Below are 144,179 nucleotides of genomic sequence, written 5' to 3' on the forward strand. Positions count from 1 at the left end.
TAATTTTTGGTGCGATTCTTTCTTGCAGGCACTAGCATTTGGGATTTTGCTTTATTTGCGTCATGGCATCCTCTTTCATGTTTGAAAATGAGTTTTTAGCATTAAAAAGTATGATGGGACAAACTTTTCTCTGTGGAAAGAATAGATAAAGGATGTGCTTATTCAAAAGAAGTAGATTAAACCCTTGGAAGGGATTACAACAGCTATGTCTGAGGATGATTGGAATGAGTTGGATGCATTAGCAAAGTCTACTATTAGACTTCATTTGTAGAGTCAATTTATTTCACAATAGTAAATGAGCAGATTATGGAAGATTTGTGGTAGAAATTATGTGCCACTTATGAGAAGGAAACTACCTCTAATAAAGTTTACCATGAAGATGTTGTTTGAGCTGCAGATGAAGGAAGGGTCTCCATTGCTTCTCACTTCAATGAATTCAATATTATTTTCAGCTAGCTTCAGTCTCATAAGTTGATGCAGAGACTAAGGCAATATTCCTGTTATGGTCATTGCCATCCTCATGGGATACCTTTTGTACTAATGTCAATAACTCTGCACCTGGTGGAGTACTAAAGTTTGATGATGTTGTGGGTAGCTTTTTGTCCGAGAAGATTAGACAGAAGTCTATGGATGGCAACAAGTAGGATGCAACCTTAAATGTGCAAAGGGGTAGATCATAGTTCAGGGGGAAGCCCTAAGAAAGATGGAAGTCTCATAGCAAATCCAGGGCATGGAACATTGAGTGTTACCATTGCTACAAGCTGAAAAGAGAGCAAAAGGATAAGGAAAAGAATGCAAATTGGGGTGCAAATAAGAAGGAAGAGAGTTCAAGGAGGACAAAAGAAAAGTGAAGATTGAAGAGATCAATGCAGTCACTAATGACAGTGACAAGTGACATTCTCTTCATGTCTAGTCTACCTGTGTAGAGTTGCTTATCACTTAAAATGATGCATATTCCGAGGATTGGATTTTGGATTCTGGTCCTTTAACCCATGTTACTCCCCATAGGGAATGGTGCTCCACTTATGACAGTGGAAAGATAGGTTGTGTGCATCTTGGAAATAACTATGCATGTGACATAGTGGGAGTAGGTGAAATAAAGTTTTCTTTTGCAAATGGGTCCGCTTCTACTTTGAAAAATGTGAGACATGTGCTTAAGTTGACCAAGAGTCTCATTTCAGTGGGTCAATTAGATGATGTTGGTTATTAGAGTACCTTTGGTTTTGGGAGTTGGAAAATTCAAAAGTGCTCTATGGTTTTAGCAAGGGGTGCCAAGTGTGGGACTTTGTATCCCTTACATGTATCAGGGGTGTTTGATCATGTTGTTGCAATAACTAAGCAGCCAAGCACTTCTTTGTGGCATTGTCAGTTAGGGCACATGAGCCAAAATGGAATGAAACTCTTGTACTATTTGGGTTATGTACCGCATTTGAGTTTTTCTAATTTTGAATTTTGTGAGCATTGTCTCTATGGGAAGCAGACTAAATCAGCCAATATAAGAAGGGGAAAGAAAGAGCTTGAAAGGCTTGATTTGGTGCATTCAGACATATGTGGTCCCATGTCTACACGGTCATTAGACGGGGATGAATACTATGTAATATTCATTAATGATGCAACTAGGAAGTGTGGGCTTATGCAATAGCTCGAAAGAGCAATGTGTTCCAAGTATTTCAGAAATGGTTGGCTTTGGTTGAAAATCAGTCAAGTAGAATGCTTAAATGCCTACGGACTGATAATCGTGGAGAGTATATCTCTCATGACTTTTAACAATTCTGTGATACACATGGGATCAAGAGGGAGATCACGTCTCCTCATACTCCAGAGCAAAATTCGGGCAGAAAAGATGAATCGCACTATTCAAAAAAGGTTGCAATGTATGCTTTCCAATGCAAGTCTTTCTAGTGGCTTTTGGGAAGAGGCACTGAAGACTGAAGTGCATGTGATCAATAGATCACCTAGTAAGAGTGTGGATGGTGGTATTCTTGAAGAGGCTTGAAGTGGCAAGAAGCCCTCTTACTCTCATTTGCGTATATTTGGGTGTGAGGCATGCACATGTGCCAAAAGAGCTTTGGAAGAAGCTAGATCCTAAGTCTAGGAAATGCATCTTTTTGGGTTATGGTGAAAGTGGAGAGATGGGCTATTGCTCCTCTGGGATCCAAAAGCAAAGAAGATCATATGTAGCCATGATGTGGTCTTTAATGAGAAGAAGATGCATAAGACACCCGTGAGGGATGTGAAAATGAGAAGGATTACTTTCTAGGATGTGAATCCACCTGCATATGTTTATAGACAACAAGCTATCCATGCACCAAATGCGGAGGAAATGGTGGCCCCAAGCACTCCCACAAGTACACAATTAAGGGCAGATGATGGATCATTGATTGGTGGAAATAATGAACCCAATGAGGCTGATATGCAGGTGGGATAACAAGCTAAAATGCACTTAGAAGATTAGCTGGAGTGTCTAGACTGCGTCATAGGTTTGTTCCAGGGGCAAACTATGTGATGCTACTGATTGTGCAAGGAGCCTTCTTGCTCACGGAGGCTATGATGCATGAGGATCAGTACAAGTGGGAGTATGCTATGCAATCAAGGATGAGTTCACTCATGAAGAATAAGACTTGGGACTTGGTTTCTTTGCCACATGGAAAGAAAGCATTGCCATGTAAATGGGTCTACAAGATGAAGGCCGCAGGTGATGATTTGTCTAAGTACAAGGACCGTTTGGTTGCTAAAGGGTTCAAGCAATAGAAGGGTGTGGACTTTGATGAGATATTCTCTCCGGTTGTGAAGATCACAAAATTTGAATGTGTACTTGGACTTGTGGCAGTAGAGGATATGAAGCTTATGTAGATGGATGTCAAGACAACTTTCTTGCATAGGGATCTGCATGAGGAAATTTACATGGTACAGCCAGAAGGCTTTGAAGAAAAGGGCAGAGAGCATTTGGTTTGCAAACTAGAAGAGAGTCTCTATGGCCTTAAGCAAGCGCCTAGAGAATGGTATTAGAAGTTTGATGCTTTCATTTAGTCCCAAGGTTTTAGAAGAACTGAGATTGATCATTGCCTCTACACTAAAAGGGCTAAGGACAATAGCCTGATACTCATGGCACTTCATGTGGATGATACTCTATTGGCTAGCAAGAACACTTATGAGCTGGATGCATCGAAGGCCAAGTTGCATGAGACCTTTGACATGAAGAATTTGGGACCTGCAAGTCATATTCTTGGTATATGCATCACGTGTGACCGGAGTACGAAACTCCTTTGGCTTTCATAGGAGTATGTTACAAAAGTGTTGCAGCGTTTCAATATGGAGGGGGGGGAAGGCAATAAGTACTCCATTGCCTCCATATGTGAAAAACTGAGTCAGGAAGATAGTCCCAAATAGGATGAGGAGAGGGCCATGATGGCCAAGGTTCCTTATGCATCAGCGGTTGGGAGTCTTATGTATGCTATGATAGCTACTAGACTAGACATTGCATTTGTAATAGGAGTTGTTAGCCCCAGTATATGACTAATCCAAGAAAGAGGCATTGGCAGGCAATAAAGTGCATCGTGAGGTACATGAAGGGTACCAAGGATATGTGCATGTGCTTTGGCAAAGGAGAGGTGCGCGTACTTGGGTGCACAGATTCAAACTATGCAGGGCATGTGGATAGCAAGAGATCCACTTCTGGTTATGTGTTCACCTTTGTAGGTGGTGCAATGTCGTGGATGTCTTGCGCATAGAAATTTTTTGCTTTGTCTACCATAGAGGCCACATATGTTGCAGCCACAAAGGGTTGCAAGGAGGTTGTATGGCTTGATTGGCTAGTGGGAGATTTGGGGATTCATATAGGTGTACCAAAATTGCATAGTGATTGCATGGGTGCTATTCAGGTAGCACGAAATTTGGTTTTTCATGCAAAGACCAAAAACATTGAGGTCAAGTATCATTTCATCAAGGAGGTACTTGAGGACAAGCACATAGAATCTACCTAGTCAACAGTTTGAGTATTGTCATGCATTAATGGGCTTTGGATAGTATGTCCAGTGGTTGTTCTCTCCTAGAGGCACATTGGCCATTAAGTGGGATGTTGTGGGGGTGAAAGGCCACTATGCCTTAACCCTGGTTATGTACAATACTCAAACACACATATATATGGATGACATAGAAGATTGGGGTGTTCTTCACCCACCAAAACTTGTGTGCCTTTCTTGTAGCTCTCCCTCTCTCTAACCCTCTTCCGTTCTGCTTTTGTTGAGAGCCCTCTCAATATCCATCTAGCCCCTTCGATTTTATCATGCGAAAAATCTCTCATTTGTAGCATTTGGAGCATCAACATTGACCTTGCACTGCACATAAGATTTCATTAGGATGGCCATCCCACCTTACCTCTTTGTAGGGTGCTAACAATTGTTGAGTATCAATTCTCTCCAGCGCTGGCCATAAGCCATCAGATTGGCCACACTTCAACTCCTACAGAACTACCTCAACTGGCTATCATTGACCCCAAATCAAGGTGGGGTCACTGCACAACTACCTCAGCTGGGTATCATTGGCCTTCTCAAAGTCATGGAGTGCTTAGAAAAAGAGGCAAGAGAAAGAACTAAATCATTAGCTTTCTTGGGCATGGTCTTGTACAAAAAAGGCTATGGATGCTTCCCAAGAGACCCACATCTAGATACCCTCTTGGTGGAGATAGAGGAATGCCTAAGATTGCAGGAAATGGATCGAGTAGCCTGAGCTCGCACTTTAAGTAGACAAACCTAGCTAACCCTAGGCGATTGCCCCTCCAAGTTCTTTTTCCAATCAGTGAGAAGAGGAAACAAGACATGGAGACCATAATCAGGGTGATGGATGAGGAGGAGAAGATGGAATCGGAGTTTTGGCATGCAGTAGAGGTTTTTAGAAGGGAATTGTCAAGGATAGTAGGTGATCGTGGGGTCTTCGATGCACAATGGAGTTAGACTTTTTGCACGTTGTGGGCGATATAATATCCCCTTTGCAAAAGGCTTATTTGCACCAAAAGGTTACAAAGGAAGAGTTGAAGGAAACCCTGGCCCGGATGGCTTCACATCGGAGTCCTACATGGTATTTTGGGAGCATATCAAGTTGTTGCTATGGTTGTAGTGAGGGATCCATGTGTGCAAATGTTAATGTTGGTCTGATGAAACTGTTCCCCAAAAGGCCTAATCATATCTAAGTAGGGGACTGGAGACCAATCACCATGCTTAATACCTTGTACAAAATTCTAGCCAAGGATCTAGCCAACAAAATTCGAGATGTTTATGCTAAAGTAGTTGACCATGAACTGAAGGGATTTATAAGAGGGTGGGACATTTTGGAAAACATTTTGAATGTTGCTACGGCCCTTGATTATGTAGGTCAATCTCATTCCAAGGTGGTTCTGATGGGCTTTAATTTTGACAAGCGTATGACTGCATTGGTGGGATTATTTGCTAAAAGTTATAGCTAAGTTGGGGTTCAACCAATTGTTTTGTAGAATGGTGGGCTCCTTATTCGAGAATGCGTCCATAGTACTGTACATGAATGGTGGAGTAGTAGGGACATTTGACCTCAAAAGATCTATCCAGCAAGGGTGCCCATTGGCCCCATTGCTCTTTGCGGTGGGTACAGTTCCTCTTATAGCAAGAATTAAGTTCGAGCTAGATTCATGGTAGTTCAGAGACCTAAGACTCCCATCAGGAGAACAATTTTGCTCACAGCTATTCGTAGATGACATGGTGGCAATGTCGAAGGAATGCAGAGAATGTGTGGAGAACTCAATCAAGGTCTTGGAGAAATTATGTATAGTTTTGGGCTCAAAATGCAATTGGGAGAAATCTTTTATGATCAGGTTTAATGGAGGGGCGATACCTGAATGGCTGAGGCAATTTGTAGGTTAAGTGATCAAAAGGGGTGAGGTAATCAGGTATCTCGGAGCCCCTTTGGGGGTAGGAGCATCCTTAGGTAGCATTTTGAACGATTTCGGGATACGATGAAGCAGAAGCTTTGAGCTTCGAGTGCCACAACGGTGGGATGGAATGCATGCTATTTGGTAATCAAACATGTTCTCATAGCCTCAACCACCTACATGGTGTTTATTTGGCACTTCAAAAAGACACATTGGTTGGAGATAGACAAGTTGTTTAGAGCCTTCCTTTGGTTGGAATATGGGGAAAGAAAGAAATGGCATTATGTGGCTTGGGATGCTCCAAAAGCTCCAAAGGCCATCTTGGGGGTCTGGGAATCCTTGACCCTGATAAAGAAAAACATCGCACCGCTGACTAAATGGCTGCCAAAGTGAGAGTGCTCTCAACGAAAGCAAGAACGGAAGAGGGAGAGAGAGAAACAGAGAGCCACACAAGTTTTGGTGGGTGCAAAACCACCCTAATCTTCTTTTTCATTCATTTATATATGTGTTTGAGTATTGTACATAACCGGGGTAAAGGCATAGTGACCTTTAACCCCCACAACCTCCCACTTAAAGGACAATGTGCCTTTAAGGGAGAACAACCAGTGAGCATACTATCCAATGCCCATCAATACACGACAATACTCAAACCGCTAACTAGGTAGACTCTTCGTCAGCATATCTGCAGGATTATCATCTGTATGAACCTTGACAACCTCTATGCACTTGTCCTCAAGTACCTCCCTGATAAGAATTCCAGTCTTAAAGGAACAAGGATGATGATGATAGAGGAGGGAAGTCTAAAAAATTGAGCATGTGAGTATTAGACATGCAGAGATGACCTCAATGTGTTTGATCTTTGCATGAAAGACCGGATTCCGTGGTAGCTGAATAAGCACTCATGGAATCATTATGCAATGTCGGTACACCTGTATGAATCCCCAAATCTCCCACTAGCCGATCAAGCCATATAGCCTCCTTACAACCCTCTGTGGCTGCAACATACTTAGCCTCTGTGGTAGACAAAGCAACGCACTTCTGTGCGCGAGACATCCACGACACTGCACCACCTGCAAAGGTGAACACATAACCAGAAGCGGATCTCCTACTATCCACATGCCCTGCATAGTCTGAATCTGTGCACCCAAGTACACGCATGTCTCCTCTACCAAAGCAGATGCACATCTCCTTGGTACCCTTCATGTACCTCATGATGCACTTAACTGCCTCCCAATGCCTCTTTCCTGGATTAGCCATATACCGGCTAACAACTGCCACTGCAAATGCAATGTCTGGTCTAGTAGCTATCATAACATACATAAGACTCCCAACCGCTGATGCATAAGGAACCATGGCCATCATGGCCCTTTCATCATCTGATTTGGGACTATCCGTATGACTCAGTTTCACATATGGAGGCAATGGAGTACTCACTGCCTTCCCCGCCTCCATATTGAAACGCTGTAATACTTTTGTAACAGACTCTTTTTGTGAAAGCCAAAGGAGTTTCCTACTCCGATCACGCGTGATGCGCATACCAAGAATATGACCTGCAAGTCCCAAATCCTTCATATCAAAGGCCTCATACAACTTGGCCTTTAAGGCATCTAGCTCATAAGTATTCTTGCTAGCCAATAGCATATCATCCACATATAGTGCTAGGATTATCAGGCTATTATCCTTAGCCCTTTTAGTGTAGAGGTAGTGATCAATTTCACTCCTTCTAAAACCTTGGGACCGAATGAAAGCATCAAACTTCTGATACCATTCTCTAGGCGCTTGCTTAAGACCATAGAGACTCTTCTTTAGCTTGCAAACTAAATGCTCTTTGCCCTTTTCTTCAAAGCCTTTCGGCTGCACCATGTAAATTTCCTCATGCAAATCCCCATGCAAGAAAGCTGTCTTGACATCCATCTGCATAAGCTCCATATCCTCTGCTGCCACTAGTCTAAGCATGCATCTAAGTGTGGTCATCTTCACAACCGGAGAGAATATCTCATCAAAGTCCACACCCTTCTCTTGCTTGAACCCTTTAGCAACCAAACGGGCCTTGTACCTAGGCACATCATCACCTGTGACCTTCATCTTGTAGACCCATTTACATGGCAATGCTTTCTTTCCATGTGGCAAAGAAACCAAGTCCTAAGTCTTATTCTTCATAAGTGAACTCATCTCTAATTGTATAGCATGCTCCCACTTGCGTTGATCCTCACGCATCATAGGCTCTTCGTAGCAAGAAGGCTCCTCGCAATCAGTAAGCATCACATAGTCTACCCCTAGAATAAACTTATCAAGCGGTCTAGACACTCTAGAAGATCTTCTCAAGGGCATTTTAGCTTGCTGTCCCACCTGCATATCAGCTACATTTGGCTCATCATTTCCACCGATAGATGATCCATCATCTACCCTTGATTGTATACCTGTGGAAGTACTTGGTGGTACCATTTCTTGCACATTTGGTGCATGGACAGCTTGCTGTCTATCAACATATGCAGGTAGATTCACATCCTGGAAAGTGATTCTCCTCATTTTCACATCCCTCATGGGTGCCTTATGCATCTTCTTCTCATTGAAGACCACGTCATGGCTGCGTATGATCTTCTTTGCTTCTGGATCCTAGAGACGATAGCCCATCTCTCCACTTTCACCATAACCCAGAAAGATGCATTTCCTAGACTTAGGATCTAGCTTCTTTCGAAGCTCTTTTGGCACATGTGCATATGCCTCACACCCAAATATACGCAAGTGAGAGTAAGAGGGCTTCTTGCCACTCCATGCCTCTTTAGGAATACCACCATCCAAACTCTTACTAGGTGATCTATTGATCACATGCACTGCAGTCTTCATTGCCTCAGCCCAAAAACCACTAGAAAGACTTGCATTGGAAAGCATGCATTGCAACCTTTCTTGAATGGTACGGTTCATCTTTTCTGCAACTAGATTTTGCTCTGGAGTACGAGGGGATGTGAGCTCCCTCTTAATCCCACGTGTATCACAGAAATGCTGAAAGTCATGAGAGAGATACTCTCCACCATTATCAGTCCATAGACATTTAAGCGTTCTACCTGACTGATTCTCAACCAAGGCCAGCCATTTCTGAAATACCTGGAACACATCACTCTTCTGAGCTATAGCATAAGCCCACACTTTCCTAGTTGCATCATCAATGAATGTCACATACTATTCAGCCCCGCCTAATGACCGTGTAGGCATAGGACCACATACGTCTGAATGCACCAAATCAAGCTTTTCAAACTCTTTCTTTCCCCTTCTTTTATGGGCTGATTTAGTCTGCTTCCCATAGAGACATTGCTCACAAAATTCAAAATCAGAGAAACTCAAATGCGGTACATAACCCAAACGGCATAAGAGTTTCATTCCATTCTGGCTCATGTGCCCCAACCTGCAATGCCACAAAGAAGTGCTTGGCTGCTCGGTTATTGCAGCAACATGATCAAATACCCCTGATACATGTAAGGGATACAAAGTCCCACACTTGGCACCCCTGGCCAAAAGCATAGAGCCCTTTTGAATTTTCCAACTCTGAAAGCCAAAAGTGGTGTGAAAACCAGCATCATCTAGCTGACCCACTGAAATAAGACTCTTGGTCAACTTAGGCACATGTCTCACATGTTTCAAAATAAATGCAAACCCATTTGCAAAAGAAAACTTTATGTCACCTACTCCCACTATGTCACATGCATAGTCATTTCCAAGATGCACACAACCTGTCTTTCCACTATCATAAGTGAAGAACCATTCCCTATGGGGAGTAACATGGAATGAAGCACCAGAATCCAAAATCCAATCTTGGGAATATGCATCCTCTGAAGTGGTAAGCAACTCTGCAGATAAACTAGACATGAAGAGAACATCATTGTCACTATCATGTGTGACTGCATTGATCTCCTCGATCTTCACTTTTCCTTTGTCTTCCCTTGGACTCTCTTCCTTTTGATTTGCACCCCAATTCGCATTCTTTTTCTTATCCTTTTGCTCTCTTTTCAGCTTATAGCAATCCTTTTTCATATGGCCCTTCTTGCCACAATGGTAACACTCAATGTTCCGTGCCCTAGATTTGCTACGAGACTTCCCTCTTTCTTGGGACTTCCCCCTGAACTGTGATCTGCCCCTTTGCACATTTAAGGCTGCATCCTGCTTGTTGCCATCCATAGACTTCCGTCTAATCTCCTCGGCCAACAAGCTACCCACAACATCATCAAATTTCAGTACTCCACCAGGTGCAGAGTTACTGACAGCTATACGGAAGGTATCCCATGAGGATGGCAATGAACATAAGAGAAATATTGCCTTAGTCTCCGCATCAAAATTCATCTTCTGAGCCTGAAGATGGCTGAAAATAATATTGAATTCATTCAAGTGAGACGCAATGGAGACCCCTTTCTTCATCTGCAGCTCAAACAATCTCTTCATGAGGTAAACTTTATTAGAGGCAGTTTCCTTTTCATAAGTGGCACACAGTTTCTTCCATAAATCTTCTGTAGTCTGCTCATTTACTACTGTGAAATAAATTGACTCTGCAAGATGAAGTCTAATAGTAGACTTTGCTAATGCATCCAACTCATTCCAATCATCGTCAGACATATTTGCAGGCTTAGCTTCAATCCCTGCTAAGGGTTTAATCTGCTTCTTTTGAATAAGCACATCCCTTATCTGTTCTTTCCACAAAGAAAAGTTTGTCCCATCAAACTTTTTAATGTTGAAAAACTCCTTTTCAGACATGGAAGAGGATGCCATAATGCAAATAAAACAAAATCCCAAATGCTAGTGCATACAAGAGAGAATCACACCAAATACCAGGTGCACCTAAATGTGTATGCCACAATAGAGTGAAATATCACCGAAACTCATGTCTCAAAGCATCAAAAGATGCATCTGACTCATGTGCATATACTATGCATCCATATGAGCAAATCTGGCCCAAAAGAAAATGCCAATAAGTGCCAAATGACTCAAGCATAAACACCGTCCACTGGTATATGCATCAATAATATCTCATCCAAGAGAGCATAGCACTATCAATGCATAACCTGCAATGTGTTAAAGCTGTCCCTCAGCATAAAATAGCATCCATGTGCAAAGCGTCCATAAAAAATAGCATCCCACAAGGCAATTTGGGCCTATCAGCGCATCCAATAAGGACCGTAATGCATCCAAATGGCCTATAAATCATCCATTGCAACCCAATGCACACCACGAATGAGCGCACACTGCTCAAAATGCAACCAAAGTGATCTGCATAAGGTATGCTCAAGAAATCATAGTCCCACGGTAATGACCGTTACTCAAAATAGAACCTAAGATGCCTCAAAACATGGGCGCCATTGCATAATCGGAATCAGCATGAAAATCTACAAATATCTCTCTTCTGCTAGAACTCCAAAATCCCAACCGATGAGTGAGAAATGGGAGTCAACACTTATCCACTGCCATGTGGCATAAATCTAAGGTTTCAAAACCTTAGAATGAAAAATGCATAACAGAGAGATGAAATCGAATACACAGAGATCTATAACTCTGAAGATCCTTCACCAAATTATGCAAGAACTGACAGGTAGGGGTTTTTGGGTGTCCGAAACGCAATGGGATAGACGGTTTTGGAAACCATGGTCTCAATCACTGGGTCCAACACACGGGCTGAAAAATGTTTTTTGAAATAGAGCTGTTTGTAAACTCCACCGGAGTGCGAATGATGAGCAACATAGAAGTTTTAGGACCTCTTGAGTCCATCGGAACTGACAGATTTGCAAATGGTTGCTCCAAACTTGAGTTCCAACACCCAGGCAAAAAAACGTAGGAACTGACACAGTGAGTCAAAAATCCAATGAAATGACCCCAGATTCAAGAATAAAGGCGTTTCCAAGCTCCTGAAGTGAAATGGACACTAAAAGCAAGCAATAGTTGCCTCTACAAGTCAATACGGAGTCTCTGTCATCGAATGGAACAGGGAAAAACTCAAAAAACGACTTTTTCTTTGAAACCACTTAACAGCCTCTCAAAACCACTTCACAAAGCCAAAGTGACTTTTCCAAAGGTTCCTCCAAGGTCTCTGCACACTCGGATGCAAGTAAAGTCGCCCACAAAGCTTCTCACAGAGCTTCTCCTTCCTCCCACAGAGCTACTAAGCTTCAAACATTCACGCACGCTCAGCTAGATCACCCGGGCTCTGATACCAGTTGAAAGTGCTCTCAACGGAAGCAAGAACGGAAGAGGGAGAGAGAGAAACAAAGAGCCACACAAGTTTTGGTGGGTGTAGAACCACCCTAATCTTCTTTTTCATTCATTTATATATGTGTTTGAGTATTGTACATAACCGGGGTAAAGGCACAATGACCTTTAACCCCCACACAAAGTTGTTTGAGTCTCATGCTCCATGGATAATTTGCGTGAAGTGGTTTGCTGAGAATTGCCAGGGAAGAAAAGTAGGAACATGAAAGGAGTTGAGTTGGTACGATGCCATTTGCTCGGGGTTCCCAGCAAAGATTGTAGGCTCAGATTTAGTCTCCGGCCTAATCCAAGCATGGAAGATGAGTAGTCAAGTGATGCAATGGAAAGGCCTCATAGGAGATGGCAGCTTATTTGAAAGCATATGGTGGAGCCGGACAACCATAGTGAATGATAAACCCATGGCCATCTGTATCCTTGGCTCAAAGCATGCATAACAAGGGTTTGAGATGCTGGCTGAACATTTGGGACCAACGCTCAGCTTCACGGAAACTCAAAGGTTGGATTGTGGATGAATACCACCGTAGTGATGATGAATGGGAGGTCCTGCATCAAATGATGGAGGACGTCAATGAGGATTAGCCCTCTAACCCAATCCCTACCTTGGATTGGCGGGTGAATCAGTGGACAGTGAGTAGGGTGGGGATGAAGATGATATTTGCCAAGGTGATATATAGGAATCTCATAGAGAACATCTCACTAGTTGGTCACCTTAATGCTAAATGGAAAGTTCGGAGAACCCAAAAATGGTGGAAAGACAGGTTCGAAGAAATAAGGGAGGGGGGATGTAAAGCGGGTAAAGCTAGCTTCCTTCTGTGGAAGATCTTGCATAAGTGGCTACCTCTAAGGGGACGCATAGCAAAGTGGAAAAACTTGAACTCCCTTTGCCCAATTTGTGGTCGTGCTGTGGAGGATGTCTCACGTCTGTTTTGGTCCTGTGGAGTAGCCAAGAGAGTGTGGAGTAAGGCGGTTGGCCTCATCGAGTCGGTAGGCTTGATGGGAGCACAATCTTGAGGATTAGTTGGCACTCAATGGCATTAGTTATAGGATATAAATTGTTTGTGCCATTGATGGCTAGATAAAGCTCTGTCTTATGTGAGAAGTTATGCATGGAAAGGTGGATATTAGCAAGCAATGATGTAAGGAGATAGATCTCATTCCAAGATAAGTATGCAGTCAAGATATAGGCTTGGAATAACTTGGCAGATCATGTTCAGCTAGTGGGTTGTATACATATTAGCTCAAATGGCCTTGAGGCCTTCATTTGGAATCTAAGCAAAAGGGGGCACACTTCAAGCTAGCATGAATAGGTCGCTTTTATGCCATAGTTGGTGATTGGTGGATGAGGTTTCCTATGAAAGGGAAGATCTTTTTAGCACATCTCTTTTACATATGTGGGTTAAATGGGAGATCGCATTGCCCCTTATGGGTGGTAGATCTAGGGATATTCCTTTAACTTTGGCTGTATTCGTTTGAAGAATGCTAAGTTTTACCATACTAGATGGGGATAGGGATATTTGTGAAGTTGCCAAATTTGCATCAACTTATAATAAAAGGTGAGAAAATGGCTAGCTAATTTGTTAAGTATGATCCAATAGTCCATCGTGTGAGACCATCGTCTTCTTGAATGGTGATAATTTCAAGACTAAAATTGCACGGACTTAAGAGTACCTCAAATTGAACTAACATTAGCTTAGTTCCCTTGATATCATCCTCATTGCATTTCCCAACTTGAGGAAGTGCCTAATGAGACCAAAGTCCGAGATCCATTCGAGTGCTTAGCTAAAGCACAAGTGGTAGGCATGGAGCTCTCTCTCCTCAACTATCTAGAGCTCTCGTTCTCGCTCATAGCTAGTTGACTAGAATGCCAGGACATGCCAATGCTAGAGAAGTTCACACTGGCCACCCGCCCAAAAAGGCATCGCCTCACTATGTCAGTCTTGAGCTGGGCATTTTGGGGCTACTAGTCTTGAAGACCTTCCCAACTCTTGGATTCTCATTTCATCACCTGCTGCTGGCGCAAAGCAGAGTAGCTGGTGGGTGGCAACAGTTGTTGGTTCCTATCTCTGACAAGGCATGAAACTTAAGCAATGGTAAGTAAGCATCAACGTGAGGGAATGTGCGCAGCCTGGTGGATCATTACTAGGATGCACTCATCGATCATGACATGACATGGGAACATGCGCATCAAATTCTGGTGTCATGTCATTACAATTGGTGAGTGCATCTTAGTGCATCTTGTGTCATGTCATGGTTGGCGAGTACATCCTAACTGTGATTCGCAAGGTTGCACATATTCGCGTTGACGTTTGCTTGCCATTGCTTGAATTTCATGCCTTGTGGGAGAGAGGAACATGCTGCTGTTGTCACTGGCTAGTTGCTTGGTCAGGGTGTAGGCGATCCCTGAACCTAACGTGGATCCTGGCGATGATCATAGAGTGCGCATCCTCGGACTTGATGTGGATCACTGCTAGGATGAGCTTGTAGGACGTGATGTGGGAACGTACTCTAGGATCACCGCCAAGATGCGTTGGCCTAGCAGATCACGATGAACACCCGAATCGTCAAATTTTGCAAATCTGCCGAATCACAGGCGAATCTATTTGCTTGTCGGAGGGAAGCAGAGCCCCTCCTTGAAAGGGGTGGCACAGCTGGAGAAGCAGCTTCCCCGACAAATCCAGCCAATGAAATGGAATCCAACCACCCTTATTGTGTGACAGTGATATGCATTCTCAGTTCCATAGCGTGACGAGGCCGATGGACCGAAGACCCGAGAACCGATTCTTGGAGAGTTTGTAGTTAATGGAAGAGTTAGGAAAGAGTTAAGTAAAACTTTGGGGCAAGTGGCAAATGCTGTCAAAGCCAATGCCAGCTGCTTCATTGTGTCTTCCTCATTCTTCTTCTTCTTCACCACCAAAGTTTTGTTTTGTGTTCATTTTGCCTCTGCATCTCCACTGTAAACCCTATTTCCCCCCTCCATGAATCCTCCCTGAGAGCTCCCCCCTTCCTCTCTCTCCCCTTCCCTTTTCCCCCTCATGGCTCCCTCCTCCTACCGCGATCGCACTGCTGAATTTCAGATCATCGCAGATCGTTTGCAGAAATCCCACTCTGTTGCCTCTGCTTCTTCTTCTTCTTCCTCCTTGGCCAACGGTTCCGCCGATGCCTCCGCCAAGCTGCTGCACGGGCCCCGCTCGTCTGCCTCTTTGCAATCGGAGTTCAATAAGCGAGCCTCCCGTATCGGCCTCAGCATCCATCAAACGTCTCAGAAACTCTCCAAACTCGCCAAATGTAAGCCTTGATTTTGATCTTTTGTGTGCGAAATGCGTATATCTCTGAATCGTTCGGGCGCTTTAGTTTCTGACGGGGCGGAGCATGGAATTATTCATCTATTGCGAATGGCGTAACTGCTTCGCCAGCCTATTTCTTTTACCTAAGTCTAGAAGTACATTACGTCAGTCGATCTGGCCGCATTGGTGATGTCATGTTTTCTAGATCACATTTCGGATTCTCCGTTTGATCCGATCCGGGTCCATATAGTTGCTGATAGCGAATTTGGATTTCAGAGCAGCGTCGACCGCTAAATGTCCAAGATCTCATGAACGCCGATAACAACCAATGTGAACGAGAATTTTCTTACACCAGTATCCACGCATCAAGTTCGTTTGAGTAGACTGAGTAGCTTGTCGTCTTTTAAATCGATCCTCGTCAGATGGTGAAGTTTTGTTAAGTTTTTATTCGTGCATCATGTTTAACTTAGCCATGGTAATATTGGAGTGACCCGGAGCTTTCTAGTGATATCTGGGATACATGGCGTATTACTTTTTCTCTTTGACGCCCAATCACAATATCAATACATATGCCATGTCTAAAATCTGAAAGTGTAGAATTGCTTTCTTTTGTATGTGACCTCGAGTCAATCATCAACTAAAGAAGGGGTTCGCGAATCTAGTTGGTTAGTCTCCATTTCCTTTATGCTGAGAACTTTAGACTACTATGGCTAGGCGATGGAAACATGTATAAAAGTGCCCAAGATAAAAACAAAGTTTAGATAGAGAATTCAGCGCACAATTATTTGCATTGAGGCTCTCACTGCCTGGGACTTCTTGAGGAATTGGGAGATTTGAACAAGCGAAGAAACTTGGTGCAGACTGACTGAAAATGCCAGAAAGGCGTGTACCCAGCCTGCAAGGGGCTGAAACGAAGAAACAGTACGTAGCAAGATGTACACTACCTGTGGGAGCTCTGATTGTTCGGGAGAGGTGGAAACTGCAGTATTTCAATGTAGCAAACTGGAAATTCCAAAATCTGATTTACTTTGTGTCACTAGCCCAAGCCTGAAATGGGCAAAAGCAAGGCCCACTAAGTTGAACTAGCTAAAAGCGATGCCTAAATTGTGAAAACAATGCCTAAAGTTGTGAAAAGCACCCCAGGATTTAAGCTAGCACGTAATAAACAACCGGAGGAAGTTCATTGAATGAGAACCCTTGGATCATAGGATGACACCTGGATGGATGAGGGCTCATAAAAAGAAAACTTGGGTCTAGGCTGCCTCTGATATAAAAGTAGATCTCAGTGTACACCATCAAGCAGCAGGGTGCAGCGTGCTGCGTTGATATGGACCACTGTGACCTTCAGTCGCTGTCTAGAAGCCTTTCGTGCCACCTTCAAAGTCTGGCAGCCTTTCCTCCAAAACTAAAGTGACACTATCAAGTGCATACCGAAATGGCACTACACGTCCCGCTTTATATAGGGGAGGACAGGTTGCCCTCCCCCCTCTTTCTTGCCGACGAACAGCCCTACCAGCTGTCTTACTGGCCCGACTATATAGCCAACCTGCGACGTGGTAGGCCGACTTCACCTGGTCTCACCCGACTGCCTTATAGCTGGATGACCGCTTGACTCTAGCTGAAGATAAAAGCAAGGGTAGCAACTCTGAGACTCTCTCATCAATAGATCCCCACTACCACGTTAGAGGTTGCCAAAAAGGGAAGGTCCCAAAAAGGCAAGGTCTGTCTGTACAATAGTGGGCATTTGAGTCAACATCAATGAGCATTTTGGCAAAATTCATATCACATCCAAAGAGACATCTTCTAGCCAAAAATAATATTATCATTCAATAATGTTCATGTGAACTTTCAACACTTTTGAAAGTAAATGGGCAGAAGATAGCTAGCTGCCTATAATGCAACTTCATCTAATATTTCACTCGCTTCATGTCTTGGAAACCATGTTTACCAAAGTGCACGATCTTAATCTTCCTTATAAATGCTACATTTCCCCAGCATCGGCAAGCTCATTCCCCACGCTACTAAAAAATGATGGATAAGAGCCAATAAACAAACTAGCTGTACATAAAGACATTATCATTGGGTGCAAGGTGGTCTCGTTATGGTCTATATACGACCAAGAGTTGAGTCTCTCTACAACTCGAATCCTATTCGGATCAGGTTCATTTTTCCCATTCCCCTTCCAAAGAACGCGAATTTTTGAGGGCTGTTTGTGCATTCATCTTTGAAGATGGTTCATAATCAGAATAGAATCAAAATGCGGGAGATGTGTTTGGAGTCTTGGCCCAGGTGGATAAATTGGAAATTATTCCATGTGGAGTTTTATGATAAAGAATCTGCTGGTTGCAAACAGTCTGTGGGGTGTTGTCACAAGTGAAGATGCCCGTCCAGGAGATGTGGTCATTGCTTCTGTTACACCCCAGCAAGGAGGTGATTCTCGCAATAGGCAGCAAGCTCAGGTGAGACCACCTGCACGAGCTGCACCCATTGCTCTTTTAGAGCTTTCTCCAACCTTCTCAAGGCTCCTCTAAGAATTCTATTCAAGAACTCAAGATGCAAGAAACTTCCACGTGAGAGATATCAGAAACTACAATCATTTTGCAATCTTGCAGTATACTCCATGAAAGAATCAACGCACTCAACCTCTCAAAGAATGAGCTATCCTCATATTACAATTCAGAGCTAAAACGGAATGTGGAATCAAGATGAAAGCATGAGAGGCAAGATATCACTAAGCAACACAAACTTTGATTGATCACAAAGGGAATACAAGTCCCTAAGATGTCTCACACACTCATGTACAAAGCTTTTAAATATGCAAGGGGAAGAGTCCACTTGTCTTACACTAAGCATGTCACCTCCAAGTGTCTCACATAGGCACACTGCTTTCCTCTCCTTACATTTCTACATCCTTTGGTTTTCTTTTGCAGCAAATATCTTTTGGAAAACATAGCACATGACTTTCATAAGGATTACAATGTGGAGACAAATTGTTCACATAAAAATAAAAACTAAAATGAGTCCATTAAGAATCATTAAGAATAAGGGCCAGCAATATTGCCAGCAATTTTTAGAAAGAGCCATTGAGGGTGGAAATGGACCCATATCATGCCATCATCGAAATGAGGATAGCATAATCCCATGCTTAGACAATGCTTCTAGCAATTAGTTGAGGCTCACAAGTATCAAAACACTCATTGGACCCTAGGTTTTGACTCATCCCATTCAAATGTGTGATAATTTTCCATCTCCTATGGTCTTTCAACATGAACAATACCACTATATTGACCATGCGAAATCCTTCAAAGAGTGACACCAAAGACTGTCTCCCAAGAAGAGTTCTTTGAAAAGAATTACATTATAGCATTCACGGGCATTGTGACCAACTCAAAGCTGCAAAGGTTCCTTTGTAGGCAGTCTACTATGGAGTGTCCCATCCTTTTGTTGTTCTAGACTTTTCTTAGATTCTCTAGCTCTGCCTGAAAATGGCTATCTGCTCCTCTTGAGTGCAATTTCTATTTCTCCCTTTAATTCTTCTATGCCTCTCTTGAGGACAAAGATCTGTGAAGTCTTGCTTCAATCCCTAGGTAATTTTTTACTTCTCAAGTCTTGCACCAATCCCTATGTAACCTTTGGCTTCTCAACCAAGAGTGCATTCTCAATAAATGGCTATCTTTGGAACACTTAGCAAAGGCGTGGAGTTAGAGTCTTGCTGATCAAGTTGGTACCTCTTTTTTCATATAAATTTGTTACCTCTTTTTTCTTCTCTTTTGTTTTCTCTTTTATTTTCTTTGTAGAATTTTTTTCTTTAGAACAACAAAAAATCTAAATTTGTATGATTGGATATATTTTAATCTTACAAAGATATATATCTCGCTGATCTTGCATTGGATGCTGAATGCTAGAGTTTCCAGCATCTAGCCTTGGAAGTCCAACAATCAATATACCTTGACCAAATTGTCAATTGATGACCTGCAATACCATTTCATTAAACATCTTTTTTTAAGAGTTTAGATCTTGTACGGTAGATCATAGAAGTGTCTCATTGGCTGTGAATTGACTATATCACCTATTTGCATCATTCTCAAGAGTATCATTAATGATTAAACTTACAAGCTTAGAGGAACTGGTGGAGGTGATCCTTCAAATATTTTGCCAATTTCACAAGTGATTTGTCTTCCCATGAAATAAAAAAGCGGTCTAGTGATTCCTTGAATTTAAAAATTTGGCTGAAAGTCAAACCAATCACACGATCAAAACTCTCAGAGTTCATGTTTTCACGTCTATGAGTGAATATACCCTAGTAGCCTTATTTATAGCACCACCATGGGTATAGTATTCATGGGTCCACAAACATCATTGTGCACAATTTGCAATATTATTGTTGTTACAAAATAATAAAGAAGACGGAGACTCAATTGCTTGCACACATGAATGATGAATCAAGAATGTAATATTGAATAAAATGTTTCCATGATGGAGGGACAACTCCATAATAGAGTACTATTGAATTATGGGCCATCAACCATGTACATATGGTGGGACCTCATGAGAAGTTTGAAAATCATAAAAATTGTCTATCCTTGTATGATATAGAGACCATCCAATGATTAAAGTATGGATCATTGGCTTGGTATCAGCCATGTACATATGGTGGGACATATGTGTATATGTTGTATGCATGGGGTAGATGGTTACGAATATTGTAACAATCGCGACTAACAGAGAATATGAGAGGCTAGTAGAGAGATAGAAAACAAAGGACGAGCATAGAGGCAGGAAGGACCAAGAACTTCCACGGCAGAATTCTGCTGTTTCTCCCATCATCTATACAAGTTAGTGAGCTTCAATGGACTTCTCCATTTTAACAACCGCACCCTAGCTTGGCCTGCAGGTGTCTTCTATGTATTGATAGGCTCCAGTTGGCAAGAGAGTGTCTTGTGCCAACTATTCTTCATACCCTATGAAGGAGTTGGAAGGATTTTTCTGTCATCAAATGATGGGACTGATTTATGCCTTCCAGATGTCCTTTGGGATTAAGAAGAATTTGCTGTCAGTTTCCTCTTTTGGGAAGGAGGTTTTGCTGCGATTTTTGAGGATAGTAAGTGCATTGTCAGTGTTAGAAAAGTCACTGCTGGCACTTCAAATCAGGGCTGGACAACGTGACAGCAGCATGCCAAATGCATGAGTGGCAACAGTTACTTCAAAAATGAAAATTGCAGAATGATGAGAATGCAAGGTATGGCTATGTGAACTATGGAGGTTTGCAGTTATTGCAGCGACACGGGATAGTATACAATATGCCTTTTTTGGAGACGATTCCTAGCATGTCTCTGAGGGGTGTGTATTGGGAAAGACGCACAAGAATGAGTTTTCTAGAGATGTATCTGTTAGATCAAAGGGAAAAGATGGATCTGTTAGATCAAAGGGAAAAGGTTGCCACAGAGTTTTTGGATACAGGCCCAACCAAGGCCTTGAACTGTGACTTTGAGGCTTGATATAACAGAAACCCCAAGGTGGAGTACCTTAGGGTGTTTGGCTGCACAACATATGCACTTGCGCAATCAGTTGAGAAGCAAGCCCGATGGTATGCTGCTCACGAGTCACAGGCACAAATGAAGAGAAAATTGAAGATTTTAAGTGATCTTGAAGGCTTGTACACCAGGACATTGTCATTGCAGGGGGTTGTTGGACATATTATAATATTTGAGGCAGTGGCAGAGTTAGGGGCACTTTTTCCTTCTAAGGTTTTTCCTTCGAACCACCGGCAGTGGTTGAGTTTAGATTTCTTTGCGTTTTAACCCTAGTTTGGGTTAACCCAGGTTTTAGGGTTTTGTCATGTTGACAGCCCCTTGTACTCTTATTCTTGCAACTTCATTCAAGAGAACTCCACGTTTTTGCACTCTCGACCATCTCATCTTTCACAGAGTCAAGACTCACGATGGATGCCTGTACAAGATATATGAAACATCCATACACATGGACAGTCAGCCAAGTGAACTGATGATTGGCACTTTCGTAAGCTGACTTCTGAGAGGAAGTGTGAGTGCAAGCATCAGCTGAACTGAATGGAAGCACGACGGAAGCCTAATATGACTTGGATAGAAGCAGGCCTCTGAACAAACAAACAAGACATACTTTTGGCTGATCTGCTTGGAACCAAAACGCATCCTTGCCGCTTGCGTGGAGCTCCTAGCTGAGGGCTCACATCAATGCATATGTTGTGGGCTTGTTGGAGCTATGCATGCACTTTTCCTTGGACTTATTGATGCTTGTGTTGAAAATTTTTGGCAAGACAAGACAATCCATGTTGAAATAACAATAGGAGCAGCTGTGCTAACGGGTAAGGGTTGATACAAAAGAATTGCCACGATCTTGGAGGCATCACACTGATTGCAGTACATTCCATACCCTACATATGGAAAAAGCAAGTGCCATACGTATTTTGGCTGAATGCTGGTCATCCCGATGATCGTGGATAGTGCCTCAGCATCCAATTAGATCTGCAGCCTTCACGACCTTGTCCATGGCATCTATTTACTCCTAGGGCTTGGTCTCCACTTCTTAGGTAATTTTGTAACCAGATGGCTTCGATCTTTGATCTATCGGATAGTTGGTCTCATCCAGCATTACCAAAATCAGGAATGGGCTTGCGGGATGCCATGTCACACTATGTGAATTACCTCAAAGAGAATTCCGGACCACAATGCACATTACCACAAACTTGACACACCTGACCATCAGAGGTTCTTTTCTCCTGAGTCGTTTTAGTAGATTACGACATAAGCATTGCTTTGCTTGCTAGGTATGTCTACCTTTTGTCTTTCAAAAAAAAAATTGTTAGCTCATTTTTTTTCTCTTTTATTTTCTTTGTAGAATTTTGGACTTTAGAACAACAAAAATCTGAATTTGTATGATTGGATATTCTAGTCTTATAAAGGTATATAGAGATTGATGCTAGTCTTATTAGGGCTCTGATGCTAGGTTAGAGAAAAGAGTTGTATCTCCTCTCCCCGCTGTTGCAAATTACTTTTTGGTGGTGGTTATTAGAATTAGGGTCAATGCCAACAGGAATAAAAAATGCCTGCAGGTGTGTAGCAATGGGAACTGGCAGAGAGTTGCTCAGCTGCTGCAGCTGTCCACACTGCACCACCCTCAGATTGTATGAACAGGCTGAGAGCTGCCTCAAAGTGGGTGCAGCCAGCCAAAGCTTGGCTGCCATACCTGCTACAGCACAGGGGTTAGGCTATGAGGAGAGGTCGGGGCTGGTGGGGAGCATGCAGGTTGAAAGTGACAGCCTAGGAGCAGCAAACTTCGAGGAGCAGGATTCTGTACATTGTATGGTGAAAATGGCAAAAGGGAGCTTTTTTATTTCTTGGGCACACGTTTCTAGCAGGTGTCTATCACCTTGTGTCGTTTCTAACATTCTAATGCCTCTAACCTTAAGAAATGTGTTTCTTAACAACCCTGATAGACTCTTGTATTCTGACTTACCACTGAAGTCTTGAGGAGGCAAGGAGGAGGAGAGGATTACAGCTTTGGAATAGGTAATTGGGCCTCCAGTTTTACTGCTCTAGCTTGTATGTGGAGATGCATGAGTAGACGATTTTGATATTTATACCATGGAGCTTTATAAGCTGTTCTACATTGTTATGTAATTCCTTGGCACATGAGTTTGCACTGTGAAATTTAACTTGAGCTTGCTGCCCAACTCTTTGACAGAATGGGGACTTTTTTCCTTGTAGCTGTTACGGGTGCTTTTAACAGTGGTTCTCTCTGTTGATGCAAAGTATGTGTTGGTGGTCGTCCCTGACTCAGCTTGCATTACACGTCACTTCAATGATAGTTTTTTCCCCCGCACTTATCTAATTATTGATTATCATGATGGTTAGCTGCTTGAGCTAAGATTTCATGTCTGTTGGACTGATGCTTCCTCCCTCGCATGGAGCAGCGTTGACTTGTGGAGCTATCGTGCACTATCTTTACAAGCCTTTACAACTCTGTGAATTTGTCCATTAACGGATGGTGAATATGTGTGAATGTGAAGAGAGGCTGAAAGAGAAAGCTGAGCCGAAGTGTAGCGGAGGAAGGATGTACAAAGCCTTAGGTCTAGCTTTGATACCGATGTAAGGAATGGGAGATTTGCATGAGGGGGATAGAATAGCAGGAATGAGAGAAGGAAGGGAGAAAGGCAGAGAAGAGGGACTTTCTGCATAAGGGAGTATAAGGTACAGACATTCTGTCATAGTAGCTAGTCCCTGCTATGCGTGATGGAGTTTATGGTTTTCAACCTTATGAGTGACTATCATGAGATTGAAACTGTACTATGTTGTGTTTTTAGAGGATGAGTTTGGGAATGTTCCTGGATTCAATTAGGTATATGCTTCTGCCATATTAGCGGACATGCAAATTTCACCTTGTGAAGTTTTCGTCCATATTGCGGCCTGCTGGTATTGCGATAATTCTTTCTATCTTAAATGGTGCATTGCCCTATCAGCTAGATTTAGATGCTCGTTTGGGAGAGACTAAAATAAAATCATTTAGACTTCACAAGCAGTGGTAGCTTGAATGAAGAGATTTTGGACTACTTTTTTATTAGCCTTCTCCTTTAGTGCTAGCCTTCATCATGGCTGAGTCTGCCCTTCACCTCCGGAGTGCCGACAGAAACTCAGTACGAAGACTTTGTATAAATGGATGCTCAAGTTTGTGTGGGTGTGTGGATTTGTATGGGAGAGCATATTTTTATACTATGGTCTACCCCCACTGTTGTGTTAGAAATGACCCAACAGAGGGTACGCACAGCGGAAGACTGATAGTATTGCCCGAGAGCTCACATAGTGTGCGTGTGGGGTGTGGAATCACAAACTTCTTAACTTAAGTGCATAAAATAGATGTGCAGACTCATTAATAGACAATGAACCAGCCAGATAGAGAAACCACCAAAATAATATATTTCCGTCCAAAGCTATGACACAATACAAAAGAGAGAGATCCAGAGTCCCACTAATGGTGTGGTCTTCTGATCTTACCACAAGGTACTTCTCCTATTTGTTGGCTATCTCTAGACTCGAGCCCGCGTGCTCCACCTCGATCGTTTGTAGACTTTCTGTCCAGAATGGTTCTCTCTACCTTACTGCCTGTAGATCAGCCTAGGTAGGCAGCACTTACTAGCTCAGTCTGCAGCCCTCTTTAGGTCTCCTTCACCTCTTGGGAAAAAGGCCCAAGGAAGCCCTGTCTGCTGCTCCAAAGAATGTAGAATGAGACCAAGAGCCTCTGCTTTTATAGGCCCCAAGGGGCTGGGAAACCTACCGCCGACCCAGGCCCTAGATCTGGCCGACCTGGTTGGTACTTCCTGCCCCCCCCTGGCCGACTTTTCTGGCCCCTCCTGGGCCGACTTTACTGCCCTATATAAGGGGTATGGCTGGGCTCTTTTGGGCTGCTGCCTGGCCCCAAGGGCAGCCCCCATTTGGCTCTACTCTCGGGCATATCTATGACCAGGTGGCTGGCCCACCATAGCCTCCACCTCTGCCCCTTCTGTTGTGCTGGTTCTGCCCTCTGCCAGGCTATCTCCAGCCACCTGTGCAGCGCCGTACTCATCCGTATTGCTGCTGAGGTCAGCTGCCATGTGTCGCCATCATGCAGCCACTCCTCACCTTCTCTAGATGTGCTGCCCACATGACAGCCATGATGCTGTCCATGTGGCAGCCCCTTTCTCTCTTTTTCTGTGGGGTACTGCCCTAGGTCTCCCTCCCCATGCTCTCCTCATATGGGGGCTTACAGATGGGGAGGTGGCCATTCCAGCGCTGATGACATCAGTGGGGATGTCATAATAGCTAATCCCTGCTATGCGTGATGGAGTTTATGGTTTTCAACCTTATGAGTGACTATCATGAGATTGAACGTGCACTATGTTGTGTTTTTAGAGGATGAGTTTGGAATGTTCCTGGATTCATCTAGGTATAAGGTACAGACAAAGAGACAGTACACAGGTGGATATGGAAGATGGATAGCTGAGTAGATACGGGAGTGGAGATGTCACTCTCAAAATAGAGAATAGGATGGGTGGTGGTTAAATTTATATCCTGTACACACAAGCAGCCCTAGCCTAATTAGTCCTATCCCCCACTAACTTGGTCCTATTCTGGCCTTTTCTTACACTATAATGGTAACTATGTTGCTCCTCTTATCCCTCCCATCCTTTACTCTTTGTTTAGATACTTCAAAATTCTGCTACCTCCAGCAATGATGCTTTTTGTCTTTTTTTGGACAAATTTACATTGTTTGTGCAATGTTTATGGCATTTGCAACGTTTGGGTTTCTATGGCAGATAAGATTTTCCATTATGACATTAGTTCTGATCTGTAATATTCCTTTTCCTTCTGCAGTGGCAAAGCGAACATCAATGTTTGATGATCCAGCAATGGAAATCCAAGAACTGACAGCTGTAATCAAGCAAGACATTACAGCTTTGAATGCAGCAATCTCAGATCTGCAATCATTACGCAACTCTCAAAGTGAGAGTGGCAGTCTTTCCAAACAAAGCAGCGAACATTCTACTACAGTGGTTGATAACCTTAAAAGCAGACTGATGAATGCGACTAAAGAGTTCAAGGAGGTCTTAACAATGCGGACGGAGGTGATGTATCTGTGCCTTAATATTGACCTACTCTATCTGGAAAGGGCAATCTTGTACCTCTTTTGATTGCAAAGTAAACTTTCTGGGATGATATTCCTGCAGAATTTGAAGGTCCATGAGAACAGGAGGCAGCTTTTCTCTGCAAATGCACCAAAAGACAGGAACCCATTTGTACGGCAGAGACCGCTTGCTCTCAATAACTCTGGTGGGTCAAGTGGTGCTCCGGCTCCTTGGGTCAATGGTTCAACATCTGATTTGCAACTTCCCAGCTCAAGGTTATGGCTGCTTCTTGCTTGATAAATTTTCCTTTTGTTGTCTCTACCTTGGTTGGGTAGGACAGGGACTGAGAATGTGCATGTAGGGATAGTCTGGCTTGCTTGGGGTTACCATGGAACAGGAAGTCTCTAAGAGCAGTAATCACTAGAATGAGAACTTTCAGGTTGTTGAATGGGAACTTTCCCAAAATGCAATCACATAATATACCTTTTCATCAATGCTATTTTACTTGAAAATGGAGAGACTATATTTACCGTTAAGTTTTTAATTTTCATAGCCACACCCAAACTACCAAAGACTGTCTGAAGTAAAATTATGGAATGGCGAATTGGCCGTGAAAGTGACATTTCAATCTAGTCAGTAGGGGAGTATGTGGGAGTGTGCTTTGTGTACAGTACTATGATCACTGTAATTCTGGAAATGTATGATTGATAGATGTTTACCGATTTCTGTTCTTTGATTTATTTTTGTCTTCTTGATCTCATAAAGTCATACCTCGATTAATTATTCTGATTTTAAACACACAACTTTTGGAGGGGTATGGTCTTAAATCAACCAAAATCTTACTCTATATGTGAAAAATTGTGGTATGGGCTGGCCTGGCAGCTGGGGCAGGGGCAGGGGCAGGGGTGGGACTGCACGTACTATATTGGTAGAAACATGGGTGTGGAGGAATTCAGTTTAAATGCAACTGGAAGATTATGGGTCACCATGACCCTAAGTGTGTTAAGACTTTACAAAATTTACCTGCAGTCAAAACAAAATTACAAGTGCACATCCTTTAGGCAGGGATTGCAGACTCTGAAACCGGTCTTCAGTGCTAGAGTGCCCCTGCTCAATGAAACCAAGTACAAGACACCACATTGGCCCCAAATACTTGGCGCCCCTTCCGGTATTTATTTATTTCTTTAGGAATGAAATTGGTACATACAACAAGGGTTCAACCTTGCATTGTTCCTCTTTGCAAATCCTCTACTTGTCTTCAAGGCATCTAATCCCAGTGCACCTCCTCCTTGCCATTTGCCCGTTCATTAAAGTCCTAACCCTCATACCAAGAACAACGTTGGTTGTCCTTGGGCCCAACTTTTAGACCCCTCTTTTAAAGCCTTTGCCTTGCCCCTAGGACCTAGTGGTGCACCTAGACTTTGCCCTTAGGAACTTCTAGGAAGTGTGCACGTCCTCTAGCCAGTCCCTCACGGCCAAACCATTACAACACTTAACCATGCTTAACCTTGGGTTAAGCGTAAGTTGAGTTACGAAGATTCTTTACTTCAGTTTTCACGTCCTCGTGACATACCCTCCTCTTGAAACAGCAAACTATCAAGTTTGCTGCTATAAACATAAACCACCAACAATGATGATATGGTCTAGGAGAGCGCGCGTGTCCATCCATATATCAATGCATCATCCATGTGGAGTGACTAGTACACTCATCATAGAAGTCCCGTAGCAGATGTATTGTCAGCAAACAATACCTCGGGTGAAACATATAGTGTCACCAAGCGACTTCTAGATACCGTGAGCCTGTCTGTTGACAAGGGAGTGGAGGAACTACCCCCCTCTTGAGCATCAGGCAATGCTCCAGACCTATGCTCTGCCGAGCCTGATGTAGCTACAACCGAAGTCAGCTCAAAGCACAACAACTGAGTGGACTACACCACTTTGAGTGAAATCTGCTAGTTCACTCGCCTCCAATAACTTGAACCACACACACATAGCAATAATGGATCCTAGGAACATAGATCCCGGTACTCGATATCCTTTCAGACTTGCATCACCGCAAGCTGAATCGGTTCAGCCAATCTATGCTAGACTTGGATCCTTGCCTCATGGTTCAAATTTAAAAAAACCAACTAGCATGTACTAAATGGATTTACTGCTCGAGCCATGCCGGGCAACAAGTGCATCCAAAACAGGCATGTGATACATGGACGTGCTGCTCTAGCCATGCCGGGCAACAAGAGCAATCCAACAGTAACAAGGACTATTTATTCTGCAATTTACCATTCAGCCTAGAAGAGGAGACTCTCCATCTTCTGACTGATACAAAAATCAACAAAACTAGCAGGGAAGAACCATTCTGCAAATAACAAAGAGATTATCATAAACTGGGGGCTGTAAATATGGTGGAGGCATCGTGGATCCCATATTCTGTACTATATCGCCTGTGCCCATGGTGGGGTTGACCATTCCGGATCCCATTCCTTGCATCTGTGGCACACTCCAAGTGTTGCTTATCATTCTTGGCATCCCTGTCTGCATACCGGGCTGCATCCCTATGTTTGCATACATCATGTTGGCATTTGCAGGGGGCATTCCACCCTCCATATGCTGCTGCAAATTCTGCATTCCTGGCTGGAAACTACCCAAGTATGTACCAGGCATACTGAGCCCTTCGGTGGGCTGTCCCACCATTGACTGAAAAACTGATCCTCTGCCAAAATATCTTGGATGCTTCATGGGCTGAGGAAGGACTTGCTGTCCTTGATTAACTGAATGAAAAGTATTGACATTACCCACTACATGGGTGACTGTGGGCATCTCTGGTGGCTGTCTACTGAAAGATACACGCCTCTGAGTCTTCTTATGCTTTGTCTGCTTCTTCTCAGCTGTCTTTTTGCTTCCAGGGGGAGCATTACCACCAGAATAAGCTTGCATAATCTCCAAAAAAGTATGTTGCAGCTGTGACAGGGCTCCCACTGCACTTTGCATTTGCAACTGAAAAAGGGCATTGGGATCAAGCTGCTCTGTCTCATCCACCTCATCCTGCGAATCCTCAATGGCATGCTCAAGAGAAACATGCTGTCCCTCATCATTTTGCTCTTCTTCACCCTCACTGGTATTGTGCTCCTCATCAAAGCTGTCTGTTTCCTGCTCGGAGTTAGTCAGTGATCTCTCGCGGTGCGACATGATTCTTGATGGTATGGCTGTAACAAAAAATGCAATGGGGCTTTCTTCACCCAACACTCCTAGGGCTCACCTCTGTAGGAAGATGGTGATATCCCGGCAATGGAACCTGAAACCGGCCTTCAGTTTCCTAAAGGGCAGTAGACCATAACTTGCATTGCATATTCATTATTCACAGCCACATTGCATCATTTCCAACTGCATAACTTTAAACAATACCACTTAGAAACAACTTGAGAAATAACTGGATGGAGGCTACAGTGCCCCTGCTCAATGAAACCAAGTACAAGACACCACATTGGCCCCAAATACTTGGCGCCTCTTCCGGTATTTATTTATTTCTTTAGGAATGAAATTGGTACATACAATAAGGGTTCAACCTTGCACTGTTCCTCTGTGCAAATCCTCTACTTGTCTTCAAGGCATCTAATCCCAGTGCACCACTAGAATTCCACTGGCAAGGCATACTCAGGCATTCACTTCTGATCTAACACAACTTAGAGGCATTCAGGCATCCAAACCACTGGCAAACTGAGCTCAAGGCAGCCTCAAGGCTATCACATGCATCCACACCGTCCTTAGGCCTTCCACAGGATCACCCTTGCCTTTGGGTGCTTACTAGAACTTGTTGGAGTCCTGAAAGGACTGCACACAACACGCATGCACCGCAAAAAGCTGCAAAGCAAGAAAGAACAAGGAAAAACCGAACCTGGAACCAACTCCCGCTGTCTGTGGCAGAGGGGCAAGCTCCTTCCTCGCACCTATCTTCTGTCCAAGCTCCCCGCAGGGTGCAGGTGTCTTCCAACAATCAGGAGAAGAGAGAAATGAAGATAGAGAGTGGAGGGTGAACAAGAAAGAGCTGTAGAGGAAAGATGGTTCACAGATTTTCCTCGAAATGATTGCCTCGGGATCTGTGCCTGAGTCCTCCTAAGAGAAGGTGCCAAAAGCAACAGGGAAAGTTCCTCCTGCAGCCTGCACTGGTCCAGAACAGCTCCAGAAGCCACCACGCAGCCAAAAACATGTGCACAAAGGTCCAGCACAGCAAAAGACAACTCCAGGCACCTGCTGGAGGCAGCTGAACACGTCTGTACGGATTCCGTACAGCCGTACGGACGTCCGTGCAGTCCGTACGAAAATTTTTTGAAAGTTCAAAAATGAGTCCTAGCGCTTCCTAGAAGTGTGTACTAGCCTTGGAACAGTCAAAACAGTGTTAAAACGGCTGAAAACAGGCTTGAAACAGCTCAAACAGCTCAAAACTGCACAAGAACAATTGAGAACGTCCTACACCTCTGGGAGAGTGAGGGGAGAGAGATGGAAGGTGGGGGAAGGGCATGCATACACATGCTTGACAAATGGCACCTCCTCCTTGCCATTTGCCTCTTCATTGAAGTCCTAACCCCCATACCAAGAACAACGTTGGTTGTCTTTGGGTCCAACTTTTAGACCCCTCTTTTAAAGCCTTTGCCTTGCCCCTAGGCTAGTGGTGCACCTAGACTTTGCCCTTAGGAACTTCTAGGAAGTGTGCACTTCCTCTAGCCTTACAAAGGTTTATGTTAATTTGTAAGATAGGGTATATTCTAGATCTTGTGAACGTATATGGTGATGATCGCCAGATCCATTTGAGCAATTTGATGGAGGAAGATGCATTAAATGCTTGAATTGTTGACATATCTACGGATTGATGGGATCATATTGATTACAATGGACGTCCTTGCTGTGACATATGTTCTGATTCATTGTGACCGTGGTTGTTAAATTGTTTAGCTGGACTTAGCTGGAGGTATTTTTAACAAGCAGGAACGTGCAAGCCATAATTTTCTAAATTGAACTAGGAATGTGCTTATACAGGCGATTAAGAAATGAGGATAGTCCAACAACGTCAAGCTCACAGCAAGCGATGCAGCAGATGGTCCCTTTACAAGACAGCTATATGCAAAGCAGGGCAGAAGCTCTTCAAAATGTCGAATCCACTATCTTGGAACTAGGCAACATTTTTACACAGCTAGCAACAATGGTAGCCGAACAGGGTGAAATTGCTATCAGGTGTGTATAAAGTTAGTGAGTACAAGGTACTTTCACATTCAAGTCAACTTTGATTGGAGGAATGAGTTTCCCCCCCCTTTTCTCTACTTTTTGTATAATGTGCCATGGTCTTTGCATAATTTTCAACAGGATTGATGAAAACATGGATGACACATTGAGCAATGTGGAAGGAGCTCAAGGAGCCTTGTTGAAGTATTTGAATCATATCTCCTCCAATCGCTGGCTAATTGTAAAGATTTTTTTTGTGCTGATTGTGTTTTTGTTGATATTCGTCTTTTTTGTAGTCTAGCCCATTTGGGAATGGGAAATATGAGCATTAAGGTGGCATTTCAGCAATATGTAATATTTTCTTTGCCCGCGCAACCGATTCTTCCCTGTTTAAATGACTCTCCAAGCATTACTGAATGAGAGAGTATCTGTTATCTATGTCAAAATACTTTGAAGCTACGTATGTTGCATGCAAGTCTGGCTCTCCATGCAGACTATGCCCTTGGGAATCAAATAGGGCGCAGGATGTATCTCTTTATTTTTTCACCAATGTGCCTTGTAGTTTTCCAACACAGTCTAGTGCAGGCTTTTTGTAGCTGTTTTTTTGGGGGGGATTATATCTTGTTGGCTACAGGGGTCTTGGAGATTTTCAGTTCTTAAACATTTTCACTGCCTTCTGTGGATGCAGTACAGTAATTATTGCATGGGCTGTTTGGGGTTCCCCGAATTAGGTTAGTTAAAAACCATTGTGTTAAAAGGTATGACACTTGGTACACTCGGCCTGCCAGCGACATTTCCAAACTTAGACAAAATACTAGCTCGACTTGAGACTGAGTTTTACTAAGGGCCATTTTGCATAAACCTTATAAGGATTTCAAAAATTTGGCATGCGCTTATTGTGATGGCAGATAGTACTAGTGCTTAGGTTGCATTGTGGGCTTATTGGCTTGTCCCCGAAGATCAGGCTGGTAGGCTTTCATCTTGCAAGAATGGCCTGATGGGGTCGTTCAAGTTAGGAAATTTTAAATTATGTTTAGTTATTGTATTGTTGCATTGTGTGCTGGAAGCCAGGATGTCCCTACCACATTTTATCTGCTGTTCGTGCACGTTATGCTGTCAGATTCTCAAGCATTTTCCTTGGTTTTCTACTTGACCATATGACTGGCATTATGCTGTTTTCTGGCTGAATGAGAGAAGGTTGGCAGTTAAGTTGTAATTTTTGTATCCCCTAGTCAGCCTTTTTTTGCTCCTTATTTCACAAGCATATTGGTATGATGAAATCTCTTCGGGCATCTTCCTTGGATGTCTACTTGACGATACTGACTGTTACTAACTTGTTATCAGGCTGAATTCTGGAGAGAAGGATTGGCAGTTAAGTTGTAATGTTTGGTATCAACTACTCTAGTGTTTCTTTTCGGCTCCTTATCTCAAAGCATGCTGGTCTTGATGATTTTTTTTTTTGTATATGCTCTCTCTCTCTCTCTCTCTCTCTCTCTCTCTCTCTCTCTCTCTCTCAGTGTCTGTGTGTCTGTAAAACCTTCATAATTGCACTCACATGATATCGTTTTGTGATGCTGTGTTTGGGTAGAAATGTGGGCTTCCATTATTGTGCTGTGCATGCCATACATTAGCTGCCAGAAGAGCATTTATTTCAGTTTATGATTATGACTCTGAAAAACCTTGCTATCAGATCATTTGTGCCATTTAACCAAAAGTCCAGTATGCTGACATCTGAGAAACTCAAATTCTTTATTTGTACATTAATAAGTGGCCTGAGGCTTCTTTGGCACCCGTTATCTATGTGTGGTGCCTGTATGTGCCGGATTATCTTTCCCTAAGGCTGTGTTTATGCTGTACGTTTATAGGGTATGTCCCTTTTGTTGCCCAAGAGGGAGGATGACATTTATCATGCTGTTTGTAAGGGGGAGGGGTGCTATATGCAGTATGGCATTCATGCGTTTGATGCTTGGATTTGGACGGGTAGCACTGAGCAAATGTGTCCTCTCGTTCTCTTTCTTCCTTTTGTGCATGTGGTTTCTTTCTGCATTTTAAGTATGTGTTTTGTCTCATCTTCTTTGAAATTAGCTAGTTTGGGGATGTTTTTAGTGTAAGACGACATCTCCTTAGGGTTGCCCACTAGCCCATTTCTTTTTGCCATATGCTCGGGTTTGGCATTTAAGTAAATGTTTTGTCTCATCTTCTTTGAAATTAGCCAGTTTGGTTCACCTAGGAAAAGCCCCCTCATGTTTTTAGTGTAAGACGACATCTCCTTAGGGTTGCCCACTAGCCCATTTCTTTTTGCCATATGCTCGGGTTTGGCATCTAGTTTTGAATGCAGTTGACGTCAGCTTATTGCTGTGTGAACATGCTGGATGTTCTTTGGCCACCTAGTCTGTGGCCGAAGGGTTTTATTAACATATTATTTGAATTAGCATACTATTTCACCGGCGAGCTAAGACAATGTTTATTGGTTATTGATTGACTACACAAATATACTTGATATAGTCTCCAACCCACATATAGCGGGTTTCATGAGCATCAGCCTTGTATGAAGCCAATAACTCGTCTCCTCACGCTATGGCTACAAATCTCATTGCCCTATTAGAGGGTTGGGTGGGGATCAGCTTATCATCGATGATGCCAAGAGTATTAGTCATGCTTGGTTGATGTGAAGGGCTGAGCATGCTTGCCTATGCCTTGTCCAGAAGACCTTGATTTACTTGACAAACTGCTATTGTACCATTGTTATGCCAAGATGTTCATTTAGAGGCATGCAAGAGACTTAACATAGAGTGATCAAGGCATGACTAAAATGTATCTATACAAAAAAGAAACTAAAGTTTGTTTGCATGGATTTTTTATGGGGGCAAGTTTACTTACTGAGTAGGGAAAATGATTGGCATCATAAGATACAACTATGTAAAGCTTACTTGTTTTCCTTTTGTTTAGGATTTTGTAAAATTTTCTTTATTTCATAAAAAAGAGAAGGCAAAAACTAGAATTGGCCAAGCTATCTTAGAAGCTTGTATTGTGGCCATTTTGCATTCAAATTGAACCCAATTTAAAGCACGGTTTAACACATGGTACCTCAGCTATTTTTGCTCATTACCATTCATTGCATACATTGCCACCTATAGGCACACCAAATGGCACCAATTAATGGGGGTCTGCCAATGGGGAAAAAATCTATAACTTAACATTCTCTTTTTCGTTTTACATGCAGATTATTGCATTTGAAGTGTAATTTTTCACATGATTTGTATTAGCGATCAAGATTTGCATTTGATTCACACAATGCATACAATTTAGAAAATTTTTAATAAAAAATCCAGAACTCCAAAATTCACCAACTAGAGCTTAATCAATCGGGGAAAAGCATTCATACATTTGTCCTTGAGGCCGTTCACCTTGCAATAGTTTGTGTAGAATGCTCGAGTAAAAATCCTCCTATCTTTGCTTGGCAACGAAGGCGAAGATAGCGCACAACAATGAGATTGCTATCATCCATGAGCAATTGCACATCTGGCATTCTAGTAACCTAGCATACGCTTTGGGAAGCTTAGGATTTCTTGCCTTTTCCTTTCTTTGTAAGTGATTGCTTGCTTCTTCATTCAACTTTGTACGGATGTGAGAATATTCTTGCATTGAGCATGAGGCGAGATGTTGAGGTTGTGCGGTGCTCCAGGGTTCTTGGATTAGAGTGGAGTTGAAGGGTTAAAGGGTTGGCCTCAGAGGTTTCTATGGGCATCAAGTGGTAGAGTGGAGTTGCAAATATGTTTTGGATTGGGAGAGAATAGGGAGAAGAAGGTGGAGTTAGAGCATTGACGAAGAGAGGATAAAAACAAAGAATCTTAAAGAAGTGATTCTCTTTCTAGTGAGTCTGCATCCTAGACTGTCTATCAAAAGCTCATCCATCTTCGAACCCTAGTCCCCCTTCATTCCCTTCGTAGCCAAAACAAACATAGCATTCATGACAAGTCGAGTAGGACTGCAAACAAAACGACGGCACGGTTCATCCACAAGATGGCAAATTATACCTCCCCTCGATTTTTCTCTCCCCCTCCCCTATCTCCCATGGTCTAATACCATTTTTAATAATTTTGCCATATTTTGGTCACATTTCAAGGAAGTCTTGAGTGATTTGTTTACGTAATAGCCCCCCCCCCCCCCTCCAAACAAGAATTTGGGGCCAATTACTTAATTTGTTGTGATGATGGGTGAGTGCAAATGTTCAATTAACTTAAGGTAGTGGGTGCGATGCAAAATGGATTAACCTAAGGTAGGAAATGAAATCGAGAAGCCTGGATTTCAAAAGCCATTTGAGCTTCTTGGAGAAGCTTAGAAGATTCTATAACTTGCTATATAGACTAGGGCAGGTTGAAGAGAGCAAGGTAGAGGAGGACATGTGAAAGGCTCTCAAGGATTGTGATGAGCAATCTCAAAATGTCATGCGAGTATGTGAGGGGAGGGGTAGAGGGAGAGAGAGAGAAGGCCTGAGCAGACGGGAGGGGCGAGGTGGAGGGGAGAGCTAGGGAGAAGAGTCGAAGGCGGAGGGGAAAGGAGGGAAGCAAAGCAATAGAGAGGTCGATAGGAGAATGAATCATGAATGTGCATTGATGCATATTTGAGCTTAGGTCAATCATGAATTATGAATCGATGCAACACAACGATAAATTAATTAATACTATAGGTTCAATATGCGAATAGATACAATATGTTTACATATATAATAACATCATTGCAAACCCATGTTGGCTATTTTGGCATATTTTGCAAAATTTTAACTTGCAATACTTTTGATCACAATTTCTTGCAATTGGGCCACACACTCGTCAATTTTGTTCCATTTTAGAGCTCTTAATTAGTATCCTTTTTGTGAAAGGGAAATTTTTTGGAAGTTAAAAGGCATATTTATAATTGTTTATACTTGTATATATATGGCAAAATCACACAATGAGATCATCTTTTGGGACCACAACAATAGATCGCATAATAACAATTATGGCACTAAAAAAGGGATGGGAAGTTTTTGGAAGTTAAAAGGCATATTTATAATTGTTTTTACTTGTTGTATATGTATGGTAGAATCACACAACGAGATCATATTTTGGGACCACAACAATAAATCGCATAATAACAATTATGGCACTAAAAAAGAGATGGGAAGTTTTTGGAAGTTAAAAGGCATTATTTATAATTGTTTGTACTTGTATATGTATGGCAAGATCACTCAACGAGATCATCTTTTGGGACCACAAAAGTGAATCACATAATAACAATTATGGCACTAAAAAAGGGATGGGAAGTTTTTATAAAGCAAGAAAAGAGACCAAAAGATTTGGGATAATTTACACTAGATCAACTTTAAGAATTCATTTAATGACAAAAGATAATGGGATCAAAAAAACACAATGGTCACTTAAAATTATCGACTTCAATGTCGAAGGCATGATGTTCATAGTCATCAAAGATAGTTGTCGATCCGTGGAAAGCTTTAAAGTATCACTTCAATGTAAATAAATTCTTACTCTTGAGAATCAATTGAACAATGTAATCAAATTATACACAGTCGATCCGTGGAAAGCTTTAAAGTATCACTTCAATGTAAATAAATTCTTACTCTTGAGAATCAATTGAACAATGTAATCAAATTATACACAAAATAGGTCTTGACTACCCAATCAATCTAAAGGACATAGCACATCAAGTAGCATCCATTGATCAAGAGATTAAAATTGAAAGATTACTAGAGATTGCACTTAATGGTCTAAAAAAAGGCTATGATCAATTTGTGACAGCAATGGTTACTAGAGATGCTCCAACATCATTTGAAATCCTGTGCTTATGAAAGGACAATTAATAAGAGGTACAAAAGACTAACAGACCATCAACATATTTGCTCATGATGAAAGGGACATGAACCTTGTGGCTTTCACAAGGTAAAACTTTGTTCGAATTGCCCATGAGACATTAGTGACATCTTCCCCTTTGTAGATGGGATTTCCATAACCTATCAAAAAGGCATTTAAGCTACAATTGCTAGAACAATCCTTCTTGGCATTAAGATGTGATCCTATGTTGTTGAGAGGATTGTAAAAACTTTTTGAAAGTGTCATCATCATAATGATGTTCACAAGCCTAACCTTTGTCATTGATTGATCTATATTCTTTTTGTCATTGCATCAAGGGCATTTTCTTGAGACATTCTCTTGCATACTTGTGGATTACACACGTTCTAAAATACATACATTTCATGTGCTTTGCCCAAGCACGCAAATGAGTCTCAAATCTCTTTATCAAAGAAGCTAAATCTGATACTTGATTATAGACCATGTATGGCTATTAGCTCGCAAAGAATGTAAAAGACTTCAGAAGAAAGGGAATTTGTACTTGGAGCATGTAGGAAAGACTTGAAGAAAGCTTCACATCGAAGCTGAGCAAACAATTGATTTCAACGGAGTAGTCATTCCAAAAATCTTAGTGGGAAGGATTTGCAATAAGGAGGTCAAATAATATCAAGGAGAGTGGCCTCTAGTCTCTGTTTTAAAGCATACAAAAAACAAAGAATTAAAATAATTACCATTAATCATCCAATAAAAATATGTGGAAAAGACACGGTGTCGACGATTGATGATCTTCCTTCCATCTCCGTCAACGATTGATGATCTTCCATCTCCATGACTTGCTATTCCCCAAAGCCATGCATAGCCCGATGTGATGACCAGTTAAAGTGGGCGATCCACCGATCCCTATACAAAAAATCTCTGGATACCTCAAGGGCATACAATCAATCCAGTCCACATGTCCAACATAAAAAATGAAACTAAGTTCGTTCCAGGTACTAACATGACAATCATTAGCCTACATTGATATATAAATTGAAAGGCTGCACTTACAATTGACTAGAACTGCCAGATAAATTTGAACTCTTGCCAGACTAGCAATACAATTGGGGCTAAGTTCCTTAGCCCATGAGAAATGGCTGAGAATTGTGAGCAGGCAGAAGGAGCTTACATCATTCTCCAAATCCCGAGCACACACAACAGCTTTGAAAAAGCCACTGGATATAAAGAAGCAAAGAAATTCAAAACCACACATTTTTGTAATTTTACATTCGCATGCAGAGGGTCTTAAGCTCTGTGGACCCGCCTTCTAGGCCTTTCAGAGTTGACCCCTCTTCTGCCCAATACAGGCAGCTACACTTTGAAACCTTTTGGCCTGTGAGAAATTACTTGGGGCACAGGTGCAACATCGCAGTTTTCCTGTTGCTACAAGCTTATACAGTCAAGGCAGACCAAAACTGGTCCCTTCAGCGTTCTACATTCACCAGCTGTAAATGAGGACCAGGCTTGGTCAAGCCTCACTAAGAATTTTCTCAGTTCATAAGCCATCAATACTGAATTCGTCTTAGTACTCTGTTGTAAAGATCCAATGTCTCCACATGATTAGAATCCACAGAAAGTGCTGCCCTGCAGTCCCGCAAAGAACTGGCAAGATCTCCAACCGATTCATAAAAAGCTGCACGCAGGTGGAGGAGTTGCAAGTCTGATTTGAAGCATATAGCCTTTGACAACTCAGCTATCGCTTCATCTTCTTTGTGATCATCCATGAGGACTGCAGTATCACCCATAAAATTAATGAACAATACAAAAAACTCCTCTTCCCAGGCATGCACTGATGAAAAGTTTGAAGGACAATTAGAAAGCGGGGGCCCAAAACAACAACTACAAGAATAAAAAAGAGCCTGAAAATGTGGTTTCTTCCCCTCAAGTATCAAGTGCACTGCGCACAATAGAGATAGAACTCCGATGCAATGATGCAATCAGACTGCCTTATCCATGGAACCCCAATTCTCAGATGATAAGTACAAATGTTTGTACATTATAGCTCCAGATGCAGGAATTTGATGTCTACAATCAAAAGTATTAGGCCCACAAATGGCAAATCAATGTCATGCATACCATGTTCGGCCATATATTACATAGAACTCTTGCAAACCACCAGTAAATTTCGTGCAATGCACCAGATGAATCCAGGAACATTCCAAAACTCATCCTCTAAAAACACAACATAGTGCAGTTTCAATCTCACAATAGTCACTCATAAGATTGAAAACCATAAACTCCATCATGCATAGCAAGGACTAGCTACTATGACATCCCCACTGACGTCATCAGCGCCCAACAGTGGGTGTAGACCATAGTATAAAAACAGGCTCTCACTTACACCACTTACTTTGAATCCTTGATCTCTCCTCCCGTGCTTCTGTTCTTTTTTCATTTTATCTTCTTTTTTTTTGCAGGTGTGTTGTGGGGGGGATCCTTGTCTTCTCCTCCAATTATTATATATTAAAGAATCAGAAAATGGCATCAATACAATAAGAGTATGGCATCAACACAAGATAAGAGGTATGAGAAACACAATCCATTTGATTTTCATTTAACAGATATTTCCTTGATGCCAAAACATTCTCTTCACAGAAAGCATCCCTTATTCACTCACGTTTCAGTGACAAAGTCGAAGCCTATACCTTAAGTATGCACCACTTTCACAAGAGGTTTAGGCAACATCAATTTTCAAGAAGAAGCACAAACCTGCAGCTCTATATCTGTACGGGTAGGTCCGTAGAGGATCTAGCTGAGTAGCCATGCTTAAATCTGCTTTTGCCATGTCACGATCACAGTACTCTGATCGTTTCTCAAAAGCAGATGCATTATTTCGAGCCTTCTCAATCAGCTTAGTCATCTCATCATATGCTGCCTTTCTATCATTTTTCAGATAGTGAACACGAGCAAGTCCTTGATGTGCTCTTGTATGACGAATTTTTAATGCACTCAAATAGCAATCAGCAGCGAGATCAAGCTTTCCACAGTCTACATAGACACTTCCCAGATTGCTGAGTGCCTGCTAATGAAGAAAACACAAATAAGATTCCATGCATGGGGAGATTGTGGTAAAATACAAACAAATGATAAGATAATACAGACCTGACCCTTTCGCAAGCCATCAGATGGGCACTTCAAAGCTTCCTCAAGAAGCTTGATGACTTTAGCAGACGAATCAGGATCTAAGCTAGTATCCGCTAGGGCATATGCTTTCAAAAAAAAGGCCTCAAATGAACGTTGCATGGCAATTGATTCCTCTGCTTTCTTCAGGGCCTCATCCCGATGTCCAGTGTCATACAAGATCCACCCTTCATAAACAAGTCTCTCCTGATCACTATTTGCATATTTGCGAGCGAGCCTCAGGCTGCGCATTGCAGCTCTTGGGCAGTTTAACCTAGAAGTCAGGAGCCACCCACAGACTGCAAACGTAAGCCAGCAACAAGAGTGAACTCACAAATACAATTCATTAGACATGAAGCACAAAAGAAAAACCCAATTTCTTCAATGATATTAAATATTTTTAGCGACCCAGATTATTTGTGTAGAACAAATAGCATGATGGAGAGGCAAACCATCGCAACAGAAAATTATTGGTCAGCAATTTTTCTTCATGAAACCATTGAATAAAACCCATGTCATAGACATGAATGGCCTGACGCTTAGTCCAGTTTATGGGTGACAACAGTTGGGCCAAAGCCCTGCAGAATGCAGAGCTATTTTTTACCATCCCTTCTTGAATCCCTTTACATTTTTCATTGAATGACACATTTAAAGTTGTATCCCGGTTAGGTCTGGCTTCACATCTGAGCACTCCCATGCAGACACCCCTTTGACAACCATCTCTACTTCATTGATTTCAGCAAGGCCACTATTAAAAGACAGATTTCCAATCCCTAGGATTGATGACTCCTTGAATGAACTCAAGGGTGCTCATTCTTGAATAAGATAAATTTGAGATCACGATACCATCACATAAGAATGACGGAGGGTGATGAGCACAAAACAGCCTTCTGCACAAAAAAAGGGCTTATATGAGTTCAAAGTCATGTTGTTTGGATTAATGAATGCAATGCACCGGCCACCTTTCAAGCCCTGATGAACAAGATATTGTATTCCAATACATGCAGGGTTTTTTTCATGACGTGCTCATTTATAAAGCGGATAGGACCACATTGAACATACCAAAGAAGTGCTGGAAATTTTAATGCTACAACAGCTCTTCGCCAAGGCCAATTATATACCTTTGTAAGACTAGAATATGTCCAAGCATACAAGTTTAGATTTTTTGTTGTTCTAAAGTCCACAAATCTACACGGAAAATAAAAGAGAAGAAAAAAGAGGTAACAAAAACTTTTTGAAAAACAAAAGGAAGACATACTTAGCAAGCAAAGCAGCAACACTTATGTTGTCATCAATGCCCAAGCATAAGCAGCTATACTAGGTTTCTAAATACCCGCCAAGGCCAATTACATACTTTTTTTTGCTATGACATTCTAATTTATAGTAAAGCAGACAGGAGCACATTGAACGTGTCAAAGAGGAGCTGCAAATTTCAAGGCTGCATCAGCTCTTTGCTACGTCAGCAAGTGCATCTTTATGGCAGAAGAGGTTAAATACCTCGGGCACATTGTGAGCATGGACCCCAAAGGTAAAATGTGTAAGGCATGGCGACAGCTGCGCAATTCCACCCAGCTCAAAGGATTTTTCGGCCTTGCCTCGCCCAATAGGTGTCACCGATTTATAATATACCTTTGTACAACTACAATATATCCAGTCGTACAAACTTAGAAATTTTGATATTCTAAAGTCCAAAAATGCACGCAAATTTTTAGCTGTTGGTGTAAGATAAATTGTTGTAGTTGAACAGCTGATCACCACTTGGACAAGAATTTAAAGAATTTGCATGCCGATAGAAAAATATACCTTTGTACGACTAGAATATATCCAATCATACAAATTTAGAAATTCTGATCTTCTAAAGTCCAAGATCTACACAAATTTGTAAGTTGTTGGGGCTTTTGCACCTGCGTAAGATAAACCGATGTAGTTGAACAGCTGATCACCACTTGGACAACAATTCAAAGAATTTGCATGTCAGCTAAGGTGATAGAAAAATATACCTTTGTACGACTAGAATATATCCAATCGTACAAAATTAGAAATTTTGATGCTCTAAAGTCCAAAAATCTACAAAAAATTTTAGTTGTTGGGGCTTTTGCACCCACGTAAGATAAATCGATGTAGTTGCAACAGCAGATCACCACTTGGACGAAAATTCAAAGAATTTGCATGTCCACTAAGATGACAGAAAAGTATACCTTTGGTTGACTAGAATATATCCAATCGTACATATTTAGAAAATTTGATGTTCTAAAGTCCAAAAATCTACACAAATTTTTAGCTGCTGGGCTGACAAATCGATGTAGTTGAACAGCTGATCACCACTTGGACGAAAATTCAAAGAATTTGCATGTCACCGATTTGTAATATCCCAAGCAATAAATAAAGTTTTCTCTTTATTTAGACTTTGGTCAAGCATTGACTTCCATTAAAGAGACTTGGCCCTCACTAAGGAGATTTGATTGTGGTCAAGGAGGATTGACTTACGATCAACCAGAGTACTACAGAGCTGACTACAGCCAGTGAGTTCACTCTGGTAAACAAGACTTGACTACCGTCAAGGAGGTGTGATTGCAATCACGGAGGGTTGACGTGAGTAATTGTTTGTGCCATGGTTTGGCCTTTTTTTGGGGGGGGGGGGGGGGGGAGGAAGGGGGGCCTCCTCCTCGGCTTTCAACTTTGCCTCCACCTCTACTTGTGACTCTTGGAGTTGGCGGATTGTTTGTCCCTCCGCCTTCTTCTTCAAGGATGGTCCAGGGGGAAAGGAAGGGGAAAGGGGGGGGAACTCCCTGAGACTAGGATTAATCTAGAGGAACTCATTTGCATGTAAAGGCTAACCACTAATGGGTGCCATGATTATGTGCATTGTATTACTTGTTGTAGGTTCCAAGAGTGGTCTATTACCCTCGAGTTGAGGTAGGTAGGCACCCACCTTAAAATGAGAGCGGGTTCGGCAAGCTCCAAAACTTGACGGAGGTAGCTAGTCTTGATCAAGAAGTTTCGAGGAATGACCAAAAGGGGTCAGTTTCATGTAACCTCTGGCCTATGTGCCATTTAGCTCATGCTTGAGCTTATACTCGATTTGTATTGCAAGGAATAAAAGTCCTTCGTGGGGGGGTTCAGCCTGGCTTGTCCGGACCCTAACGCTGGCGGCTGCATACTTCTCCTCTCTCTCTCTCTTTCCCTCCACCCTCCCCCACGCTTGCATTCAATTCCCGTTTCTATCTCTCGATGGTTAATTTGTTTTGCAGTAGGCATCTCATACACCACTTTGCTAAACAAGTAGTCCTCTCTCGGATTCTTTTGATGTTTTTCTTTAGGCTGGTTTTGAAGATCTGAAATTCGCATTCACTTATGCTCCCGTATTGGTATCCCTTGGAGGCAAATGCTAGTAGCAAAGGATTTGGGGGTATTTTAAGGCAAGAGCTTTGAAAGCAGAAGGTTTGATGACAGAGACTCACTTTCCATGTTCAGAGATGTTGGCAATCCTACATGCTTTAATTAAGTCGCATCACTACCTATATGGCAGTAAGATCAAAGTCGAGACTGATCACAAGACACTTAAATATCTTCTTACGCAGCCCAGCCTATCAGCAGAGCAAAAGAGGGAGTTGGCTTCGATGCAGTCATACGATTTTGAGTTGAAATACATGAAAGGGGATATGTCCTTACCAAGAATATGGGCTTTCACATCGTCTGATCCCTCCACTCTTTACCAGAATTGGATACATGGCATTCAAGATGAGTATACATACAAGACCCTTCATGTCAAGATCATCCTATTGCAAAAATGGTTTGTTATGGTTCTGAGACATAATGTATTTGATTCCAAATTCAATATTTGAATTTACATCACCACAAAAATTGATATGCCTCTCTCAAGGGTACCACCAAAATGGCCCTTACAAGATCTCCTTAAAGATCCACAACGTGTTCCATGTATCATTGTTAAAACCACATTGGGCCAGAACAAAAATGTCCTCTCAGTGTCGTCACCTACTGCTTATGGAGGGGGGAGTTCGATGAGATAAAGAATTGCGTTACATGGACAAAGATGCAGCTTCCACCTTGTCAGCCCAAGCCACGAAGAATCTTGATTCACCTTTTAAAATGAAGATCCCTTATCAGCGGTGTCGTACTCTCTCTCTCTCTCTCTCTCTCTCTCTCTCTCTCTCTCTCTCTCTATCTCACACACACACACACACACACACACTCCCCCTCTCTCTCTTGTATCTTCAGAAGCTAACCCAAGATGTGAGAAGCAATATATTCCTAGTACGCACAGTTGATAGCACAATTACTGGAAAGAAGCTAGCTGATTCCACACTTCTTTGTAAATTAGAGGAGGACTTCATAATGTACCAATGAGCTGTGCGCGAAGTGACGTGCCCTTATCGAGAAGGAGAGAGAGAGAGAGAGAGAGAGGAGAATGTGAAAGATTGCCATATCCTTTACATACCCATCTCTCTCTCTCTCTCTCTCTCTCTCTCTCTCTCAGGTCCTGTCCTGTCTAAAGGAGTGTGGGGGCTTGTGCCTTTATAGGCCAGACCTAGCTGGTCGGCCAGCTGGTCAATGGGCCTGCCAGCTGGTCGGCCAGCTGGTCGGCCAGTTCTGGTCAGCCAGACCAGCTGGTCTTTCTGGCCACTTGTTTGGCTGAGGTGGCTGGCCTGTGAGCTGTATTGGCTGGCCTGTAAGCTGGTAGATTGCCCCAGAAATTGGGGATTGTTAGTTGCTTAATAGGCAGCAATGGCATCTGTTGTAGCTGCCATTTTTGGACAGCAGAATGAAGGAGTAGATGGGCTGCTACAAGGGCAGTAAAGACTCCATGAAATCTACAAGCTCAGCCACATGGGTGTGTATGCAGGCCAGCAGAAAAGGCATAGGAGGACCTAGGCTGAAGAAGCAATGGCCCAGCAAAAGGGCCTGGATAGGGGCTGGACAAGGCCATTTATAGGCCTGTACTGGTTGGCCCATCTGAGGGGCTGTTTTGAGGTAGACTAGGTTTTAGACTCCAAAAAGAGCTATATAGATTGAAGCAAGCCCCACGTGCATGGTACCAATGGATTGATGAGTACTTTGGCCAGCCGGCCAGTCATGAAGAGCAGGTCAACCAGTAAAGTCCAAATGAAGAGGCCTCTATATGGAGCTGGACAAGGTCCTTTTATACTACTGTACTAGTCCACCAGTCTGCAGGGCTGGTTTGGGCCAGACCAGGTTGGTGAGCTGCTCCGCCATGTAGGGCAGGTTGGCCTGCCTACAGAGTGGCTGGTCACAAGCTGGGCACGTGGGAGGTAGACTAGCCCCTCCCCTGTAAATAAAGGGCCTCAGCCCCATAGTTAGCAGATAGAGGCCTGTACTGGTCGGCCAGTTCACAGACTGATCCGCCAGTCTGCAGGGCTGCTTTGGGCCGGACAAGGTCGGCAAGCTTGTTGGCCATGTCGGGTAGGCAAACTGGCTGAGTAGGTGGGAGGGCAGACTAGCCCCCTCCCTGTAAATAGAAGACTTCAGTCCCATAGTTACCAGGGGAAAGTCGTTCCCCCATCTGGAATGGGGGAACATGTGTTCCAGGAAGTCCAGGTGTCCAGAGCGTCCAGAGTGTTCCTGGAACATTCCCTGGTCCAGAACTCCAAGGAAAGTCATTCCTAATGTCCAGGTTCTGTTGTCTGCCGATGAGTTCTGGGAAAAACACCAAAACAGTGTCGTTTTGGCATGTTTGTGGTCGCCTTCTCTCAGCCCTACCCTCCTCTCAACCCTCTCGCAGCCCCTCCAGAATCCTCTCAGCCATCTCTTGCCCTACCTCTCAGCCCTTCCTCAGTTATGGAACTGTGAAAGTGATTTTTTTTCATATTCTGGTATATTTCCATGTGATTTGATGATGCATCGTACAGGGTCCACGTCCCCCAACCTGAAACGTTCCCCATTCTGGCGTCAGACATTTCTGTTCTCTGGTAACTGTGCTCAGCCAGTTATCCACTTCATGGAATGCCACTTAAGGTCAGCAAGGAGCACTGCCGTACATGGAGGAGTGGGATCAGTTTTGAAGCAGATCGAGGTTTCCAATGTGAAGCTAGACCCTGCTGCAGCATACCACTGCAGGTGTGTGCTCAGTTATGGATACATATCTTGTAACAGATTGACCTATTTTGGATGTAATATACATTGAGGACTTTTGGCTGTCCTTCCTGCTGTAGATCCGAGTGCCCCTGAGTTTATTGTTGTGCACATGTCATCTACAACTTTCCAAATTTACTTAATCTGAATCTACCTGGGAAATCCTTCTGCTGCGGGGCTAGGCTCTAGGACATCCAGCCACACTTTTTAACACATCTAGCTGTTTAGCTAATCAGTTTATTCTGCAGGTGATCTGGAATAAAAATCCTGCCGGGAGTAGGACATGAAAAATGCAGGCCAGAAGGCTTCAACAAAGCCAGTTACCTTTGCATTATCAGCCGCTCAACCTTGCTATGTTCACTTGCAGGTAGGATGGCTGATTCATGAATTTTGAGGTTTTCCCGGTATCTAGGGTTTGCTTATCCCCAAACTTCTGCATTTCCCCCTATTTTCTCAATTACTCAAACATCAAATTCTTGTCGAAGCATGAGACTCCCATGAAATAGAGGGCAACTAGATACAATGGCTAAAGAGTTGATAATCAAACTCTTATATATGAGGACTCATTTGGCTCATCAAAGTAAGTCTACAAAAATTTTAAAAGAGATTAGTCAAGCTTCCTATAAAATTAAAGCAACATGTTCAGCCACAAAGCCAGGACCATACCAAACTCGTTCTGTAAAGTAAAACAAAGAATGTGATCAGAACAACATTACATGTACGGCATGCCAAAAGTCAAAAGGTTTCATCCCACACCATCATAAGAGAGAAACATGTGAAGCATCTACAAATGATAGAGCAAGTCACGATAGTTAAGCAACCTCAATCTGGGAAACAATTTATCAAACAGATGCAACAATTGCAAATAAAGCAAAACAAAACATCTAGTGACAATAATGCATGTATAGCATGTCCAAACTCAACAAGAAGCCATCAAAATAGAGAATCCTTGCATCCATAAGCGATAGAGCAAGTCATGATAGTCAAACAATATTGTCCAGGCAAGAAAAACATATTCTTATCACAGCGAGAAACAAATGAGCATACTCACCGGAGAAGAAGAAGCGATTGTCGGAAACATAGCAGGCCTTTTCCCAGCTCAGACTCCAACATTTGATGGACCACAGCCAATGATCCTATATCATCCACTGATGACCACCGATCATAGAGCTGCATCCAACAGTCTGCCCTGGTCCAGCGTTCAACATGTTCACTAAGCAGACGTAACAGCTGCTCAGCAGCAACCCTACCAGAGTACAACCTGTACTTGGGATCTAGTGTTAAGATTGCACATATATCCCGAAGAGCACCTTCATAATCTTGAAGGTCAAGGCAGATATAAGTTCGCATCTCAAGGCAGTCAGGTGTAACCTTAAAACCCAGAATGCGGTTAATCTCTGTGATTGCAGCATGAGTTTTTCCTTGATCCATTAAAGCAGCAGCTCTGTATCTGTAAGGGAATGTTAACGTAGGATCTAAATCAGTTGCCAAATTTAAATCCATTAGCTTCTCCTGACCCTCACAATACAAAGATCTCTCCTGATACATCCACCCAGTAGGTTTGTGACTGGACACCAAGCTGGTGGAATCCTTATACGCGGAAATATAATGGCCACGTTTGTATTTTGCTCTAGCAACACCAACCAAAGAATACACGTGGCCGCCTCCTGCAGCTGCTTCAAAGCACCTCTGAGACTCCCTGTATTGCTTCCTGCCTAACATCACACAGCCCAGTTGATGTGACGCAAGAGCTTTCTGCCTGCATGACACAGCAGTTTCCCTCAATCTCTCTAGCAGGGAAATCAAGAGATCTGATTTGAGGTCCTCACTCATGGCGGCGTGGCTCAAAAGCAAGTAGAGAGCAAAGGAGGAGTGCCCAACCATCATGAGCTTTTTACTTCCTTCAATAGAGCAGAAAAGACTTGCAACCTGTTTGTTATGTAGGGAGTGAGGAAGTTCCCAAAGCATGTGCTGTAGGCAACATGAGACCAGAGCAGGAGCGTTCTCCTCAAGAGCAAAATCCATGAAGACAACCGCATCCTGCAAATTTGTTACAAAAGCTACTAATTTTTTCTCGCAAGCATTCTTCATGCTTTCACAGCAGAACCTGTTTGAAAAAGTCAGTAATTCCAGTAAGATATCTGAGGGCAACCAATCAAAACGGCCTGTTTTGCTGAATTCAGACACTGCACTCATGCCTGCTTTTGAAATTCCATTGTGAGAAAATTCAATTTCAGAGGTTCTGGACTCTGCAAAGCTGCCATACAGCATGGCTCGAAAAGGAGGTGAGAGAGCAGCCAATTTCTCCCTATGGCAAAAAACCTTCTCATTGCCAATACAGAAGACAACATTGTTGTCTTGGCAACCAGCGGCACAGGAGAGCAGAACTTCTGGTTCAGAGCTTTCGTAAAGGCTGCCACAGGGACAAGGTTCGAGTGTGCCAGAGGGTGAAAAACCAGGGATGAGAGCTGCTTGAGGGCACTCCAATGCATGGCCCTTACAACTAAGCACTGTAACCCCACTGATGTCTTCATCCCTTTTCTCATATTTTAGCCAGGCGGCATAAACCAGCTTCTCGTGCACTGAAATAGCATGTTGTCGAGCAAAGCGCAAACTCCGTCTGACCAATTTAGTCTCATCCAGCCCCCTAAAAACGAAAGATTGCTCAATATAAAGCCTTGACTTATCCTCTTGTGATGCGACATCGATTTCAGCATGGATCTGAGCCAAAGTTTCCACGTGGTCCACGAATTTCAATTGGGGTATGAGGCAAGGTTCCGTCAACTTCGCAAGGCAAGAACTGCATACACAATTCAGGTGCATAAAGACAAGCACTTTAGCTTAACGAACGAGGACCCGGTTAGAAAGAAAGAAAGACGACACGTGCCTCTCAAGCCATACCTTGTCTGGGAGGAAAACTCTCCGTTCGCCGTTCTGATTGCATTCGTGTAATCTGACTTCATCCGGTTCTCCGCTACAGTATCTATAGGACACACTGCATGGACTTGAATTCCATTGCAGAGCTCCGTTATCCCCAATCCTCTCATCTTCGGCGGGCGCTACGGAGAGCTTCGCAATGCTGGACTCTCGCAGAACTTATTCTAAACGAGTGCAAACCCAAGGTCTGCAGCGCAGTCAGGCGGACAGTAAGATTCTCCAGTACATTGTACAAAAGAGCTCTTTCAGGCCGCCGCACAGGATCCAATGGATGAAGGGCAAGGTGAAAGCAAGGAGACATGGTCGTGAGAGGCCTATTTGCAGAAACAAGTTCACCGCATTCTGGAATTGTTCGACGAGAAGGGGAATGCGAAGGCGATGTCGGGGGGGGGGGATGAGCAAGGCAGGCGCAGCCGATGTGGAGCAGGCATAGAGGAGGAGAAGCAAAAGCTAAAGCTAATGGCTATGGTATCTCACCCTTGCTTGTCTGGTTCACGGCCGCCTCCTCCCTGCGGAGCTTCCTCCTTTGATGTCTCATTTCATGGCGGCCGAGGACTTGTCTCATTCTCGAGGCGAGCTCCTGCTGCTGAGCTTCCTCGTTGGTTTCTTCTTCCCCAAGCTGCTCTCGCACCTCACGTCCCCGACCTCCCCGAGACTCGCCTCGCCCCCCTTGTCCGCAGGCCACAGACAAGCAGCTGCGATGGAGATGCACGCAACAAGGATTGCTGCATTAGCTCTTTTGTTGCTTGCTTGTTTCTTGTTGTTGTTGTTGCTGCTTGTTGGCTGCGACAGAACAGATTTTCCCGGTCAACAAATTAGGGCTTGGTCTTGGCTTTGATGTTGACGTTTATGGGAATGGACGGAGGGGCACCTTTCCACTACGGAACGTGGCAAGCTATTTGCCCCGCACTTTCTTCTTTCGCCCCTTTCCCACGTGGAGGACCATGGATGATGGAAAGGTGGCTCGAGTAACTCCATTTACGTTTTCCGGTTGCACATGGAACAACATCGATTGAAAACCTTGCTGGCCCATCTCGGGCCTACACATCCACAGCCTACCATGCCTTCGACATCAAGAGAGAGAGAGAGAGTGCATGCGCACGTGAGAGAGAGAGAGAGAGAGAGGGAGAGAGAGAGAGAGAGAGAGAGAGAGAGAGGGAGGGAGGGAGGGAGGGAGAGAGGGAGATGCATCATCATCACTATTGTATTAATGATCTTGGATTTGCATGCATAAAGGCCAACAACATTGTATTCATGATCTTCAATTTATTTCATATAAAATCATGATGTGTAGCCTCCTCAAAGGACACAATTCTATCATCATTATCAATGGGACAGACCTACCAACCACAAGGCATCCCTACATCCAATGTTCTGTAGGCTCCCACCATCACGTCCATAACAGTGCCCACAATAAGTGTCATTGCCTATATCAACATAGTTTGAATTGTCCACTCTTCTCATGGGCACCTACAGACAAAAGAAAAACCAAGTATTACGAAAGCATCTAACCCTAAGCACTAAGAAATAGATGGCAGTTATGATTATATTTAAAAGTACATTGATTAGATACACTAGGATACCATGACAAAGCATCCCTTGTTTTTCCATCCACCTACTATCAACAAGAAGATAGCATGCAATCCCTTGTCAAATCAAAACTTGTCAACCTCTCTATTTGTAAATGGTATGCAAGTAAACATCTACATCAAATGCACCTAAAATCTTTCAGTAGCCATGAGGTATGGAACCACCATGAATGCAACAATGAACTAAATTGAAACAGAAAAATTGTGGAGTTTTATTCCTTCAACATTACCTACTCTCCTCACATAGACTCTTGCCATAGTCCTATACGCCATGGAAGCATACATGGGGCTGGTTTCCCAACTCATGACCCTTGGTAGCAATCGCCTACTCTCCTACTTTCAAACATTACCTACTCTTCTACTTTCAACATTACCTATAGCTCTATAGGCTTGTTGAAGCATACATGCGACTCGTTCCCCAACTTATGACCCTTGGTAGCAATAGCCTACTCTTGTACTTTCAAACATTACCTACTCTTCTACTTTCAACATTACCTACTAAATCCTACGACCTTATAGGTTTGTTGAAGCAAATATGGGACTAGTTTCCCAACCCATGACCCTTGGTTGCACAGACTTGTCTTTGTTGTTACTCAATGTGATATACAACCACATGTCTTGTATCATAAACAACCAAGTTTGCAATTACAAAAAGCATCATTTCTAAGATGTGGCTTCACTATATTCTATTCTAAGTAGGATCTGAATTTCTTATCCTAGGCCAAAGGAAAAGTCCAAAACCACCATGTTCTTCCCATTGCCTTGGCTTACCCTCACCATTCCATCCACACCTTTCTTTTAATAAAAAGACATTTTATTGCAAAGTACAGTTTAATATTATTTGCTATAGGTATCTACAAATATTTTTGACATTGCCATATACATATTTGCTCCCATTTTGCCTTTTCCATCTAGTTGGAGTTATATTCTCAATGAATGTGGCACAATAGTATCGCAAAGGAAAATGGACTCTTAACAAAACAACCACCTTATGGCCTAAATTGATGTAAATCTCATTGTAGATGACCACAATTATATAGGAGGATGCTCTTAAAACCATGTAAAACAAGAGAGATATATATGGTCAATGTTGGCACATCCTTTTCTTCAATATCTATAGTCCTTTGTCCATGGGCATGTTCTACCATGGTCGCACTTCATATAATTGCTTGTCAAGTCTCAAGTGGGATTTCTTGCAAGGTGCAATAAACCATCTTTTTGAGCAAGATATAATTATTTTTCTCACTCTAGATACTCTTAATTGGGTTCTCTAACCACTCAGGTTTTTCCCCTCCCAATTCGACTGCTCCTAGCCTATAGAGATTACCTGTGATGTAGCAGACAAGTAAGAATGCAACAGACTGAATGATGAACTAACATTAGAAACAAATCTTTATTTGGATACATCCCCAATAGTATTCATTGATAGCGTCATGTTTGGTCAGACTTTTTCAAGTCTTCACCAACAAGGTCTACTCATGGAACTAATAAGGAGAACCAACAACGTCTACAGAAGGGCTTGACAAGGCCACTAAACCAATTCAAGAACCGTCCTATTTGGATTTTGAATGTAAAAATTATGCTTCGTCAAAGTTCCTAAAAGCTATATTTCTTGATTGGAGTACGGAAGTATGGCAAAATATTCACGTCCAAGAAATGACTTACTCCATGCATGTTAGTTTTCTCATTGCCTTTATTAGGTCGAGCAAGACCATCGCAACTACTGACTTCTACTTCCAAAATCCCTTTAGTATCATACTTTTTGCTCTAAGAGATGTGAATCACCTTTCACACTTTGCTCCAATGCATCATTTTGAGGAGATAGGTAGTTGTAGTCACATTCAATGATTGAGGTATCTTGCTTTTGGTTAGTTGCACACTCATAATGCTTAATTTATTGCAATCCTTTGGCTATGCCTTGTTGGTAGATGTCATATTAAATTCATGGTTTTAGTAGGCAATCCATTCCAAAAGAACCTTAATGCTAATTTTTTTAATACAAACCCTTGTTACAATCTTGGGTTACAATGCAAGGATTATCAAGGGATTGTCTTGAAATTTCAAAGTTTTTTCACTCTCCTTTGGCTTTACAGACACAAATTGAGCAACACATGCCGTAGGTAAGTTGTCTAGGTCTTTAACGATCATGCTTAGTTCACCTTGCCACCAAGTCTTGCTTCAGTTTTGATGTAAACAATTTCTCATTATGGCACAAGTTTCATATACTCACAATGTATAAACATCACTTTACTTAAATAAAGCCTTTATGCATGTAAGTTCTCTCACATCCCTTATGATCAACAAGTTGTAGGGGTCTCCCCTATGCCAAAAACCAGATTTCCTTCAATTTCAGTCCATTTAATGTTAGTCTTGGAGACCATCTCCATCCATTAGTAATAAGGGTACCTTATATGTCCTTTTGGATTCTATTTAATAAGAAAGTGGAAGTCGTATATGGCTGAACAATAGTGTAGGGGTGTGTCATCCATTGCCATCAATGAGACAATAATTTGTAAGCCATGTCTCTACTTCTCATAGTTCATAGAACTATACGCTCATGATCATGCTATATAATCCCCCCATTCCAATAGTGTTTCTCCATAATCATGATGGATATAGTAGGAATGGTAGATACTCATGTCTAGCTACAAAAATATGTAGTTGCCTCTAAAGTTCTCAAAGTCCCTCTCTTTTGAAAATCCCTTCCTTCTTCTTCGCATGTGACTATTTGTTCCCATTTTGTGGTGTTGCCTCTCCACTTGCCTCTTTAGCTTCATAGCATTGGCTTGCAATGGGGATGTTAGGAGTGTCTTTATTTGCAAAATGGTTTTGTGTAGAATAGCAAGCCCATTCAAAGAGCATGATGTCAAAGAGGTGGCACTTCTTTTACAAAACTATCTTACATCTTGAATCAATTCAAGAGGTGACATTTCTTTGATAAAACTATTTTTCATCTTGAGTCAAGTTAAGAAATGCTAATATGCAACTCCAAGCCATCTTGTGTGCTTAATCCATCATTTTATTGATATTGTGGTTGTTGACGGTCTCTCTCTCACACCCCTCTGTTGACTAGTGAACCCTGTGCCAATGCTCAGCGTGAGTGCTCAATGTTAGAAAAGAATATGTCCTCTCTCACACTACTAGTGTTGCTTGGCAATGTTTCCTAGTAGTTTCTCGAGATGCAATACATGGATGAAGATAGGTGGTCAAGCTTGTGTAAGGATGAGACAAGTGTTGTAAACAGGATGGAACTTGCAACGAGAATCCAACACACTTGCAAGGATGAGACAAGTGTTGTAAACAGGATGGAACTTGCAATGAGAATCCAACACACTTGTGAGATCAATAGAATGCAGTCATAATACAAACAGTCATAGCTGCTGACTCAAAACATAGGTTTCTCTCTAACTTGCTTTGGCTCAAGGCACCACATTCACTGAGAGATAGCAAGACTCAACTCCTAGCCTAGATTGATCATAATAAGACAAAACTAGGGTGCTCGGATAGGCCTGAGGCACGTTCACAAGATCAAGCCTAGAACGAGAATATAGCATTGATGTTCCAATTGTAATCTACACCTAAATACCTATTCCTCAACTCAAACTCAAGTGGTTGAGTTGCACTGTCTTCCTAAACCAAACTTGGGGATCCGATGAACCATTGCCTTTGACTAGTTCCGCAATGTCATTTGACTTAGCCTTTCTTAGTATCTCGATGTTGCGTCACTTGACTATTATTGGTTGAGTTCCATGATTGCTTGCATGAATGGTCTCGATCTAGCGAGCTAGCCCTGGCTATCTTGCATGAATGGTCCTGACCCATGGTGGTTGAGATAACTCAAGGTCAACATTTTGCCTCAATTACACAACTTTTTATCCTCATAGTTGTCGTGGCTCATGGATGAGCCGCTACTCAAAAGTTGGAGGCCTACTGCTAAACTTCCGCCTTGGTGAGTCTCAAAGTTGGTTATCCTTTGCTTGAGGACCGGGCTCTATCTTATGCACAAGGACAATGGGGGTCTCTTGATGAGGGTTGGAGTAGTAGAGGAGCAAAGAGCTTCTAAAATTCTAATGAACACCGCTTGATCCTTAGACATAGGTTGCTTGGTGGTGACGGAGATTGGATTGGGGTACCATCCATTTCTCTATAGAAGATCTATACCCATCAAAGCATGATTGTATATGGTAGGAGCCTTACTAACGGTAGAGCTGAGTAGCTACTCTAGAAGCCCCAGAACTTGTGTATAATAAGCGGGGAGGTGATCATTGTTGGTGGTCGAGGTGACCTCATGAGGTGATCCATTATGGTCCTATGCTCAGCCACAAAATTATCTCTTTGTTTGGTGGCCCTCTCCCTAATTGCCAGATCAAATGCATTAGTATTCCACTTGTATTCAAGCACTTGGGCTATGGGATAACCGTACTTATCAAAAAATGATGCCTTAAACCAAGTGGTTCTTGCTGGTGCTACAAACCAAGTAGTCCCAAATATAGAGGTTTAGAGGAAAAGGAAAAATTAACTTGGCTAAGAGCAACTGTCAAAGTGCCACCTAGGCTACCAAGAGAGGTGATTTTGACAAGTCCTCCTAATCTTCAGGCAAAGGCATGGCTGAAAAGGAATGCTCCAAGGATGTTTATATTGCAATCTCAAAAAAGACACAGAGGTGAAGCATGTGTATCACGATCCATCTAGCATGCTTGGGAAAAAAGAGTAAAACCCATGCGGGGCCATGACTCGAGGTTGAGAAGTAGAAGTGCTTGTGCTGTTGTGCATTCCTCCAAGTCCACTCCTAGTTTCTTTGTGGTAGTTTGGGCTTGTCCCTCAATGGACATATCTGAACCAATTGTTTGCATGGTGGTGGTTGTTGTCTCTGTTTTACCCAAGTGCAAGTTCCGAGAGTGTTGGTCACCTACAGTCGTGTTGTTTCTCATTGTAGCATAGGTGTTCACAAGTGTAGCATAGGTCCTCGGGTCATGTTCTGGTGAGAGGTGTAGGCTAAAGCATGGAAATCAGATCTCATGCACGCATGAATGAGAAAGAGGGATTGACTATAACGATTGATGGAGGCTTTTGCCTCCATGGGAGTTCAAGGGTTTAGAAGTGGATTTCAGGGTTTGAAAAGGGGGACAGGGTTGAGAGAACTAACTAGGAGTTCTAGGGTTCAGAGGGGGTTGTAGGGTTTAGGAGGAGTCCAAGGTTGAGGAGTGGAGAGCTAGTCTCCTTCGTGGATTCAAGGGGTAAGGGTTGAGGAGGTGGGACAAGGAAGGAGGAGGAGGGAGGGGAAGGGAGGAGGAGAAGGAGGAGGGAGGAGGAGAGAGGAGGAGGAGGAGGAGGAGGGAGGAAGGAGGAGGAAGGAGGAGGAGATGGGAGGAGGAGGAGGGAGGAGGAGGAGGAGGGAAGGAGGAGGAAGGAGGAGGAGATAGGAGGAGGATGAGGGAGGAGGAGGAGGAGGAGGGAGGAAGGAGGAGGAAGGAGGAGGAGGAGGAGGGAGTACAAGGATAGAGAGTGCAAGGGTAAGGGCATGCTAGAACACGATAGTGTAAGAGAGCATGGACACAATGGAGATCAATCACATGAACACAATAGTGAGCTTGAACACTGAACCCCAAAGAGTCGGAGCTTCATTCCATTGAGAGATATTTATACATGTTGGTCTCTACACAATTTGTAGGTACCTCTATGGTGGGAACTCTTTTGTAGGAGACCTTTTGGACAGGAGTCCCTCCACTTTTGGGGGGGACCTTCTGGGTCTCTACACAAAGTGGGGGGACTTTTTGGGTCTCTACACAAAGTGGGGGGACCTTTTGGGTCTCTAGACAAAGTGGAGGAACCTCCGAAAGTGTAGGCTTTTAGTATTTCTCTCTCTAGATGTTGATTTTGCAAGTATGATTAGATCTTTTCTAGAGAGGATTTTAGCTATCCTCATCCTTTAAGATTTATCATACTATCTTTCAGGCTCAAGATATTACAAGCGGAGCTTTGCCACTACTCTACACACACAATGCTCTCATAGTTGTTGTCCTAGACTGCACTTCTAGCCCTTGTTGCCACAGGGTTAACAATGGCCATGCCCGTTTGCTTTGGAGGCTCTATTGTGAGAGCTTGGCCACCTAGCCTAGATGCACCTTCGTCATCATTGGGATCTCGACACTTAGTGCCACTAGGGCTTATCTAACTATTGCAAGCAAGGTTTGATTTGTTCAAGCATGGCCACTTTATTGCATAGGGTGGAATTTTCTTCACGAACTTGTCAAAGCTTAGCAATAGTAGAGTCAGTGAGTGAATTCATCATCACCTCATGCTTTGAATCCACAGTGAATTGAGAGGTTCTAAGCATTCCCATGGCCTCTTAGTATTGGTGTGCCAATGCCTTGTGCTCGGTCTATAATTTTGAGAGGTTCTAAGCATTTCCATGGCCTCTTGGTATTGGAGTGCCAATGCCTTGTGCTCATCTACAATTTAGCATGTTAAACCCTTAGATTTTCCAACTCAACCTTCATCTACTACTGTCATTCATCCAAGAGTTTGATAAGCTCATGATAAAAGTCATGGGTGCCCCTGACATCTTTGTTGTGCTCACATCCTTCGTGCAATAGTTATTGGGGTGGAACTCAATGTGTTATAGTATGTTGCTTGGTTTGAGTAGCTTCCAAGCCTATCTTTCAAAGCTAATATCAATGTGTAGAAATAACATCTAAAGACACTATATCTTCAAAATAAAACAAGGGGTCTATCCCCTCACATGATATTACATGCCTAGGATGTGGAAGTGAAGGCATGGTGTTTACACTCCTTAGGTTACTTCTCACCCTATGCTAAAGCGTTCTTGACACCTATTGAGATCACTTGAATGGCCATTTATGTGCTTGAGTCCTAAAGTTGTATACCTTGTGGAACAACTACTATTTGGATGAGAACTAATGTTGCTTCACCCCTTCACATTTTGATGGAATACTCAGGCTGGGCTACAATGGCTTTACCTCTTCTTTTTTGGGGCAAAAAAAAGTGGATATATTAAACTTGAAAAACTTTGTACCTCATCTAGGTTTATCCATGGAAGTTCAACTAGTCAAGTAAGGACTAATAGCACCAAAACCTTACAAAAAGCTAATAGCAATAGGCAGATATTAGCTTCACTTGCTCCTATAAACACAAGAGGGGACATGAAAAAAACCTGAGCAACAAGCTTCCTATACTCAAAAATTCTTTTCAACATAAAATGATAGTTTTCTGTCTCAGCTTTGGTTCGAAATAAGGGCACATGCTTTATGGTTTATGATCTCTAGAAATAATTTTTAGTTTAATGATGCATAAATGTGTACTGATGCCGTGTTTGCTACATGGTGGGACAGGAAAAAAGAAGACTTGAATTTCATATAGAAGCTTACAATCTTTCACACACAAGGCTAAGTGCAGATCTAACATAGCACAAGAGCAAGTGTATTATTTCAAATGAACATGACAAGCTGCCCCATTATGTTTGATGATAGTTTGTAGAGTGTTTTGTGCTAATTGTAAAGGTATCTATGAATGAGTTGCAATGTTTCCTCAGAACCTACCCATCCAACCCAATCAGTCCCTTTAAACTTCTTGATATATATCAGCCCCTTCATAGATTGAAGGGATCTTCTTTCAACAACGTATCGCTCTTCTCTTTGGCACAGACCGGCTTGCTGAGATTATGGCCTTCGCTGATCCTTTTCTTCTCCCTATGCTTAAGTACATCACTTGGGATGTTACCATCTTCATTCTCATCTAAGGGAGGAAATTATGGGTCACAAATGTTTTAGAACATGCGTGATTAAGAGTAAACATAATTTCTGTAAACATGTGTGGTATCAAGCACATTAACTTCCATACTCTTCTAGCATGAGGACAAGCAACAAAAAAGTGGGAAATATCCTCAAAAGTACCAAGGCATCTTTTACATTTCCCATCTCCCTTTCCTATTCTAACTCCTCTAACATTAGTTCACAATGCTTTGTGGAGAATGACCTAAGAAAGGCAGGACATCTTCTCAGGGACTTGCTTAACCTTATCCCTGGTGTCTTGTAAATCCCATCTAGTATTAAGACTTCTAAACAGATCATCCATATCAGCAGTTGGAGTGGGAATAGGAAGGATTGTAGAGCTTCCTAACCAGCTGAAGTCTTTGTGAAAAATTAATACCGAGCCCCCCTTCCATATGACATCTCCCTACCATAGTTCCAACCTACTTAAAATAAAACCTTGGCTTTGGCTAGATAAAGCAAATTATCTCCTAATCTCCTGCCATGTCTTCCATCTATATACATATATCTATGTTCCAAAGTTGGCACCAGGTTTGCAGATCTTTCTTAAATAGGGTATTTGCCATAACAAACTGCTCATCAGTGAGTGAGAGTTCCTAAAGATTGCTAAGACCCAAATGGAATCATTAGCCATAAAAGCTCCTTCGCCAATGAAATGTAAGAACATTTTTACCTCCTCAAAAGCTCTCCAAATAGATTGCATAGAGAGCTATCTTTAGCCTTACACGGTTGAGGATTACAAACGGCAGACACTAAGGGATAGTTCTTCCATTTGGGGGCCCTAACCGGCCTAATCTGTTGCATATTCCTCAACAAAATTATGATAGCTTTAATGACCCAAGTAGAAATATATATGACCCCAAGCCCTCCTTCTTTTCTAGGCTTAGTATAGTATGACCATCTTACCTCAGAGACTTTGGTTCTACCTCCCCACAAAAAAGATATGCAAATTCTTATAAACCTCTCTAGCCCACGAGCCTTTGATGAGGCCCAACAAGAGAGGTAGAAAATAGAGATGGGATAAATGCAATGGTGAAGAACTAATCTTGTCCCTTCCAAATTGGCATGAAACCCCCTCCACTTGTCAATTCTTTCTGAAATCTGTCCATAAACCAATCCCACCTTTGCTTCATGGGGTTATTTCAAAACCCATTGGAATCCCCAAGAGTATAAAAGCGGTGCCCTTTTTAATTATGTGGCATCCCAAATTTTGCATAAGCTGCTCCTTGCCACTAAGAGTGTCATACCTTGTTTTTTAATGATTAATTCTAGAGCCTGATGCTTTACAAAAATTTCAAGGTAGTTCATTATACATCTAACATCTTGATCATTATTCTTGGGGGCAAGGGTAGTGTCATTAGCAAATTATTAGCACACTAATTGTTAACATAAGAGACAAAAGAAAGGCCAAGGCCCATGTCTTGCAAAGATTGTAGGAGAAAATCCCATTCCAGCCTATCATAGGCTTTGTTAAAGTCTATCTTAAGGAAGCATATATATTGCTTGGTCTCCTTGGCATATTCACATCCTTCCCAAATTTTTATAATTGCCTCAAGCAAGTGGCATCCCTTTATGAAACCCTTCTATTCAAGAAGTATCCAATCCTTCATCTTTCTTTCAATTTTGAGGGCTAACGTTTTAGTAAATATCTTATAGTTGCAGTTGAGCATTGTTAGAGGCCTCCAGTTCCTAAGCTCCCTTTTGGGGCCTTCTTTGGGGATGAATTTGATTATTCCACCATTAACATGAGGGGGGAGAGCACCATTCATAGTGCTCTCTTGCCAAAGCATCAGCAAGTGAGGTCCTACCAGGTCCCAGAATACCTTATAAAATTCAATGGGAAGACCATCCTCTCCTGGTGTTTTGTCATTTGCCATCACTGTGACTGCCTCCTTCAGCTCTTCAATCGAAAAGGGCTTCTCTAAGTAGGCCATATCATATTTTTCTATTGCTTTATCTCTTACAATTTGACATAGCTCTTTGGTTCTCTGTGTCTCTTCATATGGGATGAGTGAAGAAGATAGGAGTGTCTGGAAGTGCCTTTGTATCAGTTGGATGTTCTCCTCTATGGTTGAAACACAAGTGCCATCAGCCTTTTTTAAAAGAGGGATGTCCTCATTTACTCTTTTTCCTCTTATCAGTTTAAAGGTCTCTTTAGTAGGTTTGTCTATTTTTCCTACCCACCAATCTTTGAAGTAAACCTTAAAGTCATTCAATCTTATCTGTTCTTGTTTTTTGAGCTCTTTTTTTGCAATAAGTAGCTCCCTTTGTGATACGAGTCCCCAAACCTCAAGGGCTTCTCTCTGTTAGTCCACCCAGCCATGCCCATGTTGAACTCTCTTCAAATCTATCTTTCCACTTAACCAGACATTCTTTCCATATAGTATGTCGCGTTCTTTTTTCTTGTGTATTTAAAATTCTTTCTGGTTCATGTGGTAAAGATGCGGGTTTAATGAGTTCAACTAGGAGTTCATTTCCAATGAGATTATCATCATCTCCTAATTTTCTTTTTAGCCTACTAACATGAAAAACTGGATGTACTCTACATCCCTCGGGTAAGGCTATTTTGTAAGCAAGTTCTCCAATCCTCTTAAGTATTGTGAATGGTCCACAATACCAAGGAGACAACTTCGGACATTTACCTGTCTTTAGAGATTCTGAAGATTCAGGTACCTTAAGGTAGACTTTTTCATTTACTTCAAACTCCAACTTTCTACGGTGGGGGTTTACATAACTTCGTGCCCTATCTTGAGCACTTCTTATACTATCTTTAGCTAACTTAAGCATTTGATTCATATCCTCAAGAAAGTCTTTGGCCACTTGAACCTTCTCTTTTTCGAGTCCTACTGTCATTGGAGCTCTTAGTTGAAATCCATACATCATCATGAATGGACTAAAACCTGTAGCTGAATGTTTGGCACTGTTATATGCAAATTCTAATATGGGCAAATACTATTCCCAATTAGTTTGTTGTTTACTTACATATGCTCGAAGCATATCCTCAATGATCTGATTGACCCTTTCGGTTTGACCATCACTCTGTGGATGATCCACGGTGCTCATATTCAATGAAGTTTCCAACCTCTTAAACATAGCTCTCCAAAAATGGCTGTTAAATTTGCTATCCTGATCACTAACAATACCGGCTAGTAGCCCATACAGTCTATAGATATGCTCCACAAATAGCCTAGCTAATTCTGGAGTTTTAACATCTTCACTGACAGGAATAAAATGAGCCATCTTGGTCAACCGATCCACAATTACCCACACAGAGTTGTGCCCCCTCTGTGTCCTAGGGAGTCCCACAATGAAATCCATGGAGATGCTTTCCCATTTGCCAGATGGAATCTCCAATGGGTGTAGGAGACCTCGTACCTTAAGACGTTCAGCCTTGTTGACTTGGCATTTTTGGCACTTCAATACATAATCTTGGACGTCCTTACCTATTCCAGGCCAAAAGAATTCCTTTTCTTGAGTAACCAAGGCCGTCTGCTACGATGGTTGGCCTTCCTCATCCCTTTGTGCCTCCGCAATAGTCTGGTTGGTGTCCTTTAGAAGGTTCTCTCTCTCTCTCTCTCTCTCTATCTTACACACACACACACACACACACACGTATGCACACACATAGAGTTTGCACATCGCTTTGCATTTGAGAAGTGGTCGCATTATAGCACTCAAACTTTCCAATGGTTCTACACACGGGCTGTGCTGCAAAGTAAATCCATTCATCTTCATGATCATTTGTGTTTAGCAGAACCTAAGGCAGTGCTCATTAGTACTTGTACTCACTTGTTTTCAAAATGGGAAAACACACCCACCCACCTGTGGTCCTATCTAGGGGCACCCACCCCTGGACCAGTGGCCACAGGGTCCACAACCGTGGTTATCTCACGCGCACGCACACACATACACACACACACCCACACACCCCCATCCACGAGCTAGGACACCAAAGTAATCATCCATTCATCTTCACGATCATTTGCGTTTAGGAGAATCTAGTGCTCATGAGTACTTGTACTCGCTTGTTGGACTGCCTTGGATAGGTAAGCTACAGTAATGACTCATTGCTTTAGTGAAAGAGAAAATTCCATTTTCATGAATCATTATGCATATTTTTATGATTGGGCTAAGTTGCATTTGCTATTTGTATCCTCATCTTTTTCTCCCCTCTTTCTCTCTCTTCTTTTTCTTCTTCTCTCTCTCATGGCAAGCTATATGAATGAAATTCATCTTGTTTTAAAGGGGAAGACACACCCACCCATGAGTGGTCCTATCGACGGGTAGGCCAATGGGCACAGCGTCCACAACCGTGGTTAACTCACGCACACCACACACCCCGCCCCCCCGTCCCTAAGGGAATCCTTTGAGTTGAGGAGTGGAAGCCCAATGCTCAAAACACTAAGCCAAGGCATATTTAAGGAGTTAAGCATACACATACAAGTTTTAGCTTAGCACGGCGAATTCCCATGGGCAAATCTTCGAAAGATAAGCGTGTAAGTACCTCTTCTCAAGCTTGACGCCAACGGTACGCCTCTTCAATCCATTCACTAAGTATTCTCGTCTGATTTTGGAACAGGACATCTACTATCGCAAGGCCAAGGAGGAAGGCTGGAGAGCGCGGAGTGCCTTCAAACTTCTGCAGATAGACGAGGAATTTAATATATTTGAAGGTTAACGAGCCATTTTATCATCTGAACTTCCTTTCCGTTTATTCAAACGCAAAAGTAGCCTGACTTGTTCATTACGCAGGTGTTAAACGCGTTGTGGACCTCTGTGCTGCTCCTGGCAGCTGGAGCCAGGTATTGATATGGATAAGTGGCATCTTTCCTTCACATCATCGGGCTAAATTTTTCCTCAACCCTCTGTATGGGCTATATCAGAGCTGAGGATAATAGTAGAGAGCTATTGCATCTGATTTTTCCGGATTGTGCTTTTAAGGTCTTAAGTAGGAAGCTATATCTTCCGGCAAAAGCAGGACAAAATTCAGAGTAAGCATTCATTTAATCTAACTCTTTGCTTTATGTACCTCTGAGAGGGCACTTGGTCTCTTATCTGTGTGTGCTGAACTGCAGGGAAGATCTTCCACTTATTGTCGCTATTGATCTCCAACCTATGACTCCAATTGAAGGAGTAATGCAGGTCCAAGGTGACATAACGAGTGCTCGCACCGCTGAAGTGGTGAGCCATAAGTAGAAATTCGATGATTGCAGATTGTTGGCTTCGACATCTTTCTGGGCATGTAAACTAAAAGGGGTTTTACAATGGAAACGATGTTACAATGGAAACGATGTGAACGTATTTTACTTGTCTGTTTGCTTATTAAGATTGCTGAACACTCGAGCCACTTCAATGGAGCAGTGAAGTAACACCACTCTGAAAACTTTTTCAAGGTTTTAACTGACTTTGTTTCTGGTCAAATGGTTGCTTCTGCAGGTAATTAGACATTTTGATGGATGCAAAGCAGACTTAGTTGTTTGTGACGGAGCTCCTGATGGTGAGCAATATTCAAATTTCATATTGAAAGTTCATCTATAGATTTTATCCATTGTTGATGAGTTGAAATTTAAAGAGCCCTTGTACAGTTTCACATAATTCATACGGACAGCTGTCCTGTACTGGAGCTCTGATATGACAATTTGTTTTGAACAAATATATTGAACTTGGCAGCACCTATCAATACATGGATTAGAAAAGTGATTCTTTATATTCTTGGTTCTTGTCTTTGTAGGCTCGGGATTTCCTCAATCAGTCACTAGACTACATGCTTGTGATGTATTTTTTGGTTGTTTTCGCAGTCACTGGCCTGCACGACATGGATGAATTTGTACAGTCACAGCTCATTTTAGCTGTAAGGGTTCCCATCAGAAGTCTTGATTTTGCCACTTTAGATGGTAGTAGTGTAAAACATTGTAATCTTGCTTGGTGAGTTGTTTAAACTGGCATAGAAATCTTTGATGTGCTTTTTACACTTTTCTGCTACTTGTGAGTGATGTAGGCATTGACTATTGTAACACATGTGCTGAAGTCGGGGGGTAACTTCATTGCCAAGATATTTCGAGGAAAGGATACAAGCCTTCTCTATTGTCAGGTATTTACATGGTATTCCAATCCAACAGGATCGTTATTTCACTAACTGTTTTTTACGGCCACTGTTATGAAGTATACTGTGTGAAAGTGTTATTTATTAATGCACTGTTAGAATGTTTATGTTTGCGAAGGGCTTCATTTTGGTAGCCAGAACATGCTATTACGTCGAACAGGAATTTCGGTTTGTTGTGTTGGAATAGAAAGGGTCAATGCCCCACCTTGAAGCTCTTATATGAGAAGGACCCAGGGGCTTGACACTTGTGATAGGTATGGGTGTGAAGGGACTGCCATGTGGCAATGTTGGATAGATACCACATGGGCAGATCTAGGAGCCCACGGCTGGGAGGGAGAGCCCAACAAAGGGGATGATGGCAGAGGCGGCATGTACAACGGAGGGTCTGCCAGTCTGGCTGCCCTGGTTGGCTGTTTGGTTGGTCCAAATGGAGGGTCTGGTCGGCCATTTAGAGGGGTAGCAAGCTCTCACCTATAAAAGTGGTCCTCACCCTTTGTCTCAAGTATGAACTTGGCCTGAATCAAGGCTTGCACTTGTGAAGTATTTTGTTAAACCTCTGAAGCCACTGAAGCTCATCAAGGAGCAATGCAGGAGATAGGGGGGGGGATTTTGGAGCAAGTAGGTGTTCACCACAGTAGCAAAAGAGTGCAGCACATTGCTGCAGGTGTATGCTCACATGAGGGTGATCCTTTTGTACAAGTTTGACCTACTTTTGGTGCAATATATGCTTAGTTATTTGACTGTTTCATTATGCAGCTCATATCCTGTGAGATATGAGAGCTTGTTTGAGTTGTCCTTGTTGCACACGTCTTCAAGAGTGAATGCTAAGATTGTAGATTTAGTCTGGCAAGTCTTCTGCTTCTCAGAGACTATATCCTGGATTTATCATACTAAAGGAGCCACATCCCGTATATGCTTAGTTTCTCCAACGTGAAACCTTGGTTAACCAGCCCAGATAAAGTCTGCATCTGATTCAGGCAGAGGTCAGTCTGTTGAGACTCAGAAATTCTCTTTGAGAGTATCTCTCATAGTGCAAAATGGGATCTCACATACTGGTCCCGAACTTCCATGAGGTGAGAATATTGAATTGGACCAACTATCCGATGTTGAATTGGACAATTATTTGATCTGGAAGATAAAGATTTGGAGTCACATGGGTGCATGTGCTATATGGGAGATTACTGAAAGAGTGGAGACCAAGTCCCAGGATCAGGTGGATGTCACGGGCAAGGTTGCAGATCAAAAGGATGTGAAAGATTGGGTGCTCCGGGATGCTGAGGCACACTCTCTTATCATGATTGCAAATTCAGTGCTTCCTTACATTCAATTCGCTGTGACAGCATCAGAGGCCCAGAGATCTTGGTGATTTGTTCAAGACCACAATATGGCACGAATTGTTACTCTTTAGAATTAGTTGTTTGTGTTCACTATGGAAGATGGAGATCCTGTCAATGATAACTTGGTAGCTGCCAAGGAGGTACAACAGGTTGGTGACCTCGTCACCTTCCAATTAAGACAGGGCTCCAAAGCCATCACAAACTCACTCGTCTTGATGTGCTCCACCCCGGAATGTCATTTCTTGGATGTTGCATTTTCCATTTTTGTTCCTTCTTTTCTGGAAGTGTTCTATTTCCATTCCGTGTATCTTTAACAATATTAGACAATGTTACATGGATATGTCAGCGATTACTTTGATAGCTGCCAGGGAGCTACAACACGTTGGTGAGCTCATCACCTTTGAGTGAAGACAGGGCTTCAAAAGCCATCACAAACTTACTCCTCTTGATGTGCTCCACACCCTTGTCATGTGCACGGATTAGTATCTGACGTGTACTGGGGTACACAAGACTAGCTCAGGTAGCTTAGGGAGGCTTAGGGCTAGGCAGGCTTGATTCTCGGGTTGAGTGGCAAGGGTACGAACTAGGTTCGGGTCTTCGCTATTTTTGGCGCATTGGGGCCAAGCCTATAAAGGGGGCCCAGAGGTTTAGTCTTCAGAGAGCCAATGAGAGTAAGTCTCGTTCCCTGGTGCTAGGTTTGATCTTGGATTGAGTTGCGGACGCGCGCTTGCATCTTAGCGTAGTCCAAGGCCTATAGGCGCCACCTGGTGGTATGGGACATGAGGTTGGTCAGGATTTGGTTGGGAGTTCGTGCCAATAGCTCAGCTTGTGGCTCGGAGGGGACATCTCTTGATTCGGGATCATATGTGTCATGGTTGGGTGGTGAGCAGCATGCTCAGATTCCTCACATTTGGTGTGTTCTTGTGTTTGCTTGCAGGTCTGAGGTTTCAGGAGTGCTGGGGTCGTGTTAGTTGGTATTAGAGCCAACTCTTGAGGTATGAATCTCTGTTATGAGAGAGATCGGACATGATTTCCTCCAGGTATTATTCAAATTCGAAATTGCTGGTGATACCCTGCAAGAGCTTGTTGATTCGTCAGTTAGGGTTGTTGGTTGGCTGGATTGGGATAGAAGCGAGGCGAGAGAGAGCCTTGGTGAATTCGATGTGAAGCAGGGTAGATTGGAAGGGTTGCTGAAAGTTCAGGGAGAGAAAGATCTTTTGGTAGGAAATTGGATTGGAGGGGATCACAGGATGAGAGGATGGCGAGATAATTGGAGTAGGAAAGGGCTGATAGAGGGAAGCGATAGGCTATGGCGGGATTCGGAAGGCAACATGCATCCTCTAGATGAGTGTAGTGGAGTTAGCGTTGAGGAAAGAGGGCAGGAAGGTGTGCGCAATAGGCGCTAGCGTGGTCGGGACTGGGCTGTGCAGTATTCGGAATAGCTAGGACCATCGTGGGGGGCAAGGACGGACACCTTACCCTCCGCCCCCTTTCGGAGGAAGAAGATGCTGATGTCTAGGCATGCAGGGAAGGAGCCAATACCCGCTGCATCCAAATAATCCCAAGGTCCTGCTCGGTAAAACTCCAAAGGTAGAGCTCTAGGAGCTGCCCTTGGGTGTGGGGACGAGGATGAGGAGTCTGAACCAGAGAGAGGGGTGCTGGCTGTCGAACAAGCTGGAGTGGTGCTGGCCATCTGCAGGGAAGGGCCTCTCCCCTCCGTCGGGCCAGGAGGGATAGGCACGGGGGAGGTCTGTGCTGGCTTCGGGGCCGCAGGCGGCGCAGGCGGAGGGGGGGGTTTCCCTCGGGATCATGCTTGAGGGAGAGAGGGGGGCTGAAACCAAAGGTGCTGGGGGGGATCCTGGAGGGGGGGGAGGTAGGGGGACCGAGGAGGAGGGGGGAGGGAAAGGGGGGCGGGGGGGTGAAGGATGAGGGGGAGGCTGGCTGATCTTCTCCTTCCCTTTTGCCTTCCCCTTACCGGGCTGCTGCTGATTGGTGACCACAGGGGGCTCTTGCTGTAGATGGGAAGGCTTTTTTGGTCCTGTTTTGTTTCCTTTCCGTTTTCTTTTGACCTCAGTCCAGCCTTCCCCTTCGGGAGGGGGTGTCGATGCTTGGCGGGGGGGATTTTGAGTTGTCTGGATGGGGGCCTTCTGAGGTGTTGTCCTCGTGAAGCGAGGGCAGGAGCGCGCCTGGTGCCCGAAGCCGTGGCATCTCAGACACTGATATGGACGACCAGTGACCATAATGCACTGCGTCACCACACCTGAGTCCGTCTCAATCTCGAACTCCGAAGGGATACTCTGCGGATCTAGGACTGCCACTTTGACACGTGGCACTGCTTGGGCTGTCGCCGCATCAACGAAGGTGTCCTGCATGAGCCAGCCAAAGTGCGCCCCCAGGTCCTTGATGATCGGGCGAAGCTCGGTTGTGAGGCCTAGGAAAATGAGGGTAACTGGATGGCGAGGAATGCGGAAGCGGGCATCGAAGTCCGCTACACTGAAACCCCTATACCATGGGATCATAAGGATGATCTTCCCACCCACCGAAGTAGGGGACCGTCTGACCATATCGCTCGCAGCCTGTGCTGAGGAGAGCTTGAGCCAGAAGATACCACGTCCCATGAGTGCAACCTCCTCAATGTGGCTGTCCTCAAGGTAGAAGGTGGACTACCAGTCCCTGACGTCTGCTCGTGAAGGGGCGTAGCCAATGACTCTCCCATAAACGGATGTCTGGGAGAAGTCCGTGGCGGCCTGCTTCACCAAGGAGACCTGATGCTCTGTTAGTGTTATGTGGTAGGCTGATGGAGGGGGGGGGTCCGTTTGGGCCACCGGTTCCGGGCTCACAGCCGCCATACCGCACCGACAAACTGCGAACGCTCCAAAAGGCGGGGGAAGGAAAAAGGAAAAGGCAAAAACGAGGGAGGGGGGAGTGGGATGGAGGCGGGGGAGGAAAGAGGGAGGGATGGAGAGGTATGGGGAAGCGGGGGGGGGGGAGAGGTGGTGGAGAGGGAGCGAGTGGCGGAGGGGGAAGGAAGGAGGAGGGAGGGGGGGGGCAGCGCAGCGCAGGGTGGGGAAGAGGAGGAGGGAAAGGGAGGGGGTGTGGCAGCGCAGCGCAAGAGGGGGCGGGGAGGAGAGGCGAGGAAGGAGGGGAAGGGGGGAGGCAGCGTTGCACAGCAGCGGGGAGGGGGAGGAAGGGGCGGGGGAGGGGTGGTAGCGCAACGCGAGGGGGGGGAGGCAGGGAGAGGACGGAGGGGCGGAGAAGGGAGGAGAGGGGGGGGGGATGGCGGGCGGAGAGGGAAGAGAGGGGGACGGAGGGGCGCGGCGGGAGGCGATTGAGAGAGAGGAGGGGGAGGGGAGAGGGGGCCGCGCAGCGCGAGGGAGGGGTAGACGGGAGTGGGGGAGGGGAGGGGGCATTCGCAGGAGCTCCTAACCACGAATTCTAATAGGGTCATGACTCCATTTGGGTCATAGTAGACCATCTGACAAAGATGGCTAGATTCTTATCTACTAGATCGACCATATCAGCTATTCAGTTGGCTCACGAGTTAGTGGACCAATTGTTTAAGCTATATGGTTTACCTTCCGACATAGTTAGTGACAGGGACTCTAAGTTTACAAGTAATTTTTGGACACTTGTTTTTGACAAGTTGGAAACTTCTCTAAGTATGAGTTCCTCAGATCATGCACAATCCCATGGCAGCACAGAGAAGGTTAACCGGATATGCTTTGGGCATATGTTTCTAAGAGACAATCTTCATGGGAAGATTATCTCCCCATGATCGAATTTACTTATAACAGTGCAAAGCATTCAAGTACAAGTTACAGTCCTTTTATGCTTATGTACAGGTTTATTTTACTTTCTCTTTCATTTTCTCTTTTATTTTTTGTGTAGATTTTTGATCTTCAGAACCACAAAAAATCTAAATTTGTATGATTGGACTTATTCTAGGTTGGAACCCGTACATAATATACCTTTGTAACACTAAGTCACTAGTTATGGTTGGGTTCAAGCAGATTAATAATGATGCTGCAAGGACATTCTTGCAAGACATGCAAGAAATGCAAGAAATGTTGTAGTTTGCCAAGGAGTCTGTTAGAAGTGCCCAAGATCGGGATAGATTTTATGCTAATAGACATTGTTCACCCAGAGAGTACTCTGAAGGGACGATGGTATATTTACGTATCCCAAGGAATCCAAGAGTCTAAGTACTGGTCTGGTTCCGAAATTATCCTCCAGATATTGCGGTCTATTCAAGATTATTAAAAGAATTGGACCAGTTACATACATATAAACTAGAATTGCCTCCTGATGTTAAAGTAAATCCAATGTTTTATGTCGGTAGACTGAAAGAGTTACTGAGTGTAGATGATCAACTTGTTTCTCCTCAAGAAATAATAGAAGTTACAGATTTGACTTTTATTCCACACGAACTTGAGAGTATTCTTAAGTTTCGTGAGAGAGATTCAGAATAGAACTATCATGGAATACAAGATCAAGTGGAAGGATCATGTTGAGGAGGATGCAACATGGGAGACATTACTTCACCTCCAGTGGACATTCCCGGGTTTTCTAGCGAGCTCAAGAGTGAGTTCTTAGAGGAGGGGAAGTATGTCATGTGCACGGATTAGTATCTAACGTGTACTGGGGTACACAAGACTAGCTTAGGTAGCTTGGGGAGGCTTAGGGCTAGACAGGCTTGATTCTTGGGTTGAGTGGCAAGGGTACGAACTAGATTCAGGTCTTCGCTATTTTTGGCGCATTGCGGCCAAGCCTATAAAGGGCCCCTAGAGGTTGAGTCTGCAAAGAGCCGATGGGAGAAAGCCTCGTTCACTGGTGCTAGGTTTGATCCTAGATTGAGTTGCGGACGCGCGCTTGCATCTAGCATAGCCCAAGGCGCAGCAGCAGATCCAAGGCCTGTAGGGGTGGTATGGGACACCACGCTGGTCAGGATTTGGTTGGGAGTTCATGCCAATAGCTCAGCTCGTGGCTCGGAGGGGACATCTCTTGATTTGGGATCGCACCCCGTAGGTGTCATGATTGGGTGGTGAGCAGCCTGCTCAGATTCCTCACGTTTGGTGTGTTCTTGTGTTTGCTTGCAGGTTAGAGGTTTCAGGAGTGCTGGGGTCGTGTCAACCCCAGAATGTCATTTGATGACGTTGCATTTGCATTCTTGTTCCTTCTTTTTTGGAAGCATTCTATTCCTATTCCCTCGTATCTTTGCTAATATTAGACAATGTTATATGGATAGTGATACTTCACAAAAGTCTAAAGGCAGAGAAAAGTTCAGAAAGTTCAAGCTTCCAAAACAATTTTAGAAGTAGAAGGGAACATCCCCTATATAGGTTGGATCTATATCTTAATTTTCTTGCTGCAATATAATTTCTGTTGCATAGGTTATACTGCTGAGATGCGTTATAAGCTTATTATTTTCTGTATTGCAGCTGAAGATGTTTTTCCCTACCGTAACATTTGCCAAACCGAAAAGCAGTCGAAATTCCAGTATTGGTAAGTCAACCCTTTCTCTTTGTCGAAATCCCTAGGAGGCTGATTTTGCTTCCCCCCGCGGCAGCCGTACACACACACACACACACACACACACACACACACACAAGCACATATATATCCATCTCTCTCTCTCTCTCTCTCTCTCTCTCTCTCTCTCTCTCTCTATCTATCTATCCACACTTTTTTTTTGGATAAAGAATTTTTGCATTAAGAAGAATGTACATTCATAGCTGTCAAAGAGTGGGACAGCTACTGCCTATCTATCTACACACACACACACACACACACACTTTTTTTTTTTTGGGTAAAATCCAGTGCATTATATTTATATTCTCATAAATTTACAAGATGGGAAGTGTCCAAAATGGAGAGTATCCCAAAGATCAGAAGCATAAAAAGAAAAGCTCTATGCAAGAAGCATGTATATCACCCTCATGGCAGGCATCATATAAGGATTGCTGCAATGAGGCTTTGAAAGATTCATATGACGTGCAAATCTGGCGGCCCAAGTATGCCAAATTATGCTCATTCCAGATTGTCCAAAGAGCCCAATATCTCACCCATGAGAGAAATAGTGAATACTGAGACAAAGACCTCATAAATCTACCGAATAACCAAAAACTCTGAGGGACCCAGGTAAAAGAGAGAGAAACACACAACCACACATGCATGTGTCACCACAATGTAAATATTCTAATTCAAAGTACAGTTGACCATTTATTTGATCATAATTAAAGAGTTTTATATGTGTTGATTATGGTCAAAGAGTTCTTTTAATGGTCAAAGGATTGACTACGGTCAAAGATACTTGACTCTAGTCAAGTAAACCTGACTTCGGTCGGGGAGACTTAGTTTATTACCAAGAGGGTTAACTGCGGTTAACCAAAGAACCACAGAGCTGACTATGGTCAGAGAGTGTTGACTTCGGTCAACAAGACTTGGCATGCGCCAAGAGGGTTAACCCCGGTTAACCAAGATGTGCCAACTTCGGTTGGAGAGTTGTGCCAACTTCGGTTGGAGAGACTTGGCTATAATTAAGGCGCCTCGACCCTTGGTTAAAGCTCCTTAATTATAATCAAGAGTGTTAACTCCGGTCAACCAGAGAATAAATATATATTTTTATATTTGTTTAGGTGTGCACATGTATTCAGTGGGGACGCCCATCGTGACTAGAATTAGTGCACAGTGTGTTATTTGCATGCAAAGCGCTAACAATTAATGGGTGCCATGGTGGTGCGCTTTAATTAATTGTTGCAGGTACTAGGAAGAGTTATTTTTTCCTAAGCGCTACGGGAGCCTAACAAGCATCTAGGAGGCGGTTCGTGTGACCAAGTGCTTTGAAGACTCCAGAATGGCCCTTAGTGGCATGTAATAGGACTTAGTCTAGATGTTAGACAAGTGGCATGTTGCCAATTTGAAATGAGCTTGAAGCTCTTGTAATGAATGATTCATGTTTTGGATTTTGGGATGTATTAGACAGCTCTACGCTGAACTCTTGTAACAGGTTCTCTTCAAGAAATAAAATACCTTCGGGGGGGTCCAGCCCGACATGTTGTCCTAGGCCCTAGTGTCTCTGTTGAGAGAGTGAAGAGAGGGAAAGCAAAAAGGGAAGTGTCTTTGCCGTCTTTAGCGAAGGTGGTTTCGTAGTGAATGAAAGTGTAATTGCTATCTTTCAAAGAGCAAGAGGTATTTCATTGGTATCAGAGCTATAGGCTCACCCTCTTCCTTAAGAAGGTGACGATTCAAGGGAAGAAGTATGTTGGCCGGTGTAGAGCAGTGGGCTTACTTGGCGCTTCGAGTGTTGGCAGCTGTCAGTCATAGCATTTTTAAAGGAGAAGACAGAGGCACCTAGGCAGGTGAGCGATGCTGTGGGCAGCGGAGAGTCCCGACGAGGACTTTGAATGACTGCCGTTCAATTCTGCGTGCGTAGCCTGCGTGGCGTAGCATCAAAGTGTCAAGTGAACACACGCCTTGCGGGACGTGAACGGAGAATACCACTGTGAGAATTGAGGCCGGTGCTAGGGATGACCATCACTGACGAACAGATACCTTCACGGGGATACATGGCGCAGGCCCATGTGTTTTGACAGAGATACAGACGCTGACAGACGAATTGAAGCGCTCAAACGACGAATGCTAATCCGGAAGGCGTGAGTTTCACGTGATCTAGGAAAGGCGATTTTGGAGATTTTCTGACGGAATTTCTAGGTTCCATCGCCGACTCTGAGAGCGGTGCGACGCGCGACGCGCATCAGTCAGCCAAGGTTTGGAACCTTAGGCTGACGTGGTGCAGGAGGACACGTGGCAGATAGGCAGCTGCTGACGTGGCAGCCAACAGGTCGAGACGTGCGACGATGACGTGGTGCTGATGTGGCAGCCAGCAGCTCCACACGTGCGATGATGACATGGCAGCGCATGCAGCTGACATGGCCTTGACACGTGGTAGGTGCTGATGTGGCAGGGCTGACAGGAAGCTGATGTGGCAGACAGCTCAGATGCTGACGTGGTACTGACATGTGGCAGACAAGTGCCTAACCCGTGGTTAGTGAAACCCTGGTTAAGTTTACTACAGCTAGTTAACTCTGGTTAGTTGAACCAGTACCCAGTTAGTTCAACATTGGTCCAGTTAATCTGGCCTAACCAGACCAGTTTGGTTGGTGTAACCAGTCCAGTTAGTCTAGTTGCAGACTAACCAGACCAGAACCAGTCAGTCTGGTTAGAGTGACCAGCCAGTTACTCCATCTGGTTACTGTTAAACCCCCACAAAAAAAGAAAAAAAAAACAGTTGCAGAGACTGTTTCTGCTAGCAGTTTTCACCAACCTGTCAGACTGTTCCTGTCAGAAAAATAGCAGAAAAGCAGAGAAAACAGAGATTTGCAGAAAAAGAGTATGTATGCCTTTGAGCAGTGAAAAGAGGGAAAAACAGATGCTTTTTGAAGTCATTTGCAGTAGCCAGAAAAGGGGCAATATAGTTGTTGATGCTTTGGCAACTGTGTGGGTATATGCCTTGAATTGACAGCCAGTACTGGCATAGATTGTGAATGCAAGACACCTCTTGTTGAGGTAAATTCTCTCTTTGAAAAGCGAAAGCAGCGTGCATCAGTTGCATACACAGTGTGTGTGCGAGAAATTTGCAGATCTCAGACGAGTTGTAAGAAGATGGCTCAATCACCTATCCAGTGGGATTTACAAGATAGGGATGCGCATCCAAATCAAAGAAGTGTGCAACAAACTCAGCAAGAATTTGAGCAGATGGTACGCACTCGTATACAAGAGATGGAAAATCTTAGAAAGGATCCAAGGGCTCAGCATTTGTTTCAAGCAGAAGCTATGCCTAATGCAGTATATGACGTGCCAATGCTAGAGGCACACTCTCGTGTACAGCCAGAGAAAGAGAGATCTCATAGGGGACAGTCTCATAGCAGGAAGAGATCAAGGCATCATCACCGATCTCCTAGTCCATCACCGTCTACCTCGAGTTCGACTTCTGTATCTTCTTCTTCTTTATCAGATAGACCATCCAGGAAAAGAAGGAAACACAAGAAGTCTAGGAAGAGAAAGTCTTCCAGAGAGACCAAGGAATTCAAAGAGGGAGGTAAATCTGTCAAGTTTATGACCTACAATGGACAGTATGGTCATACAGACAAAGCATTGCAGTTCATCAGGCAGTTTGATGCTGCATTCGGTACAGAAAAGTTTTCAGAATCCTCCAAGTTAAGAATGGTTAGTTTGCACTTGTCAGCGACAGCTAGTGCATGGTGGAGTGCACAGACCACAGATGGGTCAGCCCCAAAGAAGTGGAAGGACTTCAAGAAAGCCTTCTACCAGCAGTTTATGCCTAAATAGTTTAGAGACCATGTTCTTCAAGATTGGGACAGTTTGCATATGGATACAGGAGATACAGTGGATGTGTACAACCAAAAGTTTTGGGATGCTTATTTGCAGGTTGCACCTTTCAAAAAGATCTCCAAAGGAACCCAAATGAGAAAGTATAGAGCAGGTCTCACTCCAAGAATCCAGGCAGTAGTGAATGCTTTGGGGGCAAAGAACATTCAAGACCTTATGCATTCAGCTTCAGTAGCTAGTCTTGTGCCGTTACAAGATCCATCCACGGTACTATCCTTGCATGTAGGACGTGCTGAAAGAAAGAAAACTGATTTTTCAAAATCAGAAAAGAAAGAGTATTCCAAGGTTGAAAAGAAAGAGTTTCAGCCTCAGAAGCCGAGGGGTACTCAGTTTTCAAAGGCTTATAAAGGCAAATCTCCATTCACCCCTGAACAGATAGCTGAATTCCGTAGAGATGGGAAATGCTTCAAGTGCGGCAAAGAGGGGCATGTGGCTGCCCAGTGCCCAGAAAAGCCTTCAACTTCGAAGGGAAAAGAGGCAGAGAAGCCACGGGGACTGCAAAAGCCAATGGTAGGAGGAATTCCTGACATACTGGGTCATGTTTCAAACCCAGAAGAATGAGAATTGCTGCTATCATGGGGCAAAGTCAGAGACCAGCAAGCGCTAATTTTATTTGATCCAGGGGCTACTGATAATTTCATATCAGAGGACCTAGCCCTGAGGTTGGGAATAAAGACGAAGGAGTTGGGTAGGGCTTTGGATGCCGATCAGATGTTCCTGTGGAAATCCTGTGCCAGTCACTCCCTTGATAGGGAAGCTCCGTCTTCATGTTCAGAGATATGTGGATCAGGAAGACTTCTTCATTTCTCCACTGAAACATCATGATGTAGTCTTGGGAATGCCTTGGTTTCATCGCAAGGCAGTGAAGTTGACTCTTCCTGAAAGAGTGCTGGAGTTTGTGCATAGGGGGAAAAATCAGCGTTTAGTTGCGAGGAATATTTTTTGCCGAAAAAACGGTGCTAATTATATTACTTCGAGAGCAAGATACAAAAGGTCAGCTTGTAGCTGACGGGCTGCGTTCACAAATTGGACACAGCCCAAAAAGGTACAAAATAAATCACTATCTCACGGAGGGATAAGGCGAGTGTGAATGAACAGCCAATGGAGTGGTGAGTAGCACCACCGAAGGCCCTGCGAAGTCTGCTCGAAGAAGAGGCCCTGTGTGTCCCAAGCCCGGAGGAAGCGTCTCCGCTTCTCCTGGCCGGCCCGGGAATCTCCCTGAATCTGGTCCCACTGGCCTCTGCGTGTATGAATAATCTCACTTCAGATATCCGTCATGATCTGGGCAGTCGATAAGGAGGTGCCACCGAGGATCTGCGCGTAACGCGAGGTCCAAATGTGCCATCCTGCGATGCTGCTAATAATCTCCCAGACTGGCTGCCTCTCCTGAACTCCTGTATCAGCCTCTGCTAGGTGCTGCGGGATACCCTCGAGCGGCCCCCACGTCCCCTGTGTGATAAGGAAAGTGGGGTCCTGCTGGCAAGCCTCGAATAAGTGATGAAAACCAGGTGCTGTGCTGCACCAACAGAATGCGCCCCAAGTGATCAGACCTAGCTCCGGTGCTGCGCGAGTAAGAATCCCGAAAGTCCACCTCCACACTTCCTGGGCGCGAGTGCAGCTCCACAGGCAGTGTTTAGGTGACTCCTCGTCCTCGTGGCAGATCTGACAGCATCCGTCCTGGCCTATCTTCCGCAACCAGCTCCCCACTGGAAGACCTTTGTGGGCAAGAAGCCACAGGAAGTAGGAGATCTTCCGCGGCCGCCAGCACTCCCACAAGGCCTTCCAGAAGGCCTGCAAAAAGAACCTGGAAATACCCTGTGCATACCAGTTGGGCCACTGGGTGGGGGGGCTGGGTGGGGGGGCGGCTCTGCATCCTCCCAAGAACTCGCCTGCCCAGAGTCGTGCTGTAGGCAAAGAAGGAGGTCGGCCCCTGTCCTGTCACAATCTCTGGCCAACTCCACTCTCCTGGGTCCCAATCAAGCTCTGACAAGGCCCGCCCCTCCCAGAGCCAGAGTCGCCAAAGCTGCAACTGATCCTGCTCAATGCTAGGATCGGTACGCCAGACCTTCTCAAAAAGGCCTACAACTCGAACCCTCTGCCATGGGAGTAGAGGGTCGATGAGCGCATCCTCTCTCCTGAGTCGTCCATCCCCCATAACCGCAAAGAAGGAAGTAGAGGAGTCGTCCATACGTCCTGCGACCACCAGTGGGATGCCACGGGGGGTGAACTGTCCTAGCCAAGGAACGTCACCAGGCATGAGGATCTGAGGCTCAGGTGGAACCAACCAATCAGCTGGGATCGCGCCGTCGATCTCTATGCGTCTCGCCTGGGCTCCCCGTGCACCTCCAGCTGCGTCTGCGAGATCAGCCGTCTCCAGATGTCTGTACGTGTCCCTCCAAACTCGAAGGGACCGGGCTGGCCCCTTCATCCAACCCTCCCACCTGATATGTGATCTCTCCCCCAACTGAAGACCATCAGCATCTCTGACCTGATCGTTCCAAATAAGCGGCTGGCGATCGATCTCCTCCTGGCAGCTAGGCGGGGACTGAATGAGACTGAGACGGAGTCGCCTCCAAACCATGAGGAGGCTACGAATGAGTGGGGAACGGGGCTGAGTGAGCGGGGCGGAAGTGAAGATCCACCTGAGGGACGGTAACCACTCTCCACCTCGGCGCGGGACACAAGAACCGACCCCCTGCTGAAGTAGCATCTTCCACGTCTGCCCCCCCGGGGTCAAACCACGGATGACTAGCTTGCCTAACAAGGCCTGACTCTGAAGCTCTGGATCGATGACCCCCAGGCCACCCTCAGCCTGCGGAAGAATGACTGTCTGCCAAGCAACCCTGGCTCTGGTATCTCTGAGGCCATCCTCACCGGACCAAAGGAAGTTCCGAACCAGCCTCCTGAGCTGTGCCACACTGGATCTCGAGAAACACCAACAGGACGCCACATACCAAGCCGTGGCTAGGAGGATCTGGTTGACTAAACATAAATCCCCTGGTTGGGATGGTCTGACGGTTGAATTTTTTGAAGCCTTTTGGCCTGAACTGAAGGGTCCAATTCTGCAGTTTATAAATGTAGCCTGGCAGCTTCAACATCTTCCCTCAGCTTGGAAGCATGGTCTGGTTAAGCTTGTGCCCAAAAAACCTCTATGTGAGACTATGGACGACTGGAGACCCATCACTTTGATGCCGGTTATATACAAACTGATTGCCAAGATGTTGGTACATCGGATAAAGGATATCCTTCATGAAGGCCTTCATCCCAGGCAATATGGTTTTGTTCCTAGACAACACATACATGACAATATCTCTAACACTATCATCGCAATGGAATATGCAAAATATTCAGAACAAGATGTGTTGGTCATGCAGGTGGATGTGGCTAAGGCTTTTGATACAGTACAGTGAGATTATGTTTCTCAAATCATGTTAAAACTTGGTTTTGGGCCAAAGCTAGTTAATGTCATATATTGGCTTTACTCAGATTCCACTGCTCAATGCTTTATTGGTAATCATTTGTCTGAGTCTTGGACTCTCGAACGCTCAGTTCGACAGGGATGCCCTCTCAGTGCTTTGCTCTATGCCATTGCTTCACACCCTTTGCTACTTTATATGGATCACATGGTTGATACTGGACAGCTAGAGGGGCTTCAGATTTCTGGTTCACGACCCTTCCTTGCACAGGCCTATGCAGATGATTCATTCTTCATGCCAAAGAATAGTCCTTTGGAGATTCGCCTCTTGATGGATACCCTTTCAGAATTTGGGCTAGCAGCTGGTCTTAAAATTAATTTTCAGAAATCAAAACTCTTGCCACTCAAGCATTGTGACAGGCATGCTATCTTGTGGCCAGGCCAGATTGTTTATCCTGAAAATATAGTAAGACATTTGGGCTATCCCATTGGCTGGAAAATCAGCAATAAGCAACAAATGTCCTGGGTGGTAAACAAAATTCAGAACAAATTAGAATATTGGAAGATCTCCACTTGGCCTCTGCATGTACGGCTTCGAATTGTCCAGTCTATTGTTCTAGCTTATGTCCAGTTCTATCTTCCTCTATTACACTGGTCATCTCGAGATCTCACTTCCTTTATGTCTCAAGCCATGGAGATTTTTTGGAAAACAAAGCTTCATAAAAAAGCTTTACGGCTGCTCAAAATGGATTTGCTCTGCTCACCAAGAATGCATGGTGGTTTGAATATAATCAACATCAAATTTCATGTGTTGGCAAGAAAGATCACTATGCTCAAGACTTTTTTTGAACAACAGCAGCCTTGGTCTATCATGTTGGCAATTTTGTGTGGACAGATGAGCACTAATGTTTATGGACACTGGCTAGTTGATCCATCGAAAGTGGTGCTTGGCAAATTGCAAGGTAAAATCCCTCGTTGTCCATTCTCTAATTCCTTGATTCAGGACTGGAAGCAAGTACTCTCTCACATCAAATGGTCTCCCCATCCTGCTTCTTTAGCTTCTTCACTCAGAATGGAAAGTATTCATTGGAGTGCTGTCTTTTCCTCTCCCCTTGCTGTTCAACAACCCATCAGAGCTTACAATCTTATAAAAATGGGTATCCGGTTCATTGATGATGTAGTGGATATGCAAGGAAATATTCTCACTTTTCCAGTAGCATGTCGACGATACAATTTGGGGATGCATCATCGACCCATTTGGAAAGCTATTGCTGATCTCTTACTCCCTCTGCTTCCAATTCCGACATTGAATGTCGGAGACAGGCTTCAAGATTGGCACCTTTGCTCTTCAAATACAAGCATATCCTCTAAGCCTTTGAATTTATTGACTTCTATACAGGCTTATCGTTTGATATTACCTCCTCCCTGGATTGCCCATCATGCTAATTCTCTATGGCATTTGAACAAGTCTTTAGCCTGGTGGAAAGGAAGATTGCATTTGATATGGAAATTGAAAATGCCTTTGAAGCAACGACTCTCTCTATGGCGATGTATTGTTGGTATTCTTCCAGTAGGGGTGAAATTGGCTCAAAGAAGGATAGCTTCGCCCCTTTGTCCAAGATGTCATCTTACATCTGAGAGTATTCCGCATTTACTGTGGTTTTGTTCATATTCCAGAGACCTCCTTGACAGAATCTCCTATTTCTTATCTCTCAGATTCCCAGCTCACAGGTTCTACAGGTTTTTCTCGATATATGGCAAACTATCAGCTTCTTTATCACAGTATTCTCTTTTCTTCCACTGGATCAGATACTGGGCTTTATGGACCCTCTGGTTACAGCACAATCAAGCATATGTGAATTCTCCACTTCAGCAGCCATATGAGTTCTTCTGAGCCTCATTGCGGCAGTCTTTATATGATGCCTTGCATAGGAAGATTTAGATCTTTCTTGTATTCAGCTTTTCTTTTACTGCTTTTGATGGATAGGGCTTTGGCTCTCTTTTGAGCTCTGCCCAGATGTAAATGAATGTATCATAATATAAGTATCTTGGTTTTACAAAAAAAAAAAAGTGTGTGGAGGCACAGATTGCGAGCATGCAATCTACCATCGAGGAGACGTCCAGATGGGTCGACGTAGCCAAACGGGAACCTGCAAGGGTAACCGTTTCAGCTACACTCCTGGAGCAGCAGCAGAGAGCCAGCAAGGCTTTCAACATCAGAATACATGGGATTCCCCACACTAAGGCTACACCAATGGCAAATGTGCACGCCTTCGTGACCACTACCCTAGGGGCGACTGAGCACAGGATTGAGAGAGCATGGCGGGTTGGGAGGGACCCCAACCGAGAGCAGCCCCTTATCATACGGTTCCATGACGCCCAGGCACAAATTTTGGCTTTACGTCGTAGGTCAACCTTACGAGACTGGCCAGCGATCTCCATGGATGAGGACCTCACACCACTGCAAGTTGAGGAGAGGCGTTTTCAATTATAGCAACGGGATTAGGCCCGCAAGGAGGGGAAGTGGGCAATAGTACGAGATGGACAACTCCTTACAGGCCCCCGTCGGGCACCCACCTCTCCTCCCGCATAGGGAGGCGGGGTCTATGAGACCTAGCATCCGAGACCCTATCCTATACCATCTGGAACTGTAATGGTACCTTATGATTAGAACCAGGAAACTTCTCAGAATCCTATACAAGTCACGACATAGTCTTTTACACAGAGACACATCAGAGCCCAGAGCGCCGACTACCAGTAGTCAACGGGTATACATGGGAGTCTGCCTTCAGATTTGAGACGAGTAATACAGGAGGGGTTCGAGGGTCAGGAGGAGTTCCAGTCCTTTACAGATCCACACTTTTGGGAGCCATCTCAATTGAGCAGAGAGATCCCCACTATAGGTTTCTTTGGATCTGGATTCGACACATGGATAGCCGGGATCTGTAAATTGCAGTTTGCTACTTCCCCCCCCAACATCCCGCTTTGCCAGAGATATTCGACTACAGTTCTTTTGTGAGTCTCATGATTTGAAGGTCAACTTGGGTAAAACCAAGGTTATGATCTTCAATACATCTCGAGCCATCATACGCGATGAGCATTTTGCATTTGATGGGTCCCCTGTTAAGGTAGTTTCATCATACACCTATCTTGGGGTCGTCTTTTCTGGACCCATCTTCACTATGAGACCTGTGATGCATGCACATCTGAGCAGAGGATATGCTTCATTGGCTAGACTGGAGAGGCAGTGCTTCCGCTCTCACTTTCAGGATCCACGGACCAAAGGGTTGCTTTTTGACTCCTTGGTCCGCCCAGCAAGGATGTATGGCAGTCCATGCTAGGAGCCAGACTTGTCGGATACAGAGTGGGCCAGGGTAGAGCGGCTACAGGTTCTCATGTTATCACAGATGATCTGTGGTAAGCCTTCCGTCCCTCACCAGATCATCCGGACAGAGTTTGGGTCACCCCCATTACAGCTAGATGCTGCATTTCAGGTCATCACATATCTGTACCGAGTCAGGGAGTATGGGGATTACACATCCGCACGTAGCAGGATACCAGTGCTAGCACTGTCCTCTTCTATGGCACTTGCAGCATGGGGAGACCAGAGGTGTTGGTATGCACGCACAGAGAGATGGTTTGCAGGACTAGGGCTCCACTCCACATGGACAGACTACCTCCTTTCCAATACATCATGGATGCTCCTTTCTCTCCCCTCCTATCACACGAGGTCAACCAGGTTATCCGAGGGATCTACTACAGCTTCACACATTCCGGACTTGGTTGGGCCTGAGTGATCTTCCAGTCAAGCTGGGCTTCTACAGAGATCACCTCTTACATATCACAGCGGAGGGTTTCATTGATCCACCAGGAGATTCACCTACCCCACTCGCTGAGAATCTCTCTTGGGCAGTTCTAGATCTCTTCTCACAGACTTCGTATCGAGAGCGGCAGAGCAGAGTGGTTACCCAGGGAGAGGCGCATATGCACACTATGTGACATGCACGAGGTTGAGACAGAGGAGCATTTCATATTCAAATGTCATGTTTACTATGAGATCCGAGGGCGTTTCTACTGCCTCTTCAGAGACAGTTATGGGGTTTTGACCCGTTTCCTCTCCTACCCAGACCAGCAATGTTTGGCTGGTTTCATTCATGAGGTGCTTAGACACCAAGATAGGATACTCCAAGCACGGAGCCAGGAGCGGACTTTTTCCCCGACTGATACTTCTCAGAGCTCTATCACGGAGTTCTTTCAGCCAAATCACATAGACCCCCACGAGGCGAGACCTCGACGTGATCCTGACCCGAAGCCTGTGACCCAACAGCTCAGACAGAGGGTTGACTCACAAATCATACTTGGGGACATCCCCTCCTTGTTTAGGGTTGGAGCCCGACCGACGGGGGGTCACAGTGGCCTTGGTTAGACGCAGAGCTACGACCAGGAGATGTACCAGGGAGGGGGTCAGCACTCTATTGTTGACCTCATGCCTCCACTTCCACAGCCGCAGCCATCCTGATGTCCTACTGCTGATGATGATAATAATGATGTTATGATGATGTCGACGATGATGCTGAGATGGATTGATTGATATATACAGTCAAGATATGACTATGTTGTACTTAGGATTTAGTACTACCATTTTGCTTTTTTGCATTCTGCATTGGTATGGATGCTCGTTTAGTAGCCATTCATTTCAGCATGCATATCATTCTCTTTTTCTTTTACAAAAACCATGTACGCAGAAATTGCAGACTTTATTGCTTTACCACATGTAACATCAGATACAATGGGGATAGTCTCCCCTTTATTCCTCGCAACTAACTCAACAAATAACCCAAGGAAGCTGCTCCTGCGAGCTTCCCCTCCCCCCGTCGTACTCCTACCTCCCCCTAGCCTTCCCCTCCGCCCCCTTTACCCAAATGCCTAAGAGCTTCATCCAATTCAACATCCGAAAAAGGCATTTCCAGCATTGAGGCTTTGTGCAATGAGACAATAGGAGAAACAAACGTAGTAAATTTGTTACGGGCTGAAATAACCTGAGGTGTAGAAGATGATGGCTGAGAAAAGAGAAGCTGGAAATGATCCAAACATTGTTTTTCTAGCTGAGATAGAGTCTGGGTCCAAAGGCCATCTGGTTTCCTGACCCTCATGATAGATTGGCTTTGTCTATGTGCATGTAAGTTCCGGAAAAAAGATTTCGAGGAACAGCCCTTATCTAGCATAGGTTTAGCTCTGGCCCGGATCTGCCATTTGGACAACTTGCGTTTATCATTGGCATCAATTATGGAGGAAGCACAAGACAATAAATGCTGCTCAGAATCAGATAGAGATCTTTGATGACTAATTTGTACCAAATACTGCTTGTATGATTTTGCCCACTGGATATGCTGTCTGGTTTCTGCCATGTACCATCTTCCATATTCCTTAATGACATTTTGAATACGATGTATGAAAGAGGTCCAAGCAAAGTCCAGATCCTCCTGAGCGTGGGAAAGCAATGGCCTGCAAGCCAATCTGATCATATGCTGGAAATTTTCATGAGAGAGATATAATTGATTAACCTGTAAATTTCTGACTGAAGAGAGCTGCAAGTCATCCAGAGGCATACCAAAGGAAAGAATGAGCCATAGTGGAGTATGATGAGATAATTGCTGTGAATAATCAGTCCACATTTGACATGTATATTCATCATATTGCTGAGCATGAAGAAGATAAAATCTATCAAGCCTGGCCCAATATTCTGTGAAAGCATTATGATGATATGTAAATCCCAAAACTGATGGGTGAGTTGCTGTCCATAAATCTGCAAATTGAAGAGATGATGTCATATGTTCCCATTGCTGAATTTCAAAAGGCAGCATATGGGATTTATGTGTAGTGTTGTCCTTCCAGTGAGGAGAATTGTTGAAATCACCACAAAGTAGTGCATTTGAAGACCAAGGATATTGCTTGATGGAGTTCCACATTTGAGCTCTTGATGCTGAATTTTGAGAAGCATACAAAGATCCTATTTCAAAAATCTCTCCATTAATCATACATTGGATAATCATCCATCTTCCACCAAGATCATTATATGCTATCAAGGGTTGCAGATCATGTCTGGCTAAAATGCACAGCCCAGAGAACTGTTCAGATCCTTAATAAAATATATCATATCCAGAAAAAAACCCATGCTGGCCAGCCAAAAAATGCTGATTATGCTCTTGTAGACACACAACATCCGGATGAGTTGTATTTATATAATGCCATAAAAGCCTCCATTTATTCTAGTTGCAGAGGCCCTGTATATTGTAGGAAAAACATTTAAGAGAAGCACGCATGAAAATATATACAAGAGATGATCTGTCCTCAAAAAGAACAGGAGGCCTCAAGCCTCTGCCATTGCCACAGGGTCTTGCTGACCCTCAGCATCCAATTCCCTGATAATATCATCTTCTTCACAAAGGGGAAGACCCTTCTTGACTGCATTAACCCATGCCTTTGAGATGGGGTTGCTTGGAGAGGTAGAAGATTGTCTTGGAGAAGGAGCAAAGGCATCCCAATTACGAGATTGGAGAGGTCTTTGTTTGAGGGGCACCGTCTTCTTTGCAGTCTGCCATCCCTCATGAGAAGATGGGTTATTTTCCCCTAACTTGCTTTTTCCTTTATCCTTATTTGGAGCTGAAATGGCCTGGGTCCCTGTATGAACTGAAGGCTTTGCTCCTTTAACTTCAATCTTTTCAACATATGTCTTCTGACCTCCTTTATTTGATGGCAGAGGGATAGCTGCTGGAGGAGGTGGATGAAGGATAGAGGGACACTCTGAAGCAAGATGCCCAAACTTGTGACAAGAAAAACAAGCTCCAACAAAAATGCCCCATTTTAAAGTGAAATATTTTTTTCCCAAATTAACACCCTCAATCTCAACTGCAATAGAGAAGGGGGTCAGTCTATCAGTATCCCACAAGATGCAAAAACGATTTTTATTACCTGTGGGACGAGGAGGACAGATCACTTGTCCCAATGTCATAGCTAAACCTGGAAGCTCTGTTCTCATGTAATCTGGAAAATCAACCACTTCAACCCATACTGGGCAGTGATGCTTAATGAGATTCTGATAGTCCTTATTAGGGGACCAGGGCATAATATGCACCATTTGTCGACCAAAAAATAAAGGAGACATTTCCAACATCTTTTGTTTTGTCAAGGCATCCAAAAGATGTACTTCATAAAATCCTCGGGAGGCAAAATAGACTCCTTCTACATAGCATCCACCTAGGAGAGAATTCACCCATTGTCCCACATCATTAGCAGAGGGAATTTTGCCTGGGAAAAAGATGATCACTGTAGTTTGAGAGAGCTTCTTCAAAGGATGCACAAGAGAAGGCAACTTCATTTTGTAAGTGAGTTCCGGAGCAGGTTGAATCCATTCCCTTCTACTTTGTTGAAAATCCTCATTCAACATATCAAACACATATGAAGCATCTTCAGAAGAAGGAGCTATGGGGGGAGAGGTTTCCCGTGCTTGTCGTTTGGGTTCAGGAGAGAGTGCTCTCTTGACATAATATTTGTTTGCTTCTGCCATGGAGGCTGAGGGATTCAACCAATATCTAGTTGATAGTAGTTGTTTGTAGATAAGCGATTACAAGCATCAACAAGCAACAGGGCTTCAAATAGCCAAGAGTGTATCTCTTTGAAGAGGTGCTTGCATCAACATAGATATTGCACCCACTTTTCAAGTCGTTGCATACAGCAATAGATTTTTAATCATTTGCATAGTGTTCGTCTCATTGGATTGATGTGCGTTAGAGAAAGCGCATACAATAGGCACTTTAGTACATTTGAAGTTAAAGTGTAAGATCTCGTTTGAATGCTCCTTGATTGACCAGGGTAAGCTGGTTATCTTCTCTTTATCCTTGCTCAGCTTGCGAGCTGTGTTTGGAATTGGCGGGGTGATTCACAATGAATGCTTGCAGAGGTTGTTCGTGCTTTTGATCACCGTGGGCAGTTTAGTGATGCTTCAACCCATTGTTTCAGTATTCCAGTGAGTCAGTGGACACTTGTGATTGACTGGGGAGCGTGTGACCTTGTTTGGGCTGCTAGTAAATGCTCTTTGGTTCTTGTGCATGTGTTAGCACTGATGTGGATGCTTGTTGTCACTGGGGTGTGAGAGCAGGGTCCAATAGGGCTAATGTTTGGAATTTTGATGCCTACCGAGAGTGGAAGATGCATTGAATGCAAGGAGGATTGAATTCATTGTGTATCCTATTGGCTGCCTTTGGCTAGTAACATATTCCTTGTGGGGATATGTTTTTGGTTTCTCCAGGAGATAGGTCACATGCAGGCAAGGGTTGCTAGGTAGATGGCACATCTTTGGTACAACCTGAATGTTGAGTAGGCAGGGGTCAGGAATCCATGCTTGGAATGCGAAGTATCATTGGAACCCCGAGAGGGATGGTACAGGTGTGATTGCCATAGTGTTTTCATAAAGATAGTCAAATCTTTGACTATAAACCACTTCAATATGAAAAATACCATGATACTTCCACGGTCCATATTGAAGTCAATACTTAGTCAATTCAAGATCTATCACTTCAAGCAACTGAATCACATATAGAAGAAAATTTTTGAAATGACAGACTTCTGGAAAAGTCAAGCTTTGACCAAGATTTCTGAGCTATCCCCAAATTGAGCAAACAGAAACTAGAGGATCCAATTGGACCTGTCCTGAGCAGCAACAAAGGGGCATTTATAGCGCAATGAAAGCTCTTAATCATCATTAGTTAAACCATCGATCTCCAGCACCAATGTGGTGAACTGAGAGATGTAGGTAGACAGGGAGCCCGTTTGCTCCAACTATCAGAGTTTTGAACGTGCTTGGAAGTCCGCATTGGTAGGTATGAATTGCTTACGGAGCACATGTTCAAAACGTTCCCATGTTAACACACTTTTGCCGTCCGTCGTTGCCACCATAAGAAAGTTGTATCCTTGAGGAGGGAGGCTGCCAAGGCAATCCTTTTTGCCTTCAGTGAGGTCAACGGTATCAAAGTACATGCGCAGTTTTGCGAGCCATTGGTCAACTTTTCGGCGATTTCGTTGACTAGTGTAGGCTTCCGGAAGTTTAATGTCAAGTCTTTTAGTTTTGGAAGCTTGGAGTAAGCGGTAGATGGGATGGAGTTCAGTGTTTTCTACCTCTGGTGGGAACGAGTTCACGTAGTCATCTGGTGGCGTCACATCATCTTGTGTATGTGTGGTACTGTGAGAATCCTGGAGTTGTTGGACTTTCTGGACCAAGTCAGAGATGCTGTCCTGAAGCTGAGAAATTTGAAGTTGAAGTAGTGCTTCGCCTTGTAAGTTGACTTCAGGAGTCTTTTTTTGACTTGAGTCGCTTATCTCCGGAGAGGCTGCATGCGAGCGTTGCGACATATCTGAGGTCCCTGTGAGAAGAGCACGAACCTGCGCTCTAGTTTGTACCATTCCTGGAAGAAGATCCAGGCTGCTCCCTGAGGTTGCTCATGTTGGAGGGGGCAGGTGAGGCAAGATGGAACGACCCGTGGAAATCTGGTAAAGGAGGTCCTATCTGAGGTAACACTGGTGATGCTGAAGTGGGTGTTAGTGCTCGTGAGAGTACAGGGGTAGGTTGCAGAGTCCACGGATCTGAGAAAGGATAAGGAGCTGCTGTCGGGAGTCCTGATGCCTTATCTTCTAGCACTCCTACTGCTGCTCCCCAAACTCAGGAACAATCAAGATGGGATGCAAGAGATGCGAATGCACATTCCTGTATTGCTTTATCATTTAAGAGAATCATTATTCCAGACATCCGGTCTTGCAGGACAGCAAAGGATGCTTGGGACAAATTGGGCTTCTCTTTATCAGATTTGCAATGAGGCACGTGCTGCATTTTAAGAAGACAGTTGCAGGAAATCAGTATGAATGAAGGTGATTCTATGAATGCATATCTGACAAAGGTAAAGGATCTCATGGAACAACTTGCCAATATTGATGAGGTGGTGCCAAATTCTCAGCTTGTCAGTACCACATTGAATGGATTGCCAGATACATATCAAGGGTTTGCTACAACCCTTTGGTTAGTGGCCATGGGTAATTTAGACCACTACTCTTTTGATCAGCTTGTCACTTTGCTTTTGCAGGAAGAGCAAAGTCATGCTAATAGACAAGCCATTATTCCTGATCATGCATTTGCTTCACAGCAGACAGGAAGAGGCAAGGCTTCCAAGCCTATGGGCAAGCCTAAATCTGCACATAGCAGCTGCAATTTCTCCCATGCATCTAAAAATATTGTCGCAAGCCTGGACATGACATTTCAGAATGCAGAAAGCGCATTACTTCAGAGAAAAAGAAAGCAGGATTGATAGTTAATGCCTCACATGCAATTGAATCCCACGAGCCAGCAGATGCTTCACATGCACATGCTTTCCAGGATGATTGGGCATGGGCTGTCCATTGCTCATTTGATCCCTCCAAAGTTGATGCACTCTTTACTTCTAATGATGCTCAGTCTTGATATTTTGATAGTGGTGCTTCCAAGCATTGTAGGCCATCTTTTGGTGGTTCTAGTGATGCCCTATAGGCCATGGTATGTGCCTTGTAGGCATAAGTGTAGGCACTTATAGTGTTAGTGCCTTCTATGCCACATAGGACACTTAGTCCTATGTGACGCCTAGGACACTTAGTCCTAGGCCTAGGTACAAGTACTTTGTACTTGTGTTTTTCAATCCATCTAAGTTTGACGTGACTTCTCTTCGACTCGTCCTGTACCTGCACTCTCTCTCTCTCTTCGTTTCACATCTACAGTGGTATCAGAGCAGATTTTGCTCTTGTCTTCCAGCTCTACTCAGCCCGCGAGTCCTCCATTTGCTCTTTGGGAAGTCTGCTGCCCTGCTGGTCGACATATTTTCAGCACCTGCAGTTTTTCGAGGTCTCCTTTAGCACCTGTGGCCATCAGATGCCATTTTTCGTACTGTAGATCTAGGCGTCCAGTCTCACCTGTTCCGTACTACATACAGTACCTTAGCGGTACAGCCCGTACGTGAACACGTACATTGTCGTCGCCGTACAACTGCGCATCACCGTACTGCATTGCCGCATTGCACATCCGTACTGCACGTCGTCGTACACCAGCGCATCGCCGTACTGCATCGCCACATTGCACGTCCGTATTGCACGTCGCCGTACACCTGCGCGTCGTCGTTGTACATCTCCTTCACTGTATTTTCGCATTGTCGTACAACGTACGGCCGTACAACCGTACAGTCGTACAGTTGTACTCGAGCTGGCCGTACAGCCGTACCCTGTACTTGAGCTGTCCGGACAGCTGGTACTTCCCTCGATACTGTAGTACAAGTTTTAGAGGATATTGAGTCAGATTTGCAGGACATTGGGTCACATTTGCGAGATTCTAGCAAAATTTGGGGCTTTCCCACATTTGCCCTCTTTTTGGCCTATTTGCCCTAAATAAATTTGGGGCTTTTGCCAAATTTGCTGTTTTTGCATCAGATTTGCATACATTGGGTCACATTTGCAAAAATTTCAGCAAAATTTGGGGCTTTTCTGAATTTGCCCTCTTTTTGGCCTATTTGCCCTCAATAAATTTGGGGCTTTTGCCAAATTTGTTGTTTTTGCAGTGAACATTGCCTGTCACAGTCACATTTGGGTCAGATCTGCATTTGCCCTTTGATTTGGGTCAGAAATTTGCAGATATTTGCTGTCATTTTTGGGACAGCCAGCTTTTTGCAGTGATAGCCTTGAGGCTTTTGGGTTTTCAGGTCTTTTACAGGTTATCACAATGGCTGGGAACAATCAAGATTTATTTGGAGTTCTTCGTGAAGATAAGTTGGATGGCACCAACTATCCGATATGGTCTTATCTCATGAAACATATTCTTGTTGCAAAGCATTTGTGGAATATTGTTTCCGGGGCTGATCTGAGGCCAGCCAATGCTACAGTGGTTGTTTCTTCTGCTGGTCCTTCTGCAGGTGGTACTCCTCCTGATGCCTCTTCCTCTAGCACTCCTGCTGCTGCTCTTCCAACTCAAGAACAGTCAAGATGGGATGCAAGAGATGCAAATGCACATTCATGCATTGCTTTATCATGCAAGAGACTCATTATTCCACACATCCGGTCTTGCAGGACAGCAAAGGATGCTTGGGATAAATTGGCTTCTCTATATCAGATTTGCAATGAAGCTCGTGTTGCATATTTGAGAAGGCAATTACAGGAAGTGAATATGAATGAAGGTGAGTCAATGGATGCATATTTGACAAAGGTCAAGGACCTCATGGAACAGCTTGCCAACATTGATGAGGTGGTGCCAAATTCACAGCTTGTCAGTACTACATTGAATGGACTACCAGATACATATCAAGGGGTTGCTACAACCCTTCGATTAGTGGCCATGGGTAATCCAGACCACTATTCTTTTGATCAGCTAGTTACTTTGCTTTTGCAGGAAGAGCAAAGTAGAGCTAACAGACAAGCCATTATTCCTGATCATGCATTTGCTTCACAGCAGACAGGAAGAGGCAAGGCTTCCAAGCCTATGGGCAAGCCAAAATTTGCGCATAGCAGCCGCAATTCCTCTACGCATAACAGCTGCAATTCCTCCCATGCATCTAAAAATACAGCAGATAAGGGAAAGAAGAAAAGATGCAACTATTGTCGCAAGCCTGGACATGACATTTCAGAATGCAGGAAGCGCATTGCTTCGGAGAAAAAGAAAGCAGGATTGACAGTTAATGCCTCACATGCCATTGAATCCCATGAGCCAGCAGATGCTTCACATGCACATGCTCTTCAGGATGATTGGGCATGGGCTGTCCATTGCTCATTTGATCCCTCCAAAGCTGATGCACTCTTTGCTGCTAATGATGCTCAGTCCTGGTACTTTGATAGTGGAGCTTGCAAGCATGTCACATCTTGCAGACAGTTGTTTCATTCTCTAGCTGATGCACCTCGAGGGGGGACTGTTACATGTGCCAATAATGCTTCATATGTTGTAAAAGGAGTTGGAGATGTGCAGCTCTCATCCATTTCCAGCCATCCTGTCACTCTGACAAATGTTCTTTTTGTGCCTGGAATTGAAGTCAACTTGATTTCAATTTCAGCAATTGCTACTTCAGGTTTCAGAGTATTTTTTGATGGCTACAGATGCCTAGTATATGATCTTCGTGATGACAATGCCATAGTTCTCACTGGCACTTTGCAAAAAGGGCTTTATCATCATTCAGCTGCACTTTCTACTGAAGGATTAGCTATTTCAGATTCACAGCTCGCTGAAACTCATCTTTGGCATGAGAGAATGGGCCATCTCAATTATAGAGCTCTTGCAAAGCTACATTCACAGCAGATGGCAAATGATGTACCTCAGACTCACACAGTTTCTAAACATGTGTGTGAGGGTTGTCTTTTGGGTAAGATGCATCGATTTCCTTTTCAAAAGAATTGTCCAAAACTCTCACAAAGGAAATTGCAGCTAGTACACAGTGATATCTGTGGCCCAATGAGGACAAATGCCATTGGAGGATACAAGTATTTCATGACTCTCATTGATGATTTCACAAGGTATTGCTGGGTATATCCTTTAAAGGCCAAATCTGAAGTTTTCTTATGCTTTTAGAGATGGCTGAATATGGTTGAGAATGAATCAGGATGCAAGCTTATCACCCTCAACACAGATAGGGGGGGTGAGTATATGTCAAAGGAGTTTGATGCATTTCTATCCTCACGGGGCATTATTCACTCATACACTACTCCTTACACTGCTCAGCAGAATCCTGTTTCTGAAAGAAAAAACAGGTCCACAATGGAGATGGCCAGATGCATGCTTAAGGCCAAGTCTTTGCCTAATAAATTTTGGCTTGATGCAGTAATGTGTGCCAACTATGTGCTGAATAGATCACCTACACAGGCATTAAAGACTATTACACCTTATGAAGCATGGAAAGGCAGGAAGCCTTCACTTTCACACATGAAAGTTTTTGGGTCTCTTGCATATGTTCATGTACCATCTCAGCTGAGACATAAGCTTGATGACAAGGCAATCAAGTGCATATTCATTGGTTACAGCCAGGAGAGCAGAGGGTATCGGTTATATCAACTAAATACTGGGAAGATTATTGTCAGTAGAGATGTGATCTTTGCTGAACATTCAGCTTCTCCTCTTGTGGACTGCAAAGCAAAGCCAGATATTGACATGTTTGATGCCTTTGAATCTTGGTTACCTCTACCATCATCAGAAGAGGATTTTGAGCAGCAACATTCGCCTCCTGCAGGCCCTCCACAAACCAATAATCAGCCTCAACCTCATGCTGATTTGCAGGTTTCTCTTCCGCCACAAAATGATCCCATTACTAATGATGCAGTCATTGAAGAAAGAGCTGTCAATAGACACTAAAGGCAAGGTCCCAGATGGCTTCTTGACACATTGAGGGACAGCAAACAAGATCAGCCTTTTGCTGCCCGGACAAGATAGGGAATAGACAGCATGGTCACTTTCTTGAGTTTGCACTCCTTGCTACAGCTTGCAATGAAGAGCCTTTGTGCCATAAAGATGCTTTTGACAGCAAAGAGTGGATGGATGCAATGAAAGCTGAGTTACAATCTATTGCCAAAAATGACACTTGGGAATTAGTAGATCTCCCACCTGGCAAGCATGCCATTGGAATGCGGTGGGTCTACAAATTAAAAAGGAAATCTGATGGCAGCATAGATCGATACAAAGCTCGTCTTGTTGCAAAAGGGTATGTCCAACAACAAGGCATTGACTTTGAGGAGACATTTGCTCCCACATCCAGGATTACTACCATTCGATGTGTCATTGGCATTGCAGGCCATCATCATTGGCAAGTGCACCAACTTGACATCAAGACTGCCTTTCTTCATGGGGATCTGCAGGAAGAAGTCTATGTCACACAACCTCCTGGCTTTGAGGTTGTTAATTCTGAAAATAAGGTATGCCGGCTTAGAAAAGCCCTTTATGGTTTGAAGCAGGCACCCAGGGCATGGTATGCCAAAATTTATGCACACTTACTATCCCTTGGTTTTCAGAATAGTCCTACAGAACCCACTCTTTATTTCCGTGGGAGTGGATCTGATTTTTTAGTGCTGATTTTATATGTGGATGATATGCTTATCACGGGCCCAGATACTCAGCAAATTGCAGCTTTCAAGGCTGATTTGCAGCAGATTTTTGACATGTCAGACATGGGACAGCTCCATTATTATTTGGGCATTCAGTTTGCTCACGTTGAGGGGGGTATCATGATGTCTCAGTCCAAGTATATTGGACAGCTCCTTGATCGTTTTTAGTTTGAGGATTGCAAGCCAATCTCTACTCCAGTGGACCCTGGCTTCAAATTCTCAGCTCATGATGGGAGCCCACCATGTGATATCACTCTTTATCAGCAGGCTGTTGGATGCCTTATTTATTTATGTCACACCAGACGTGACTTGCAGTATGCAGTATCTCAGCTCAGCAGATTCATGCACATGCCCAGTTCACAGCATTGGCAGGCAGTGAAGAGAGTCTTCAGATATCTCAGAGGCACTCAGGATTTAGCCCTCCTCTATGGTCATCAGGGTTCACTTACCATGCATGCTTACACGGATAGTGACTGGGCAGGATGTTCCGACACCAGAGTGTCACATACTGGCAATTGTTTTTTGCTTGGCAATTCATGTATTTCTTGGCTCAGCAAGAAGCAACCGACAGTTGCCACGTCTAGTTGTGAGGCTGAGCACAGGGCAGCCTTCACCGCTACAGTAGAGTTTGGCTTCGACAGTTACTTACAGATCTTGGTATTTGCCAGACATCCTCCACTATTGTCTACACTGACAGCCAGAGTGCTTTGGCCATTGCGCGTAACCCAGTGTTTCATGCGCGTACCAAGCATATTGAAGTTCACTATCATTATGTTCGGGAGCGGTTGTCAGCAGGAGACATAGAGTTGTCCTATCTTCCCACAGAGGACAACATCGCAGATATGTTTACAAAGGCACTTCCTCGTCCCAAGTTCGAAGTCTTCCGACAGGCTTTACACTTGGTTCCCTTTGTTACATGATTTGACATTCCTTGTACATTCATAGGTGGCTATATCCTTTTGGATGAACATGTGCCACCATGACCAGAAACTACCAGGTATTCTGAGACGTTTCCAGAGTACTTCAGCCATCCCATGGGGGTTTGTAGGCCATCTTTTGGTGGTTCTAGTGATGCTCTATAGGCCATGGTATGTGCCTTGTAGGCATAAGTGTAGGCACTTATAGTGTGAGTGCCTTCTATGCCACGTAGGACACTTAGTACTATGTGACACCTAGGACACTTAGTTCTCGGCCTAGGTACAAGTACTTTGTACTTGTGTTTTTCAATCTATCTAAGTTTGACGTGACTTCTCTTCGACTCGTCCTGTACCTGCACTCTCACTCTCTCTCTCTTCGTTTCGCATCTACAAGCACGTCACATCTTGCAGACAGTTGTTTCATTCTTCAGCTGATGCATCTCAAGGGGGGACTGTCACATGTGCTAATAATGCTTTCTATGCTGTAAATGGAATTGGAGATGTGCAGCTCACATCTATTTCAAGCCATCCTGTCACTTTAACAAATGTTCTCTTTGTGCCTGGAATTGAAGTCAACTTGATTTCAATTTCAACAATTGCCACTTCAGGTTTCAGAGTGATTTTTGATGGCTACAGATGCCTGTTTATGATCTTCGTGATGACAATGCCATAGTTCTCACTGGCATTTTGCGAAAGGGGCATTTTGCGAAAGTATGCAGTATCTCAGCTCAGCATATTCATGCACATGCCCAGTTCACAGCATTGGCAGGCAGTGAAGAGAGTTTTCAGATATCTGAAAGGCACTCAGAATTTAGCCCTCTTCTATGGTGATCAGGGCTCACTTACCATGCATGCTTACACAGATAGTGACTGGGCAGGATGTTCCGACACCAGAGTGTCACATACCGGCAATTGTTTTTTGCTTGGCAATTCATGTATCTCTTGGCTTAGCAAGAAGCAACCAACAGTTGCCACATCTAGTTGTGAGGCTGAGTATAGGGCAGCTTTCACCGCTACAATAGAGAGTGTTTGGATTTGACAGTTACTTATAGATCTTGGTATTCGCCAGACATCCTCCACTATGGTCTACACTGACAGCCAGAGTGCTTTGGCCATTGTGCGTAACCCAGTGTTTCATGCGCGTACCAAGCATATTAAAGTTTACTATCATTATGTTCGGGAGCGGTTGTCAGCAGGAGACATAGAGTTGTCCTATCTTCCCACAGAGGACAACATAGCAGATCTGTTTACAAAGGCACTTCCTTGTTCCAAGTTTGAAGTCTTCCGCCAGGCTTTACACTTGGTTCGCTTTGTTACATGATCTGACATACCTTGTACATTCATAGGTGGCTATATCCTTTTGGATGAACATGTGCCACCATGATCAGAAAATACTAGGTATTCTGAGACTTTTCCAGAATACTTCAGCCCATACCATGGAGGGGGGTTTGTAGGCTATCTTCTTCCAGCTCTAGTGATGTCCTATAGGCCCTACTATGTGCCTTGTAGGCATTGGTATAGGCACTTAGTTTATTGTGTGCCTTTTATGCCACAAAGGACACTTAGTCCTATGTGACACCTAGGACACTTAGTCCTAGGTCTAGGTATAAGTACTATGTACTTGGTTTTTACACACTACTCAAGATTGACGTGACGACTGTTTCTTTCGACTCTTTGTACCTTACACTCGCTCTTTCATTCAACGATCCTACACTCAGTAATGGCTTGGTTATGTGTGAATGCATTGATTGGCATGCTGACAGATTGGTCTACTTGTGTTATGCATGACTACTGAAAGGAACCAAAGTAATAGCACTGGGAGTTGATTACTAGCACAGACACGTGTTGGCATTGTACTGGGTTGCACCTGCGGGTGAGCTCTTAAAGGGAGTCCCTTTGTATTTTTGAGCTAACCTGTAATTAAATAAATACCGCAAGGGGCGCCAAGTGTTGGGGCCAACAGGTGTTACTCTTTATGCTTCTGAGTAGGGGTATTCTAGCCTCCCTTGTTTTAAATGGTTCCATGATGCTATGCATTGAAGTTTCATGCTCTGAGTTTTGTTTGTGGACAAAGGCTGTATTTTCAGTTTTGTGAGATAGTAGAGACAGTTACACTGCCCTTTGTGATCAAAGGCCGGTTATAGCTCATGGATGCATGTACCTTTTGGATCAGTAGAATAGGTCATTTGATGGTTAATTTGCAAATCAATGAGCATGTAGAGCGAGTAGGTATGCAATGGGATAGGTAGAGCTACAGGTGGGATTACTCCACCTTGGATAACATTTTTACTGTGGCTGGCTTTCCAGATGGCAAGGTGGAAGGGATCTTCGGACAGAGAGTCTACATAAGCTTAGTGGAGCACGTGCGCTTAGAGATCTAGAGGTGCCAAGAGAACACTTCCCTAAGGGAAGAAATATTATAAAAAAAGCTCCTGCCATACTGAAGTCAGTTTGCTTATATTAAATAAAATTAGTACAAAAGAGACAGATCCAGAGTCCCACCAATGATGTGGTCCTCTGATCTTACCACAAGGTCCTTCTCCTATCTACTGGCTATCTCTAGACTCGAGCCCGCGTGCTTCACCTCGAGCGTAAGTAGACTTTCCGTCTAGAACGATCCTCTCCACCTTGCTGTCTGGAAACCAACCTAGGTGGGCAGCCTCCTGCAAGCTAGGTCTGCAGCACAAGGTACTTCTTTCTCCTCCTGACTATAGGCCCAAAGGTAGCCCTGCTGCTGCTCCTTCTGCTGGTGGATTGACTGCTCCAGATGATGAATGAATGAGGCTAAATGGCCTCTTTATATAGGCCCCAAGGGGGCTGGCAAAAACCGACCAGCCTGCTACAGACTGGCCGACCAGTCTGTGGCTGGTCCAGCCCTAAAAGGGCACACCCCCCCAGGGCTTTTGGCCCACACTTTCAGGGTCCTTTGGCCCTCCTTTCAAGGCAGGTCTCCAGCCTATAAAAGGCCTGCCTCCTGCCCACTGACAGCCACAGTTCCTGCTGTAGATCTGGGCCTGCACATCCTGCCATATCTGCACCTCTGCCAGGCCCTCTTCCCAGCCACCTGTCCTGCGCCGTACACTGCTGATGTCATCGTGCCCTGCCAGGTCAGATCTAGGGCTTGCTGTCCCCGCCTTCTGCTCCTTCCACAGGTTCCGTCCTTTGCAGCTTTCTTCTCTTGTGAGGTGCTGCCCATGTGGCAGCCCCCTCTCTCTTTCTTCTCTGGGCATCTTCTGCCCTAGGTCTCCCTCCCCCAACTCTCCTCATTTGGGAGCTTACAAATGGGGAGGTGACCTTTCCAATAGTGGCAATATGTTAAAAGGTCCTATTTTGTTTGGACGTCATGACCTGGCAGATCCAGAGGGGGTCTCCTATTGTTCTGCTGCACCTATTGTCTGATGCTGTTGGAGATCCGGATGGGTCAGTAGATTGCAAGTGTGGGAACCCAGACACAGTTGATTGATCCTTGTGAGCTGTTATATGCCCGTTGCCATTGGAGCACTGAAGTTCATCGATCTGGCGGCAATGTACCAGTTTGGACTGTAGAGGGGGCTATCTAGCTTTGCGATACAGGTGCCCATGCAAGGAAGTAGACATTGCACCGGAGGTAGTATTAGTTGGATTATTGTCCAAGGATCCTCTGTTGGAGTCTTGTACCAGTACCAGTAGTTGGATTGACCCAGTGTACCATTACCAGACCAGAGGAGTGTACCTCATGCCTGCCTGGGAGCAACAGTTCCAGGTTTCCAGTGATCGTGCTGAGGTGGTTCCAGGCTATGTGGAGGCTCCTAGGGAGACGGCTCCCTGATGTACAGGTCGGCTGGAGGGCAGAGGGTATAGCCCCTCCTACAAGCTATGTGACACTGCCTCTAGGGCTGCTAGCAGTGGCAGCCTGGTCGGCTCTGTTGGGCAGGGAGGGGTAGAGGCCCCTCTAGGCCTGCGGGGCAGTCCCCCTTATAGGGTACGTGACTAGGCACCTCAGTCGGCCTATAGGTTGGAGAGGAGCCCTCTCTATAGGGGTGGTTGTGGCACCACTGGTCCGCCCCTAGAGCAGGGGTTTGGCCCCTTTACTACAGCCGACTATGGAGGTGGAGCCAGGCTATATATAGCCCCCCTTCCCTCATTGTTTTGCATCTCATTGCGGTGTCTGGCAGAGGAGCAGAGCGAGCCCAGTGTTGCACTTCAGGAGGAGTCCCAAGGCAGAGGTGTGGAGCAGTTCTTTCACTCTCTGTGCCTCCCGTGCTTGTGGTTGTTGAGCTGTCTGGATGAGCTCTCGAGCAGCCTGTTTGTTCCGAAGTTTCCCTCCAGTTGTAGCGGGGTTTTCTCCAGAGATCACTTGCAGTTCTCCGGTGCCTTTCTCTCCTTTCTTTCCTCCGTGTGGTGTGTGTGTGTGAGGTGTGTTCTCTCTCTCTCTCTCTCTCTCTGTGTCTCTCTCTCCATCTTATTTCCACCGCACTTCTCATAGAAGGTGGTGCGGGATTAGCTAGCGGTAGTTGGTGGTCAAAGGACAAGCTTGACTAGGATGGCAAGGTTATTATTGGAAATGCTCCCCCGGAGCTATAGCAGTTTTGTGACTATAATGACTGCAGGGTAGAGGGTGGCACCGGTGACTTTTGAGGAGCTGGCTCAATTGCTGCTGCAGCAAGAAGCTCGGGAAAAGAAGTATGACGGTGCAGAGAAGGATGACAAGGCCCGGATAGCTTAGGATAGGAGCAAAGGCAAGGGCGAGGGCAAGGGTAAGCCTGGCACAGTCAAGCCAAAATCTGATGATGGGGTAGACTCATTAGATAAAGACAACAAGAAGAAGAGAAAGAAAGAAGAGAAGTGCTTCTACTACGATGAGCCATGACATTTTGTGAAGGATTGCAAAAGGAAGAAGGCTGATCATCAGAAGAAGGATGCGAGCTTAGAGTTAGAGGATTCAGCTCAGCAGGTGGTGATAGAGGAACTTTTCTTGGTTGGCAACTCCGAGTGCTGCTGAGATTAGGTACATGGACCTTAGTGTTACTGTTAGAATGTCAGGCATTGAGGATTGGTCAGGAGAGGAGTCAAGAGTCCTTTGTGAAGGTGATGGGCAATGATGAGTGCCTGGAGTCATCTGGGTGCCCGGCTGGTGTTGCTGAAGCAGAGGGGGATTCTTCGATAGGACCTGAGAACTCAAGGTCAGACGGAGGCTGTGACTTAGAGGGGGACAATAAGACAGAACCATAGTTGGAGCTTCACGGTCCAGGTAATCTGGATTTATGCCTCTTGGGTATGTTGTTTGGTTGCAGACCTGGCCGGATGGAGGATGGGTTGAAACAGACCTTGTTAGCTTGGTGCCTGGAGGACTTCAGGCTGTTCACCCATCATGAGGAGGACAGTTGGAGGATGTCGGTACCTGGAGAGCTCGAGTTTGGAGGCGGGCTCGTGTGTAAAGGTGGTGGTGCCATTAGGTGCTGCCAAGGATGCGAAAGTGGAACTGGACATGGCGGAGCAGGAGCCACGGATTGAAAAGCCAGATGAAGACTATGACGACACTTGAGTGTTCCAAAGGGCCACGACACGGGAGCTACTGGAGCATCTTGATCGACGGAATTGGTCTGGCCAATGTGGGTCAGTGAGAGGGGGTGTTGGAATAGGGTTGGCAACCTCCCCACCTATGAACCCCCAAATGAGGAGTCCATTAGGGGGGTGGACCATAGAATAGGATTTAGCATGGGGCTGCCACATGGGCAGCACATGGGCTGCCATGTAGGCAGCAGAGAGAGAGAGAGAGGAGATACCTCGCAGATCAGGACCACCATGGTGGACAGAAGTGGTGCAGGAGTGCCATAGGGCTGTCCATGGATGGAGAGGACAAGCATGTGCAGGGAAACCCCGAAAGCCTTCCAGGGCCTGGAACAGGACTGAACAGAGATGAAACAGGTGCAGCAAGCTATGGAGGGGCCAAATTCTTGGAAATGAGGCTGCATTATGGGCAGGCCTGTCTGGCCAGTGGCAGCCTGCCACGTGGCCAGGCAGGGCCAGCCAAAGGTTGGAAGTCTGCCCCCAAAGGGGCCAAAATTTGGCCTGTTTGGGTTGGCTGGTTGGTCTGCAAAAGTCAGCCAGGAAGAGGCTACCCAGTTGGTGATTTTGGCAGGGCATGGAGCCCTATATAAGGGGCCATTTGGGGCCCCTTTACTGATCACTTGGAGGAGCCAGTTCACCAGCAGGAAGGAGCTCCAGGAGGGCTACCTTGGGCCTACGTCCAGGAGGTGAAGGAGACCTTTAAGTGCTGCAGACTTAGCTCAGAGTGGCAGCCCACCTAGGCTGGCTTCCTGGACAGCAAGGTGGAAGGGACCTTTGGACAGAGAGTCTACATAAGCTCAGTGGAGCACGCGGGCTTAGAGATCTAGAGGGGCCAGTCTTATAGTAGAAGAATATTTTGGTATTGTATTGTGTCCAGTTTGAGGACGGATGGATATATATAAGTGTTGCTTCTATATTTGTCTTGATGCACAGTCTATTTGCTGTTGCACACACATGAATGGCTGTGAAGTACACACATGTTGAAGCTTGATTCCATAGTGAAACACTTCCGTGTGCAATTCCTGGGCTTATCTCTGTGTCTTCCTCTCCGGGATACCCTCTGGTGGGATTTGATTTCCTAACAGTAGCACCAAGGGAATGCTGTGAATTTCCTTGGTGAAGCCTGGCCAATTGTAGAAGATGCCTAGGCTGACTAGAAGGATAAGGAGAAGTGCCAATAATAAAGAGAAGAGATGAATACGCAGTATTAATTGGCTTCCAAGACCTTTTCATTGTTAAAGATACATGGAAGCCTATCACTCCTGGAGGTGACATTGACAATTGCAGTTCTGGATCGTAAGGATCTTGAAATTTTAGTTTGATGCTGAGTAGAGGGTGGCCAGATGGGACTTTTCAAAGTATTGGAAAGTGAGTAAAGCTAAATTGCATTTTCAGGAATGGGACATAAAAAGCAAGGATATGTTTGCCTGCTTTCTGTGACTCCTCTTCAATGAGATTTTGACTGTTTGAAAAGGCTGACATGTCACATGACCAAATTTTTTTGGTCCGTGATTCCTTTGCCTGCAGTTGTATACTGCCTAGTAACAGGGAACCCCTTTGCCACTTTTGAGATGATCAAGGAGTCCTAATCTAATGTGACTGCTTGTGGCAAGTGTCCTACAGACTTGGTTTATCGTTTGTTGCAAAATTATGGAGCATTGTAGCACTTATCTTGGTGCTACATAACATTTCCAAAATGTGAGACTCCCTTACATGTTATGTCAGCTGTTCAAAGAATAGCGCATTGCATGCTATTCATCTGTGTTATTGCAGTATTTTTTGGTCCGTGACGCCTTTACATGCAGTTGCATGCTGCCTGGCGCAACAGGGAACCCCTTTGCCACTTTGAGATGGCCTATGGGCAAGTGTTAGTGTTGTGTATGATCTTTAATGGAAAGCAACATAGCATTCCACAGTTTCAAATAATTGACTGCAAGCTTCTTCTGTCCTTAATTAGGAAGGTAAATAGAATAATCTTTCTTTTGAATGCAAACGAATTGTAAAAACAGTTGCACGAGAGCATAATTAGGTTTTAGTTTCATTCTACTATAAGATGGCTAAGGACATGGGTATGCAGTTGATATACTGGTGACCTCTATTTTGTTTGCTATGTAGAGGCATTTGCTGTGTGTGAAAACTACAGTCCTCCAGAAGGTTTCTGTCCTCAGGATTTGTACACGCTTTTGGAGAAAGCAAGTGGTCCCGAAGATGATTCAGGTATTTGTCTGGCTCCCTCATGGTTATTGGGTATTCTTGGTTTTCCTTTGCTATTTTTGAACACCTGAGGCATTTTTGTCATGGTTTGTTCTGTATGGCTCTTTTTAATATGTTTACATCTATTTTACATTTCTTCAGCTCTAACCTTGATTTGTAAATGTGCAGACTGTTGCAGTGCTTGGTTTGAAGGACCGAACAAATTGTATATTCCTTTTCTTGCTTGCGGAGATTTGAGTGGCTATGACGCTGATCAGTCATATCCTCTTCCAAAGGAGGGTGATAACAACTCTCCTTATGAAACCTTAGAACCTGTACAGCCACCCATTGCACCCCCTTACAAGACTGCCATTGAACTACAAAAGAAAGCAAGGCAAACAAAGGATAACGAATTTAAAAACCCATTTGATGTAGCATAGCTCACAGCTGATGGTTGAATCTTGATATTGAAATTTTGCGAATAATTGGGCAGCATGGTATTGAGTGCTCTAATGTGTTAGAAAAGTTGGAAGAGTGGATCACGCACATTGTTTTGCTTCGTAGTTTTCCATTTTCTGCCTATTTTAGTTGTAACTTCTTTTGAAGGCTTTTTTTTGGGGGGGGGGGTTGCATGGGGTTGCCATGTGGTAGATAAGCTTTTGAGGAGAGTGACACGTGGTTATCAGCCACATCATTTGGCCATCCTAGCACTTGCCGCAGCATTGCTATGTCATGATAGCATGCCACCTCATCAAAGTACCACATCAATAGGCCATGTCATTAGCCACAATCATTACTACATCAATGCCATGTAGCAAACTACAACCTTGACACACTGTGTTACATAGGCACAATTTTTCTTGAGCATACACCGTGCCACATCACCTATGTGTGCCACATCACCATTTTTCCACTCTCCTAGACAAAGTTGGGGCAAAATCTTCAAATTGACCTAACTTTTGATCCATGAGGTATTTTGAGGTGTTAAAAAAGGCAAAAATGCTAAGCAACTAATCTTCTATACATGGCATATGAAACCCTAGATTTATTTACCCTCATCATCAAACCATTCTTGATTGATTGCAATCTCTCCAAACTAGTACATAAAAATCGAAGAAAAGAATCTATTATTGCATTTCACGTATCGCCTTGTAGTCTTGTTCGACTAGCACGTCTTTAGAGGAGATAAAACTTTCCCATAAAGCCCCTAAACAACCCAATTAGTCCGGCAGTGGATAGTGTCAAAGTTTTGTGAATTACTTAGTAGTTTAATTCTTGATTTCAGGACAATTGCATCGTTTGCATCTACATGCAATCCTTGTCAAATCATTTAACTCTATTTTGTATTGTTTCTTCTCATTATATTAGTGTCGTAAAGCTTTTTGGCTATTTTCAACTTGTTGATGCTAGTATCTTATTGTAAGTTGATCTATAATCAATTTTCATTTTCACACATCTAATGGACAGTATCAAAGTTTTTGTGATTCACTTAGCAATTCGATTCGTGATTTTAGGATAGTTGCACTCATTTACAATCACATGCCAGCCTTGTAAAGCCTTTTGGCTATTTTTGACACATTGATGCCAGTATCTTATTATAGGTTTTTATATACTTCTTTTTGGCCACATTGCATGATGACATTCTCTCTTTGGATCAAGACAACAAGTTGGATGATAGTAATTGTGATAATTGGAAATTCGAAATGGTAAGCATCTTTCAGCTAAAGAAGTTGCGGGATATAGTCCTTGACAAAAAAAAGAGATTTGGGTCTCTTGCACTACTTCACTTACACTTGATCAACATAAAGAGATTGTAGACAGACACACGAATTGGAATGAACATGGTTAGTATTGAACATCATCGACTTCAATGTAAAAGATGTCATAATATTGATCCTCAAAGGTCAGAGACATCTATCGTTAATGTATGGAAAGCTCTTGAGAGCCGTTCAATGCAAACAATATGTCAAGAATCATTCTCCTATAGAACTAGTTGAACAATGCATCGAAATTGTAGATGAAGATAGGAACACACTACCTAATTAGATTGAAAGGCATTGGTGTTCAATTGACCTCATTGGTCAACAGATCAAATTAGAAAAGCTAGTCTAGATTGCTCTTAATGGTCTAGGGAAAGACTATGATCAGGTTGTGACAGCAATGGTCACTAGAGATGCATTGCCTTCAGTGATTTGCTTATGCATGAGCACATGAGATTGAAGACATTGGTAATCAATTGTCCTCAACAGATCAAATTAGAAAGGCTAGCTCAGATTGCTCTTAATGGTGACACCAATGGTCATTAGAGATGCAACACCTTTAGTGATTTGCTTATGCAAGAGCACATGAGAAGAAACATTGATTCAAAGAGTCATGATTGTTCTTTTTAGCCAATGGAAGAAGATTCCTTAGAGATAGAGGTAGAAATTCTTGTAGATTCAACAATCAAGCCAGAGGAAATACTTGTCATATCCATGGCAGATAGTCTCCGGTTATCACAATTAAGACCATGGTCATTTTGCTCAAAGGAGACATGGAATCCTAGAGATAGAGAAAACCTTGGAAGAGCAAAAAATCAATCCAGTCTTCCTAAGAGCATAGGCAATTATATCTACTATGGTATACGAGGCATTGGGAACTAGAATGTAGGAAGAAACAAAGGGACTTAACCAATGGTCATAACAACATATCTTAAAGTCCATATCACCAGCTGTAACCTCTTCAACGGACTCCTCCAAAGCAGTGATGCCTTCAACAGGGCCAACGGGCCTCCATGTAGGCGAGCAGCGCATCCATAGCCAACGCCACAGACTTCAATGAGCTTGCCTGGCTTCTATAGCAACCGCTCCATAGCAGCGCCGTTCTCCAACGCAACCCGTGTGCTGCAGACTCCTTAAGCAACGGAAAGCCACTCCCATGGAATAGAGCTTGAAACTTACTAAAGATTCAGAAAAGCCTATAGTCAATGATAGGTACTACAGGCAGCTCATTGGATCTCTTATATATTCGACTATCACACAGCCAAATATCTGTTATGCAGTAAGTTCACTAGCACAGTTTATGGCAAATCCAAAACAGTCTCATTGGAATGCAGTCAAAAGAGTCTTGAGATACATCAGAGGTACAAGATAGTTTGATAGAATATAGAGGAAGTCATCCACGGTTGCATGGATATTGTGACAGTGACTATGTCAGAGATCATGACACCAGGAGATCGACATAGGGATATGCATTTTTCCTTGGTCAAGGTGCTATATCATGGTTGTTAAACAAACATCCAACGGTTTCTTATCTTCAATTGAAGCATAATATAGAGCACTCTCTATAGGTGCATGCGAGGCTATATGGCTCAGAAGACTATTGTCAGAAATAGATTACTTTGATGAGTCAAAGCCAACAACAATATACTGTGATAATCAATTGGCTCAAGCATTGGCCAAGAATCTAGTATATCACTCCAAGACAAAGCACATTGATGTCAGAGAGCACTTCATCAGAGAAAGAGTGTTACTCGATGACATCACACTATAGCATTGTGATAGCAAAAGAATGTTGGAGACATCTTTACCAAACCACTCGATAAAGAGCTATTCGAGAAACACCAACTAGCTCTTGGTTTGACGCAGAGGAAGGACATTCCCATTAAAGAGGTGTGATGGAATGTAATGCTGAGTTCTTCTTTGATTCCCCAGAATCATCATCTTGAGGGAAGGCCTACTTCATGATGTTGATCTTGAGGGAACGTGTTGAGAGTTCACGCTCAACATCATGTGATCATATGTGCATAGCACTAACCTTATAGAGTGCTATAAAGGAAAGGGTTAGATGCCCTAACCCTAACCCTAAATGGGTTTGTATATATTCTACATTTTCAACTAAATCTAGTGTACAGTTAGTCATTTGTGGTGTGCTCTCTAGTTGTGCCCTCTCTCCTCATCTCCACTCTTCTCCTCTCCCCTCTTCATATTTTGTCATCATGCAACATTCAAAAAATCCAAAATTTTAGTTTTTACAAAGAAGCCTCTACTTATCCAATGCAATTTAAGAGGAGATATTGAGAATGGTGTAAATTAGACCATTGAGGTAGGGTTCACGGGACGAACCCTAACCCTAAACCTAGCTTTAACCCTAATCCTAGCGTAACACTAAGGGACCATATATATATTTGAATTTCTTTGGAATATGACTAAGTGTATAGCTAGTCATCTCTTCTGTACCTTCTCTCTCTCTCTCTCTCTCTCTCTCTCTCTCTCTCTGTGTGTGTCCTCCAACATGATAGCAATCTTTTTTAAATGAAGATTATCTCAATGCATAGGTGTATTGTTGAGAGTGATCAAGGGTATCTTCCCCCCTGCTTGAATCCTCTCTTTGACGATAGATGATATCTGAAGATTTCGATTCATTGTTTGGAGAAGCCCACTTGCTATGTTTCTACTATGAGTCGCGATGTGGCTCTACTTCCAATAGTCGTCCTTTTAAAGTAGTTTGTCTTAGTGTATAGTTAGTCATCTCTTGTGTACCTTCTCTCTCTCTCTCTCTCTCTCTCTCTCTCTCTCTCTCTCTCTCGCTCCCTCCCCCCCCTCTCTCTCTCTATCTCCCCAATCATCCAACACGATAGCAAACTTTTTTAAATGAGGATTATCTCAATGCATAGGTGTATTGTTGAGAGTGATCAAGGGTATGTTCCCCCCTGCTTGAATCCTCTCTTTGACGATAGATGAGATTTGACGATTTTGACTCATTGTTTGGAGAAGCCTCTTGCTATGCTTCTACTATGAGTCGTGATCTAGGTGTACTCCCAATAGCCATCTTTTTTAATAAAGTTTTTCTCAGTGTATAGTTAATCATCTCTTGTGTTACGTGTACCTTCTCTCTCTCTCCCTCTCTCTCTCTCTCTCTCTCTCTCTCTCTCTGTGTCCCCCCCCTCTCTCTCCCTCCCCCCCCAATCCTCCAACACGATAGCAATCTTTTTTAAATGAAGATTATCTCAATGCATAGGCGTATTGTTGAGAGTGATCAAGGGTATGTTATGTTACCCCTTGCTTGAATCCTCTCTTTGAGGATAGATGATATATGAAGATTTCAACTCATTGTTTAGAGAAGCTAGGCTTGTTATGCTTCTACTATGAGTCGTGATGTGGCTCTACTTCCAATAGGCATCCTTGTTAACAAAGTTTGTCTCAATGCATAAGTACATTGTTAAGAGTGATCAAGGATAGTTTCCCCCTTGCTTGCAGCCTTGCTCCTCCCTCACCTCATCTTGCTTTCCTACCCCACCGTCCTTCCTCCTCTTCTCTCACCCTTTCCTTGTTCTTGTTTACTTTTTTCCATTCAATTTACCCTTGCCATCGTGCCTTGTGCTATTGTTTGTAGCACCTTCATTACTGTCTTCCATAAACTCTCATTTGTTAAAGTCACCTTTGAGACTCCATGGATAGGCATTTTGTAAGCTATGCCCATAAAGGTCACTATGCTATCTACTAGTTAGAAGGTCATTTTTGTCTACGGATGGTTGGTATCCACTTGTGATCACAGGATTCCCAATCCTCTGCATGTTTGGCGAGACTAAAAATTCATACTTGGCCAAGTCTATATAGATCCAAAGAGCACAACTAGTTGGGCCCATCTACTATCCCATTATATGCAAGGATTGGTCTTTCCACATAAATGCAAGAGATTTGATGTCCACTCCTCCATTTAAGAGGCTATGAAAACTGAAGTGGCTGCTCTGCACTACCCAAGACTCCTATAGTTCCCATCCTTCTCTTGTTGAGGTAAATGATTGCTACCTCTATGATGAGGCGATTTTGTGAAACTATCATATAGTCTATGAGCCAAGGTGCCCAAACTTAATTGGGATTTATCTTCTGAATTGAAGAGGGGCACACTGCAATTCAAAGATGTGACAAAGATGATGAATATAAATAACACTTATTCCTTAGAATGGCTTAAGAGGAAGATGAGGATGACGAGAAGACTTAATGTTAGTAGGATGTATCATGGGAGCGGAAGATGAGGATTAGGAAAAGAGTGAGTGTCTATACGAGTTATCATGGGAGAGGAAGCGGGGCTTTCTGAATAAGTGGCTAAGGGGTGTTTGGCGGTGGACCAGACTTGGGCTAGTAAGAGACTCCAAGGGCTATGACTAAGCAATAGTATTAAAAACATGTGGCCTTCTAGATCACCCCACTAGCGCCCACTTGAATGATTTGCAAGACTGTTCATGTGTAGGGGGTTATCTATGAGATCAACAAACTTATACATCCCAATAAGAGGGCTCGAAAACGAGCTACAAACAAGTCTTCTGCGTTCAGAACGAAAATTAACAAACCATACTTAATGGAAGAAATCCACACTGGAACACCATGAATAACCTAGAGCTTCACACCAGCTCAACAAAGCAGTCTACTCACGGGGGATTCACTAGTAGTAATAAGGAGACGTCACCTGCGTGCAATAAATATATGAAAATTCCCCTTTTCTACCCCCTATTTACGAGACCTTACCTTATAAAATGTACCTTTCTTCCCTTATATAACCCCCCTCCCTTACACTCACGTGGTACCATACGATAAACCCTAGTAGACCCCCCAGGAGTCTACTTCATGTGTTACCTTGGAAGCCTCGATATGCAACAATTGTATCAACCTCAACAATACATTACAAATGAATGTGGGAAACCTCACAGAGGCTATCTCAATGCTAATTATAGTCGACCTTTTTTTGGGGGGGAAAAACGTGTACATATAGATACAAAGCAAGAAGTGGGCCATTTAGATTGCCTCAATAACTAAAAATACGATGGGATCCTCATACATTGGATTGGATAATCTCAAAGGTTTCTCGTAGACCTATGTGAGGAACAATGTAGTCAATGTATAGAAGCTCGTAGACCACTTTGAGGAACAATGTAGTCAATGTATAGAAGCTATTCTTCTTGGCACTACATAGTTAGAAATCTTAAAGGTTTCTCGTAGATGACTTTGAGAAACAATGTAGTCAATGTATAGAAGCTATTCTTATGGAACTGCATACTTAGCGAGTGGACGCCCCATTGAATTCCACTCCCATTGAACCATAGCATAGAGTGTAAATTGTGGCTACTAATCATCGTATTTGCCTAACAAGAAGCACAGTATCTAATTGGCATTAGAGCTTGACAGGTTGCAAGGAGAAATCTCTTTAATAACGACGAAAGTTAGTTGTTCTTTGGCAGATGCGTCTTGGGACCATTTTACTCTATGTCAACATTGCTTCATGACACGAAAGTTAGGGTTGAAAAGGTTTTCTCCGTCTGACACGCGTCCATTTTTGTGCTTGAATGCACGTCTCCGAGAACTTCTACGGCTGGTAGTTGCATTGATGCTTGAAGAAGAGTGGCCATTCCTGGCAAGAGTTACAGGTTGAGGCTGATCATGATGAAGAAACCTCGCTGAAGGCCTTGTTCCCTCTTACAGCATTATGGGTTCTTCTCTCCACTCGCCCGTGTCAATTGCAAAAAGCTCCAACTGAAAGTGCTGTAAAAAGACCCAGCACCGAACGTATGAGACTTGCTTGGATTCTCCTCAGGATTGTAGTGTCGGAATCTACAAATCTCTAAGCTAGTTTACGTGATCGAATGGAGCGTCCACTCAAGCAGATTTCCTATCCTTCAAACGAAAACTGTCATAATAACTGCGTCGAATTCCTCACGCTAGCAGCAGTAGCAACCATATTGGGCAGTTGAGCGTGCTTTTTTAAACAACTTGCTAAGTACGGATGGCTCCTAGGAAAGCTCTGATCGATATAGTATAGTGCGTTAGGGGCTTTGGAGAGTTTGAGACTTAATGCTGGCACACTATTGATAAGAGGGAGAAGAAGAGATGCATTATCAATGATGGAGTGAGGAAGGAGACTCAGGGGGAAAGAGAGGTCAAGCAGCTGAAAAGCTGGAGGTAAGAAAAAACTAAGACACGGAGCTGAAAGTCGGAGATCATGAGGTGCAAGAGCGAAGAAAAGATGCTGAAAAGGCGCGACAAAAGCTAGCGAACGGAACGTATGGGGATATAAGTAGGCGTTGGTGGGCAATGGGTTACAGGGGGATGAAGATCAGGGATAGTGCTCAATCTCCGCTAGCCTGTGGGAATGCCATTGGCGCACGCAGTACATAACGAGGGCAGTTTGTCAAAGAAAAGTGCGTTGGTACACTGTTGAGTGAGAGTTTTGTGAGAGAGTTGCTTTGCGATAGAGAGCTGCAAGACGTTTGAAAGAGCTACGACCAATTCCTTCCATGTATCGCTGTTGATGGTTTTGCTCTGCTGGTTTTTCGTTTTACAATGGCTGCTCATGGTTTTGTTTTGCTTTGTACTCCAATGTCAATTATTTCGAGTCGAAGAAAGGGAAACTCCCTATTTGAGGGCTTGAATTTCAGGGCTTGATTTGTGTGACGTGGAGCTCTTCAAAGTTAGCGCTGAGGGCCATTTGAGGATTTGATTTGTGTGAACTCGAGCTCTTCATAGTTAGTTCTGCTATATTTCACGCCCCACACTCATGTGCATGTATGTTTGATTTTGTCCTTGGCCCTACTTCTTGCATTCTTGACCTCATATCTACTCTTCTTGTAATTCTATGTTGGTGCCCACACTTGATTTGAGGAAGTAAATGCTCCCCTGTAGCTCATCCATGGCACATAGTTAGGTTTTGTTCATGGATGTAGCATCTTGAATATCTTTGCATTCTAGGAGGGCAGTGAGAGAAGTCCTAACCACTTGTGATGCTTCTTGATTGACAAGGGAGCCACCTGCACTTCTCCATGATGGATTAGAGGATGCTGAGTCCTCTATCTATTTGCTAGTCACATAGGAAAGGTCTTCTTGATTTCAATTCCCGTACAACAAGGGTGCACCCTAGATCCTTCTCTGTTCCTTTTTGTGGTAGAGGCATTGGGCTATTTTTTAAGACCTTAGGGGGAAGGGCAATCTAGCTCTTAATCTACCTCCCAATCTGCCAAGAGGAGGAGCTATGGGACTCATAGTTTGCAGATGACAAATTTCTTTTTGTAGAGGGATAACTAATAATCTTAAGAGGATTCGACTCCTCTTGCAATGTTATTGTGCATCTTTTGATACATTGACTAAATTTGTAAATATTTTCACTAAGATAGAGATCCCTTTTACCTTGGAGAGTAGATTGTGTGGCCTCTAGCAATCATCTAAATTGGCATAAGGCAATCAATTTTTTCATAGAGACAAGAGAGCCTTCTAAGTAGGAAGAGCCTAATGCCCATCTGAATTGGCATAAATCTGCTTATCCTCCAAAGAGCCCTTTTATCTAGGGAGAGTTCTTGGCTTGAAATCGATTCCTTGAGGTCAGACAACACATTCCTTGGGTTGCCAAGTGGGGATTGATATTTAACCTAAGCATTAGATAACGTAATGGTAGTACATCCACGTAGTGGAGAAAGCAACGTTCTTGGACAGAACGGTTGTTCTTGTTCTTGATGATCTTGTTGTAGCAAAAGCAGTTGCGATTGATCTAATAAAGAGGGCAGCCCACAATGCACAGACCAGCTTGGCCTGGATGTTTACATGATACTATTTACAATCTTCCTCTCTGTCGTATATGTATTCTCCCTCTATTTGTCTATGGTTGTTACGTCTTCTTTGGTGGAAGATGCCGGGTAGGATGGAGTTAATCCCTTCAGAGCATGCATCCCCTCAGAGGCAACAAGTCCCAAACGACGTCTTGGCTACTCTCCTCTCTAAGCTAGTACAGTCTAATACGCACGTCACTAATCTTATGGCGCATTTAACGGCACGGCAAGCATTTGTGGGAGGACATGACTCGAGGGTCAAGCCAAAGCCATTCTCTGGAACGCCAGATGAAGACATTTACTTATGGATGGACCATTTTCACAAGCTCGCAGAGTATCACCATTGGGTGGACCACCAGAAAGTCGAAGAGATAAAGCCCTCCTTTCAAGGGCTAGCTGCTACTTGGTATCACCAACTCGGGAGTGAATTAAAGTCCTCATGGCCACACCTTCATGAGGCTCTCACGACGGGGCCTTTGAAAAATCCGACACCATCAAAGATGCCCCCACACAGCTCAACGATTTGCACCACCTCCTCCACGAGACTCTCACAATTTGGTGTGAAACTGACTCACTTGCTACTTCGAGTGGACCCCAATACGGTGGAGGATCTCAAGTTATTTTTTCTCTGGCCTCGGTTACGGTCGTATGTCTGTCAACGCACTCAGGATCAAGGTCCCAAGACCCTCAACGAAGCATTACTGATCCCCCAACGCATAGAGTTCAGCAAAACTAAAGCGGGTATGAAGCTTTCTGTGCTGCCAGTTCCCTCATCTAGTTCTTTTCCAACCCTGATGGACCTCGAGCATACACAAAGCGCTATGCAACCTTTGTATCTATACTCCAACTGAGAAAGGGAAACTCCAGTTCTACATGATCCTCTTCTTTACCCTCCTCCTCCTGTGTCATAGGTCTCTTTCTCGCTCTTTTGGCTTTGTCATCACGAGGTGGCTCATATGCAAATAAAAAACTGTCAAAAAACTACCTCCCTCTTTGAGAGAGACGAGGTACCTTGACCACAAGAGTGGCCTCATCTGGCTCGTGCCTTGCGAGCATTAGGGCAAGGACTACACTAAAGGGTAGGCTCTAGCGTGGGGCTTAAAATAGTAAAATTACCTCTCAAATTAAAAGTGTTTATAATCAACCGGTGGCATCCTTTATAGTTGATACAATAATTGTACTACCAGTAAATAGCATACTACCACTGGTAATAGGCATAGTAATGATAGCAAAATTATTGTTATTAGTGATAGTAGGCATCGCACCAATGGTATATTCCCTACTACCGCTAATTAAAATCATGCCTAAACAAACCGTCAATACTATGAAGTTCATCAAAGGTACTAGTTACATTAGCGGCAGTATATACTTGTTTGTTGACAATATGTTTTGCCAGTACCAGTGGTAAATGGTAGAGTACCTGCAATAAATAGTCAGCTTCCCATTTTTTAAGACCGGCAAGGTTTTGTTGTCATCAGAAGCATGATTTTGTGAAAATTGTTCACAAATATAAATCATGCAAAAAATTGTGTACTTACATAAATATAAATCCTTCATCTTTTCAATTGCAAGAGGAGGAAGCAAAAGTTAAGTTGTATAGATTTGTACATACTTTCTTTGATGTACTCTATTTGCACTCTTGTGCATCCTCTCTGATCTTTATTCGTGTTCCCATCATGCAACATTCAAAAAATCCAAATTGTGGCTTTTAAAACACACTCTACTTATGTAGTGGAATTTAAGAGGGGGTGTTGAGAATGATGTAAATTGCACAATCCAGATAGCGTTCATGAAACAAACCGTAAGCGGTCCATGTACTCCCCTCTATATCTCTCCTCAATTCTCAATAAATGGGTGCCAAAAAGTCTCCAAAAAGTAGGGGAACCCTTATGAATTCTCACATGCATGTTCAACAATTGAGTAGACCTTAATCATTCTAGAGGTGGTGCTTGACTAAATAGGATCCTTCAAGCGGGCTACTCACCTAGCTTAGAACAAGTTTATCCTTGGTTGATTATGCCACAAAGTGGACCAAAGCCAAGGCACAACGAGATAGCTCGGCATGTAGTGCTTCTAAGTTTACATTCAAGCATATTTTCTACCAATTCAATTGTCCCATTGAGTTTGTAAGTGATCAAGGTAGCCACTTTATGAACAAGTTTTCTTGGTATTGACTAGGGTATTCATCATAATAAGTAGAACAACCACAAGCTTGTTCCGAAATGGTACTTCCAATTTTTCTTACTATGGAAATTATTTTATTTTAGTCGTGTGACTATGGCAAAGTATTCCATAGGAGCACACCGGATGTGGCGAGGGTCCTAGTGGATGCTTTGTGGGGTTTAGTTGGGGATGCCTAACTACCTGTGTTTTTGCTAGGCTAGATGGTTAGTATTGTGGGTGATTCCATGTTAATACTAATGTTTCTTGTAGTAGAGCAGAGCATGTCCAAATTTTTTTCTTTATACACAACTTTGACTCATGAAATTTCCTAGAAGTTATTCTATCCAGGATAATTCACTACTTCTTATTGCATGTACTATAGATCTGCATCAACGATTGCAATTGCTATAAGTTGGTTCTTTGTAGGACTTAGTTTGGTCTAGGTCCTTTTTCTTCCTTCTACTTGCTCATCAATATGTTTGTTATAATGTGACAAGCTATTCTTTGTATGTTCGCCCCTTTCTCTAGTTGGTTGCCTATAGACCTTGGCTTGTAGGGTTTTATGTAGATAAGGGAGATCCACTTCTTCCTCTACAATCTACTAAGGACTTAGGATATGTGGTATGGATAAAAAATTTCTTCGCGAGTGCTGTTTTATAGTAGATGACACAGTAGAGACCATGGGCAATGGACTTACACAATTCTCAATGAAAGATGTGCAAAGAAAGTAGAATCATCGTAACATAGCTTCAAAAGTCAATTGACAAAAAATAGAGTAGCTAATTGATCTTCATGACACACAAGCTAAAGACGAACCTATGTAGATGATGTTAATTCTCTAAGGAATAGGCAAAGAAGAAGTCACGTATCTATAACAAATAGCTTGTGGGAAAACAAGAAGGCATAGTGTGACAACAATGCCAAACCCTATGAGACAAACATACACAGAGACAAAGACAATTCTCAAGTTGGGTGTTTGACAATGAGACGAGTAGCAGAGCATAGAAAAGTGAAAACTAGCAAACCTATTTCTTTATCAACTCACTTTGGGAATGGAATATCACGCTCTATTCGAGATCAAAGATTCGATTATGCAAAGCCCAACCCATGTGCTTCCTAGCCCTCTGGGTGCCACATGAGGTTTCCCATTTCCCAGTGTTTTTGGTGACTATGGTCCCATTGGGCTGAGCCCATATGCTTCCTAGCTCCCAGGCGAATGCATCCCAATCTTGAACCTCAAGGTGCCATGAACGGACTACCACTTAACCTCTTCTTAACATTGAGAACTGCAAATAAGACTCATACACAAAAGATTCTCCACACCTTATCCAAATTTGCATCATGGGGAACCCTTCCTACTGGAGGGCTATCATTTTGTTCCCTTTTTTCCATACTATCAAGCCCCCTCTCAACAAAATATATCTTAGTAAGCCATGTAGCTCCCATGGCTCAAATTGGAATTGAGGCCACATAAAATAAGCTTTTCCAAGATGCATCTACCCTACATGTCCATATGAATGTGCCTAGTCCTCCCTTTGAGTAAGGAAGTACGATCATAAAGCAAGGAACCAAGGATCCAATATCTCATGTGCCATCAATTGTAGCCCAAATAAAGTTGCTTACTACTTGCAATAATATGTCCCATGCAGTCCTTGTAAAACCATCAATACGATAAAGCAACAAGTTTAGGGATGAAACAAGAGCTGAATCCTGCCATACCCAAGAAATGTTGAGACCTTTGACATGAGTAGGAGCGGGAAAATAGAGTAAAGTTTTGACCTTTAGCAGATCCGGTTTGATGCCTTCTGCCGTGATGATGAAGCCCAGATATTTCAGGCTGCACTGCGCCCACTTGCATTTGATTGGGTTCAGTCGGAGGTTGAAGCTGTGAAGAAGTTGGAGGGACCTGCCTTAGGACGTTCTTGTGTTCCTCCCAAGTTGCCGTATGTACCAGTACATCATCTAAATACACCAAAACCTTGCCTTGCACAATCAGGTCATGCAGAACAAAGTTCATTACGCGTTGGAACGTGCCAGGGGCATTGTTGAGACCGAAAGGCATGACATTGAATTCGTATAACCCGAACGGTGTGCGAAAAGCAGTTTTAGGGCGATCCTCAGAGCAAATGGGAATTTGCCAGTATCCTGATTTAAGATCCAAGGTTGTAAAGAAACGGGACTTGCCTAGAGAGTCGAGGATGTCGTCCAGCCGTGGGAGGGGTTATTGGTCCCGGATTGTGACCTGATTTAGAGGCCGAAAGTCAATGTAAAATCGGTAGGCACCGTCCGGCTTCTTGACAAAATGGGGTTCGGAGACCCATGGACTTTTGGAACGTTGGATGATATTGTCTTTGAGCATGGCTTCAACCAGTGTCCCCGCAGGACCTCCACCTCGTGGCTGGAGCGGCGTCGTTGAGCAGATGCAATCGGGCGAGCATCTCCGGTGGGAATTTCATGTGTGATGTCGGCGGTGGTTGTTGTAGAAGCTCCTGTGGCAAAGGCCGTTGGAAAATTTGTGAGGAGGCGTTGGACTTCATCTTGGCGGAACAGATCATCCTGGATCACGGGATCGGGGGAGTGTTGGGTAGATGGGAGACATTTGGTTTTGAAATCAATGGAAGCTTCCTAGTCTAATAGCCAATCACAACCTAGTGTTATGGGGAGAATCTGATGAGGGAGGACGGTAGGTGGGACGGAGAACGTGGAATGGACTGTGGCTCCAAGTCCCAACTCGACTGTCGTCAGGTTGTCCCGAATGTTAATTCGGTTTCACGGCAGAGAGAACAAGGGGATCTTATGGTCCTAAATGAAAGACTCATGTGACGTCGTGAGAGAGCTACCTGAATCGACCAACACAAGAAGGAAGGAGAGCTTCCACAACAAAAGCAATCGGACGGTGAGGCCGGTGGTTAACTGGAAGCCAGGTCTTCGTTATGCTTCGAGTTGGTCTTCTCCCGACACAAGCATGTCGTCGGTTTGAGCGTTCTGGACGAGATGTAGCAATTGACAATATTTCTTTACATGGCCGTACCTATTGCAGTGGAAACACTAAGGTTTACCTTGTGCATCTCGGTCAAGGGCATGCTTGTGAAATTTGTGCATGCTATGTGGATTGCCACTGCAACCCTTCAACACTTGGTCAAGCATTATCCAATGTACCTCATCATGGGCAGATCCTAAGGGCTCATAGTGGAAGGACATCAAAGGTTGGACTCCAAGGAGATAGATAGATGCAAAGGTAGAGCATTTTTTGAATGTGACATAAGCTAAAGAAGGCGAAGAGGTTGGTGTTTGATTCTTAGCATGCCGAGTGACAAGGCAGATGGAAGATTAGTATGACTGCAAAGCACCTAGAGATTCGAGCATGAGCATGCAATATTTGCATTGATGTGTATGGCAAAGACCCTGACCACTGTGGGGATGTCCCTTTATACTTCACAAAGATGTTATTTTGGCACTTTGTGAAAAATTCCAAGTCTCCTCATATAGTGGTAGACATGTAAGGCCTCACATGGATGTCATGATAACACAAGAGATGCTCCCCGATGCATTGGAGGGAGCACAAGAGACTGTTAACAAATTGGTTAACAATATGCCACCACTAGTTAAATGATGTGATTTGATGGACAATGGCAAGTCCATAGAGCCAGGATTGTGTCTTGGAGCTACATGGGTCCAAGAGGATGGTCAAAGAATGAGAAGAGAGAGTGGTATAAAGAGATTAGGGTTGGCCCTCCCTTCAAAAGGTGACTTGTATAAAAGGCCAAATGGTTGACTTTGGTCTTCATTGTTATATGCACAAGTTTGGAATACAAGCTCCCTCTTCTCTTCAAGAGTGTCTTTGGGTGTTCTCTTGTTTCCTTTGTAGTGCCTTCGTGTTTGCCACTCCATTCCCCTTCACTCTCCTCTTCCCTTCTCCTTCCCCCTCCCTTCTCCCCCCTCCCTTCTTCCCCTTCCCTCTTTCGCTCATGGAAACACACTGCAACAATCCGGGAGCTGCTTGAGTGACATATGTGGACGATTCATGCCTTGCATTGCTCTCACAAGGAGTAGCTTGGAATGGAGGCTCCATCGGCATTCCTTCGAGATCCCCACGACACGTGAGTCACCGTCGAGACAACACATTTTCGGCATCGTTGCCGGGGAGTTCAAGCTATGCTTTTGCATTACACTTGCTTTCTTTCGTAATCTACCCATTGCACAAGGCTTCAAGCTTAACTTGGAGCTTTGGTAGTGGAGTTGTAGGAGAGGTATGAGGAAGGAAGTGTGAGTTTGGATGAAAAAGTGAGAAAAACTGTCATTTTCTATTCGAAAGACATTTTGATCATTTGAAGCTTGTTTTTTATGTTTTTTAGTGTTTTAAGTTGGTAAGGAGATAGTTGGGAAATCGCTAAGGAGTATATGATGTCAAAACTCACAAAAAACAACCAAGAATAAGGAATCAAGCTAAAAATGGAAGTGATTTTGAGTGTTGACAGTCACCTCTTCAAGAAATCTCTCATTTTGTAACCAAATGTTGTTTTTCTTTCTTATTTTTTGCATTGAGTAGGTAGATTAGGTAGTTTAGCATCCCCCCATCACTATTGAACATGAACAGAAACTTCCAAATCATCAAGAATCATAAAAAACCACTCAGCAAAACTGTGTGTTTCTATCCCCACAGGTCGTCTTGCTATCTCGCGGTCAAACTTATGTTGACCCGTCGCCATAGCTCTATCCCACTGGTCAAACTTGTGTTGACCAGTTGCCTTAGCATTATCCTACTAGTCAAACCCATCGCCTTAGCGCTATCCCATCGGTCAAACTTGTGTTGACCCGTTGCCTTAACCCTACCCCATGACCTGGTGCCATAAGGCTATCTCGCCGATCGTTGCCTTAGCTCTATCCCCATGGGTCATCGCCATAGCTCTATCCCCATGGGTCATCGCCATAGGTCTATCCCACCAGTCAAATAGGTGCTCTCACCCATAGCTCTATCCCCACGGTTCGTTGCCATAACTCTATCCCCATGGATCATTGCCGTAGCCCTATCCCCACAACCATAGGGATAGCTCTGGGAACACAAAAATCAGGGAAGCCACAAGGGGCTGCCTCCCCTTGACCTTGCATTGAGGTAGACTCAACCTAGAATTGAGGCCTCAACTGTGCTAATGGACACATGATCTTGAGATAAGGAAGAGTCCTACAAGCTCACTTTGAGCCTAAAGACAATGCCTCAAATACCATCTTGTCAACCTCCATACCTAGCTTGGCAACCTCAGGGTCAACAAGCTCAAAAGTCGGTTCTCACTCATTGTAAGAACCACCACCAAGTGAATTATCCAGCTCAGAAGAGTCCCTGAGTCAGGACGGAGACATGGGTGAACCCTCTAATGTTAGAGCCTCAGTGGTTCTAAACTCCATTCCCACTGATCTCCACTTTCCTACCCCATCTATAGTAGCAGGTACAAAAAGGAAACCTTTTCCAATATCATGGGAAGGTTTGGATTGACAGACCCAGTAGAGTGGCTAAACCCATTTGCTGGACTAGGGCAATGTCAGAGGCTCAAATGTTGACCCAACTATGATTATTAGAAGCAATACTCAGGGAGCCAAGTCCCATGATACCTAATGGCAATCAACCCCTGTCGTACCAATTCTTTGATGATAGACAATCCTATGGGGATGGACTTGGACCCACATTCTCACAAGGGCCCCAAACGCTAGAGCAAAGGGGGCAGAGGAGTAACCTTGAAGGCTCACATTTAAGACCCTCCACCTTAGAATCCCATATGATGCCTCCTTGGCAACAAAACATGGGAGATATTCCCTACCTGACAAGTATCCCTTATAAGCCTATGCCTACAGGGAACATACCACCTCTAGTCCAACCTGTTAGGCCCAACCTAACCCAAGTCACAATGCAAATGCCTAGTGGGCCTGGATCCTCCCATCCCAACCTTGTGCCATCTAATCCATGGAACCCTTCATCAAGACCACCAATGTATGGGACATCGCCCACCATTCCACTGTGGGGGTTAAAGGTCATTGTGCCTTTTCCCCGATTATGTACAATACTTAAACACATATATAAATGAATGAAAAAGAAGATTAGGGTGGTTCTGTACCCACCAAAACTTGTGTGGCTCTCTGTTTCTCTCTCTCCCTCTTCCGTTCTTTCTTCCATTGAGAGCACTCTCAACTGGTATCAGAGCCTGGGTGATCTAGCTGAGCGTGCATGAATGCTTGAAGCTCAGCAGCTCTATGGGAGGAAGGAGAAGCTCTGTGGGAAGCTTTGTGGGTGACTTTACTTGCATCTGAGTGTGTAGAGACCTTGGAGGAACCTTTGGAAAAATCACTTTGGTTTTACGAAGTGGTTTTGAGGGCGTTAAGTGTTTTCAAAGAAAAAGTCGTTTTTTGAGCTTTTCCCTGTTTCGTTCGATGACAGAGACTTCGTATTGACTTGTAGAGGCAACTATTGCTTGCTTTTGGTGTCCACTTTACTTCAAGAGCTTGGAAACACCTTCATTCTTGAATCTGGGATCATTTCATTAGATTTCTGACTCACTGTGTCAGTTTCTGCGTTTTTCTACCCGGGTGTTGGAACTCAAGTTTGGAGCAACCATTTGTGGATCTGTCAGTTCCGGTGGACTCAAGAGGTCCTAAAACTTCTATGTTGCTCATCATTCGTACTCCAGTGGAGTTTACAAATAGCTCTATTTCCAAAAACGTTTTTTAGTCCGTGTGTTGGACCCAGTGATTGAGACCATGGTTTCCAAAACCGTCTATCCCATTGCATTTTGGACACCCAAAAACCCCTACCTGTCAGTTTTCACGCGATTCGGTGGAGGATTTTTAGAGTTATAGATCTCTGTGTATTTGATTTCGTCTCTCTGTTATGCATTTTTCATTCTAAGGTTTTGAAACCTTAGATTTATGCCACATGGCAGTGGATAAGTGTTGACTCCCATTTCTCGCTCACCGGTTGGGATTTTGGAGGTCCGGTAGAAGAGAGATATTTGCAGATTTTCTTGTTGAGTCCGATTATGCAATGGCGCCCATGTTTTGAGGCATCTCTAGTTTTGTTTTTAGTAGCGGTCATTACCATGGGACCATGATTTCTTGAGCATACCTTATGCAGATCACTCTGGTTGCAGTTTGAACAGTGTGCGCTCATTCGTGGTGTGCATTGGGTTGCAATGGATGATTTATAGCCATTTGGATGCATTGCGGTCCTTATTGATGCGATGATAGGCCCAAATTGCCTTGTGGGATGCTATTTTTATGGATGCTTTACACATGGATGCTATTTTATGCTAAGGGATAACTTTGACACATTGTAGGTGATGCACTGATAGTGTTATGCTCTCTTAGATGAGATATTATTGATGCATATGCCCATGGACAGTGTTTATGCTTGAGCCATTTGGCACCTATTGGCATTTTGGATTGCCATTGCAGTTGGCATTTTCTTTTGGGCTAGATTTGCTCATATGGATGCATAGTACATGCACATGAGTCAGCTGCATCTTTTGATGCTTTTGAGTTTTGGTAATATTTCAGTCTATTGTGGCATACACATTTGGGTGCACCTGGTATTTGGTGTGATTCTCTCTTGCAAGCACTAGCATTTGGGATTTTGCTTTATTTGCATCATGGCATCCTCTTCCATGTCTGAAAAGGAGTTTTTTAGCATTAAAAAGTTTGATGGGACAAACTTTTCTTTGTGGGAAGAACAGATAAGGGATGCGCTTATTCAAAAGAAGCAGACTAAACCCTTGGCAGGGATTGAAGCTAAGCCTGCAAATATGTGTGAGGATGATTGGAATAAGTTGGATGCATTAGTAAAGTCTACTATTAGACTTCATCTTGCAGAGTCAGTTTATTTCATAGTAGTAAATGAGCAGACTACGGAAGATTTGTGGGAGAAACTGTGTGCCACTTATGAGAAGGAAACTGCCTCTAATAAAGTTTACCTCATGAAGAGGTTGTTTGAGCTACAGATGATGGAAGGGGTCTCCATTGCTTCTCACTTGAATGAATTCAATATTATTTTCAGCCAGCTTCAGGCTCAGAAGATGAATTTTGATGCGGAGACTAAGGCAAAATTTCTCTTATGTTCATTGCCATCCTCATGGGATACCTTCCGTACAACTGTCAGTAACTCTGCACCTGGTGGAGTACTGAAATTTGATGATGTTGTGGGTAGCTTATTGTCTGAGGAGATTAGACGGAAGTCTATGGATGGCAACAAGCAGGATGCAGCCTTAAATGTGCAAAGGGGCAGATCACAGTTCAGGGGGAAGTCCCAAGAAAGAGGGAAGTCTCGTAGTAAATCCACGGCATGGAACATTGAGTGTTACCACTGTGGCAAGAAGGGCCATATGAAAAAGGATTGCTACAAGCTAAAAAGAGAGCAAAAGGATAAGAAAAAGAATGCAAATTGGGGTGCAAATCAAAAGGAAGAGAGTCCAAGGGAGGACAAAGGAAAAGTGAAGATCAAGGAGATCAATGCAGTCACACATGATAGTGACAATGACGTTCTCTTCATGTCTAGTTTATCTGTAGAGTTGCTTACCACTTCAGATGATGCATATTTTCAGAATTGGATTTTGGATTCTGGTGCTTCATTCCATGTTACTCCCCATAGGGAATGGTTCTCCACTTATGACAGTGGAAAGAAAGGTTGTGTGCATCTTGGAAATGACTATGCATGTGACATAGTGGGAGCAGGTGACATAAAGTTTCCTTTTGCAAATGGGTTTGCATTTGTTTTGAAACATGTGAGACATGTGCCTAAATTGACCAAGAGTCTTATTTCAGTGGATCAGCTAGATGATGTTGGTTTTCACACCACTTTTGGCTTTCAGACTTGGAAAATTCAGAAGGGGTCTATGCTTTTGGCCAGGGGTGCCAAGTGTGGGACTTTGTATCCCTTACATGTATCAGGGGTGTTTGATCATGTTATTGCAATAACCGAGCAGCCAAGCACTTCTTTGTGGCATTGCCGGTTGGGCCATATGAGCCAAAATGGGATGAAACTCTTATGCCATTTGGGTTATGTACCGCATTTGAGTCTCTCTGATTTTGAATTTTGTGAGCACTGTCTCTATGGGAAGCAGACTAAATCAGCCCATAAAAGAAGGGGAAAAAAAGAGTTTGAAAAGCTTGATTTGGTGCATTCAGACGTATGTGGTCCCATGCCTACACGGTCATTAGGCGGTGCTGAATACTATGTGACATTCATTGATGATGCAACTAGGAAAGTGTGGGCTTATGCTATAGCTCAGAAGAGTGATGCATTCCAGGTATTTCATAAATGGCTAGCCTTGGTTGAGAATCAGTTAGGTAGAACGCTTAAATGCCTATGGACTGACAATGGTGGAGAGTATCTCTCTCATGACTTTTAGCATTTCTGTGATACACGTGGGATTAAGAGGGAGCTCACATCCCCTCATACTCTAGAGCAAAATCCAGTTGCAGAAAAGATGAACCGTACCATTCTAGAAAGGTTGCAATGCATGCTTTCCAATGCAAGTCTTTCTAGTGGTTTTTGGGATGAGGCAATGAAGACTGCAGTGCATGTGATCAATAGATCACCTAGTAAGAGTTTGGATGGTGGTATTCCTGAAGAGGCATGGAGTGGCAAGAAGCCCTCTTACTCTCATTTGCGTATATTTGGGTGTGAGGCATATGCACATGTGCCAAAAGAGCTTCGAAAGAAGCTAGATCCTAAGTCTAGGAAATGCATCTTTTTGGGTTATGATGAAAGTGGAGAGATGGGCTATCATCTCTGGGATCCAGAAGCAAAGAAGATCATACGTAGCCATGATGAAGTCTTCAATGAGAAGAAGATGCATAAGGCACCTATGAGGGATGTGGAAATGAGGAGAATCACTTTCCAGGATGTGAATCCACCTGCATATGTTGATAGACGGCAAGCTGTCCATGCACCAAATGTGCAAGAAATGGTACCACCAAATACTCCCACAGGTATACAATCAAGGGTAGATGATGGATCTTCTATTGGTGGAAATGATGAGTCAAATGTGGTTGATATGCAGGTGGGACAACAAGCTGAATGCCCTTGAGAAGATCATCTAGAGTGTCTAGACCGCCTGATAGGTTTGTTCCAGGGGTAGACTATGTGATGCTTACTGATTGCGGGGAGCCTTCTTGCTACAAAGAGGCTATGATGCGTGAGGATCAACGCAAGTGGGAGTATGCTATGCAATCAGAGATGAGTTCACTTATGAAGAATAAGACTTGGGACTTGGTTTCTTTGCCACATGGAAAGAAAGCATGGCCATGTAAATGGGTCTACAAGATGAAGGTCACAGGTGATGATGTGCCTAGGTATATGGCCCGTTTGGTCGCTAAAAGGTTCAAGCAAGAGAAGGGTGTGGACTTTGATGAGATATTCTCTCCGGTTGTGAAGATGACCACACTTAGATGCATGCTTGGACTAGTGGCATCAGAGGATATGGAGCTTATGCAGATGGATGTCAAGACAGCTTTCTTGCATGGGGATTTGCATGAGGAAATTTACATGGTGTAGCCGGAAGGCTTTGAAGAAAAGGACAAAGAGCATTTAGTTTGCAAGCTGAAGAAAAGTCTCTATGGTCTTAAGCAAGCGCCTAGAGAATGGTATCAGAAATTTGATGCTTTCATTCGGTCCCAGGGTTTTAGGAGTAAAATTGATCACTGCCTCTACACTAAAAGGGCTAAGGATAATAGCTTGATAATCTTGGCACTATATGTGGATGATATGCTATTGGCTAGCAAGAATACTTATGAGCTAGATGCATTAAAGGCCAAGTTGGATGAGGCCTTTGATATGAAGGATTTGGGACTTGTAGGTCATATTCTTGGTATGCGCATCACGCGTGATCGGAGTAGGAAACTCCTTTGGCTTTCACAAAAAGAGTATGTTACAAAAGTATTTACAAAAGTATTACAGCATTTCAATATGGAGGGGGGGAAGGTAGTGAGTACTCCGTTACCTCCATATGTGAAACTGAGTCATACAGATAGTCCTAAATCAGATGAGGAAAGGGCCAGGATGGCCAAGGTTCCTTATGCATCAGCAGTTGAGAGTCTTATGTATGCTATGATAGCTACTAGACTAGACATTGCATTTGCAATGGGAGTTGTTAGCCGGTATATGGCTAATCCAAGAAAGAGGCATTGGGAGGCAGTTAAGTGCATCATGAGATACATGAAGGGTACCAAGGAGATGTGCATCTGCTTTGGTAGAGGAGACATGCATGTACTTGGGTACACAGATTCAGACTATGCAGGGCATGTGGATAGTAGGAGATCCACTTCTGGTCATATGTTCACCTTTGCAGGTGGTGCAGTGTCATGGATGTCTCGCACACAGAAGTGCGTTGCTTTGTCTACCACAGAGACTGAGTATGTTGCAGCCACAGAGGGCTGCAAGGAGGCTATATGGCTTAATCGGCTAGTGGGAGATTTGGGGATTCATACAGGTGTACCGACATTGCATAGTGATTCCATGAGTGCTATTCAGCTAGCACGGAATCATTGAGGTTAGGTACCATTTCATCAGGAAGGTACTTGAGGACAAGCGCATAGAGCTTGTCAAGGTCCATATAGATGATAACCCTGCAGATATGCTGACGAAGAGTCTACCTAGTTAGCGGTTTGAGTATTGTCGTGTATTGATGGGCATTGGATAGTATGCTCACTGGTTGTTCTCCCTTAAAGGCACATTGTCCTTTAAGTGGGAGGTTGTGGGGGTTAAAGGTCACTGTGCCTTTACCCTGGTTATGTACAATACTCAAACACATATATAAATGAATGAAAAAGAAGATTACAGTGTTCTACACCCACCAAAACTTGTGTGGCTCTCTGTTTCTCTCTCTCCCTCTTCCGTTCTTGCTTCCGTTGAGAGCACTCTCATCCACAACCTCCTCCTGTATCGGAAACAGTCTCGCTATGAGAATCCTAGTGCAAGTGCTAGGAAGGGGGGTGACCGCTCCACCACCAATATTTCCAAGAACGGATGACAACCCCTCAAGGAGCAAGCCTATCACAATCTCCAAGATAATCACCAAGTTTGTAGGAGAAGGAGACCTAGTCTCCCATGTTGAGAGATTCAAACAAATCTGTGAGATCTTTGGTGATATTGGGGATCTAGACAAGGTCAATGCTTTTAGCTTGAGTCTTGATGGCAAGGCTAGACAATGGTTTAGAGCCATAAACCCTAAGGAGAAAATAAATTAGGACACATTGTGTAAATATTTCATTGTGGGCCAGTGGTCCCAAGTGGAGCCCGCTTAACCAGCTTTATGAGGTGAAGTAGAAGGACAATGAATCCTTAAGAGACTACATTGCCAGGATTAAACATATGAACTCACCCTATTTTTGTGCTTGGATACTCTATTCTGATCAGAAGTGTATGTATCTCCATGTGAACTGAGATTTGATGCCATAATGCCTACAAAAGGCATTGAACTTTGTGGACTTGTATTCACCTCCATTGTCCTCCATTGTCACAATGGAGGATATTCATATACTTGCTAGTCTACTTTTCTACCAAGACTTTTAAGTTCTTAGACATGTTAGATTTCTATTCTAGGAAGTAGAATCTCCAAGTCTTCCTAGAGTTCTCATTTGTGAAGGTGGTGAAGCACGATGCCTTGCCGAGAGACTATGTGGAAGTCAGACCCATAGATCAAAATGCACAATTTAAAAGGATGCCTATGCTTTGAGAACAAGATGTTGGAAAGGGTTGTCTGTTTCTTACCCATCAAATAAGACTCAAATACATATTTTTGAAAGTACATTTGTGGAAGCCCTTATTTCATGCTCTTCTTCTTGAGGGATACAAGGTTTTTGAAGTTGAGGTGGCCATACCTCTTGTGCCACAATGTACTCAAATAAGCATCTTTGATTAGAATGGTAGAAGAAAGATTGAAAATCCTAATCCTGACACCCTCAGCAAGGATGGATTCAAGACTCTCGAGCTCCCTCATGATGCATCCATAGTTGTTGAAGACAGCTTCCATATCACTCTTACACATCTATCAAATAAAGAGAAGGTTCTATGCCATTATAGGGATGTAGAACACATCTTTAATGCTTGTTGTAGTGCTTCCATCACTTTGCAAAGGTATGTTGTTGATCCCTTTGATTTTGTGGGGTGTGTCATCCCCCATCACGATGATCTCCCTTAGATTCCTCTTGGGATGGAGGTCAGAGAACCATTCTTTCTTAGAAGTCATGTGGTTTCACGTGTCAGAGTCGAACCACCATATGTCATCCTTTTGTGTCTGAGATGTGGGCTTATCAGATTGAGCATACTGTGATATGAGAAATTTGTGTTGATATCCTTGAGAGTTTTCTTGATCATAGGCATAGTTGGTGGTTTGCCATTATGGATTGTTACCTTGGCAAGAGTTGCAAGATTTGTTTGACTGGCCTCCATTGGCTAAATTTCTTTATTTGTTCCTACATTTGGTTTCCCAATGGCTTGAGATTGCCATAGAAATTGCAATTCCCTCTTGTTAGAAGTACTTTGCTCTCCAAAATTGTCTTTGCCTCTAGGATTCCATGTGCCCGTCTAAGTAAAAGGACCATGGTTCTAATTTTATTTGATGAATATTGAGCTTGTTTACCTGATTCAATTCTTTGCTTTGGTTGTTTGGGCAACCAAGATTCGTGCCTCTTCCTTTATGGGACTCTCTCCTCCTCCTCTTGCTGTGAAAGTAGTGGAATGGTTCTTTGAATTTGTATTGAGAACACATCTCAGATGCTCCTGTATGAACATGTTTGACATGAGCTAGAAGATAAAGGTGTACCTTAAGTGACTAATATAGGCACAAACTACATATAGTATGGCCCTTGTTTATTGATACCGATCTAGACAAGCTTTCTTATTTGACCTCCTAGCCAATAGAAGTGAGCTGATCTCCAAGGTCATTTAATCTGACCAAAAAAATTACGACTTGATTCAGTTTGATACATGGGGTTGCTATTGAACCGATTCCTACAAGAGGACACATGACATGTTGTTGGCATTGAACCATCTTTTGAGAGAGCTAACCTTGAAGGACAGGGATGATGACATAATTCACATTGAAATTGATAAGTCCGATGCAAGGCAGGTCTTTGCATCCCACTCATGTTGCTTAATGAGCTCTAGAAGTTCACTTGGGATGAGGGGAATTGTTGGACTCATGGGAAGAGGCTTCAGTCTCTTTCTACTTCTATTATAATATCCCATTATCCCATTAACTAAAAAGTGTCCAACATCTCAAAATTCTAGTTGCCATAGTTGTTATCATCATGTAGCTTGCTAATGTGTAAATATTACATCATCATGTGATCGAGAGCTATAGCAAGTCATATGTATCAAAAATCAAAGCTTGTATACAAATAGCAACTAAGAGCCAATGATAGTCTAAGGCTTTAAAGAACCAAAAGGATAGTGCATAAATCATTGCCAATTAGTCAGCTAGTGACTTTACAAGGTGGCATGTGAGTGCATCTGCGTTAACTATCCTGAATAGTAACGCCAATTTGTGAAGCGACTCAACAAGAGTGAATTTTTCGTTGGCCAATGAGCTGAGCAAGTATTGATTTGCATGAAATGAATACTGATTATAGGTTCCATAGGGATCCACTCTAATAGGAACTAATTGGTAATTTTAAAGCAAGGGCTTAATTGGATTTTGTGAAGTTCAATTGTCTCCTCTAAGCTAGCTAGTTCTAAAACTACTCTACTCCATCAATCAAGGAGATAGAGCAACCAGATAAATTTTATCTTAATTCAAATTTTAGTACTGGGCTTGGAGTGACAACAATCTGACCAAGTGAGGTTCGAATGCAAGGTGCGGGTAACATATCTACAAAACAAGTGGGTTGAATGTTAAATCAAAGGAGCCACTACAAAGACCTCAAAAAAGAAGCAGTTCTCCTTTTGGTTACTTTTGTCAAAAGCCTCTTGGATCAAAAGTTATGGTGATCCAAAGGTGTGTCTACACTAAGGTGATGTGGGCAGGGTGTGCATATGATGAAGCTTGGTGGTGCTTACAGAGCACAACTGCTAATGTGGTAGTTGTGAGGTGGTACTGCCACATGGCACCGGTAGACTGGTGATATGGCACTTCCATGTGTTAGTGTTGATGGTGTAGGCACTACCACATGGATAGGTGACATGGCAGGCTATAAGATGGTAGGTGGCGTGATAGGTAATGATGTGACATTACCACATGGAGGACAAGATGTGGTTGAATTGCCATGTGTGGCTTATCTACCTCATGGCTTGTCTGTTATGTGGGCAGGCCGTGTGGTGAGAGGGCTATCTACCACTTGGTAGAGATAGGATTGGTAGAGAATGTAGAGAGAGAAGAGTTGTGAGAGAAGCTTGAGGATTTCTCTACATGTCGATAGTGAAGGGGCAATGACAAGAGCTGTCGATAGAGGGGAGTGTATTTAAGCATTGCTCATTTCATTGATCACAGGTGCCATTTTTGCATTTTTGCATTTTTGCTTCTCTGTTGCCGCTATCTCTGTCTTTGTGGTTGTAGGTGCATAGATGCCTTGAGGCTCCTATGCCATCAAGTTGCTTTTCATTTGCAAAGGTCTATGCCTTTGTTTGTAGGTGCATAGAGAGGCTCCCATGCCATCAAGTTGCCTTTCATTTGCCAAGGTTTATGATTAATCAGCTGTTATGGTTGTTTGTTGCATCCGTGCTCTATGGGCCTTGCTTTCTTTGAGCTTTGCTTATGTTTTTGGGGATCCTATGCTATGTCCTTATCAAAGTACTCGTTTAAGTACTATTGAAGTGCTTCTTCTCACTGTCTAGCTATGTGTGTGCTTTTGTAATCAACCTATATGCTTGCTTGTGTGAAGTTTTTGCTGCTTGTTGTTTGAGCTTTGTTGCCTTTGTTTGTGAGTGAGGAGTACATGGATAGCAAGAACAGTTATCAACAGCTTTAGACCAAGTGGAAAAAATGTGTCGATGAGGGGACATACTGGCTCATACTTCCAAAAATCAATTAATTAGTTCTTTAAGGGGAGATAAATTAAACTCATTAACTTAATTAGCCTAACTCATTTTCCCCCTCAAAGTTAGCCCCCCCCTCCCCTCCCAAAAGAAATAAAAAATAATATAAAAATAAAGGTGCCTCACTATAGCCCTACCCCTCCGCTTCACCATTCTCTCTTCAACCACCCTTGCCTCTACTTGCTCTCCTCCCCTCTCTTCTGTCACTTAACCCAGCCCCTCTCTCCCTCCTTATCTCTCCGTCTGCTCAGCTCATTGTCTTCCTCTCCCTCCCTTGCTTGGCCCCCCCTCCTTCCTCGTTGTCTCTCACCCCCTTTTCCTAGCTTGCCTCTCCCTCCCTCTCTCTCCATCAGCTTAGCCTGGGTCAGCCTCCCCATCTCCCCATCTGCTCAGCTCACTATCTCCCTCTCACTACCCCTTCTTTCTTCTGTCTCTCTCTCCCTCCCCCTCTCTCCCTCCTTTTAGCCCCACCCCTATCTCAGCCCTTTGTAATTCTTAATCAGGGCGCAAATAGGACCTTTTTTCATACTCTAGATAGTCTCTTGCAACACAATGAGGGAGCAGGGAGGGAGGGAGGGAGAGGCAAGAAGAAGCAAGGGAAGGATGACTAGGGAGGGACCAGGGAGCAAGGTGGCAAAGGAGAGAGTGAAAGAGGGATAGAGAGAGGGAAAGAGGGCAAGGGAGCAGGAGGGTGAGAGAGAGAGGATTAGGAAAAAGACAAAGCAAGGTGAGGATGGTTCGAGATGATGCGAGGTGAAAGCGATGAGCAATGCAACACATGGCAATTTGAGAGAGGGAGGTTAATTTTTTAAGGGGGGCAATTAACCTAGGTCAATTCTAACTTGATAATTTGGGACCCCATAACTTAGGTTAATGGATTAATTTTCCAAGGAGGAAGAGGACTAATTAATATGATTTATGATTAAAAGTTCGTTAGGGGGACATATTGGTAGATCGACATACTAGTAGATCTAACTCTCAAATTATAAGCAAATGTCATAAGACAACATTTAGGAAACCACCTTAACCATTTCATTTTGAGAATTCCAATAGGGTCCTTAAGAATGCCAAAAATAATGAGGCATAAATTACTTGGGAGCATTGGCATTTCAAAACATAAAGTATGGCGGCAAGCAATACTTGCATCTTATGAGAGAATACATGCCTAGGAACAAGTAGATGTATGCACTATATTGAAACTAATATAAATATAAGTAAGAATATATGTAAGGTATGCACATTAACATGAAATATACCCTGAATATACACACTTGCAAATAGAATGCTAGAGGTATGCTTGGATAAAAATAGCATGCATGTACCATTCAATCATAAAACATCCTATAATTAGAGGATAGGGTAAGCGTATGAATTTGAAGGTTCACAAACACAAATATGCACTAATGTTTACGTCATCATATATTAAACATAGACGCAAGTATGCATAAATGCATGCAATTATGAGTTTTTGCAAGAGAAAGCACCTCCTGACATACAAAAGCATGAACATAAGAGCATATGTGATAGCACAAGACTGCTCATTGTATTGATTATCTTGTTTCTTGGACTGACTTTCTTTTTAGTATGAATAGAATCATGGATATGAGATTTAACATAGGGTCCATCATCATCAATAGAGAGAGTTTTTTGTCCCAAACCTTTCTATAAGGTTATTCCTGTTCTTGTTTTCGAGACTTAGCAGTCCAGCAACTAGGACATCTATAGTGGCGACTCTACTACAGTCTACAAGCATCAACCAACTCAACATAGCGGCTCAACAAGACTAAAGCAAAGCAAACATCAAACTAAACAATGTAAAGCAAGAGTTAGAGGCTGGGTCCACACAACATCCTCTAAGAGGTGGTGTGAAGGGCTATCGTCCTAGTTGGGCCAATAGGAGGAACGGAGGCACTGACGCAAAAGATTTGTATTCGGTCCATGAAGGCCACCTACTCTCCGGCCAACTCCTCCAACACTACATGATTGGCGCATTCCATCTCCTCCAACCGCTGCACCAACAATCACATGCTCGTGACATAAATTAGCAGCCTCACGACCAGCGAGGGTGGTGTGAACTGCCACAAGTGGCGGCGATGCGTCAAATTCTAATTCCTCCTCGATGGACGGGGATGCTTATGATTGTTGCATGTGTCGAGAATGCGAATGGCAAAGAGAGACCCTGAAAAGCAGAAATGATGAAGGCTTAAAGCTAATCCAAGGTGAAGAAGGGTTAGAGTGAAGGATTGAGGGTTCGGTTAGGGTTTGTGAGCTAAAGAGAGTGTTCTCAGAAAGAGTAGGTTCTTTTGCAGGCAGCTCGAGCAAAAATGGTGTGTCTCTTCTCCCTCGCAACATAAATTTCAGTTCATCTTTGCTCTATTGCCTTTCTCCTTCGTAGTTTTGGCTTCTGTTCCAGTTTTCTCCTTCGCTTTCTTACGATCTTCGCACTTTTTTTTGAATCACCCTAGGCCTTATCCGAGAAAAAGGCCCAGAACTGCATGCGCGAGATCAAGGTGCAAAAGCTTGTGTTGAATATCTCCGTGGGTGAAAGTGGAGATCGTCTTACCAGGGCTGCCAAGGTACGTTTCCTCTCTCGCTAGACGATTGCTTCTCAACAGAGGCATGTTTTCCAATTGGACGTAGGGACTCTCGCTCGCATTCAACGGTTTCTTCGTTGTTTACGCTGCGCCAAATATTTTCTGGCCTTAAAGCCGTAATATGTTTGGAGCAGTTTTCTGCAATGCTTTGCTCCGGTGCGATTTGACTCTTTTTTTATAACTGATTGACGCTTGTATTTTGTCCAGCTATCTCGCACATAACACACAATTGAGTTGAAATCAAGCCAGCCCTTAGCGCTAGTATAGAGGAATATCTCATCGTAGCTTAGAAGTTTTCTAGTGCGAGTTTTCTTAGCTAGACCCAAATTTCGTGCTTCCAGCGGGTTTGCATATGCATACTTGAGAACAGTGTTTCTTCATGTGTCTAGTCCTAATTGAGTTGGTAAGTCAAGATGCAAGGCACTAGCTCCCATTCTTCCTTCGAAGGCATAAGGCATACTCCATCCCAAAAACAGGCCTCATTGTGCTAAAGAGTGGCTCTTTACTTTCGTTTCCATTCAGCACTAGTTTTGATTGATTTTGCGTGTGCTTTGGAGTGTAGCTAGTATCTGTTTGTCTACTCATTGGTTGTGTGATATTCAGGTGCTGGAACAGTTGAGTGGGCAGACTCCTGTGTTTTCTAAAGGTGTGCTATGAAAGTCATCTATGTTTTTAAAGTTCTTATTCTCCCTTTATTCTGAAAAGTTGAGATCTATTTTATTTCTGACTAATATTTTTCCATGGCAATGCAGCCAGATACACTGTCCGATCTTTTGGGATTAGACGGAATGAGAAAATTGCTTGTTATGTTACTGTGCGAGGAAGTAAGGCCATGCAGCTTTTGGAGAGTGGCCTCAAGGTGAAGGAATATGAGTTGCTGAGAAGGAATTTCAGTGATACAGGCTGTTTTGGCTTTGGTATTCAGGAACACATTGACCTTGGTATCAAGTAAGTGTTTCCTTACACAGTTCTTGCTGCTCTTGCCGTCTTACTGGTTCTACTTCAGTTCTTGTTCTTGCAGTTAAGCCTCGTGTGTAGTAGTTAAGCTCTAGCGTACGGTTGTCAGCTGTGTTAATTATTTGGCTGGCATTGTTCTTCTTTTGTAGGTACGATCCCTCAACTGGTATCTATGGCATGGATTTCTACATAGTGCTTGAACGACCTGGATACAGAGTGGGAAGGAGGAGAAGGGCCAAATCTCGTGTTGGCATCCATCAGAGGGTCACTAAAGAGGATGCAATGAAGTGGTTCCAAGTCAAGTATGAAGGTGTCATCCTTAATAAGTCGCAAGCGATCAATTAAGGCAGGGTTTTCTTAAAATAGAAAGAGGCCACATTACTCCATGAATATAGTTTGGTGAGCAGCTCAGAATTGTTATGTAGCGGCTATATTATTTGAGGGCATCGCTAAGAAGAAGGGCAGGTTCAGACTCGGAGTCTTAGGGCCCAGCTCATAAGTAGTCTGAGATTTTCCAATATTTCTCAGAAGCACAGGATTACTGATGCATCATGCGGGAATGGATCTGTTTTTGTAGAATGTGGATTACTCCAATCTTAATACTGTGTTTAGATTTTGGAGTATCAGACTATAATTAATTAGCTGAAGGAGTTCTGTGCGCCATTTTTAAATTGTGAGTTGCAGTTTTTTGCTCACCAAATCTGCTTAAAGAGTGAGATTTTACTACCGTTGCCATTCATCATACGTCAGCCCAAATAAGACATTAGTACTAAAGAAAATAAAGGGGTGGTATCAAGGTCTATTGTGCCGCAGTTGATGCTGTTTGCTGTTGCAAGAATATCTGAATGTGTTTCTGGAGCATTTTTGGAGGGTTGGGTTTTATTTCAGAAGCCTCCCAAGGGGTTAGAACCACCCTTGAAGGAAGAGGGTCGACTGGGTGATGTGACATTGGAACAGTGAAGGCAAAACCACAGCTTTGGCACAGTACTGTTTGAATCATCTGTTCTGTGGTGACATGTGAGTCTTAGTGTCGCTCACTGAGCCTCCCAATGTTGGATCTTCTCACCTCACCGAACATTGGACGTAGTGATGGTTTGTCTCTTTGGTAGGTGATTTAGTTGGGTCTAGCTCAGTAAATTGAAGCAAAAGAGTTAGAAGAAACATATATAGAGAAAGGTTTTCAAAGCTAGGTCAAACATGAATAATCTTCATGATTATGGGAAAGGTAATATTAATTGGTCTAACCTTAAGGCTTTATTATGACCTCATTAGCACTCATTCCACGAATTTAGGAAAATCAACTCTTTTTAAGAATAAAAGAACCTCTAAAAAGAATCCTTTGATGTGGAGAACTCATAACAAGCTCTTTAACATTCCTCTTTAAAAACATAGTCATACACCTAACCTCCTATGGAAACCTAATGCTATGTTACAAGCTCACATGTTTGTGAGCTGCCTCCCTCACTTCCTCTTCCTCCACTTCCTTCTCCTTTAGTTCCTTTAACTTCCTTAGTTCCAGGAGCTTTTGCTTCTCGAGACTATAAAAGAAGACTCCTTTACCTAAATGGATTAATGTCTTTGGGTCTTTTTTCAATTAAAGTTTTTGAAAAATATAATGTTTGTTTTTTTAAAACTAGTACTCTTTTGAAAACCTCTCTTTTGAGGATTTGAATCTAAATAATATACAACTTGAAACTTCGTTGGAAGTAAAAGCTTCCTTTCAAAGTAAAGAAGTATATCTAAATAAGGAACTCTTGAATTGTATTTTTACTCCTCTCTCTTGACAAGGGCTTAAACTCAATTTTCAATTCTCTTGAAGTCATGGATTCTATTCCTCATTATGTGAGAAGAATTTGGAAGCATCAAGTAGTAGCTTGGAAGTATGTAAAAACTTTAGGACAGAAGGCTTTCAGCTATGGAGAGAGAGGTAAAAGGATTCAAAATCTTCTATCCTTAGAGAACCTTGTTGTTGTAAAAGTAAGAGATCCAAAGCTTTATTGATCTTGATTTAGGGCATGTAGTCATAGCTAATATCTCAATTTTGCTTTCTAGTAACTTAAGAGACCTTTTCATGAAAGGCACGGAATTTCAATTGTACTCTTTTAAAGAGTCTTGCCTTTTAAAAGCTATTGATAAGGAAATCTCAAAGTTTGTTTTGCAATTAGAATAATGTTTAGGGGTTCAAAATATCTTATCAGAACAGAAAGGGAAGATTTTGAAGAAAGTTGCTTTGAAACTAGAAGTAGTCCCTTCCATTAATTGATCAAAGCAAAGTAACCATCTTTGCAAAGAAGATGAAACTCTTCTTCAAAAATTCCATAGAAATTTTGTCATTTCTTATATGGACAAATGTTCCAATAACTTTGCTTTTATTTGCAAAAAGTTTCACTTAGAATGTCTTTTGAGAGAAGTGAACTCGTCTGCCAAAACTTACGCCCATGCCTTAGTTTCTCGAAAGGATTTGACTAGAGTTTTTGCAAGTCTGGGTTTGTTTGCAATCCAAGTATCCCTTTTCTTTGTGCTGCATGGAAGTTTCACAAAACTCCAAAAAAGCCAAGATTTATTGTAGCTGCTTGAGACTACTTTGACGGATGTCTCTAAATGGCTAAGCTATTGCTTCAAAGCCATGTTGTCTAGTGTCCATGAACTTTGGAGGGACTTATTAAAGGAGGCATATGTCCCCTCGCACTCAAGGTGGATTTTAAATGACTTTGTAGGAGTAATTCATGTTGTAAAATTTTTAAATTCCTCTTGAAGCATTCAGGAAAAAGAGTCTTCTATTCTCCTTCAAACCTATCATTTTACTACGCTTTACACAAAGGTCGAGCTAGAAGACCTGAAGTTTAGAATCAAAAAGCTAGTGGCTGAAGTTTTAAAGTTGAGATTTGACAAAGATAGATGCAAAGTGCTAAAAGTTGAGAAAACAACTTATGCTTTGACTTTTTGTGTCTAAATAATAAAGATCATGACATCAGTTCTAAAAAGAAAAGACACACAAAAATAGTAAGTGTTGAAGGTGTTTGCTCTTTGATAGATTTTCTTTTAGATAATCTTTACATCACAATAGGTGATGCTTTGTTTCAACAAATTATAGGAATCCCCATGGGCACTAATTGTGCCATCTTCTTAGCAAACTTTTATAATTTCACTTATGAATTTGAGTTTATGCAACGTCTTATTTCTATCAATACCTGCCCTATCATTTTACATAAGCTTAGCCAAGTTAGGCATTTTATAGATGATTTATTTGCACCAGATGTTCATGACTTTCCAGACTTTATGTACAAAGACGCTTGTGCTTTTGGAGAAAGAATCTATCCTCGTGACTCTTGTGAACTGAACTGCACTTCAAGAGGGGATTCTTGTGTTTTCTTAGATCTTATACTTTTTCAATCTACGAGAATACTCTTGGAACGTGATCCCAAACTACCTCACGAGCCACAAGACCAGCTAAAGTCATCCTCTCAGTCTAAAAGAGCTGGAAGATCTCATAAGAAACAAGAGAAAATTGGGCTATTGCCTCACCAAGAGCTATGTGGGGATCGAATCATTGATGTAAGTACAGTCTTGGTAGGAATCTGAGGTAGGCATGTGGTCCCTACTAAAGAAACACCGCCTAGCCTAATAGTTGAAATTGCAATGTCGAACTCCACCAACAAAGGAGTAAAAAGAATTAAGAATTGCACCCTTCATACAAGATCTTGGTGTAGCCACAACCTGCATGGACTTCACTATACTTTTACCATGCAAACCCCTATCATGAGTTGGTGGTCGGTATGGACATCTTAGGATCACCGTATCCTTTCTAGGATACAAAGCGCGTCAGCCAATGCTGGCTTTTACTCGAGGTATAAACAATGACTACACGTACACTTTATTCAAACACCGACTCACCACACCACGTGATGGTAAGTATTCTCATGGAGTGGCACAGGTTTCATTTGTAAACATGCGCTTAAGTGTCTTTCCATTCAATTTTCTAAATTCTTAAATTGATACTTCTTTACTTGCGTAGGTGTCACTGGCACGCCGAGCCCGATTCATGTGTCGTCGACATCTACTTATTCCACTAGGACAACCTTCATTACGTCTATTTCAATATCAAACCTCTATGTGCACTTGCATATTTATTTGAGTATCGGAGCTTTATGGACTTTCGGATATGCATGCACTTTCAATTTTCATGTTCTGTTCGACGATTTCAATAATGAAATTTCTATTGTTGTGTTATTATACATCGATATCGAGAGAGAGAGAGAGAGAGAGAGAGAGAGAGAGAGAGAGAGAGAGAGAGAGAGAGAGAGAGAGAGAGAGAGAGAGAGAGAGAGAAGAGAGAGAGAAGGGGGGGGGGAGGGAGGGAGGGAGGGATGCATTGGTATAAAAGTATTTTTCCAAGTACTTTTAACTTTAATAATTGTGTTCTTATAAGTATACGATGCATTGGTATAAAAGTATTTTTCCAAGTACTTTTAACTTTAATAATTGTGTTCTTATACATATATGATGGAGAGGGAGATATGTGCATGCACACGTGTGCACACACACACATACACACATAGGTAGAGAGAGAGAGAGAGGGTGTAAAAGTACTTTCTCAGTAAAGACACTACATTCTAATTTTAATAATCATGTTTTTATATATATGAACATGCATAGAGAGAGATGCTCCAATGGTTTTGTTATTACTTCCCTTTAGACATAGATAAAGAACATGAGAGAGTGAGAGAGAGAGAGAGAGAGAGAGAGAGAGAGAGAGAGAGAGAGAGAGAGAGAGAGGGTGGGAGGTTACTTGCACGTCATAGATGGGTTCATAGGAATGTGCAAACAAGGGAAGGGATGTTAGAGATGTTGGATTCTAGGTTGGGGGTGGTGAAGGGCTTGGAGCAGGTGGATGAAGTGATACTGGTATTGAGGGTGGTATTGCGTTGTTTGGCTAATTTGCAGATGCAAAGTCCAACAATTCGTGAAGTGGTGAAAATGCAAGATTGCTGCCTCCTCTAGCATTGCACTCGAGCGAGGTCAATCCCCCATTCACTGCAGCAGATTGGGAGATGTACACATCCCAAATAAAGGCTTAAATAAGCATAGAAATATAAAGATAAGATTTCATACATGCTGCAATGTAGTCATATTTTTAGGTTGTTTCCCAACATTAATAATGGTTTTCTCATTAGACTACATAGAAGTATACAGATAAGGTTTCATACATGCTTTCATTAGAGTGAGTCTCTCCTCCTCTTGGAGTAAAAATTTTAGAAGGTTTCATACATGCTTTCATTAGAGTGAGTCTCTCCTCCTCTTGGAGGAAAATTTTAAAAAGTTATGAGATTTACACATCCCAAATAAAAATAAAGGTTTAAATAATCATAGAAGTATAAAGATAGCATGCTTTCATTAGACTCAGTCTCTTCTCCTCTTGGAGGAAAATATAAAAAAGTTATGAGATTTACACATCCCAATTAAAGGCTTGAACAAGCATACAAGTATAAAGATAAGGTTTTATACATGCTCTAATGTAGTCATATTTTCAGGTTGTTTCCCAAGGGTAGCAATTAGACGATGAATACTCTCAGCCCGAAACACTAGTAGATCGGCCTCTATATATGATTCCATTTTGACTAGTAACTCCAAATAAAAAATCTCTCTAAGAAACAACATGCAGTTGTAGGCAACTCTCCACCCATAGTTGTCCCCATCTTTTTGCTCCACTGGTAGACGTTGTTTGAATTCTACTTGGTCTTGTTGCTCCGTGGTTGTTCCTATAGCAGATACTAGTCGATATGTAGCACTGTCCATCATGACATATTAAATATCTTAATATGTCATGATCATAAGATACAAAATAAGAAAGTAATAAAAATATTAAGAGAATAATTACCTTGGGGAGTTGGCATGATAGCCTTCCATTGAATTCAAAAACCACAAATGGTTGACTTCAAGGTCCCAAGCAATCAGACTCCAATGTGAGCTACACGACTAGATTAAAAATGATTATTGTTTTACATAAACTTGCCAAAGAAATAGTAAAAATAAGGTTGGAGTTGATACTTACTCCTCATGATAAGGCATAAAGATGACTCGCACCCCATCTAATTTCAAAGGGCTTAACCAGGTACAAACATCTTCTATAGTCTTTTGAGGAGAGCTAAGAATAGAAGAAAGGAGAGCATCGAGCATGTAGACATGATTCTGCACTGCACTAGGAAGCTGAGAAATAACTACACTGTACCAAGAAATAAACAAACGGTAGCTCATAGAATTGATTTGCATTTCGCACTAGGAAACTGAGATATAACTACACTATAAAAAAATAAACAAATATTAGATCATTGAAGTAGCAACAAATAAACAAACGTTACTTGAGAATGGCCAAGATAACATTAATGAGCTTTTCATTTTATCCAATGGAGCTAAATTTGCAGAATGGGTCTCTGTCATAGCTTGTATTCTATGTTTGTGGTCATTTTGTTTTTCCATGGTGTCTTTAAAGCTCTTGTGCTCATGGGATTCTTCAATCAATTTTGGAGGTGATTGCATTGCAAAAGTAGAAGGGAGTGCCTCCATATTAACTTCATCCATTTCTTCTCCCTCTATTGCCTATAAACAATTATGAGAGATTAGATTCATTATCTTTAAATTTAAATCTTATTTAAAAATTGTATTTAGTCAAGAAATAGAGAGTTCATACTGCTAAGTATTGTTGTAGTGGCCTTTTCATATAACCCTATGAGCCATAATTATCAAAGAAGGCATCATCATCTTTCTCTTCATCCACTAACCTCTCTTTGAACGGGTCATGTAAGTCCATCTTTTCATCATCATCATTAACTAGGACATTATGATCCTCAAGGTCATCATCCATGTCATCAGTCTCCTTGTGCTCTACCTCTTTTTCATAGCCTGTGGTTAGATCTGCTTGAAGCTGAAAATAGGCCATGAAATTCTTGTTTTCAATAACCTACCGGTAGCAAATTCTCCACCATGGTAAGCAAGAGACTCCCACTTTTTGTAGAACTTCCATAGTTGTCTTTTGATAATGTATGGACCTAGGAATATCTTGCTCTTCTAGCATCAATCTCAAATTATTTGAATTCCCTCTTATGTTCTTTTGTAAGGAGTGATCAGGTTTGGGACTCCGCATACACAAGAAGAATGATTCAAGAGATTGAATCACTATGCCACATTCTCTCTTACCTCTCTTTATTGCATAACACCACTATAGATCTTCAAATCTGATGAATATGCTCGCTCTAGAGTAACCTACATGGCTTCTTTATCTTTTTTATCAACAAAAATGACAATGTTGCAAATTGCCACTTTGCTAATGGTGGTTTATACTATTCTATCAATGAAGTTATGGATATCATCGCTAGAAACTTCATTGATGAAGAATAGTTGTGGCTTGTCCCATGCTAACTCATTCTTGATGAAGTCATCTTCTAAAATTCCCCTGAAGTTCACAAGCTTTCTAGACTCTGAGTAACCTCTACATTGAATTAAAAGCTTTGGTGCATATCTGTCGGCATCCTTATCTGGCTGATTAATCTTTCCACATATGCAACCACCTGTTGTGGGATTTCTTTTCTCATGTAAGAGGTTACTATTTCTGACCCATCTTCATCCTTTTTAATCCACCTGTTTGCTCATATCTTTACCTTGGGTGTTGACAAAGAAGCTATATGCTTGACCACATTATAGTCAATGTTACAATGACTAAGTGGGATTTGTTCTCTGACAGCAAATACCTAATGGCACTATGCACTGCATCACGCCTCACCTGTACATTGATGCATTCTTCCATGCAGTGGTCTTTGTCTTTCTTTCCAAAAAACCATTCCTTTTTTAAAAGTTTTTGTGCTGCCATGGATGCATACTTGTTAGATAAGTACTTTATAGGCCTCCACATCCTTGTCATCAACTCCTTCTTATCCATTACCTTTGACTTTCTGGAGACAAACAAAGGAGCTTCATAGGTCAACTCTCCACGCTCACAAGCAATGCATGCTTCAAGCATCTCATTGAACACTTCAACAGGACGAAATATGATAGAAGTGTAGTCGGCATATCTGTCTCTCACCACCTCAAGGCTTGTCATATTTTCTTCTCGCTCTTGAGTTCCCCTAGGCACAACTGCACTCAAAGACGTATAGAAGTTTGTGAGTGTGTCAGCGTTTGCTTTTGTGACCTTTCCCTTCAAATCAGGATTTGGAGAACCAAATGTTGTCCATACAACCCTTGCCTTTTGTAAGACCTCTGATGTTGAGGATATCTTACGCTTTCCATGGACATAATGATTAAGTCTTTCGGACTCAATCAAATACTTGATCTCATGCTTGAATATACAGATTGTTGCAGGATAATAATGGAATGAAGTTATCTTTGCAAATTGTTCTGAAGTGAGTCTTTTGACCTCCTTTGCTTCTTTGGCGATCTGATTACAAGCATAAGCCCAATGTTGACCATCAATGGGCTAGAATCTGCAATGAAGGAGGAATTTCTTCTTTGCTTCCTTTAACATATTCTCACCTTGTGCCTCTTGGCCTTGTTCATGTGGAATATTTTTAAGAGTGTCTTTAAAGAATCGACTGAAGGTTTCCTCGAAATGTGTAGGCCCCGTAAATGTTATTTGATCCAAAAAGCTATTTTTGATTGGACAAAACATTATTGGATGCAAGACCACGTTGCTTGCCACAAGTTTCTTTCCATCTCTCAAAGCCTCATCTATTTGCAGTGCATAGGATATATCAAGGTTCCGGCTATTAGTAAAAACAACTACAGCTTCCACATCTTTGGCATTCACAAACCACATCCTTTGACCCCAGATATATCCCAGATCATCATCTGTTATTGCTTCATTAAGACGCAGATTGAGATTTTTGATTGATGTGAGTTCATCCTGATCATTTTCAGCCTCGGGTTCTGAGTCTTCTTCATCTTTCTCTTCTTTTAACTGTTTTTCATCCACATGATCTTTCTCTACAGTGGGACGATGCCTTTTTTTACTGCTTGGAACTGTGGCTCTTGTAGTACTAGCCTTTTGCATTTCACATCATGGTTTGCTAGCAAGACCTTCTAGCATAACTACACTGAATCGACCTTCATCTTCTTCAATTTTTTTAAATTCCCATGCACTTAAGGCTTGTGTTTCATCATCCTTAGTGACATCCACCATTTCTTGCTCTAGAAGTTTGTGCTCATGTTCTACATGTTTGTAAAAGTGTGCATGTTCTTCTTGCCCCTGCATCGAAGTCTGTGCTTGATCTCCATGTGAAGATCCTTAAATCTGAGGAGCATATTGTGCATCCTGAAAGTATTCAAACATAATCTTTGCATGCATCCTTTTTGCCACCACACTAGGAAATTGCTCCCAAGTATATGCAAGAGCCTCTAATGCACTTTGCAGCTCTGGAAACTTTGATGGTTGAGGAGGAGGCATCACAAAGTTCTTTGAGTCTCTCCTTGACATAACAAAATGAAGAACGCCAACTTCAGGATCTGAACTCTTTGTGAAAATATCCATAAAAGTCTCTTTTGGCTCTATCATTATGCCTACTACAAGGCTTGAAGTCATATCTTTTTTGAAGAATGTAGCATCCCATGGATTGTCAACATCATTGAACTCCCTTTTTGACATGAGTAGAAAAAGTCTATTTTCCTTTTGATGAAGAAACAAGCTCTTCTACCCATATGATATCGAGTCCACCTACCAAAGCCATTGGGGCTATATTTCTTTCCTTTCAAATTCAAAGTGACATCAGAGACCCATGCTCTAATCTCAGAGTCATTTAGGATATCCCCCACATTAGTTGATTGCTCAGTGCCAATCCCATAAGTACTTGATCGAATAACATAGGAAAAATGTTGTATAATGTGTGATCGACAATGCAAAGCATATTCGATGGTGACAACACTTTGCACGTGCCTCAACCTAGTTGAAATGGACTTGTGTGCAAAGTGGAGCCCCCATCCTATAAGTACTTGTTTGAATAACACACCTAGGACCCTGTTTTTTTATGGTTGTGCATGATAGTAAGCCAAAAAACGGTGTTTTATGCTTGATCGACAATACAAAGCATATCTGATGGGCACAATACTTTGCAC

At 43.3% G+C, this 144,179-nt stretch overlaps 5 protein-coding genes across 9 annotated transcripts; 4 read left to right on the forward strand and 1 right to left on the reverse strand.

Annotated features, from left to right (window-relative positions):
- Positions 1-15,147: 15,147 nt before the first annotated feature.
- SYP32 (syntaxin of plants 32) lies at positions 15,148-31,987 on the forward strand. Its single transcript, XM_087397371.1, has 5 exons — positions 15,148-15,433; positions 25,818-26,068; positions 26,171-26,343; positions 31,100-31,294; positions 31,424-31,987. Exons 1-5 carry the CDS (start codon positions 15,181-15,183, stop codon positions 31,581-31,583), a joined length of 1,032 nt encoding a protein of 343 aa, XP_087253497.1. The 5' UTR covers positions 15,148-15,180; the 3' UTR covers positions 31,584-31,987.
- A 5,961-nt stretch (positions 31,988-37,948) lies between these two features.
- ETO1 (tetratricopeptide repeat (TPR)-containing protein) lies at positions 37,949-50,126 on the reverse strand. 3 transcript variants are annotated; one of them, XM_087397297.1, is made up of 6 exons: positions 49,813-50,126; positions 49,300-49,499; positions 47,450-49,198; positions 40,270-40,561; positions 39,877-40,186; positions 37,949-38,896 (listed from the first exon to the last, which is right to left on the reverse strand). In XM_087397297.1, exons 2-6 carry the CDS (start codon positions 49,443-49,445, stop codon positions 38,673-38,675), a joined length of 2,721 nt encoding a protein of 906 aa, XP_087253423.1. In that variant the 5' UTR covers positions 49,446-49,499; positions 49,813-50,126; the 3' UTR covers positions 37,949-38,672. The 3 variants fall into 3 exon arrangements, with proteins under 3 accessions (XP_087253423.1, XP_087253422.1, XP_087253424.1); XM_087397296.1 differs by having other exon boundaries at positions 49,300-49,522; XM_087397298.1 differs by lacking the exon at positions 37,949-38,896 and adding an exon at positions 38,915-39,192 and having other exon boundaries at positions 49,300-50,126.
- A 12,900-nt stretch (positions 50,127-63,026) lies between these two features.
- LOC147884754 (S-adenosyl-L-methionine-dependent methyltransferases superfamily protein) lies at positions 63,027-103,297 on the forward strand. 3 transcript variants are annotated; one of them, XM_087397547.1, is made up of 11 exons: positions 63,027-63,210; positions 63,294-63,387; positions 63,467-63,516; positions 63,656-63,705; positions 63,790-63,895; positions 64,151-64,211; positions 64,513-64,565; positions 64,713-64,805; positions 71,593-71,656; positions 102,701-102,802; positions 102,968-103,297. In XM_087397547.1, exons 1-11 carry the CDS (start codon positions 63,184-63,186, stop codon positions 103,216-103,218), a joined length of 951 nt encoding a protein of 316 aa, XP_087253673.1. In that variant the 5' UTR covers positions 63,027-63,183; the 3' UTR covers positions 103,219-103,297. The 3 variants fall into 3 exon arrangements, with proteins under 3 accessions (XP_087253673.1, XP_087253674.1, XP_087253675.1); XM_087397548.1 differs by lacking the exon at positions 71,593-71,656 and having other exon boundaries at positions 102,968-103,181; XM_087397549.1 differs by lacking the exons at positions 102,701-102,802; positions 102,968-103,297 and adding an exon at positions 97,343-97,435.
- LOC147884755 (uncharacterized) lies at positions 79,873-80,871 on the forward strand. The gene is made up of 2 exons (XM_087397964.1): positions 79,873-80,633; positions 80,787-80,871. Exons 1-2 carry the CDS (start codon positions 79,873-79,875, stop codon positions 80,869-80,871), a joined length of 846 nt encoding a protein of 281 aa, XP_087254090.1.
- Positions 103,298-132,713: 29,416 nt separating the features above from the next.
- On the forward strand, positions 132,714-134,749 carry LOC147884756 (large ribosomal subunit protein uL5-like). Its single transcript, XM_087397372.1, has 5 exons — positions 132,714-132,854; positions 132,993-133,103; positions 133,725-133,767; positions 133,874-134,069; positions 134,228-134,749. The coding sequence occupies exons 1-5, from the start codon at positions 132,852-132,854 to the stop codon at positions 134,421-134,423; spliced, it is 549 nt and encodes a 182-aa protein (XP_087253498.1). The 5' UTR covers positions 132,714-132,851; the 3' UTR covers positions 134,424-134,749.
- Positions 134,750-144,179: the final 9,430 nt, after the last annotated feature.

The sequence above is a fragment of the Dipteris shenzhenensis genome, chromosome 26 (assembly GCF_047967505.1).
Source record: "Dipteris shenzhenensis isolate YYH24624 ecotype China chromosome 26, Dip_SZ_1.0, whole genome shotgun sequence".
Taxonomy (NCBI): Eukaryota; Viridiplantae; Streptophyta; class Polypodiopsida; order Gleicheniales; family Dipteridaceae; genus Dipteris; species Dipteris shenzhenensis.

What these genes read in the sequence shown, in the direction of transcription:
- SYP32 (XM_087397371.1), top strand. Translation starts at nt 15,181, where the DNA reads ATGGCTCCCTCCTCCTACCGCGATCGCACTGCTGAATTTCAGATCATC. An exon ending in ACTCTCCAAACTCGCCAAAT is followed by an intron (nt 15,434 to 25,817) that starts GTAAGCCTTGAT and finishes TTCCTTCTGCAG; the next exon opens with TGGCAAAGCGAACATCAATG. An exon ending in CAGGGTGAAATTGCTATCAG is followed by an intron (nt 31,295 to 31,423) that starts GTGTGTATAAAG and finishes AATTTTCAACAG; the next exon opens with GATTGATGAAAACATGGATG.
- LOC147884755 (XM_087397964.1), top strand. Translation starts at nt 79,873, where the DNA reads ATGAGCACTAATGTTTATGGACACTGGCTAGTTGATCCATCGAAAGTG. An exon ending in GAGAGTATTCCGCATTTACT is followed by an intron (nt 80,634 to 80,786) that starts GTGGTTTTGTTC and finishes CCACTGGATCAG; the next exon opens with ATACTGGGCTTTATGGACCC.
- LOC147884754 (XM_087397547.1), top strand. Translation starts at nt 63,184, where the DNA reads ATGGGCAAATCTTCGAAAGATAAGCGT. An exon ending in AATCTTCGAAAGATAAGCGT is followed by an intron (nt 63,211 to 63,293) that starts GTAAGTACCTCT and finishes ATTTTGGAACAG; the next exon opens with GACATCTACTATCGCAAGGC. An exon ending in TTGTGACGGAGCTCCTGATG is followed by an intron (nt 64,212 to 64,512) that starts GTGAGCAATATT and finishes TTGTTTTCGCAG; the next exon opens with TCACTGGCCTGCACGACATG.
- ETO1 (XM_087397297.1), bottom strand. Translation starts at nt 49,445, where the DNA reads ATGAGAGGATTGGGGATAACGGAGCTCTGCAATGGAATTCAAGTCCAT. An exon ending in ATGGCTTGCGAAAGGGTCAG is followed by an intron (nt 40,187 to 40,269) that starts GTCTGTATTATC and finishes CTTCATTAGCAG; the next exon opens with GCACTCAGCAATCTGGGAAG. An exon ending in GTACAGATATAGAGCTGCAG is followed by an intron (nt 38,897 to 39,876) that starts GTTTGTGCTTCT and finishes GTGATACTGCAG; the next exon opens with TCCTCATGGATGATCACAAA.
- LOC147884756 (XM_087397372.1), top strand. An exon ending in GTCTTACCAGGGCTGCCAAG is followed by an intron (nt 133,104 to 133,724) that starts GTACGTTTCCTC and finishes TGTGATATTCAG; the next exon opens with GTGCTGGAACAGTTGAGTGG. An exon ending in GACTCCTGTGTTTTCTAAAG is followed by an intron (nt 133,768 to 133,873) that starts GTGTGCTATGAA and finishes ATGGCAATGCAG; the next exon opens with CCAGATACACTGTCCGATCT.